Here is a 144179-nt window from a genome sequence, read left to right as displayed (position 1 = left end):
TTGTGACAAGCGGGGTCCACTCATCATTGCAGTGCGTGGGCCTCTCACTATCACGGCCTCTCTTGTTGTGGAGCACAGGCTCCAGATGCGCAGGCTCAGTAGTTGGGGCTCATGGGCCCAGTTGCTCCGCGACATGTGGGATCCTCCGAGACCAGGGCTCGAACCCGTGTCCCCTGCATTAGCAGGCAGATTCTCAACCACTGTGCCACCAGGGAAGCCCCGGCAGGCGGGGGCTTAATTCTCCTTAATTCTCCTTTGCCATGTAATGTAACAAATTCACAGGTTCCAGAGATAAAGACGTGGACATCTCTGGGAGGCCATAATTCTGCCCAACACAATTTCCAAATCCTGTATTCAAGACACCAGGGAAGATCTGGATCCAGCCTACCCTGTTGAGGTGCCAGTGGCCAAGAGTGCTGTCTCCACCAGCTCCACACCCATGCGCTGGTCAAGATGCTCAGCTGGGCCTCTCCTAGAGGCCTCAGCCTCTGCTTCATTATGTCCCTGAACCCTTAGGCTCCCTAACTCTCTGGTATTTCTAATGGCTTCTTCCATCCCAACCCCCGGATTCATCCTGAAGCAACGAAAGAAAGGAGTCCAGCTGACCTCCTGTGCCTTCAGTCCCCCTCTGCCTCATCTGTACCCCGACACCCTCGACAGAAGGCTCAGGGCCATTCTCCTCATGCCCCCTCCCCCTCAGGGCTGGTGACAGACAGCCTCAAGCCTAAACCATCAGAGGCAGAGGAAGCTGCTCTGTAATTTTCTGAAGAAACCCTAATGACTTAAGTCTCCAGGCAAGGTTTTTTTGGGTTTTTGTGGGTTCTTTTTTCTTCTTTTTTTTTTTTTTTGCCGCACCGTGAAGCATGGGGGATCTTAGTTGCCCCACCAGGGATCGAACCCGTGCCCCTTGCAGTGGAAGCGTGGAGTCTTAAACACAGGGCCGCCAGAGAAGTCCCCATAATTCTTGATATACTAAATTAATTTGAAGATTCTCCGTTCCACACTCTCTCCTCTCCTCATTCCCTGGGGACAAAATCAAAACTGTTGATATATTTGAACAACCAAAACTGACCAACTGTCTTGTTGTTCGAATGGCTATCCACGCTCCAGCTGAAACCCCCAAACCCACTACTTCATTGGGTGCCACGCCCCCAGGGTAACCAGATTTACAGGCTATGGAAGCAACACCTGAAACTATTGCTAAAGAGTACTCCGATTTTCCTCATATAGAAATATGAGTGAACCGAGGAGGTAGGAAAAGGAGGATTAAGCTAGAGCCCAGTCTGAAAAGTGGTTAAAGCAGTTTCTAGCAAAGTCCTGAATTGAAAAGAGAAACTTTTCTGTGAGTGGTCCATCATGTGGTTCTCACAATAGGCCACAGACATGGGGCCGGTGAAGCAGGGGGCACTTTTAGTTACAGCTGTGAGGACAGTTCCTGAGAGAGGGTTGGAAACTATTAGGCCTCTTGCTGACGCTTAGAAATCGTCTAAAACCCGCCCAACACAACCCATTGCCAAATCATTAAGTTTCTGAATTCCTTTGGCTGAATGTACTATGTACTTGAATTTAAAAGCAAGAGAGCTTTCCTTTGAGACATTGTGAGGTAACACGGTTTCATCTATTATTAAAAGTCCATTCAAAGTCCCATCATTCAATGGGCCAAGTGATCTTCTTATGTAAAAGGGCTTTCAACAATGTTGTGCGTGTTTTAATTATGGGAGATCTGGGATGGAGCTTGGGCCTACGGTCTCTACTGAAAAGACACAATAAAGGAGGAGTGTTGAACTTGCACACGGAAGGGAAAGAATGTAAGGATGTACCACAGGCTTCCTTTGGAGGACCCAATCGTGGTGGGTCGCACACCCCAAGCCATTGAGTGTGGGAGAACTTGGGAACACTCGGTTCAATTTTATTTTCAAGGAAGAAAAGAAAGGAGATTTCTAAGCCTTAACAGCTTTGTGGGGTCAGCTTCTTCAGGCTGGGTTGCTAAGATGTGACTTGTGTCTCGCCAAGGGGAGGGCCCCGGAGGATACTCACGATTTATCCCCTCACTATTTTGGTTCATCTGGTGTCTTTCTAGTGCAATGTGGAATCTGTCACACAGGATTGTTTAAAAGTTCACTGAGCGTAATGCTGCGGGGATAAGCCCATGACATACTGGTATGTGAAAAAAAACAGCTTATAATACAGTCTATACTATACCATTCCAATCTTGTGACATGCCTGTCTGTAGATAGGCTTTATATTTCTGAGTATGACGTCAGGAGGATATATACAAAAATCTTAGTGTGCAAGGCTCATGAGTCATCTTCTGTTTTCATCTACTTTTTTATATTTTCCCATTTTTCTACAATCAATATATATTGCCTTTATTATCCTAAAAATAAAAATTAATTAAAACAGGGACTTCCCTGGTGGCACAGTGGATAAGGCTCTGTGCTCCCAATGCAGGGGGCCTGGGTTTGATCCCTGGTCAAGGAACTAGATCCGACATGCTTGCCGCAACTAAGAGTTTGCATATCACAACCAAGGAGCCCTGAAGCTGCAACTAAGGAGCCAGTGAGCCGCAACTATGACCTGGCACAACCAAATAAATTAATTAATTTTCAAAAATTAATTAAAACAAAATGTCAGGACTTCCCTGGTTGTCCATTGGGGCCAGTGCCGGGGGCCCAGGTTTGATCCCTGGTCAGGGAACTAGATCCCGCATGCACACCGCAACTAAGGGTTCACATGCTGCAACTAAGGGAAGTCCGCATGCTGCGACGAGGATCCCGCGTGATGCAACTAAGACCCGGTGCAGCCAAAATAAATAAATAAATAAATAAAAAATTTTAAATGTGATATAAGCCTCCTAGAGAGAACCGTCGAAATTCCCTCTATCACCCATTCTTTTGGCATATGATCCTATCGTCTAGTGCAGGGGTTCCCCAACCCCAGGGCCGCGGACCGTACCGGGCCGCACAGCAGGAGGTGAGCGGCGGGCAGGCAAGCGAAGCTTCATCGGCCGCTCCGCATGGCTCCCCATCGCTCACATTATCACCTGAACCATCCTGCCCCTCCCACCCCCGTCCGTGGAAAAATTGTCTTCCACGATACCAGTCCCTGCTGCCAAAAAGGTTGGGGACGGCTGGTCTAATGAATTAAAACAAAACTGTGCAGAAGAGATGAAAGGGAATGATCATTCTTGGGTGAACTTCCAGGGACACTGGTAGCCAAAGGGTCAGCGCAGCTGCTGTTGCTGGGGGACCCGGAGGGTCTTAGATAGAGTGGGTCACCACTTTGCTGAGAGCCTGCTCTTCTCTCTTTGGATGATAGAGGGCGCTCATCCAGGACCCTTTGGCGGATGAAGAGGTTCTTAACCAGGGTCTGGGTGACCCAGGAGATCTCACAACAGGGTGGAGAGGCCGAGAGCCTGGCCAGGACTAGCTGGATCTTTCAGGTGTCAAGTGTGAAGCAGGGAGAGCGAAGTCATAGCCCGTGTTTGCCCAGGTCGGCCAGTTCTGTCTGGCAGGTGGGTGTGGAGGACAGAAAGCCCACTGCAGCTGTGAGCACAGCCGGCCAGGCAGGGCACAGGTGGCTATGTGCCCAGCACCTGCTTTCAGAACAATGCCCCCTCCCTCCACTCCTTCCCTGACTCCAGGTGTTGTGGTGTAATGAAAAAAGCACAACAGAAGGCCAATCACTAAGCTTGAATCTGTTAACCTCCTGGTGTGTGACCTTGGGCACTTAGCTGCCTGCATGTGTATCCTATCTGTGAAAATAGAAAGAATATACGAGGATCTCACTGAGCTGTTGTGAGTTTTAAAAGAAAAGATGCATATCAAGGACGCTTTGTATTGTGTAGCAGTAAACACGGGTTTGTTATTCTCAGAAGGAGACGGGGGCCTCGCCTTCTGCGCCCTTTTTCCCCGCACCCAACGCAGGACCTGAGCAGACCGGAGTCACAGTCATAAGCCATCCAGACCAAGCAGCCCCTGCCCACCTTTGCCATCTCATCTCCATCCTTCCCAACACGTGCCACCATCCGGCACACTGCCCACTCCTAACCCCCCACCCCCGTGATCCTCATGGTCACTAACCGCTGCGGAGGAAGTTACCACCAAAGCCTCAGCTGAAGTACGGAGAGAACAGATAAACGCACCAAACTGAGTTGTGAGGCGGATCATTCTGGAACCCTTGGCAAGGGTGAGTGGCAGAGAACCGCCAGGAGACCCAGACTCCTCAACACACACCACACACACACACACAAATAAGGAGGGCAGGAGAGCGCTGTGGGAAGAGAGGACTTGTGAAAAGGGCACAGAAGAATCCGCTTGTTGGCGAGTCCCACCCTCCCTGGAGGATGAGCGGAGGTCGGGTCCACCTTTGCCTCGGTTCAAGAGGGCAGAGCTTTCAGAAGCCCACTCGGAGAAGGATGCGAACCCCTTACAGTCTGAGGCCAGGAGTGGAGTAGGCTGCTGTCTGACTCCCCATGAGCGAGTGTCAGGTGGCCACACACCGTCTCTCCAGGGTGCAGGAAGCTGGAGAGGGGCCGACAGCCGGGGCGAGGTGCCTGCATTGGGAAAGGTCTGCCCTCCCAGACTTCGTTGCAGCAAAGGCGCCTGAAAGCTTCCCAGCGACCGGCTCTGGGTTGGGCAAGAAGCAGCTGTGGGCGGGTTGGAGCTGCCAGCGGTGGACCGCTGGAATTCGAGGGCCCGGGAAGAACAGACCAGAGCTGCTTCTGCCCCAGTGGAGGCCACTGCAGGCAAAAGTCCCTCGTGATGAGTGGATGTGGGGAGGGGGCACTGGGGGACAACAAGTCAGCTCTAGGCTGCTGCCAGCCCAGAGCCAGTTCCCGGCACTGGGTGCCAGACACGTCGGCGCTGTCCCCGTGCCCCCTTCCTGCACCCCCGGTCCCAGCGAGGTCAGGAACAACTTGGTGAGTATGGAAGGAGGTGAGCTTGAAAGAGAGAGAAAGCTGACCTCAGCCCTGCCCCGCCCGCCCCTCTGCACAGAGATGGAAGGTTAAAATGTTAGCCGATATCTGAGCGTGCACATTCTGATGTCTGCGTGTGAAATGACTCTACAGCTTTGCATTTCCTCAGAGTGACCAGAAAAGTCTTGAGACTTTTCATCCAGATGCCCCGGGCAGTGGGAGAGAAAACAAAGCTGCTTTGTGATGACACCCCAGGAATGTGCTTATCCAACATATCGGTGTACTAATTAGATGTTTATCGGGCACTGCTGCACGCTGCAGCAAGCCCTAGCCAAGGCTTCACTTCACGTAAGCCTTACAGCAGCCGTCTCATGTGTTATCCCCCAGGTTGCCGAGGAGGAAACTGAGGCATAGAGAAATTAAGCAACTTGCCCCAAATTCGCAGAGTTTCCTCCTTTAAGCCTTAGCTAGAGCTGTCCTCCCTCAGTCATCTTCCATCTCTCCAGGATCCCAAAGCAACTCACTTCTCGAACGGAATTGCTTGTTTTGGTGCTAATGTCCCCAGTTACAGTGATCTTCTTTAAGACAAGAGCTAGGTGGCTTTCATTTTTGTGGGGCAGGACCCACAAGCTTGTGCTCAAGCCTGTCCCATCTCCGCTAAAGAGAGCTCTGGGTCCTCATGCTCATGCTTTGCCTCTGCTCAGCTGGCCCTTTGGGTTTTTGTGACGAAGAGCTGAGAGCAGGAACAGGGTTGAGCAGAGCAGCCTGAAGGCGGGTCAGGGGAAAAGGCTTTCAGGGAGTTTAGGAGAGGCATGCGACACCAGTGGGGTAGGAAGAAAGTGGAGAAGAGAGAACACAGGTGTTTTAAGATAAGGGCCAGGGCTTCCCTGGTGGCGCAGTGGTTGAGAGTCCGCCTGTTGATGCAGAGGACACGGGTTTGTGCCCCAGTCCGGGAGGATCCCACATGCCGCGGAGCGGCTGGGCCCGTGAGCCATGGCCGCTGAGCCTGCGCGTCTGGAGCTTGTGCTCCGCAATGGGAGAGGCCACAACAGTGAGAGGCCCGCGTACCGCAAAAAAAAAAAAAAAAAAGATAAGGGCCAGAATCCTACCTAGTGATGTTCATGAATCACATACACATATTTGCTTGAAATTACATTTTTATTGGCTGGACTGTGGCTTTTGTTGCTGTGGTTTGTTTTGTTTTGTTTGTTTCCAACAGGGCCCTGAGGCTTCGCAGTCTACAGAATATCTATATTTTTAGACTCTAGTCTCTGACACATAATAGGTGTTTGACAAACGATTGTTGCATTGAATTTAAAGTAATTTGCGAAGCACCCTGTAACTCATAGCCAGATGCCTGCTTCTGAAGCTGACTGGGCGCTGGAGGAGGGCTGGCAAAACAGCCACAGGAATAAGTGTTGAAGGGTAGCCTATGGGCAACTTGACTTCAGCGAAAATCCCCAAAACCAATGGTGTGTGGTTCATGGTTAGGCGGGAACAGCTGACAAGAGCCTGGGCTGGTGCTCAAAATGTCAGAGCTTGAGCAGAGTGGGTGAGTGTAAGGTACCCCCAACCCCCAGATTCAGGATTCAAATGAACAGTTGCCTCTCAGGGTGGGGTGAGTCAGAGGTGTAGGCGGGACATTTCACCTCCCACAATCCTGGCCTTGTCTATCACCTGGAGTTGGCTAGAGGATGTCCTTTCAGCCCTTTTTGATTAACTTCTATTTACCTTTTTCTATTTTTAGATGACCTTTGACAAGACCCACTCTTTGAAATAGTCTGGCCAAAGGATTCCAAGAGGTCAACATCTTGTACTGGGTATTTTATAAAAGGGTCCTTCTTTTCTACATGTGGAGCCCAGCTGGGTGGAGGTATTTTGCTCGAGAAGCCAGCCTTGAAATATCCATATAACACATAATCAAGTCAAGACTGACCCTGGCTTTTCTCCCACTTCCTTAGGGGGATCTCTTGGACACAGAGGAGCAGAGGGAGCTTTGAGAAGGGTCAATGCCCTTTCTCCTGGGGGCTCAGTACAAAGTCTCATTACATCCAGCCTTGAAAATAAGACAAGAGAGATTCTCTCCAGTTCCAGCTGGATAGTTGTGGCCTCAAGAATAAATATGTGCTAGCCAGGAATCTCTAGACTCTCTAATGAAGACCAGAACTGGCATCCTCAGATATCTTCAGTTTTGTTGGTCTTGAGCACAGTCTTAAAAATAACTGCTAAAAAGCCTCAGTCCACGAGAATGTTGCCAACGCAAACTAAACTCACCCTGTCACACTGCTAGTGCTAAGGAAAAAAAGGTTTCAAGGTAGAAAAGCTCAGTAAGATAAACTGGAGAAGAAGAAATGAGACCTGAGACTTTCCCTGCTGCATGGAAAGAGCAGTTTCTTCTCCTCTGCATATTTTCAAGAATCGCAGGACAGTGACCTTGCTCCTTATAAGTAGGCTAGCAAAGGGCCCTTTGCAAACACAAGCACCAGAGAATTGTTGTGAACAGACACTTCAATGACCTTTGTCACAATGGTTTTAAATGTTTGATACAAGTGATAAGAAACAGGGACTTTGTTTTCCAACTTAAGTCATTTCTGTAGAAGTGTTCTGTCTACTTTTCTGCTGAATATGGTTCTTTTTAATGCAACATGGTACTTTTTGAGGCAGAGGTTACATAGGTACTTGCTGAGGGGGATATTTATAAATTATGGCAACCATCCCATCCCTGGGGAGAGCTCTGAGTCACCTTAAGGGGAATCATCATTCCCCCCCGAGAATCATATCTGGGGTGTCTTCTTAGTTACACATAAATAATATAGAGCCAGAAAGCATCTGCTGCCCAGAGGGAAGGGGACAGTGGAACCATCTGTGGCCAGTCAGACACAGGGCTCTGAACAACAAATATCAGAGGGTATAGCCGGCAGTTCTCTGAGGACACAACAGGCCAAAATTCATGTTTCAAAACAGCATGCAAAATGGCAAGTGTGGCAGCATGCTTCAAGATGGCACTCAGCAGGAAAGCCAAGGAAGCCTTGGAAAGGACGTAGGCTCACTCAGCCTAAGGGTGGAAAAGGGGCAGTCAGGCTGGTGTTGGCATCACAGGACTCTGGAGCTAAACCCCCCAGGACCTAGCCACTCCGGCACAGCCACCTTGCTTGGGGACCACGGGTGAGCACTGAAGAAGGTAGACAGCCCCTGTGGCACACCTTGGCTGAGCACAGTTCTGTACAAGGAGTGGGACTGTCATCTTTCAAGTAACCACTGAAGCCTGGGTCAGGACCAGCTGGGGGACCATCTGAGCAGAGGGTGAAACTATGCAAGAACTGCCTCCAACAGTGACACTGTGTGGCAGCAATGAGCAACTGTGGGAGTGGTCTGATCAGGCTTGCTTCCTGCTTGCTCAGCCTGCAGAAGCAGGACTGGATCCCTCTGGCCTTTTTTAATAAGGACCTGGGAAGTCCTGGCCAGAGCAATGAGGCAAGAAAAATAAATAAGGCACCAAATTGGAAAGGAAGAAGTCAAACTGTCACTATTTGCTGATGACATGATTTTATATGTAGAAAACCCTAAAGACTTCACCAAAAAAACTATTAGAAATAGTAAACAAATATAGTAGTTTGCAGGGTACAAAATCAATATACAAAAGTCTGTTGCACTTCTGTATACTAACAATGAACTAGCAGAGAAAGAAATTAAGAAAATAATCCCATTTGCAAATGCAACACAAAGAATAAAATACCTAGGAATAAATTTAACCAAGGAGGTGAAAGAGCTATACACTGAAAGCTATAAAACATTGTTGAAATAAATTGAAGACACAAAGAAATGAAAAGATATTCTCTGCTCATGTATTGGAAGAATTAACGTTGTTAAAATGTCCATATTACCTAAAGCTATCTACAGATTTAATACAATCCCTATCAAAATACCAATGATATTTTTCACAGAAATAGAACAACAACAACAACAACAAAATCCTAAAATATATATGGAACCACCAAAGACCCCAAATAGCCTAAACAACCCTGGGGAAAAAGCACAAAGCTGGAGGTATCACATTCCCTGATCCAAATTATATTACAAAGCTATAGTAATCAAAACAGCATGGCATTGTCAGAAAAACAGACACACAATCAATGTAACAGAATTGAGAGCCCAAAAATAAACCCACACATACATGGACAACTGATTTATGACAAAGGAGCAAAGAAAATATAATGGAGAAAGGATAGTCTCTTCAATAAATGGTGTTGAGGGCTTCCCTGGTGGCGCAGTGGTTGAGAGTCCGCCTGCCGATGCAGGGGACGCGGGTTCGTGCCCCAGTCCGGGAGGATCCCACATGCCACGGAGCAGCTGGGCCCGTGAGCCATGGCCACTGAGCCTGTGCGTCTGGAGCCTGTGCTCCACAGCGGGAGAGGCCACAACAGTGAGAGGCCCACGTACCACAAAAAATAAATAAATAAATAAACAAATGGTGTTGAGAAAACTGTACAGCCACATGCAAAAGAATGAAACTAGACCACTATCTCACACCAGACACAAAAATAAACTACCTCAAACTGGAATACTACTCAGCCCTAAAAAAATTAAATCTTGCCATTTGCAGCAACGTGATGGACCTTGAGAGTATTACACTGAGTGAAATAAGTCAGACAGAGAAAAACAAATACTGTATGATTTCACTCATATGTGGAATTGAAAACAAAACAAAACAAACAAGCAAAAAAACAAAATAAATGTCCAAATCATACCAAACAAAACCAAACAAATAGAGGAAGGGGAGTGTGGGGGGGAATTGGTAAAGGGGGTCAACTGTATGATGACAGATGGAAACTAAACTTCTGATGATGAGCATGCTCTAGTGTATGCAGAAGTTGAAATATAACATTGTACACATAAAACATGTTATAAACCATTAAAAACAAACAAACAAATAAATAAGGCCCTGGGGTCTTTGACCCTGTGCCCCAGGCTTGTGCAGCAGCTCACACCAGTTACATTCACTTCCATGTCTTTCACAATTGCTATGTGTGTAAGCATGTGAATGGCTTTTAGCTGTACTGATTTAGGTGTTACTGGTACTGAGTTTCTCGCCTCTCCCTAAGAATCAGGGTTACCCTCAAATGGCCCCATTTTTAGAGAGGGTCTCCCGGCAGTCTCTCTGGGGCAGCCAGCAGCAACAGGACACACACTGCTGGAAAAATACCATTCCTCCCCTGGCTGGATGGCCAAGGACCCAGTGTCCCTGGAACCCACTGGCTGCTAGAATAACATCAGACCCCGTCTCTGCAGCCCGATGACCACCTGCTTGGCCTTGGGTGGTAGGAAACTGTGACCCTAAATCTGCTCTTTGGCTGGAAGTTCTCATCTTTCTTTCCACTGAGTCTCAGGAGGACTGCAGACACCACTGCAGCTTTCTCATGTCTTACTTGTATGTCGTGTGTCTGTGCTCCCAGTGCAGAGGGAAGCCGCTCCTGGTTCACCCGGGGACCAGGAGTCAGGTTTCAATCAGATAGGCATGAAGACAAATGTCACATACCTTTCTTCCCTAAAGTGGCACAAAGCTCCCTAAGAAGAGGTCAAGTGGGCGGGGCTAAACTTTGGTACTCCTATACTTCTTAGCCATGTGGGGAGGCCACTTACAGGTGAGTTTGATATGGGGAAGAGGAAATGGAAAGCTATTTGAAGTAAGACGTAGGTAACGCTCTACAACTTACCACCCAGCCTCAGGTCACAGACCCACCGCTTTTCATTCCATCTCCGTGTGTCTTGTCCTTAAGTTGAAACCACAAAGCACGTGTGCACACCAGGTGTGCTGGCTGTCCCAAAAGACTCTGAATGAATGTGAGATTATTCAGACCTCGCCACCTGTCTCAGCTAGGATTCCCCAGAAAGTAGAGTCTGAGGCAGCGGGCTCAGATGCTTCAAAACTTTGTTAGGGAATATAATCTTCTAAGGATTCTAGGAAGCAAGATCGACGGAGAAGAGGGGAGGGTCAATTTAAGGATTCCAGTCACTGAGTTGCCAACCAGTCACCAAGTGCAAGATGTCTATATACGTGGCATTCATTCAAATATATTTCTTTAATACTCATTAAACCCCAGGTATGATGCAAAAAGCTATAGAGTTGGTCCCTGTCCTCAAAGAGAAATCATGCAAACAGCATGTAAAGTCCGCCCATGTTAGCGTGGGGAGGGGGGAGAGTTTATTTATCAGCTCTTGCCTCCCACTGGTCGAAGGTGAGGCGCAAAGGGCACTGACACTCCCACGCTTCCAGCTTGCACGTGTGTGGGCACCAGGCAGTTCTCATGGAAGCATCAGCAGGGGTGCCCCGCGTGGGGAGGTGAGAGGTGACTGGTGTGCACACAGGCGAAGCACTGCTGGACCCACCCGAAGGCCACTGGAGCCCACGTGCCATGGCACTGGGACAAGAGACAGGAAAGGCCAAAAGGATCTGAACTCCAGCCATGGGAAGAGTTAGAAGGACGAGATTGTAGCAACTGTCTGCAACTCCACATTGGGACCTCTAGAGCGCTGTGTCTCAGTGGCTGCCAGTGCAATGTCAAAGGGCCGGACTGTCCTAAAGACACGGAAGTGACAGCAAGCACATGCCAAGTGAGGGAAGTGAATGGCTGCCAGGATCTTCTAAACACATTCTATGCTCTGATTCATAATCCACATCCTCCCCCGTTTGGGAGCTCAGCAAAATCACAGCCCCCTCTCTTCCCGGGGAGGCAATCAATCAACAAGGAAGCCTTACAAGTTTGCAATCTATGTTCAAGTCCCAGGTCTGCCACCTACTGGCTTTAGGACCTTCTGCAAGATTCCTAAACTCCCCCAGCCTCAGTTTCTCCACCTGTCAAAGGGGAAATTGAGATATCAGATGAGAGCAATTCAATGTCATGTTTAGCTGGTTCCTGGCACACGATAAATTCTGCATAAATAGAAGCTACTGTGGTTACAAGGTCACCAACCTCTGCGTGCCTCCAGGAATATCATGTTTCTCTGGGGGAAATTAGGATGGTATGACATTCTGAAAGGGTCCTAAAGCCTTACATATATCAACAACTGCTGCTATTTCAACACCCCTGGGAGCAAAGAGAAAACTTGGCAACAGCAAAATGGCCTAAAAGACTAATAAGATCAAGTAGTAAAATTAGCCTCCCATTCCATCTTCACTCCAGGGCACAAGTTCTCCCTAGCCCCCCAAAAGTGAGTCACTTCTGGCAGAAGAGAAATGAATTCATCCTAAAAGAATTTATTATTCTTTCCCCACTAATCCTTCTCTTTCAGACTCAGTGTTTCAGCCTTGAGGAGGATGCTTGTGAATGACTACTTAGGCTTATGAAAAAGGTCCTGTGTGCTTAAGTTTCCATAAGCAGATGTACTCTACACTAAATGCTCCCACTTCACTTTGCTTGAGACTCTTCTTGCAGGTCTATTGCTGATCAGACTTCGGCACTTTATTAGTCCCCCAAATACCTATGGAGCCCCAAATTTGTGCCAGGCCCTGCGCTGGCCTTGGGGATAAAAAGGTGAGTCTCTAGAGGAAAACTGCTTAGACGGGGAAACACATCACAGGACAGGTGAGCACAGAGGTTCAAGCAATTGTTCAACAGACACTACTGAGCACTTATCAAGCCCAAGTGATGTGCTAAAAGCTGTAGACTTGATGCCTGACCTCCAGAAGCTTGCCATCTGCAAAAGGAGACTAACAAAAAGCAGATGATTACCATACAAGGAGACTGACAGTGTGAATGGGAGAACACACCAACATGTCCTTTCTAGATTACTCCAGGAGTCTGCACCAAGCTGCACTGCAACTGAAGCTGCCCTATGCTCAACTGCCAGACACACCTCAATCTTCCTGTCTCTGGGTATCCTTCAAACAACTCCTCTCACTTCAATGACATTTTTATCTTTATCAAATAGGGCATACATTTTTTAAGGGTTGAAAAGCATTCCTCCACAAGATTCTTTCCTGTCTAGCTAAAAGCCACCAACCTGGATTACCAAAATGTCTCAGCGCCCAGTACCATAAGGTCTTTCAAAGGGGGTGAGTTTCTTCCACCCCACAGAAGGCCTGCCTAGTAAATTTCCTATTTCCAGACCCCAAACTACCTCTTCCCAGGTGATGACAGCGGGAAAGACTTCAGTGGACACCTCCACTCCACGCTAAGTCTGTATCAGTCTAAGTAATACTCATGCAGTGGTTGAAACGAAGGGTGTGTCTCTATCTCCCTAAATTAGCAAAAATTACCAAAGGAATGGACAGCTCTTTTCCTAATTTTATAAATTTTTTGTTGATATACAATATACCTAGAGAAAGTTGCACAAATCATAAGGCATATCTGGATGAATTATCTCAAAGGAATACCCCCCCTCCCATGACAACTACATAGGTCAACAGCTGTATTTTCCATTTTAATATGTTTTAAAGTCTAGATTATTCTAGATTCGGAGAACTAGTGCATGTTTGCCAAACCCAGTCCAACTCTTTGTTATGGCCCCTTCTCCAGCATAAAGCCAAGGTGATGCCAGCATGCCCTTCCTGTGGTCTTGGGGTCTCAGCTCCTTGTGTCCTGCGGGCAACTGAGCCAGACCTAACACACACAGCACCCTGTGCATGCACAGCACAGTGTGGGTCCACAGGTGGAAAAGAAGCCCTGTCCCAAAGGAAACAAGGGCTGCAGAGATACACCTCTGCCCACCACAAAGACTGCCTTTATATATTGTTATACAGAGCAGCAACAGCCAACTGCTCTGGCTTCTCAATTTAACAGCCCAGTCAGGTGGATCTCCCTAAAAAAGCAATGGCTTCCATCAAAGGCATAGTCAAGACCCTACCTCGTGCATGATTAAAAATAGCTCAGAGCCCTGAAATGCTCTTTTCCCCATCTCAAACGTTTCAAAGACCTGCCATTAAATTCCACTTTCCCCCGGAGGGCTCTGAAAGAAGGATGCTTCTGTCCAGCATGTGGCCAAGGACAGGGAGCTTCACCAGGAGATGGGGGCTGCAGAAAAGCCATTTCACTGGGACACTGGGACAAGCTGCTAGCCCCACAAACAAGCTCTTCCCTTCAAAATCAGCTCAAAGTCCATCTCTGCTCTGCCTTTTGTGCCCACTCCAAGGGCTGCCTCTGGGATTTGTCATCTACTTTCCCACATGCCATACCATCACACTTGCCCTGGCACCTGATGGCCATCTAGGGCTCAGATAAAATAATTCACACCAAAGACCTCTTAAACATCAACTGGTGTCAGACACTGGGTCAGGAGCTAGGAATACAAAGAAAAATATGCCTAGGACAGCTAACTGACCAGATCAAGGGGAAATATCATTAACAAATGCAAAAAAAAAAAACAAACAAAAAAAACTTTAAAATGGTCACTTGCTCCCATTTACATCTCCCGTGAAATCCTAGTCTTCTACTTGCAACATTATAATTCTCTCCAGTGGTGACTAATTGTGGCGTCACAAAGGATTATAACTCTAGTTGAGGAATAAGCAGTAGAAGGAGAGGAAAGATTCTGTTTCCATGTCAGTGTTTCTGGCAAATTTGTTTTCAAAGGCGCAAAATAGACCGTCCACTTTATTCTCACATTTGATGATAACAAGAATGTCTCACATCTCTTGAGTTTCTTGGTGAGTACTTCACTGAGTACTTCTTCTCATATGTGATCCTGGCAGAAAGATGCCTTTCTGCATCTTGAGGCTTGTATCCTCTGCTCTCAGGGCACCCAGAAAAAAAAGTCTCTTTCCCCAAAGTTCACAGAAGTTCTGGAATTTTGTCTCCCCTGCCTCTAACTGGCCTGTGTCCATTGCTGAACCAACCTCGGAGGACAAGCAGTACAGCAGTCACATTCCCCGTCAGCTCCACCCAAACCACAAAGACAGTGAGTGCAGGATAGCGAGTTTCTCAAGGAAAATCAGGATGCTACTTCCTACCAGAGGGCGGTGGAAAGGAAACGAGATGTCTATTGAAGGGTGAAATCAGCAGCCTAGCCTAGGCCCCCATCAGTTGCAACAGAGGTTAAAAAAAAGTCATCATATGATACAGACTAAGTAAAGAACTCAGAGCCCTGTCTCCCATCTTCTTTTTTTTTTAAGATTTTCTTTGATGTGGACTTTTTTTTTTTTTTTTTACAGTACGTGGGCCTCTCACTGTTGTGGCCTCTCCCAGTGTGGAGCACAGGCTCTGGACACACAGGCTCAGCGGCCATGGCTCACGGGCCTAGCCGCTCCGCGGCACATGGGATCCTCCCGGACCGGGGCACGAACCCGTGTCCCCTGCATCGGCAGGCGGACTCTGAACTGCGCCACCACGGAAGCCCCGACGTGGGCCATTTTTTAAAGTCTTTACTGAATTTGTTACAATATTGTTTGTCTCCCATCTTCTGTGAAGCTTGGCATTGCATCCACAATACAGACCTGAACATTCATCTAAAAAAATTAAGACACAGTTTGATGTAGTAGAACAGGGCTTCTCAACTTCCTCACTATTGACCTGGGACTGGATAATTCTTTGCTGTGAGAGGTCTGTTCTGGGCATTGTGGGATGTTTAGCAGCATCCCTGGTCTCTACCCACTAGATCCTATCCCCAACTCACCCCCAGCTGTGAAATTAAAAATGTCTCCAGACATTGCCAAATGTTTCCTGAGAGGCAAAATCAGCTCCCAGTTAAAAACCACCATGTTAGAAGGCATGAGGACAGAAAAGAAGGGTTTTCAACACTCACCAGGAAGGACAAACCCAACTCACCTGGTCCAGCTGAGTCCCTCTGCAGCCCTGGGGCCTGCCCGGTTGGAATTCTGGGCAGGAGAATTGGGTTACTGGACACTGGGTGACAGAGACAGGGATTTTCCAGTCCTCTTTCAAAACTTTGCTCAGAGCTGGCCTCAGAGGGGCCAGGGTCTCCCCTCTAATTCAAGTTTCATGTCGTCATAAATCTTACCCCTTACTGAGCACCTACTGCATACAAGGCACCACTGGGTGCTTATGTGTATATATTTTCTCACTTTATCACCACATCAACATTCCAATACAGATGTTAGCTTCACATCACAGAGGAGGAAAGTGAAGCTCTGAGAAATTAGCTGCCCCCAAATCACACTTAGTGAGCGCTAAAGCTGGGATGCAAAACTGTCTGGCAGAGTCCAGAGTCCCCACCTCTTCTAATACGCTTTGCGGCCTCCCTGCATGTCCACTTGTTACCGGAAGCGGGGTCCGGTTGCTCTCCACTCAAAAGCCATTAAAGAGGCAAGGTTGGTAAGGAAAGTTTGCTTTATTTTGGATGCTGACAAACGGGGGGATGGGGGGCGGAGCGGACGCCTGTCCAAAGGCCGACTCCCCCCAGCTGACAATCAGGGGGCAAGAGCTTTTATAGACGGAAGTAGGGGGGTCCATGCAGAAACAGCCCAGTCAGCTCTGACAGTCACCTTGATATTGGTCATGCGGTGGTCTGACCAGCATCATCTTGATTGTTTTAAGTACAGTTAGTCTTCAGTTCCAGGGCCGGTTTGTTCCCATTTCCTTGAGGCCAGTTTTCAGAATTGTGGCAGCTTATGTCATGGCTACAGTCTGGTCATCATGTAGGTAACTTCTTCCACCTGGGCTTTCAGTATCTACAACAGCTCCCAGGATAGGGCTCAGAATATTATCTACAGCCCTCGAGGAGGAACTAAAGGTCCTTGACTTTGCTTCATGACTAAACTAGTATTATTTTGGTCTCGTTTGACTGTTTTCCTTTGTTTCTGCGCTTCCTCACTTCTCTGATTAAACTTATTCTTTGGCTCAACTTTTTCTCAGACAAAAGGCAGGCTGAGGACGTGGGGGGACAAGGACCACAGGGTCTTGCTCTGTTTCACACTCCTGATGGCTTTCTGCAGCCAAGCTCCCGTGACTTACCATTTCTATTCCAGTTTCTCTTTTCTTTGAGATACTATTTTATATTGTGTCTCATTCTTCTTCCTGTGCTCTGGGTTTCCACTTTGAGAGTTTAATCGCTTCATCTCTACAGATCTAACGGAACAAAGGAACTGAATAACATCAACTATTGCTCACCCTTAGGTGAATGACTGTACTTAACTATTCTCTTGAATATTTGGTCATTTTAGAGATTGGTTTCATGACTTAATTCTGCCTGAATTTAAGTTTATCATTTTAAAGACCTCACAGTATGATGAAAGGGCCTATGTTTGAGACTCAGAAGACCTGGGTTTTCCTTTTGACCCTGCTACAAACTTGCTGTGTGACCTTGGGAAACTGATTCAGTGTCTCTGAATCTCAAATTGGGTACCTAGGTTTATTCATCTACAAGGACTCTTCTAGCAATTTGATAAAGGCACTAAATCTAAAATTAATTCCACGGCCATTTAAAAAGTGTAAAATATTTAGAATAGGCCGGAGAGAGTCCCACCGTGTGGAATAACAGCTCACAGCTGATTTCAGCTGTGTTCCGTGGGGACAGAGAAGGCAGCAGGCCTGTGTCACCTGAGTCTCGAGAGAAAAGGTCATTAAAAATGCATGCCCAGGCTGCAGGAGGACACCTAGTGAATTAGTGATGGCCCTCAGATGTCTGCGTTGCAGGGTGATGGTGAGACAGGAGGCGGGGCCCTGAGTGAGGTCCAGCGGAAGATGGGTATAAACAGAGCGCCCAGCTCAGAAGCCCTCCAGCCTGGTTCTGGGTGTAGCCACGGCACAGAAGGCGCCACCTCCGAGTTTTAGGTGAACACGATTCACTTGGCAGGAGAAGCAGGGCAATCACGCTGCCTCTCACACCACCAGAGCGTGCTCGGGCCAAGCCTCCAGCCTTCCGTCTCCCAGGCTTCTGGCTGCCCAGAAAACAGTGGCACTGTGGTCATAAAGGGGAGCCCCAGAGCAGGAAGGGGGACCCTGCAGAGATGACAGAGTGGCCTGAACCCCTGCCAGGAGCCAGAGACCTTTGAGGCCAGGAGGGAGTTTGTACAGTGGACGCCCCCTTCCTCCCTTCCCCCGCCGCTCTCCCATCCTGAACTCAGCTGCTGAGCTCAGCTGCCGGCAAACTATTTTCTGTTGAGTCCTCAGAGGGAGTCTCCAGTGGATCCCCACAGCTGAAGAATTAGAAACCCACTGAGCTGGGGGAACCCACCCGAGCTTCGTAGTAAAGGTGGTCTGAGAGCTTGAGAAGAAAACCTCCAGGGAGTGGCCAGGGAAAGGAGCCCCTTTCTCTCTCTGCCCACGCTAGGTGCCATGTGCCAGGTACCAGGTGTACTACTGGTGGGGGGACGACCCAGAGGATGCTGGGGAAACACCCAGGGCCTCCCCTGGCCCCTCAAGTCCTGGGCAGATACAGAGGCCAAATAGGTAAGGACAGGCTTCTGCCCTGGTCCTGTGGACAGCAGTGGAGACGATGACACAGCTCAGAGAAGGATTTAGCATAAGGGGAGGGAGGAGGAGTTTGTCCTTGGGCTCCAGGCTGGGCAAGGTGTCTGGGAGACCCCGGTCACCGAGGATGGGAAGTGGACACATCCAGCCAGAGGTAGACAGAAGACTTGGAGCTCAGGGGTCATGCATTTGGGGTCATCAGAGAGCAGGAAGGAGCTGACACTTGGAGGGTGGATGAGTATGCAGAGCAGAAATGCGTAGACTGAGCAGAAAACACCATTTTAAAATGTCCTTTGTTGAGAGGCTGGGTTTCCTGGGCCAGGTCACTTTTGAGTTATTAGAAAGTGCAATGGTGGTCTTGCCTGGTGGCGCAGTGGTTGAGAATCTGCTTGCTAATGCAGGAGACACGGGTTCGAGCCCTGGTCTGGGAGGATCCCACATGCCGCGGAGCAACTGGGCCCGTGAGCCACAACTACTGAGCCTGCGCGTCTGGAGCCTGTGCTCCGCAACAAGAGAGGCCGCAATAGTGAGAGGCCCGCGCACCGTGATGAAGAGTGGCCCCTGCTTGCCACAACTAGAGAAAGCCCTCGCACAGAAACGAAGACGCAACACAGCAAAAATAAATTAATTAATTAATAGAAAGTGCAGTGGTGATGATCACCACACATAAACTTCACATAACTTTAAAGTCACAATTAAAAGAACAGTCACAGGACTTCTCAGTGGGTAAGACGCCGAGCTCCCAACACGGGGGGCCTGGGTTCGATCCCTGGTTAGGGAACTAGATCCCATGTGCGTGCTGCAACTAAGAGTCTGCTTGCCACAACTAAAGATCCCTTATGCCACAACTAAGACCTGGTGCAGCCAAAATAAATAAAAATAAAATTTTAAAAAATAATAAAAGAACAATCAGCAGTCCTCCTCGGCACCATACAAGCTTTTACAGATAGTTGTGCTGAGTAAGCTTCCTCGGCAACTCCAGGCTGAATGCATGCCTCCTCCATCCACTGGAAATGTGCCTCAGCTGTCTCACCCAGAGAAGGCAGGACCTTCATCAGCTCGGTTTACCCTAGAACAGTCTCTAGCACATGGATGACACTCAGTAACTGTTTGATGAATGAATGAATGAATGAATGAATGATTTACTCAGCAGTCTTTCAAGTAAAGAGTAGACCCCCTTTAAAAAAATCATTTCTATATCCAAAGCCCCTATACCAGTGCTTGACACACAGTAGGTGTTAAATAAATGTTTTTGAATAAAGTGAAAGTTTCCAATGCCAACAGCAGGCAATGTTTGCTCCCTGGCTGCCCTGGGAATCATTTACACAACACCTCCACACCACCACTCCCCATCCCTCACCTAAAATTTAGATGAATTTCTGAGTTGTTCTCTAGACAAGCAATACAGTCACTTGTTCTCTAAAAATGTGTGTGCAAACCTTTTTTCTTTTTTTCTTTCTTTTTTTTTTTTTTTTTTGCTAAAAACAAGCCCAGCAAATGTCTAGCCTCCTCTAACAGCAGAAAAATAAACAGAGGACATAGTAAGGACATGGCTTAGAGGAAGAGAAAATGGCTACCTGTTTTAGTTAATCTGAGGAGATGATTTTATAAGAAACTTTGTGTATTTGTCAGATTACAAATGAGAGCTTCCAGACCTCATGGTCTCTTTTTGATGATGCTGAACCTCCCGCATTAATCCCCTCAGGAGTAGGCTGGGGGTCCCCTGGTGGCGCAGTGGTTGAGAGTCCACCTGCCGATGCAGGGGACACAGGTTTGTGTCCTGGTCCGGGAAGATCCCACATGCCGCGGAGCGGCTGGGCCCGTGAGCCATGGCCGCTGGGCCTGCGCGTCCGGAGCCTGTGCTCCGCAACGAGAGAGGCCACAACAGTGAGAGGCCCGCGTACCGCAAAAAAAATAAATAAATAAATAAAAAAGAGTAGTCTGGCAGGACGGCATCTTGACCACCAAATCTGCATAATAGACGTAATTACTACCATCAGGGTGAGTGACAGAAACGCTGTCATTAACGATGTTGTGTAATCTTCCTTTTCTGTTTTGGCCTATGGTAAATTAAGAGCATTTCCCTGTGCTCTGAAAGGACTCAACTGTCCTGCTTCTCTTTCTCTCCCCGCCCCCCGCTGCTCCCTCATCCCTCACTCTTTTGTCCTCCCTCCTATTCCCACACCCATCATCCATTGACTCACCTCCCCCTGTTTTCCTCTGGGATCTGACCAGAAGCCTCCCCCTTTCCCTTTTAATTTAGGTTGTGACATCTCTCGTGAGGTCGCTAACCTTTATTTAGGAGACTGGGAGCCATTACCCACTGCTGCAGAGCGCCGCCCAGCCCTCTAGTCTTGGAATTTGGTCCGAAGGAAGCATCGCTTCCACGTGTGGGCTTCCAGTAGGAATTCTGGGGCACAGAATTCTTGGCTGGGGCTTCCCTGGTGGCGCAGTGGTTGAGAGTCCGCCTGCCGATGCCGGAGACACGGGTTCGTGCCCTGGTCCGGGAAGATCCCACGTGCCGTGGAGCGGCTGGGCCCGTGAGCCATGGCCGCTGAGCCTGCGCGTCCGGAGCCCGTGCTCCGCAACGGGAGAGGCCACAACAGTGAGAGGCCCGCGTACCGCAAAAAAAAAAAAAGAATTCTTGGCGGTGTTTTTTGGGTGCAGTGGGAACTAAAGTTTAAGTGGTCATGTTTGAAGCCACTCTGGTGGTGGCAAAGCACGGGGCAGAGACCAACTTTTTGCTGCAAATTGATGCCAGTTTTGAAGAACAAGGAGTTCCAGGCAGGAACTAGCAAGCTCCAGTGTTACTAAAAAACTAAAAGCAATTAAAAAACTACCACTTGAATTCGTTTCCTAGGGCTGCAATGACTACAAAGTGCCACAAACTGGATAATTTAAAGCAACAGAAATTTATTTTCTCACAGTTCTGGAGGCTAGAAGTCCAAAATCAACATACTCTCTCCAAAACTTTTGGGGAGGATACTTCCCTGCCTCGGCATAGCTTCTGGCGACACCAGCCATCCTGCGTGTTGTCTTGTAGATGCATCACTCCAACCTCTGCCTCCGTCTCCACGTGGCCTTCTTCTCAGTGTGTCTCTGTGTTCTCTCCTCTCCTTTAAGGACACCGTTCAGGGGCTTCCCTGGTGGCACAGTGGTTAAGAATCTGCCTGCCAATGCAGGGGACACGGATTTAAGCCCTGGTCTGGAAAGATCCCACATGCCGCGGAGCAACTAAGCCCGTGCGCCACAACTACTGAGCCTGCGCTCTGGAGCCCACGAGACACAACTACTGAGTCCATGCGCCACAACTACTGAAGCCCACACACCTAGAGCCCGTGCTCTGCAACAAGAGAAGCCGCCACAATGAGAAACCCGCGCACCGCAACGAAGAGCAGCCCTCGCCCACTGCAACTAAAAGAAAGCCCGCGCGCAGCAACGAGGACCCAACACAGCCAGAAATAAACTACTTAATTTTTTATAAAAAGGACACCGTTCACTGGGGTTAGGGTCCACTTTAATCCAGTACGCTCTCATCTGAACTAATCGCACCTGCGAAGACTATTTCCAAATCTGAGATTCCAAGTGGACATGAATCTGGGGAGGATGCTATTCAACCCAGTACATTATTTTAAAGACATAGGAAGATATATTTTTAAAAACATTTCTGGATTTCTTCATATTCTCTTGCATATCTTTCAAATATCATCTAGGGGAGAAGGGAAGCAATGGAAGAATATAGTATTTTAATTGGGGGCGTCTTTTAATCCCAAAGAGTTCTCACAAAGCTAATTTAAACTTAGGGGCCTCAAGAAAAACAAATTTCACAACAATCCTCCTTAATGTTTATTTTTCAGCTGAATATACACATCTCCTCTTTGGAAAAGGGCCTTTTCCTCTGTGCCTTGCCTCTCTCACGTCCCAAATTCACGGGCTGCTTTAGGGTGCCTCCTTATCGGAAAAGAGAGGTAATGTTGTAAGGACAGCAAAAATATCAATGTGAGGTGTGGAAGAAACACCCCTTAGGGCTTTCAAAGCCTCATTTTAGAGTGAATTAAAACTTATTTGTATAAACATCGTGTGAGCTTTTCTTAAATTTTCAAATAGAATTCAGGAACTAGAACTAAGGTGGCCTTCCTACTACTTAAATTTCCAGTTCCTATGTCCACACAATTACAGTGAAAGAAGCAAAGTCAATAACCAAGATACTTCAAGTCCAAAAATCTGATTAAAAAAAAAACATAAAAATAACCTAAACCAATTTTTTTTTAAAGCATTGGTTCTCAACCAGGAGCAATTTTGCCCCCCAGGGGACATTTGGTTATATCTGGAGACATTTTTTGTTTGTCATGCCTGGAGGGGTTCTACTGGCCTCTAGAGACCAGGGATGCTGCTAAACATCCTGCAATGCCCAGGAAGGCCCTTCACCACAAAGTACGATCCAGCCCCAAACATCAATAGTACCAAGATTGAGAAGCCTTGGTGTAGCACCAGGAAAACCTTTCCAAAACCTTATTTTGATCATGTTTTGTTCCTGCTCAAATGGCTGAACATTATGTTTGAGAATTCAACCTCCTTGACCTTGAAGACCTTCTAGAACTTACCACAGGTTCCCTTTCCAGCCTTCTCTCACTACTCCCAATATGAAGCCTTCTTATCTACTACCTTGAGCCTGCACTTACACTGTTCAAGCCCTTCATAGCTCACCCTATTTTGAAAATGTTTCCCCTCGCTCAGACTCAAACCTCATCTGTCATTCAAGGACCAGCTCATGATCCCCACTTTCCAGAAACTCTCTGGGGCCAGCCCTCTCCTCTCCGTCTCATCTTTCGTCCCTCTCCCCTCACTCAGTACACTCCAGCCACACTGGTCTCCTTGCTGGCCCACTCATACCCCAAGCTCTTTTTCCCCTCTCTTCACCTGGCTGCTTGTACGACTGGCTTCTTATTCTTTAGGTTTTAGCTTAAATGTCGTCACCTCAGAATGGCCCTCGCTGAGCTTCCTATTCACTGCCCAATTTCTCTGTCATCACTCTGGTTCCTTCATGATATTTATCACTACATAGTATCCTGTCTATTCACAGGCTTGCTTACTTCTTTCCTGTCTTTTTTTTTTTTTTTTTTCACACTAGGATGTGGACTTTGAGGGCAGGAACCTTGACTAGCTTTTCAGCAATATGTCCCAGCCCTTTCACAAGAAGTCTGACTCATAATACATGTTCAGTAAATATTTGTTGACTTAATGGATGAACTCATGGGCCGGTGTTTTGTTATTGAACTCGTGAGAATCTCTCTCATTCTCAAGAGCAGAGTTGCCCCACCCCCATAGTACAGCATGACGCTTTGGGGAAGTTTCTAGTAATTGTGCACTGGATGAATAAGCGCCTGCCACAAATTTAATACGTATAGAGCTTATATCCCAGTAGTTCTAGATGTAGACTCCACAGTGGACCTGCTTTATAGTTAATTCTAAGTGGCTGATGGAGGATGCAGGAAGCAGTACTCTGATTAGGCAAATTACCTGATAGCCACTACATTCTCATGAAGATTTCAAAATTGCTCCAGTTCTGTTCTATGGCACTAACATGCCTTGCTTATTATCACTGGGCTTCATACTCTTTCTAGGAATAAATTTCCATTGATTTGTTTATCAAAATCCAAGCGGTTCCTTGCTCTGCAAAGACCTGGCAGAGAACCTCTCAATCTCCATTTGATTCTCCTCCCCTGGGGCAGTTGCAAAGGAGAACAAACATTGTACTTACAAGGCATTTTGCCACATTTCCTCCAGTCACCTATGGCAGAGAGGCTAACTATCTCCTGATACCGCTTTTCCTCATGTTTGTAGAATTGTTAGTTGGGATGTTGCCACCCTGGTTAAAGCCCACATGTCCCAGACTCCTTTGCACTGAGGTTTAGCCATGAGACAAAGCCCTGGCCAATGGGATGTGAATGGAAGGTATGTGTGAGCTTGAAAGGTGAGTGCCTTCCCCTTCTTTCTCTTTTCTGGCTTAAATATGGATTAGGTAGTGTCCTCCATGCAGATGAGGGCAGTATTCCAAAGATGGCAGAACAAGAAAATGGAAGGCAATTGGGTCAATGACTCCATCACTGCCGCGCCGGCCATTCATGCTTAGGCTCAGAAGTTTCCATGAGAGAGAACACTTTCTATCTTGTTTAACTGACTGTTATTTGGGGTCTTGCTCCAAAAGATGACCTGATAGCCTCAACCTTTCCTACCTTCCCCACTAAGAAAGTCAGCAATACCATCCCCATTTTGCCAAACCGAGATAAAGAGGAGGTGCGCCCACGTCATTCAATAAAATCTGCAGAAATGCTAGATTTGAGCCAGTACCTCCTGGGACATGTTTTTCTCTGCCTCCTCTGCCACTCAACCTCCTCACTACTGCCTATCCTTGGCCTTGTCTTAGCTCGTTCCAACCTTGATGTCGCCCATGGGCACCAATCAGGTGGTGCAACACAATCTAAATAAAGGATATTTTGAGAGACCCTGAGCAGGCTTATCGCCAGTCAGCAGTGCTTTTTACATTCCCAGAGGGAACTCACCCCATTCCTTTTTCTCAGCTTTCCCGGAGGTTTCATTTACTGCACAAAGACAGAGCACAGTTCCTTCGACTTAAGGATGCCTCCAGAACTTGTGATCTAAGCCTGCCACTGTGGATTGCTTTCAGGTTATCAGAGAGCCCTGAAACATGAATACTCTTTGCCAATATCAAAGTGCTTTCCAATGGTCTCCACTGACCTTCCCCCCTTTCACCAGTTGTTGAAAATAGATGATCCTAGTGTCCTAAAGTGTTCTCAACGGAAGCAGCCAAGAAAGAAGGTAAGTGAATCAATTTGTTCACGCAACATACGTGTGTGGAGCACCTGCTCAGCTGCCATCCTAGACACTGAGGATCCATCAGAGAGCTCCCATTTTAGTAGGGGAGACAGATGAGGATGGAAAACAGGAGGAACCAAGAAGGAGAGAGAGGAAAAGGGGAGCTAGGACAAGGAGAAGGAAAAGTAGGTTCATATTGTGATGAAAGTGCTATTAATGGGGGCTTCCCTGGTGGCGCAGTGGTTGGGAATCCGCCTGCCGATGCAGGGGACGCGGGTTCGTGCCCCAGTCCGGGAAGATCCCACATGCCGCAGAGGAGCTGGGCCCGTGAGCCGTGGACGCTGAGCCTGCGCGTCCAGAGCCTGTGCTCCGCAACGGGAGAGGCCACAACAGTGAGAGGCCCATGCACTGCAAAAAAAAAAAAAAAAGAAAATACAGTGGGAAGTGGGTCAGGCAGGCCTCTCCCAGAGGAGACTGATTGAGCTGAGGCTTGAATGACACCAAGCCAGTCGTGGGGATAATGATGTGGGGAGGAATTCTGGAAGAGGGAACAGCAGATGTCAATGCCTGGGGGTGGGAACATGCCAAGTTTGTTGAGGGGCAGACAGAAGACCCTTCTTGGCTACAGTGACATGAGTGAGGAGGAGAGCATGACATGGGGTTAGTTCAGGGTCCTTCCAGCTCTCAAAGTCCACACGTGGAGTTGGAAAGTGGACCTGGAGGTCAGGAAAAGGGGAAATGGGAGACCCACCCTTAATCAATGTCCTTCCCATGGAGAGAGGAGCTGAAGAAATCTCTGAAAATCTATTTCAATTGTATCCAGTCCCTCACTATCTCAATGTCCTTTAGAGAGGACTCTGCCTGTGTTTACACTTGGATGTGTGGTAACTATGCTGATGAGGAGGGGACTGACAATTGAAAGCTTTGCTAAAGCTTGGTGTTAAATGTATCTGCTTCCAACTTCTCCAAAATATGTACCTTCCAACACAAGCAGAAAGTAAAACTTCCTCTTCTAAGACTAAATACTTAATGGAACAACCCACCATGAAAGTAAGATCTAAAGCCTAAAAAAAGAAGATTCTTGCCTTGAAATCCTGTTTTTCTGCATTTATGACACACCATGGACCGGATAGCCCCACCTCAGCCTTGAGTGACCCAAAACAAAGGTTCTGATCATGTCTCTGGGGTGAATGAGATAGGTTCACGTGACTTGCTTTATGCCTTTGGGCCTCAGTTTTATCTTTGAAATGAATATAAATACCTCAAGACTAATGTCAGCTAATTGGTAAGTAGACTCTAGAACCTACCTTTCTCATTTTTGTAAACCATGATGACTTCTGCCTCTCTCTGTAGCATACCTCCCATAATTTCCCAGAAATGACTGCTCACAGGTCTACGGTCACACTTTCATTGTCTGGGCAGTCAGTGGCCATACCATGATAGACAAGATGACCATGGTCCCTGCCTTCAAGAACCTAAGTCTAGTGGGGAACACAGATACTGAGCAAGTAATTTCTGGAGTAAGTGCCATGCAGGGGAAATTCAGGTCCCTTTGGACACAGCCATCTACAATGTCTAGGCCTAAGGCTTGGAGAACTCAACTCTCCTTGAGGGTCTCATCCATCTTGAGAAATTTTTTCTAGCCTTTGAAGACTGTTTTGCTTTGTGATGCACTGAGGAAAGTATAGGACCAGCTGGTTTTGCTTTCTATCACCTGCCTGAGGTTCACTACCCCATCTTCCTCTATATATACTTTTGAACAGGGTAACAGAAAGTGATGTGGGATAGTGGAAAGACGCAGCATTTGGCCTCAAATGATCTGGGCTCAAATCCCAGCTTTGCCTCTGAGAAGTCCCCACACACTCTGAGGATAATAACTCCTACCCACCCCGCCCCCAAGGATTATTGTGAGGATCCATGTGATCATTTACATGAAAATGCTTTGCACACTATGGAGCATTATTCTCATGTCAGCTGCTATTTCACAAGTCTTAGCATATTCTGGACTTCAGCTTTCCTGACACTAATATACAGATTCCTGCTATTCTTTTGTGACACCCTTCATTACATGCCCCTCCTTTCATCTTTTGTTTGTGTTCATTTCAAATGAAAGCTCTAACAGCCTTCCCTCACCACCATGTTGGTTCTTTTAGCTGCCTTTTCCTTTTTTTCCTCGTGATATTTTGGAACTGGTGTCATTTAAAGCTTCATAACCTCCCTGGGTCCTTTCAGAGTCACTCTCAAATCCAAATCTCAGACATCACTCTATTTCGTTTACCAATTTGGAAAATCAGAAAACGTTTAGTCCAGATCAAAATGATCGTTCTCAGCCTGATGTCAAGTGTAGCCTCAGCTTTTCCATGAAATCTCTCCCATTTGGTGGTGGCCCTGGAGGAACTGTATGGAAGCATAGGGGTCAAAATTCCCTTGAGGGTCTAATATGGTGGTTCAGAGAACTTAGCAGCTATTTGTCTAGAGACTCCTCCTCATAACCCAGAGTTTTCTTAGGGCTCCCAGACTCACCCCACAACTGGCCTCATCAAACTGAAGAGCTGGGTCCCTGTTCGCTGGTCACCACCCCAGCCTCCCAGGCGGTTCTTGGCAGGATGGGGGCAAGCTGGCCTGGAAGCATGTCGTTCCTCCCAGGACCCGCCAGAGGCAGCTCAGGCACGAGCTTCCCTTCCTCGTCCAGACAAGCCACCACTGACCCTGGTGGCAACCCGCCAGCAGCGTCACTGTCCTCTCTGTTCCTAACCATCACCAAGGACTTTGCATCCAGGCACTTGGAGTCAGAACAAGAGGGTCCTAATCTTCCATTCAGGAAGTCCCAGTGGTTGCCAGGTGACATCACAGGTGAGGATTGGGGAGAACTCCTGAGGCAGGCAAGCAAGGAGACTGTGGATTGATCCAGTGTCTAAGTACAAACACGTGAAAACTCAAGCCCACAGAAAGGAAATTAACATCACTTTTTGCCCCACTTCAGTGGAAAAGGAAGCTGGGTAATTGCAGTTCAGATGCAGCTTCTTTATTGGAAGTGTCTTGCTGCCAATGACAATAAACAGGGAAGCAGGTAGGAGGGATGACAAGCCCCTGGGTCGTTGCCATGAGGGGACGAGCCACCGGGTGGTGCCAGCAAGGACGCTGCTATGGCAGCAGCCCTTTCCCAGCTGTGGGCACCTTGGCCGGGGTCCTCAGCCCAAAGTCCACAGGTTGCTTCCCTGACTGAGGCAGTGTGGTTTCTGGAAACACAAAGAAACACACGCAAAGGGCAGCTCATTAAAAAGGATGAGACTCTTGGAGCAAAGAACCAAAGCATGGCGGGGCTGTGGCTACTCCCCAGCTCCCGGACCTCTGCTTTACCAGGTAACAGTAGCTTTCTTCCGAGTGACTTAGGAGGAATCCCGGGAGTGTGCATGTGTTTTCAAACCAAGACGCCAGAGCTCTTTGGATACTGTGCAGGACTCAGACTTTCTTCTTTCTTTCTTTCTTTTTTTTTTTTTTTAAAGCCTCTTAATTCAATCTACCCATCTTCCATAGTCATCACCAAATGTCACCAAATCTCCCATGTCAGATGGAAATAACTACTCTTTGCTTCAAACACAGGTTCGTTTATATGCTGGAATATGACACATCTTAGAAACAGCAAATCAAGAGGCATTCTGAAAAATAAGCACTAGCAAAAAAGTAACTTTATATTGTTCAAAACACTCAACTGGGAAATACCATCATTTTCACATGCTGCAATCAGAGCCATTAAATGAACTTCATCTTTGTAATTCTGAGTACTTTTAAAAAAAATATGTGCCCCCATGGGTTCTGGCAAGCCTGAGGGTATTATTGTTGATTTGGTGATGATTTCAGAACTGTTTAAGGGTATCTTAGAGTCGTTTAAGAAAGTTTTCCTTTTTTCTTCCCCCTCACGCCTTTTTTTTTTTTTTTTTGGTTTTATGGAAATATTGACCCATGAGGATTTACTTAAATCCTCTTTGGTTATAGGCCTCCAAAGACAAAGCCATATCCATGGCAACCACAGGCCGCCCAGCAGAAGAGAGAACACATCAGACCCAGAGCATAATAGCTCTGTTTACTGATGACTAAGATCTTGAAAGCACTACTGTACATTCCGACTCCCGGCTCAGGGCAGGACTCCAGGCTGTCCTCACCCTTCAGACTCAGCAATCTATAATCAGAGCCACAGAAAGGGAGAGAAGCCCTTTTCGCAGCCCTTGGGTGTTCCTCCTCCCTAGAAGGGAGGAATGTGCCACTTCTCTCAAGGCCCGGAATGGTCCTGCGGGAAAGGAAATCGTGAGCCGACAGGAGAAGCAGGCGGGGCCAGGGCAAGTCACGTGGGGTGGGGTGCAGACGCACCGGCTGGAACTTCATGGCCCTTGGGGGGTCGGGGACCTGCCTAGCTGCAGGCCCTCTAAGGCCAGCCTCATGCCGAGGCCACCTCACCTCCGGAGGCAGAGGCACAACCAGCAGTAGCAGGCCCTGCTGGAGCCCGGATTCCCAGGTCACAGCCAAGTGTTCTGTGATTTACCCTTTAACCCCGCTTCTTGCACCAGCAGGGCTAATCCATCAGTCTTTTCCAGGCGCCAATACACATCTGGTAGACACACAAAGCCAAGTAAAGGATTGTGCACACCAAGCACCTCCCCTGCTTTCTGACACACGGACACCAAACAGGAGCTCACACAGCTCTCATCCCGTGGCTGAATCAATCAAGTCTCTGGCTTGCTAAGAACCCTCAGGCAGCTAGCCATGCCTTCCTTCCAGAAAGTGAGTTCATCAGAGAAACCACCAAAAGGAAAAGAACTCCAGCCCCAAATGCATTAATTTCAACCCCAATCACACCGGAGCCCTCCCTGGGAAGATTTCAGGTGCCCGGATCTGGGGGGGGGGAGGGGCAGTGGAAGGGGAGAAGCATCGCAGGGCCCAGCGATCCAATCCTGGTCCTGTGCTCCCCCCCCAGGGTCTCCCAGTAAAGGAGAAAGGCCATACCCACGCGCTTAAACGGCAGAAAACTTCTTCCGAGGAGAGAAAGACAGGAGGAACCCGGCGCTTCCTTCGTAGCAGCCTGGGGGGTTTATCTGTTTTCTATGCCTGACTTCTACATACATGTTTATTTGAATGTTTTAAAAGTTCCAGATGTTAAAACAGTTTGAAAGTCACAGCTCTAGAGACAAGAAAAGGGGATGGAGAGCAGGAGGATGAGAGAGGGTAGGGGAAGGATTTTGTAGTGCCTATTGAACACCTTTATGTTAGTTTATTTGCTCATTCTTTCATTGACCTTATCACATAGGCATTGCATTTGCTATTGGTTTTTAGATGAAGAACTGGGATTTGAAGAAAATACAGAATTCCACCCCCCCGCCCATGTCACACGTTGGCAGTAAAATCGATTCCAAGTCTATGTCAAGTTGAAGCTTCGCCCCAGGGCTGTTTGATTCACCCCAGCTTTATTCCTCTATAAAACTAGTAGCTGTTTACATATGATTACAGATAACAAAATAAAGAAAGCTTACGCTGTCAGCCAAGTTTTGACAAGAAATTCGAAATATTTGTGTCCTCGCAGGCCCCAAATTGAAGCAAGCACTGTGACCAAACCTTCGGTGCCAGATTTATTCTAAATTCTAAAAGCTCTGTGCTGAAAAGGGGGACTCTGTTTCTTGTCACCAGTGCCCCCGGTGCTCTTTGTTTTAGATCCCAGTACTTTGGAGATGTTTAGACTGCTCCATTTTTACCATCCAAGGAGAGAGAACCTCATAGAATTGCTAGGAAATGGAGCCAGCTCTCTATATACAGGGAATTGTGCACAGTGTCCTTGCCAGAAAGGGAGCATGAACTCGGGCTATGCGGCGAAGTGGGAAGGGTTTGGGAAGGGCTCCATTCAGGGCTGTGCACTGGGCAACTGCTAACTGCATGGAATCAGTTTTTGTGCTCAAAAAGGCTCATGGAAGCAGCCAAGGTTCTTTGACCAGACCTGCTGGCTTTTTAAACTTTGGGGCAAAAAAATTGGGGAGGCCAGTTGGGAATCTCGCCAGAAAAGGTTGGCTCTAGCTTCAACGTCCAGGGCAAACAGAACCAGTAAAGGAATATTGCCCCATGTGCACTGCATCTGGTCACTGAGATCATTTTATTCACCAGTGGCTTGTGGCCTAAGCAGAAGTTGGAGAATGGATCCATGATACCACCTTAAAAAAGAATCTTATGTTGGCTGCACACTTCATCCCTCAGAACACCTCCACAAATTGTTGAACTTGTTTGACCTAACTCAGCCCTGGGCGGACCAAGCAAGCAGTTGGTGGTGAAGGAAAGGACAGGACCTTGGGTGTCTACACTGGAATTCAACAGCAATGACAGGGGCGCATATCTACACCTAGTCATCTAAAATTAAACAACCCAACCAAAACAAAGCAAAACAAAAAAACCCCGCACAAGCAACTTTAGCCTCGCCTCTCTCCCCCATCACACCCCCTCCCAAAATATTCACAGAAATACAACTGCTGCTTCCTCCGTCCAGTAGCGGTGGTGGAACAGGGGAACCCTAGACTGTCTCTTCTAGTCTCTCTGTATCCCCTGTACCCGCTACTCCCAAGCCAGTTACCCTCCACTCACCAGCATCTAACTTCACCTTTACGTCGTGTTCCTAGGGATGGTGGCAAAAGTTATTATAATGAAGCTACAGTGCTTAGGCTCCTAATGTTTCTCGTTCTCACTGAATTTCTTTTAACTTTCTATTTTGAAACAATTGTACACTCACAAAAAGCTGCAAAACATTTAAATGTTAATGGTCCTTTATCCGAGAGCTGTAGTCACACTCGCTATGTCCTCCTTCCTCCAGGTCTCTGCCCTTTGGGGTCCTCAACCTGAGGACAAGAGTCATTGGAGGGCTTCCCTGGTGGTGCAGTGGTTAAGAATCTGCCTGCCAATGCAGGGGACACAGGTTCAAGCCCTTGTCCGGGAAGATCCCACATGTCACGGAGCAAATAAGCCCGTGTGCCACAACTACTGAAGCCCACGCACCTAGAGCCCGTGCTCCGCAACAAGAGAAGCCACCACAATGAGAAGTCTGTGCACCGCAACGAAGAGTAGCCTCCGCTCGCCGCAACTGGAGAAAGCCCGCGCGCAGCAACGAAGACCCAACACAGCCAAAAATAAAAATAAATAAAATAAATTTATTTTAAAAAAAGTCATTGGAGACTGGAGATTTATGAAGTCTTGCGGGGTTGGGGGGGTCCTAACTTTCTTGGAAGCAGAATGACTTTCTACATACATATGTCTATGTATATTTATACCACGTCCTCAGAAGATCATGTTTAAAAGATAGAGATCTCTCTCTAAATATCTAAGTTACTATGCTTTTACTATGCTGAGCCTAATAGAAGTGAATTCTATTTTCTCTTTTTACTATTTTATTTGTCATATCTGACACTGGTCTCTTCCCGGCTTGTTAAAGTACCTGTTGTTTCTGCTAACCCTCAAATAAGAATTCAAATTATTGTGATTCTTGATATAGAATCTCATTGTGAGAAATCTCTCAGGGATTTCCACACCCAGCAGATAGATCAAAACTCCAACTAAAAAAAAAATTTTTTTAAGCCACTCTGATTTTCATTTGCAAAACAGCAATAAGGAAAGGAAGCGCTCTGACAAGAGGGAAGTTACCAGATGGAGAAGACTAACGGGACCTAGGTTGTGCGCTTAAAAAGCCTTTAAATGCTAGAGAAGAGCTTTCAGTGAACGGTTCACAGACAGTCTTGGTTCACTAAAAGAATGTCACTTATGGCTAAAATGGCATTTCCTGTGCAAGACCCAGGGCATCCAGGTTTTGTTTTCCGATGAGAATATGGACCAGCCACATCACCCTGGATGAGGGCATGAATGGGAGTTTAGTGGGCCTGGAGCCTTGTCCCTTCAGTGTCAACCCTGCCCACTGCAGGAGTCAGCCCAGAACCCATGTCTAAAGGGTGAGAGCACGACCCTCAAAAGGCTCGCAAAAGGTTGGATGGCTCTGAAATGCCCTTGTGCTGGGGGTAGCTGAGAGTACACTATAGGGCATCTCATAGCACCAAACTCATAGCACCCCAAACTCCCAAGCTATATGAATTTACTTGCGGCGGGGGGGAAGTTCCTGACTATACTCATGTCAAAAATAATTTGGAAACTTGAAATAAGTACAAGGAAAAAGATTAAATGTACCACCCAGAAATAGCCACTGTTAACTTTTTGGTATATTTCCGTCCTGTTTTTAGGTATGTGTGTATTGTCTTCTATACAAAGTTGGACTCAAACTATACATAGAGTTTGGGATTCTGCTTTTTTCTGTGTCATTAGATAATCTTGGCTGTAAATAATCTGCTCTACAATATTCCGCCATATGGATGTACCATTTGTTCATTCATTCTCCTATTACAGGACCTTTTTATCATTTCAAGTATTTTTTAATGATAGATGATGCTGTAAGGAAGAAAGCATCCTTGTTCATCAATCTATATCTTTGCTCTTCTCTGATTCTTCCCTTGATGTAGATTTCTGAAAGTATAATAACTAGATAAACGGAAGAAACACGCTTACGGTTCTTGATGTGTATTCCATGCTAAACAGTTTTCCGTGAAACTCGTACCAACCCAGCTTTCCAGTGTGTCCCACAATCACACACAAAACATATGCAAGGGGCTTCCCTGGTGGCGCAGTGGTTGAGAGTCCGCCTGCCGATGCAGGGGACGCGAATTCGTGCCCCGGTCCGGGAGGATCCCACATGCCGCGGAGCGGCTGGGCCCGTGAGCCATGGCCACTGAGCCTGCGCGTCCGGAACCTGTGCTCCGCAGCAGGAGAGGCCACAGCAGTGAGAGGCCCGCGTACCGCAAACAAACAAACAAGCAAACAAACAAACAAATATATATATATATATATATATGCAAGAAACAATGTGCCAACATTAAAGTGCCCAATTTATAAAATAAAATAATTAGTAGCTCAGGGTCTTCGACTGATTCTTCACATAATGTAACAAGATCAGAAGGGACTAGAAATTTTGCAGGCTTTATTAACCAAGATTTATTAATAATAATAAAGAAAAAAGACTAACAAGCACCCCAGAGCCCCTGAAAGCTTATATAGTATCTTTGCTCAAATTGGAAAAAGTCACGCCTTTCTCAAGACCCTTTACAAGATGGCAGATAATTTTCTGCCATCTGCCAGAAAATTATCAAAATCTATGATGACTGCAATGGAACTGGAGGCCCTCGGAGCTGCGCAGTGCACATTTGGTGCTCTTGAGATGTGTCACTGCAGGGCTAGAGGTTTATATACAAAAGCGTGTGTCTGTCACTACAGGCTCCATACGTGACAGAATCTCTCACATCTTCCCAAGCACACACTCTCTCGACCACACCACTGATTGCAACAGCCAGGCACCGTTCAGTTAGAAAACCCTCTTATTTGCCTGAAAATGACAATTGCCCCAGAGACGTGTGCTTTCACAGGTATTCCAGCCTGGATTGCCTGCGCTCTTCATTTGCTCCATTTAGATGTCCCAGCAGTGCCTCAGAGTTGTCAGAGGAGACAAATCTCATTCTCTCTGCCCCACTTCTCTGTCTCTCTGGGGAAGCTTATCATCTTGGGGTTGTCAACAAATCATCCCTTCCCTTCACACCCCACCGCTGAGCTGTTGCCAAATTCTGATTATTCCTCCTTTACTTCCCTTAGTGCAGCACTCCCTCTGCCTCCCTTGAATCCATTAACCCCAATCAGGACATTAATGAGCACAGGTTATGGAAAATTACTCCAGCTTCTGATAACTGGCAGGTTCGCTGCTCCCACTGCAGACTCAATGAGCATATTTGATGCTTACAAAATGTCCTGCCTTTCTCTGTACCCTCCCCCTCCCTCCCCAATCTCCTGTATTAGGGCTTAGAATGGAAAACAGCACTCAACAGAGGTACCCAGAGGCAAGAAATAGATGATGGGGGGCTTCCCTGGTGGCGCAGTGGTTAAGAATCTGCCTGCCAATGCAGGGGACACGGGGTGGAGCAACTAAGCCTGTGCGCCACAACTACTGAGCCTGAGCCTGTACTCTGGGGCTCGCATGCCACAACTCTTGAAGCCCATGTGCCTAGAGCCCATGCTCCTCAACAAGAGAAGCCACTGCAAGGAGAAGCCCGTGCACTGCAACGAAGAGTAGCCCCCGCTCGTCTCAACTAGAGAAAGCCTGCACACAGCAACGAAGACCCAACGCAGCCAAAAAAAAATAAATTAAATAAATTAATTTTTTAAAAAAGAAAGAAAGAAATAGATGATGGGGTTCTCTGCCTTTGGCAAATCGATTTGCTAGGTTTATACACAAGTGAGTCAGGGTCAAAGGCGATGCAATCGGACTGCTGCAGGTGTTGGATCAACAGAGCTAAAACTCACTGAGGGTGGGGCATGAGGTTCCCTGATAATAACAAGGTGAGCTCCCCAGGTCCACTGTCAGACGCTGCAAGATCCAGACAAAATCCTGACAGGCCTCCATTTTCTGCACACGATTCGGCAATTTTGCTTTTGAGCTCCCCGTGGCAATCCTAATGCAGGTGACACTCCTCAGACTCACTGTGGTTCTGATGAGACAGAGATCCCTAGCATCAAGCACTCCTCTAGGGTCCACTGTTTCCATTTTAAGATGAGGGCATGCCGTGGGACGGCCAGCCAAAAATATGTAGGCCTCAGAGAAAACTGCTAATCCCCATAGCCCCTCCTCAGCCCTCTTTTTTTAAACTTCCCCTTAGGAAGTCTGGAAAAAAGGTGGGAGAGAAGTCAGAGCCATCATAAGCTGCGGCCCTGAACACTTGCCTATGTTTTGTCAGTTTGTGGCCATGACCAATCCTGTCTCCTTCATTTCCATTGAGAAGAAAACTGGGAAAAAAAATAGTTCATAGTAAAGAATTTGGCCTTGCCCAAAGAGAGGTCTGGCCTTTGCCCTTGGCTTCTGGGAAGTAATCTATCAAAGACACTCCTACCCGAAAGGAGTGTCTTTGTTTAGGGTGGGGTCTGGCCCTACTGGATAGCTTTAGGGTATCCAGAAAGACCAACTATGTGACTTAGGATGGGAGCTTTGGGTCACATGTTATCAGGCAGCCTAGAGGATGAGCTCAGCCACGTGGGTGATCAAGCAATCAATCATGCCTACATAATGAAGCCCCAATAAACACTCAGGTGAGCGTCCCTAGTTGGCAATACTCCATGCCTATTGTCACACATCAGTACAGGATGGGGGTGGGATAATGCATCCTGACTCCATGGGGAGAGAGGAGAGGATGACAGAAAGGTGTCCCAGGCTCTGCCCAGTGTGTCTCTCCCTTTGGCTAATTTCAGCCCGTATCCTTTCCCCGTAATAAACCGTAACTGTGAGCGCTACAGCTTTCACTGAGTTCTGTGGGTCCTTCCAGCACATCATCAAACCTGGGGATGGTTTTGGCAATGTCCCAAACTTGAGGACGGTGTCCAAAGTGAGGGCAGTCTTGAGGGCTGTGCCTCCAAACTTTGCAGTTTGGCTAACTCCAGGCAAATAGGCTGAAAACAAAGTGTAATGTGATCTAGGTTAGTCCACAAGGAAACGTTTTTGTAACAAAATTGCCAAATTCTGAAAATGAGGTTATGGAAGCCATTTCAAAGACCTGTTAAATGTTCTCATCTTCCCATAAAAGTGTGGTTGGTGCTGACCACAAACAGAGAAACTGGCCAGAAGATACTCAAATCCCCTCGAATCCAGAGAGTCTCATCCTGGCGGTGGAACCCTCTCTATGCTTAAACCTCCAGAGCTTTCCCGTAACATTTAGAATGAAATCCAGACTTCTTACCTTATTCATGTGTTTTTGTGTGTGTGGAAGATTCCCCAACTGAAATGTAAATCTAGATGGGTGCTGGCCCATCATCGGTGCCTATAAATGTTTGCTGAATGAGTAGCTCAAATAAAAGGAATATAAAAATGCTTATTTTGCCAGCAAGATTTTACCTCTGGCTTCATTTTCTTCTTCTTTTTTTAAATTGAGATATAATTCATATACCATAAAATCCAGGCTTTTACATTCGGGGGTTTTAGCATACTCACAAAGTTATGCAACCATTACCACTATTTAATTTCTCTGGCTTAATTTTAATCCTCCTTCCTCCCCACCATGCAGTTATAATGAGGGTCGCCAATCACAATACCCCACATGCATTGACCATCAAGAGGGTACAGGGCCCAGGTAAGGCCACATTCCTCCCCAGCACTTTCCAACAAAAACTAAGAAAAGAAAGACCTTCCCTCTTAGTTGGAGGAGCTGTGAGAAATAAGTATGGAGCTGGTGATGCTCAGATCCCTGCCACGTGGAAAGAGCTGGTCCATAATAGGTGAGAATAAATCTGACACCCAGAGAGACAGAGAGACGGACACTGGTTCTGGTTGTCCCTGAGGCCAGCCACGTCACTCCACTTTCCACAGTTTGGTTATATAAGCCAATCATTCTCCCTCAGGCCTGAACTAGTTCCAGTGGCTTTCTGTAACTTGGAACCTAAGATGTTCCTTGAGACAATACAGTCCTTGTCCGGCTCACACATTCCCTCAGCACAGGTTTATTAAGTATTTACTGCATGCAGGGCACTGGTCTTGGGGCATGCGCTCTAGCGGGGAGCCATCGCAAGTGTGGGAAATGCAGTGAGAGAGAAACACGCAGACCAAAGCATCTCCCCCACTGTCAGAGAAGCAGGAGAGACTTCTGGAGGAAATGACGTCTAAGTTAAGACCTGAAGTTAGAGAGGAATTAGTATCAGAAGAGAGGTATACAAGATGCTAAGGGGAATCAGAGGGTATTCCCATCAGGAGTCTCCCAGCAGGAGAGGTAAGGGATGCTCCGTGAAGGACAGGACATTTGAATTAAGCCTTAAAGGATGGATAAGATGCAGATATTTAGAGAAAGGACACAGGAGCATTTCAGTAGAGGAAAAATCGAGCAAAGGCCAGATACAGGGCAAAGTGAGAAATTAACTGAAACCTGGGGTGCACAGAGGGAAGCGTTAGAATCAGGTTGTAAAGGTAAGTTGGGAGCACATGGCAGGCCAAAGCCCTGAAGGTGCAGGGGAGAGGCACGCTCAGCTCCACGCTGTGACAGGCAGCAGGATGTGAGATAGAAAAGATGGGTGAGATGGGGGTCAGAGAAACCAGTTTGGTAACTACTGCAATAGTCCAGGGAACAGATGATCTGCCCAGCACAGTGGCAGGGGAAATAGATAAGAACGGACCTCGGCATCACTGAAGAGGTAGGAATGATCAGATTTAACACTGTGATTAGAAGTAGAGAAAGAGGAACTAGACGTGATAATGATGACAGTGATGATAATGGTGGTGATGGCAACAAATTGTCATTGGCCCCAAACTGGGCCAAGCACTTTATATGCATTATCTTATCTAATCTTCACAACCTTATAAAGTAGGTCCAATTATTACCCCTATTTTACAGTCTAGGAAACTGAGGAACAGACAGATGATGTAATTTGCACAGAGATTCTGAATAACACTTTTTTAAAAAAAGGAATCCAGGCAGAAGAGACTTAAGGAGGAGGACAAGGTCATTGCTGCGTAGAATGAGGGTAAGCTGCCTATCTGCATAAAGCTGAGCCCCAAACTTCGGTTTGAATGCATCCCTGCCAGACAGCAATAGTCTTACCTACATTTTCTTCATGAGTCCCCAACAAAGTACAAAATCCCAAGGTTTCTTAAGTCAGATAGATTATCTTGACTGCTCCCCCATCCACCATGCCTGTCACTCTGTGACAAAAGGAAATTAGATTCATCTGATCAGCTTTGATTTTCACAAAGCTATGTGAGATGATTACCCAGTACGCTGTGGTCTTCTCCGTGTTTGCAGATTGATTTTTTGATTATTTGTTCCAGTGATTTTCCAAGTATTAAGTGTTTTTCCAAGTTGTTCAGCTCTACAACGTGGGTAAGTTAAAAAATTCATATTTGCCTTCCCTTTCCTGTATTAATATGAAGTGTTAATGTTGCAATTATTTAGGAAGCTTTTTGCATGCAACATGTATCTCTCAGGGAGCATACATACAAATCTATGTGACTCTATATACCCATGTGGGTGGGCATAAAGCAGTATCTACGCAGACTCCCCCAAAGTTTATGACCATATATAAAAATAAAAGCATACTGAGAACCTATGACTAGTTCAAATATCCCAAATAAAGATTATCACTTTCTAGAAATGTCTGTATGGGAAATAAAAAAAAAAATTTTTTAACTCAAAACTTCAAGCAGGAAAATTGTTACGACTGTGAACACTGACCGAAATCAAGATATGACAGAATTTTTAAAATTCATCTTCTCAGCACCCAGTGGTGCAGGAGGGAGTGGTTTCAGCCAGGACACCATGAAAGATTCAATTTGGGGGACAATCTAAAACACAGTCTAACAATCTAGAACACAATCTAAAATCCAGCCCTAGGGAATCAGAGGCATAAAATCCCGGACCCAATGTTTCATGGGTAAAATGAGGAGCTCCATTAAATGACTGCAGTGGGCATTTGCAGCTCAAATAGTCTGTGAATCTAAAGACTGATTAGGAAGATGATTAATGAAAATTACTGCAAAATGTTCTGCAAACATACAAGGCTGTAAAATGCCAAATATAACTCAAGCAACCATCTCCCCACAAACTTAAGCTCTTTTCATTTAGTTAAGTACATGTCTATAGAAGTATCTACTATGCTCTGCATCTCTTAATTATCATATGCATCCAAAGGAAGCTTTTGTCAAATCCGTGAGGCCACAAGTCTATTTTATGGAAATGAACGATTCATAGGATGAGTAGATTTAACAACCTTCATGTGAATGGAACTCACCTGCCATATGAAAGCAAGTTTTAAGACAAACAAAAACAAAAACCACAGCCCCTCAGTGGCAGCCCTCTCCATCAGCCACCTTCCCCCCCTTACTCATTTTAGGCCCAGGAGCCCTGAGGACTGCATTGTTCCTTGTTGTTTTCCTAGACCCTAAATAAACTCTAAATAGTCCCTTTATTAAACTCTGTTAAGAATGTCATCAGTTTTCTACTGGGCCCCCGGCTGATACAGACATAACAATAATATCTGATAACAAAATAAGGATTAAATTGAAAAACGCGTGTAAAACATTTACCCTGGTTCATAGTACATGCTCAATAAACATTACTTCTTATTATTATGTTTTTTATTTTCCTATCAACTCTGTCCTACTCGATTCAATAAATGCAGATCACCTGCTGATGATCAATTTCTCCTCCAAGCTCTTTATTTAGGAATTTTGAATAAGCATATATTTAGCCTAGTATTTTTCTCATGAAGGATGGCATTTTTGTGTCCCTTAAAATCCCAAAGGACTTTAAAAAGAGAGCAAATTTCAAACGAAGTCATGTGGATGCCAAGTCTTTTTCACAGCCGTTTCTCAGGGTTAAAGGCAGTCTGAGAACAAATTGGGGAAGCTACAAAGAGTTCAACACCAGTGGGAAAGAAGTGTGGCTTCTAAATGCCCGGAGACTTTTCCTAATGGCAAATGGTTGGAGAGGTAAGCAAGATAAACGATTACAGCAGAGGATGCACTTATTTGGGTAACAGTTGGAAACTGTCTCGTCACACATCAGTACTAAGATTTCTAACTCTAGAGCGCTTATTGAGCCTATCATGAATACTTGAAGTTTTTTCAACAGAATGTGTCAAATAAATATGTTAGGGCATGAGAAGAAAGTGCTGTCTTTGCCATTGCCTCACTCCTCGATATTTGTAATAACCTAATTTTCTTTTTTCCTCCCTCACCGCCCCCCCTTCCCCCCGCAATAACTGGTTTAGTGAGCTCTTTGAGTCACAAACACAATCGATTGTACCCTGAACTACTCTGCCCTTAAGAGTATGTCTTTTCTGGAAATCTTGCTATCCTTCTCAAAGGAATGGCTTTAGGCAACTTAAAAGCCCTATCATGTCCTACAATATGGCTTTTCTTTTTCTTTCACAGAAGAGCACTTTTTGGTCATTAGTTCCATATTCACAGTACAAGGAGAAATTACGCAGAAAAACCAGCTGAAACAAATATGTTAGCACGGGACCGGCTGGCTCCCTGCTCCTCAGATTTAAAGACTTATTTCAAAAGCTAACTTGGCACTGTTCCGAGTTACTTCGTTTCCTCCTGCTTCTGCCAGCGGACCGGGTTTGGGTGGGCTGTGTACCGACGACCGCTGCAGGGTAGACCCTGATTCCCTCCAGCTTCAATCTCTCCTGGCTGCTCTGAAATGGGGTTACAGCGTTTTCTAAAAACACTAAGCTAGTCCCCCCACCCCGCTAGTTAAGAGGGTTTTGAATTGCTCTTCTTTTGTCCTAAAAGATCTGAAGTTCCCACACCGGGAGTCGAACCCGGGCCGCCTGGGTGAAAACCAGGAATCCTAACCGCTAGACCATGTGGGAAACGACGAGAGTCAACGCAAATCTAGACAAATTATGTCTTCAGACTCAGCTTCCTCCCACCCCGCCTCTTCCGTCAACCTTTGTCAGACTTGCTTCTGCGCATGCGGAGATGCCTTCCGGCCCGCCCTCTATTCTTCCGCGCTTTGAGGAGGGCGCTGGAATCTCTTTTTCTTCCACGTTCACGTCTTCTATGACCTCATCCAGTCTCCTGATTTTTAGACACCACGTATACACCGGTGTAGATTCTAGATTGATGAGTCATTATTCATAATTTCTCACAAGAAATGGGCAGACCACCAAAGGACTGACACTCCTTTGGAAGGACGTAAAAGCGCCTCCACAGAGGCCGGAGTGGGCTGGGCGCCGGGTCCCTGGCGGCCACTGACCAGCCGCGGGGCAGCCGCTCGCAGTGCAGCAGACCCGCCTCGGTGCAGCCGGGCAGACCCGCACGCCGGAGGAAACGCACGGGCCGCGTCCCCTGGGCCGCCAAGCCCGGGTGTCCCCAGCGCCCGGGGTGTGTCCCTCTCCCCTCCGCACTGTGCGGGGCCGTACGCAGGCCCCGTCCCCAGAAACTTTCCCTTTCCTCTCAAGAAACAGGAGGCAGGGCTGCCTGGAAGCCTGGAACACTCCAGGTTCTGTTGACTGAACGGTAAAAGGCAGGGTTCGTGTCACTGAAAATAGGCGATGGTGGTCTGTGAACGTACTTTTAAAAACCGGAGAAAGTCCCTCATGGCCAGCAGGCGTGACTGAGGGAAGGTCCCCGCGGTTTCCCAGCCCGGTCTCGGCTGGAAGCAGCATCTCTCCGGGCACAGTTTCTGCCTTACAATCGGCCCCGTGGATGAGGAAGCACAAAGAGCCAGTTATTCGGGCAGCCGGGGTGGGAGAGCTGCGGTCCCGGGGGCCTCGTGGCGGCTTAAACTACACAGAAGTTGTTTTCGCGAGCGCCGAGCACGTGGGAGCCCGCTTAAAAGCTGGTTCTGGTTCTCGTTTACTCCCTCCTCTCTCCCCACCGGCCAAAGGGTCTTAGAAGGTTCCCGCTCTTCCCCTAACCGAGGCTCTCTAAGGCTTCCATTGTGACATTCATCAGCAAGAGTGGAAAGAAACGGTTCTTACATATGAACACGGATGAAGCTCCCGTAGAGGGAGTCGACATAATCCAACACCATTGGAACGTCATGAAGTCCCTGAAGGAAAACCACAACCCACCGACTGAAAACCTGCTCTGTGTGTTAGACACGTTCCAGTATGTTTGCGCAGTTAATCTTCATAGTATACCTGTGAGGTATGTCTTATGCGCGTCTTTGGGGGGGGGGTCCTTCCTGTACGATCTTTGCATCCTCGAACAGTTTCACTTGTTTGTTTTTCCGTCAGTGAGACAGCTGCTGCCTTCCTTCGGGGGGCATCTGTTTTGGAACAGTAAAGAAAACTCTCCAAAACAAACCTCATCAGCTACAGGCTGTGCTACATCTGTGCTTCTCAATCTGAGGGCGGAGATTTCACGTATCTTTCAGTTTTGTATGTCCACGTGATAATTCTCTTTTAAGAGTACCTTTCCAGTTTTAAAGATAAAAGTTCCCCCAGGTAACCCATACATTGGACAGGCACCATCCTTGGGATATAACCAGAATGCAGCTTTCCTTTGGTCTCTTACTATCCCCGAACTGAAATTGGTTCCATTTTTCCCCTGTCACTGGATGAGAACTTGAGCGGTAACAGAGAGCTCTATGGTCACTTTAAATAACAAAGCACAGTCCAGGACAATATACCGTTCAGCAACTCAATCTTCATTCTGGATAGATAGTTCTCCCCCACCACCCATCTTGGGCATGACTTCAGGCTAGGAACGGTGGGGAGCTGGGTCAGGCTCCTAGCAGCTCACCAGATCGAATTTTAGCTTCTCTTTCTAACCCTGCATTCCGTGGCATCACATGGGTAGCCTGAGATGGCCGTGCTGGAGAGTATTTACACCACGGAAATAGGCAGTTACTCCAAGGCAGGGCTTTTTACCTTAGAGAGCTGGTGTGCTGCTTAAAGAATAGCGGTGTGCTGGTTCAGTATTTACCAGTAGACCCGGGGCCAGGGTCTGCTGTCCAGGAAAGAGGGTGTGACCCACTTCTCACTTCTTTCTTTGGCCTTCCTCCCTACCAGGCTCCAAGGCCCTCCAAGATTGGAGCGCAGGGAAGGCAAGGGAAAGGGGGACCAAAACTTGCTACTGGATCGGTACTGTGCAAAGCCAGCTTCCTGGGGCTTCCCTGGTGGCGGCGCAGTGGTTGAGAATCCACCTGCCAATGCAGGGGACACAGGTTCGAGCCCTGGTCCGGGAAGATCCCACATGCCGCGGAGCAAATAAGCCCGTGCGCCACAACTACTGAAGCCCCGCGCACTCTAGAGCCCACACACGTGAACTACGGAGCCCACGCGCCACAACTACCGAATCCTGTGTGCTCTAGGCCGGTGTGCCGCGACTACTGAGCCTGCGTGATGCAACTACTGAAGCCTCCGCGCCTAGACCCCGTGCTCCGAGAGCCCGTGCTCCACAACAAGGGAAGCCACTGCAATGAGAAGCCCGCACACCACAACGAAGAGTAGTCCCCGCTCGCCGCCACTAGAGAAAACCCGCGCGCAGCAACGAAGACCCAAAGCAGCCAAAAAAATAACAAAAAAAGTCAGCATCCTGCTTTCTGGGCCTGAACGTGTTTTAGGGCTGACTCGTTTCCTCCGTGGCTCTCTGTGGGTTCCCCCCGAGGCCTCCCTGCTTGGACCCCTTGGACAGCGTCTCCCAGGAGGCCAGCAGTGACCTCCCAGTGTCGGTCTTACACCAGAGACACCAAGATCACCAGTGCCTTTGTTTAACTGCAGATTCCCAGCCCCACCTGGAGCTTCTGAATGAGAACTTCTAGGAGCAGGGTCTGAATTTTAACAAGCACACGCACCACCACCAAATGATTCTGATGCCACTAGAGTCTGAGAAACACTGAACTACACGACTCTAAGTTCCCTTCAGCCTCTGAAAGACCATGATCCCTGAAGCAAAATTTCCATCATTTCCCTTTCCTGCTCAAGAACCTGAAAAAAAAAAAAAAAAAAGGCTCCTAACTGCCTGTTAAGTAAAAGCTAAATTCCCTGGCCAAGCCCTCCCAGCTTTCCATACCCCAACCCTCACATAACCTGTTACTATTACCCTCCCGTGCCCCCTCTTCAGAGACTGCATTCCACTCACACTACTGTGTCTATCCCATTTGCCCCTCATGCCTTCCTGCCCTGATCCCTTTGTTCCACCTCTCTCTGTACCCTCCCCACTCTTCTTCCCACATCTGACCCCAACTCCAAGGCCAGCTCAGCCCCATAAAGCCCTATGGGTTCATTTCCTCTGAGTCCCAAAGCACAGTCCTTTAAAAAATGGTGAGGTAGGCTTATGCCTTGCCACCCTTATTATTTAAGTTATTTAATAGGAAAGTCCATGAATAAAAATCAGATTCCATAATCCCCCTGGGAACCCAGTCCTGCACTCACTCATTCTGCCAAGTAGTCCTTCCTTTTATCTAACTTAAATACTTCCTGCTGTACTTCTGTGTGAAAGCTGCCCCCTTTTTAACCAGCAGCATGAACAAAATGTTCCTGGGAGGAGGGAAAAAACACAAGTTTTTGAGGTTTAGCCAGACCAGTAAGTGAGCTGCATTTCTTTAGTTACACACACACACACACACACACACACACACACACACACACACACACACAAAGCCTCCTTGTTGACACAAGGAACCGCTATTCCTGTTCCCATGCATCTAAGGCTGACTCTCACTGGGCAGCTCTCCCATTTCATCCACCATTTGATACATTTGATCCTGGATAAAAGCCCCAAATACATTTTACTTGCCGGGCATCTACATTAGCCAGAGCGGTGGGTGCAATTCAGGTCTCCTGCTTGTCAGTCATTTAGGAGCACGAATGGTTTCCATTTCAGTGGGCCCAGGAGTCACCCTTTATAAGGGCATCGAAAGTAAGTGCCAATTAAATTCCACTCTCCCAAGGAGAGCTCTGGCCAACACAGACCCAGCCTACGGCATAAAGTTAACCTCAAAGCTCTTTTGGGTAACAGCATCTGCCCCTGCTGACCAGTTGGGGTGAGTTAATCTTCATGGCCTAACACTAGGTTCAATTTCTAAAATTGGATCTGAGCTCAGGAGGCCACTGGGATAACAGAGCTTCCTCGGGGCTTTTTTTAGGTTATATAACTCTGTCCTTCACCTCTATCCCGAATCTAGGATCGCCTTCTCGTCCCATGACTCAGGACAAGTACCCTTGAACTCCCAAAACTGGGTTAGGTGCTTGTTCTGTGGGCCCATCCCATCAGTCATCAGGCTGGATGAATTTCCCTGCTTCCCTCTCCATGGTTGATGGTAAGCTCCTGATGGCACAGTCTGGGTCTCGTTCTGTTGTCTCCCCAGCTTCTGGCACAGTTCTTGGCAAGAAGAGACTCTTCCTCAGCCAGGTGAAAATATCTTCACAGCGTGGTATCTTTCCTGACACGTGAGCCACACTCAGTAAATGTTTAAGTGGTTGCTTACTTGATTCATTCATTCATTTAGTAATGAATCAATCAGTCAATCCCAGGGGAATAGTCTTGGTTTCCAGCCAGCACCTAAGTGGCAAAGCAACTGACTAAGAGTCTCAGTGGGCCACAATGTCAGTCTCTGAGCAACTACAACATAGAACATGGAACCACATCACTGTCTCCCAGTGTCCTCCCCCTTCACATACACACTGCTTTCTCCCCACACCGTCCCTTCATCTGCTCTGATGGCACAAGACAGGGAGAACTTTGTCAGACTGTAATCATACGCACCCCTATCCGTCTGCTCAGCCCTGGGGCAGAGATGAGCTTTCCTTAGTTTTCTGGAGGACCACACTCTGGGGTTGTGCAAGGCCAGGTACCCCATGGCCTGGCACCTAGAAAACTTGCCCAGCGTTGTAGTTTCCTGTTCCACATGGCAGTTGCCCAAATATTGAAATTATGGCCCTCTGAGACTTTCAGTTAGCTTGCTTTGCCACTTAAGTGCTAGGTGCAAATCAAGTTGGACCTTGTATGGAAGGTTAAAACTATTTGTGATTCATTTCTGGATTTCCTACCAGCAGTTCTGAGTTGAGTGAGCTTTCGAAACTCATTTTCTTCTATACCTGGGAGATAATCTGTCTCAATTTTCATCATTGCCAGGGATTATGTCAAGTTCAGTGCTCATCATGGCACCCAGTATATAAGACAGTGCTTGGTATAAAAAAATAATATCGCATATAGGATTCACTTAGGTGCCATACAATTCTAAACACTTTAATATATTAACAATTCTCACAATGACCCAATGAGATAGGTACTAATATTATTACCATTTTATTGATTAGAAAACTGAAACACAGGAAGGTTTAGTAACTTGTTAGAAGTCTTACAACATATAAATAGTAGAAGCAGGATTCAAATGCAGGCATTTTGTCCCAGAATCTGAACTCTTAATATTAAACTGCCTTTACTATTATACATATTGCATAAAATAGGGCACTGTCACTGACAATAATAATAATAATAATAGATAATGCCATTAGCAACAATGACAACATGCATTCTGAGGCCAGATGGAATATTCAGCAGAGAGTGAAGACGTTTTGGGATCTTCCTAAACCAATGAAAATAAACATTTCGTGATTTAAGACTTCATAGATGCTGACAGAGATGCACCCCTGGTCCCTTCTTCCTCATCATCTAGCCATTTTCAGAAATACCGCTTTCTTCACTGTTATCCCAAAGTAATGTTTTCCCTCTCTCACAGTCTAGGGTTAGAAATCTCATAACTTTTCCCCCTAACCTCTATTCAGAATTACTGTTCACTGTTGATTAACTGGATCACGGAATCAACAAACAAGGCACGAAGATTCATGAGGCTTAAGACATTCTGCCCTTCTGAAGCCACCGCCTACTTGACATCTGCACATGGATGACTACTGAGCATCTCAAACTTAACATGTTTAAAACTGAGCCCCAGAGAGTCCACCACTTCCATTCCCCCAAACCAGCAACTTCTGCAGTCTTCCCATTTCCATTAATGGCCGAAACATCCTCCGGTTTCTCCCACCAAAAATCCTGGAATCACCGTTGATTCCATTTTCTCTCTCATTCTACACCCAATCCCTCAGGAAACCCAACTGGCTCTGTCATGAAACTACATAAAGAACTTGATCACTTCTCCCCATTGCTCTGGCCCTGGTCACTATCATCTCTCACCTGGATGACAATCTCTCCTATCACACAGAGCTTGTTCTCAACTCTACAGCTAGAGAGATTCTTTAAAAACAAATCAGATCACGTCCCTTAACTCTTCAAAACCCTGAACACCTCCCATCTCACACAGAATAGAAGCACAAGTCCCAACGATGATCTACAAGGCCCTACCCCATCCCACTAATTGTACCCCTACCCCGTGCACTGGGCTCCAGCCACACTACTCCCCTGTCATTCTTCAAATCCTCTAGATATGCTCCCAGCTCAGGGCCTCTGCACTGAGTGGGGAGGGAAGAGCTTTCCAGATGGAGGGAACACGTTCATGGCTTGCTCCCTCACCTCCTTCAGGTCCTTTAGAAATTTTCATCTCAACAGGACCTTCCCTGTCCACCCAGCTGAAATTTCAGTAACCTGCCTTTTCCGGATTTACGTTTTCTCCTCAGCACTTAGTGACACTTGATCTACTATGTACTTTACGTATTTGCCTTGCTCGTTATCTGTCCTTCCTACCAGAAAACATTTCTGCTGTTTTGGTCACGGCTGTCTCCCCTGCCTTGAACAAAACTTGGAATTTAGTGTGGGCATTCAGTAAATATCTGTCGGCCAAATGAACGAATGAAGACAGAGGACTGCATTGAAGGGCACTCTGAGGGATATGGACAACAACCACTATAAGAATGAAGAGGAAAAAGATCACTTCTGATAAGGGCAGTCACAGAAATGTCAGGAGGAGGTATGGTGTGAGCTGGGCTTTTAAAAATGAGGAGGGGGAGGGGCTTCCCTGGTGGCGCAGTGGTTGAGAGTCCGCCTGCCGATGGAGGGGACACGGGTTCGTGCCCCGGTCCGGGAAGATCCCACGTGCCGCGGAACGGCTGGGCCGCTGAGCCTGCGTTTCCGGAGCCTGTGCTCCGCCACGGGAGAGGCCACAACAGTGAGACACCCGCGTACCGCAAAAAAAATTAAAAAATAAAAAAAATAAAAAAATTGAGGAACCTTTGGTAAGTGTAGGTGGTGGGGAGAGCCCAGTTGTGAGGTAACAGGAGCAAAACTCTGGAAGCAGATACATACAAGACATGGGGTAGGGGTACTGCACAGACCCGCGCACCTGGAATGGGGGTTCCTAGAGGAAGGTAATGCTGAAGAGTTAGGCTGGGGCAACAGAGAAGCTTTCGCATGCAACCCGGGGAACTTGGATGTTGCAGATCAGGATTCCACATCGAATCTTAATTTCCCACTTCATTTGTCCAGGCTGTAATCAGCTGGCTCCACAACCACAGCATATAAAATACTACTGTGATGATAGGGCGTAAGGAAGGCCAAGAGATTTCTCATCAGCCTCGGAGTATTACTAACCACTCACTGTTCACAGAACCTGTGTTGCCAGTTAACTTACTGTTGCCAAGAAGAGAGGCAGCTTTGACTCAAACATCTGAAGGCTGGGACCATAGCTTTTAGCAATGCACACGTTAGAGTTGTAAAAAAAAAAACAATCAGAAACAAACTGGGGAATTTATCTTACAGTCAGTATATTTTGATTTCCCATTAGATGTAATGGCCAAGACTCAGCAAATTAGAAAGCAGCTGAACTAAGTATTGTCCCAAACCTTTAGAAAAACATGATTTTTGGAGGGGGCATTCAGTAGAACGTTAACTTCCAAGCAGCTGATAGACAGTTCCCAACAATTAGATACTGTTGAACAATAATAATATCTTCTTCCTGAGCCATTCTCAGGATAATAAAACTTTTATAAAGAGGACTAGGCTGTAATACTTCCTGAGTACTGGGTAAGTCAACTACTAATGACAGATCCAAGAAGAGCTGAATATCCCGTTAGCAATGTCCCCTTAAAATTAAAAAGCTATTCAGACTACATCAGGACAGCACTTTCTCCCACCCACTGCCTGTTCCACTGAAGCCCCTGTTCTTTCTACTCTACCTAAAAGGAAACACTCAACACCATTTCCTAGTGACCCTCAAAAAGCAGATACCCATCAGCATTGCTCTGAATCTATCTTTTTCTGATATTTCTCTGGGCAAACTTCTGAGCAAAGGCCAAACAGTGCTTGTTAAAGTAGAAACAGAAATGCAAGGGGGAAGCTATACAGCAGACAAATCAGAACCAGCAGCAGCAATTCTCCTGTGGAATAAATGAAGACCAAGCAAATGAGAAAAACAAAAGCTCTTTGTTCAGAGCTTGCTATAGCAAAGAAGTCAGCCACTGTCACGAGCACTTGGGCGGAGACTCAAAGGCAGGCAGGGAAGTGGGAAAGTTTCATAGGGACCGGACAGCTGCAGGAGGTCTGCCCTGATTGAAGCTGTTGGCCTGGGGAAGCTGGAGGCAGGCTGACTAGAGGCAGAGGATCCTATGTGAGTGTGGAGGGGGTGAATATTTGGCTTTCTCTGATTGGTTCTTTGTTGGACGTGGAGACAAAATAGGGCAGCTGTCAGTTATTAATCAAGTCCTGGTCATTTGGGCTGATTGCTTCAGAAGCTACTTAGCCTCCTGGGTTGTTACTAGAGATAGCAGACTGACTCCCTACAAGCCTGGCTGGCTTCCTGGGTAGTTTAAGTGTAGACCACAGGTGGGTTTCCCGGGCAGGCTGCTTCAGGCTGCGGGTCGGAGTTCTGTGTTTATCTGTGGCCTGGCCACCGTCCATTTGCACACTCAGTCTGTCATTCCCAAGAGGGTTAGCCGTGTCCCATAGCTGTGAAGCTCCTCTTCAGGCCGAGGCACATAGTCCAGCTTCTCCTCACTCCTTCCTTCCTCTCGCCAGACTGGACTCCCCACACGTGGCCCAGCAACAGGACTCTTCCCTTCGTCCTTTCTGAAACTTCCCTCCTACCTTGCCTGTTTGATCAAGGCTTTCCTTTGCACTCCAAACCACTTTGCCGTCACCCCCAGGGCAGTCTCTGATGAAGGGCCTCCCCAGAATGCACCAGGTCCCCTTCTCTCTCTGCAGTGTTCACATGTCATTTATTTATTGACAGGCACGCAGACTTATTGTATGGTATTAACATAAATAGCAGTGACCTTGTTCGTCTCCCAAGACTGTCCAGGGCCCAGAACAGTACCACAGCAGAGAGGTGCTTAGTAAATGGTTCTGATGCTTGGTGACCCAAGCTATGCTTTAGGAAAGCAGAGAGCAATTCCAGTCAACTGGTCAGAAGAGTTTCAGGTAACCTGCTTAACCCCAGGTGGTGTCTTTCTCTCCCAGGCCCTCCTTCTTTTTAAATTTAGAAACATAGTAAAGGCATTTCACAAACATGTGCATCCTCTATTTTTGGAATAAAAAGTTTCCCCACTGTTTGAGTAGTAAAGTTATTACATATACATATTTACCCAGATACTGATTAACTTCTCACTTATGATAACTATTAAACTAAAAGTCACATGCAATGATTAGAATGAAATAGGCCTTCCACATTCACAATCCAAACAAAATACACTGGTTAAGTATAATAAAAGCTGATGTAAAACAAACAAAAAAAAGCTGATGGAACAGCGTCTCATACAACAGTGCTGTTTACCTAGATCCAGATCAATTCCTGCAACACCTAGAACTTACAGTTATCCACCATGAAAGCCTGGTATGGGGTGACGTTTTGTCCAATTCCTGGTACCAGACTATTAATAAATTTCACTCAATTAAAATAAATGGATTCTTTATGCAGAGTGAAGTAAGTCAGAAAGAGAAAAACAAATACCTTATGCTAACACATATATATGGAATCTAAAAAAAAAAACTGGTTCTGATGAACCTAGTGGCAGGACAGGAATAAAGACACAGACGAAGGGAATGGACTTGAGGACATGGGGAGGGGGAAGGGTAAGCTGGGATGAAGTGAGAGAGTGGCATTGACATACATACACTACCAAACGTAAAATAGATAGCTAGTGGGAAGCAGCTGCCTAGCACAGGGAGATCAGCTTGGTGCTTTGTGTCCACCTAGAGGGGTGGGATAGGGAGAGTGGGAGGGAGGGAGATGCAAGAGGGAGGGGATATGGGGATATATGTATACGTATAGCTGATTCACTTTGTTATACAGCAGAAAGTAACACACCATTGTAAAGCAGTTATACTCCAATAAAGATGTAAAATAAATAAATAAATGGATTCTGGAAAAAAGTCTATCATAAAACTTTCAAATACTTACATGGTCAAAGTCAGTCAGTGCTATTTTAAAACAGTCACAATTCATGAACTAGTGCTCTCTATTGAGATACTTGTCCAAGGTACCTGGGTCCAAATTCTGGCTTCTAAAAAAACAGTCAGGAGAGCCATTATTTGTAAACACCAAATCTTAAAAGTATAAAACTACTCTGTTAATTTTGTAAGTTCTGAGCCATTGCTCCCTGTTCTCTTTATCTTCTCTGACATCCTCCCTTGGATACAGGAACCCATCACTTCCCTGGAACTCAGTTAAGGACCAGAAAGGATACAAATAATAAATAGCGCTTCTCATTTGCATCATGCTTCAGTTTTTTTTTTTAATATTTATTTATTTAGGTTGCACCCGGCCTTAGTTGTGGCCCGTGGGATCTTTAGTTGTGGCATGCAGACTCTTAGTTGCAGCATGCATGTGGGATCTAGTTCCCCAATCAGAGATCGAACCTGGGCCCCCTGCACTGGGAGTGCGGAGTGTTACCCACTGGACTACCAGGGAAGTCCCGCTTCCCATTTTATAAATCAGCTCATATAAAATGAAGTCATGTGGACCACAAGTTATGGGTGAGATATAATCAAACCTCTGTGGTGTTCTATCTCTTAAAAGATATCAGTCATTATCAGGGTGTGGGTCAGACATGGGAATTTGCACAAGCTCTATGACAAGCCCATAAAATCATATGTAATCTAATAAAGTTGCCAATGAGCCTGTCTCCCTGGATCATATGAATATGTTTCTTCCTGCCTCCACCTAATGTAGCCCACAAAATAGGTCAGGTAATTGCCCATGCTACCAAGTAATAATACAGGATTTCCAAGTCAGCTGTCCTTGGCTACTCTCTTCCCTGACCTAAAGAAAGATATTAAGTTCAAGATAATGCTGGAGACTCCTCGGGCAATTGCCCAGTTGCCCCCAGGAAACGAATTCCCTCCTCCTGCCTACTAACCTCTAGTCAAACAGGCTTTTAAAAATCCTGTGCTGGGGCTTCCCTGGTGGCGCAATGGTTGGGAGTCCGCCTGCCGATGCAGGGGGGGACGCGGGTTCGTGCCCCGGTCCGGGAAGATCCCACATGCCGCGGAGCAGCTGGGCCCGTGAGCCATGGCCGCTGAGCCTGCGTGTCCGGAGCCTGTGCTCCGCAACGGGAGAGGCCACGACTGAGAGGCCCATGTACCGCAAAAAAAAAAAAAAAAAAAAAAAAAAAAAAAAAAAATCCTGTGCTGGTTATTTCTCTCCTGTGCTCTATGATGCCGGGCCATCACTCTGTAGCCGTGCTCCCTTCACCACCTGGCTCCCTGTTTGGCTCTGTCAATAGGGGGCACTCGAGGGAGACTATGAAGCTGTTTGCTTCCAGTTCCCAAGCCTGACCATGACCACACCCTAACTCATCCTAGCCTAGTAGCAGCTGTTGGTTCCAGGGGCAGCAGTTCCTTCCAACACTTCCAGAATCAGCATGAGCAGCACCTCCGCTCCCTGCTCAGAGACACTAGCATAGACACCAGCATCCCCTCAACAGAGGTGTGAGTGCCAGCTCCACAGTCTCCCCTTTAAGCTTTTGAGGAACCAGGACCAACAAAGTAGGATGTCCTCCAGCCCAGAGGTCTGAGTCAGGGCCCTGCACCAAGGTTCTAAGTTTCAGAAAATCCCAGCCTCTTACTTGTGTTACCCCAAGCCTCGGGGTGATCACTATTTCCTATAATTCTTACCTCTGTGACACCAGTGTCCCGTCTTTGCCTTTTTTCTTCCCTAATACCTGTTTTTCTTCCCTAATATAAACAATCCATTATATTAAGTTCCCTGTTAAAACACCTGCTGTGGTTTCTGTCTCCTGATTGGACTCTGACTGATACAAGTCCAATAAAGGAACTCATTCAGCCTGATTTCATATCAATACTTCTTTAAGAGAACGGGTGCTCGACTTCCCTGGTGGCTCAGTGGCTAAGAATCCGCCTGCCAATGCAGGGAACACGGGTTCGAGCCCTGGCCTGGGAAGATCCCACATGCTGGGGAGGAACTAAGCCCGTGAGCCACAACCACTGAGCCAACGAACCACAACTAGTGAAGCCCATGTGCCTAGATCCCACGCTCCTCAACGAGAGGCCACCGCAATGAGAAGCCTGCGCACCGTAACGAAGAGTATCCCCCGCTCTCTGCAGCTAGAGAAAGCCCGCGTGCAGCAACGAAGACCCAACGCAGCCAAAAATAAATAAATAAATTTACAAAAAAAGAAAACCAAAAGAACACAGGTGCTGGCTGCTATTTTCCAAGAGGTCTTTATTTATCTCTATTAATTCATGCTCCAAGGGCAGGGACTGGTCCTCAGTTTGAAAGATCCAGAATTGACTATGTCAGCAAATAAAAGCAAATCAGTCTCTGAATCTTTTATAATGTGCAGTGAGCATGTCGGCCCTATGCTCTAGAGAGACAACATCTCTTTTCAAGGCTGATTGCTATAGAAAGATTCTTGAAAAGACAGTCCAGAAAAAAGGAAAACACAAGAGACCCTAGGAGAACTGTCTCCCAACATTTATCTGAAGCTTGCATATAAACATAGAGCAAGGACAGTTAGTTGGATAATTGAATTGCTTACATTTCCACACCAGAGATCTATCTACAGGACCTAGAATAGTTGAGTCTTTGGGCCAGGGTCCCCCTTTCTTATTGAGTGCCATTATGTCCCTCTGAATCTAGATTTCTCTAAATTACAGGATATTGATCCCTTTTCTCATTGACATAGAAGTAAGTTGGATATATAAATATTGTTAGTCAAGTCTTGTTCTGGCCAGTAACTAAACCATCCTGTCCCTGTAAAGTGAATGCACTGTCTGGATGTTACCCATTATGAGATTTAACTATATAGAGAGGACAGTCATATTCGCAAGTAAAGTAGTCCCCGCTTATCCACGGGGGATGTGGTCCAAGATCCCCAGTGGACACCTGAAACCGTGGATAATACAAAACCCCGTAGATACTATGTTTTTTCCTATACATGCATACCTATGATAGTTTAATTTATAAATTAGGCACAGTAGGAGGATTAACAACAATAACGAATAATAAAATACAACAATTATAACAATACACTGTAATAAAACTTGTGTGAATTTGGTCTTTCTCTCAAAGTATCTTATTGTACTGTACTTACCCTTCTTCTTGTGATGAGGTGAGATTCTTGTCCTGTGCAGGACAAAGTGAGACAGTGTGGGATTTCTTTGTGCTACTCAGAGCAGTGCACAATTTAAAATTTATGAAGTATTTATCTCTGGAACTTTTCACTTCATATTTTTGGACTGTGGTTGACCACAGGTAACTGAAACCACAGAAGGTGAAACAGTGGAAAAGAGGGGACTACTCTAGCTGGAAATTACCTTACTCTCCCTTGGTACCACCCATCCTCAACCTCAAAGACCACCTTAGAGATCTAGTTTGAGCATAAAATTGCTTTCTGCTGTTTTTCCTTAATATAGTGCTAAGGAAATCTATCTTCTATCTACAAATATCTTTACAGTACACATTGGTTCTTAGAGTCTTAGGAGAAAGTAATGCCCTAGGTATTAGTAGACTAAGATTCTTGACCTCCTAGATCAATGTCAAATGTGAGATCGTAGCTGATGCCTGACTTATATAGGAAGCAATCAATAAATAGTAGTTGTACTGTCGGGGCTCTGGCAAATAACTCCAACTGAGTACATTTGTGCAAAATAAAGAATTTATTATAAGAATAACAGGGTGTCTTCTAGAAATCCACAGGCAGGAAAGCAGCCAGTTTTGGAATGCCTACCCTGCCTTTGCCTTTCTGTATAACGTGACCCCATTCATTGCCATTCATTCAACTCCTATGTGCCAGGCACAGTATTTGCAGCTGAAACACAATAGGAAACACAAACTGATCATTTTTTTTTTATAGTTTAAGTCCCAGAGCTTACAGTCTAGTGAAGAGAGACAAATCAAATGATCACACAAATAAATATAAAACTGCAACTTTGGCAATGCTGAGGAAGGCAGGTACACGGTGTGAGTGTGTAAGAAAGGAGGACCTCACCTACTTGGGGAGATCAGGGAAGGCTTTCCTGAGGAAGTGAGGACTGAGCAGAGATCCAAGCTGAAGCTAGTAGTAACACGATGTTAGAAGAGAGGGAAGAGCTCTCCACGCAGGGAGAGGAGTAAAGGCCTCCTGGCAGGAGGAAGTACGGCTGGAGCTCTATGGCTGGAGAGCAGAGAGATCAGGTGACCTGCCCAAGGTCACAATAAAACCAGGGTCAAAGAATGGGGACTTCAGCCCAGCTTTACACAATGCTTGGGCTATTTCCATTCCACTACCAAGCCACCCTAGCCAGCAAACATCATCTTCCCACTCAAAACTCTCCTTAGGGTCAGAGGCTCATCAGTTAATGCTCACCACAAAGGGTAAAAATGACCAAGTAGAACATGAAAAAGAAATGCAAAACTTGAGCCACAGAAACTGAGAACCTTGCCATAGAATACAGTTTGTTGTTTCCTTGTCGAGCTTGACTAGTCGGGGACTGGGGAGCCTTGGGGATTGTCTATGTCAGTAGTACTCAAAGTGTGGTTCCTGGGCCAGTAGCAGCAATAGCAGCAGCTCCTGGGAACTTAACAGAATTGCAAATCCTCAGGACCCACCAAAGACCTATGAGTCAGAAACTTGGGAGGTAGACCCAGCAATCTGTATTTGAACAAGCAAGACATCCTGCAGGGGCTTCTAATGCACACACAATGGTCTACATCAGAGGTTTCCAAACCTGTCAGACCATACTAATCACCTGAGGAACTTGTTAAAACATTCCTGGGCTATACCCCCATATCTACAAAAATCAGAATCTCAGGGTGGGAACCTGTATTCCGATGATCAGCCTGGTGTGGGAGCCACTGGTCTACATCAAAGTAATACAGTATCTGACATGGTGAGCAATTAATTTTCAAATGCCATTTTTCCTTGCTAGGTAATTAAAGACAATAAGCTCCACAAGCTCTACAAGCCAGACTCAGTACATAATATTTTTTAAATAAATTTATTTATTTTTGGCTGCTCTGGGTCTTCGTTGCTGCATGCAGGCCTTCTCTAGTTGCGGTGAGCGGGGGCTTCTCATTGTGGTGGCTTCTCTTGTTGAGGAGCACGGGCTCTAGGCGCGCGGGCTTCAGTAGCTGCAGCCGTGGGCTCAGTAGCTGTGGCTCGCAGGCTCTTGAGCGCAGGCTCAGTAGTTGTGGCGCACGGGCTTAGCTGCTCCGCAGCATGTGGGATCTTCCCAGACCAGGGCTCGAACCCATGTCCCCTCCACTGGCAGGCGGATTCTTAATCACTGCGCCACCAGGGAAGTCCCTCAGTACATAATTTGACTGATAATCGTCTATCTTCTCAGCTCTTTGATTTTAAAACAGTACCTTTCAGAGATTTCTTATTTTGATGAATGTCTCCTTGTTGCAGTCTCATATATTATATTCACCAAAAAACATATGAGATCTAGTAAGTGCTTACCAAATTCAAACCTTGTTATTTTAGTTGTGGCCAAAAAACCTGTTCTTGAATATGTCCCCAGGTTCCAAAATATTCAAAAGAAAAGTGCCCAGCCTTGTAACACAAATATGCATCTAATTCAGAGCTCTTCTTTTTTTCCTGCTTCTGCAAGGAAATAGATTTCTATCACAGTGATTTGGCACTGTTTTAAATAAACACAAAAATAAATATGTAAAGAATTGAGACAATATTATGTCTAAAAACAAAAACCAGAAAATATTTCCAGAGCTGAAACCATAAATGTCATCCTAGATTAATTTTCAAGCAACAGAATTTTCAAGAATCTTAAAATTCTTCCATATACTGGGATTTATGCAGTTCATCTGCAAATAATATTGACTGGTGTACTTAGGTAATTTTATATGTCTCAGAAACTCTCAAGCAAGACAATGATATATGACTTACTTCCCTCAAGATATAAGAAGGTCACAGTCCCATGAGAAGGGACAAAAAAATGAGTGGTTACTGTAACATAAAAAAAGGGACTTCCGGGTAAGATGGCGGAAGAGTAAGACGCGAAGATCACCGTCCTCCCCACGGATACACCAGAAATACAGCTACACGTCGAACAACTCCTACAGAACACCTACTGAATGCTGGCAGAAGACCCCAGACCTCCCAAAAGGCAAGAAACTCCCCACATACCTGGGTAGGGCAAAGCGGAGAGATTCCCGCACAGAGGATCGGTGCCGAGCGGCACTCACCAGCCCGAGAGGCTTGTCTGCTCGCCCCGGCGGCGCTGGAAGCTGAGGCTCGGGCTTCGGTCAGAGCGCAGGGAGAGGACTGGGGCTGGCGGCGAGAACTCAGCCGGAAGGGGGCTAATGAGCCACAGCTAGCCGGCAGGGAGTCCGGGAAAACTCTGGAGCTGCCGAAGAGGCAAGAGACTTTTTCTTCCCTCTTGGTTTCCTGGTGCGCGAGGAGAGGGGATTAAGAGCGCTGCTTAAAGGGGCTCCACAGACGGGCGCGAGTCACGACTGAAAGCGCGGAGCCCAGTGACAGGCGTGGGACGCTGGGGCTGCTGCTGCCGCCGCCAAGAAGCCTGTGTGCGAGCGCAGGTCACTGTCCACACCGCCCTCCTGGGAGCCTGTGCAGCCCGCCACTGGGGTCCCGGGATCCAGGGGCGGCTTCCCTGGGAGAACGCACGGCGCGCCTCGGGCTGGTGCAACGTCACGCCGACCTCTGCCGCTGCAGGCTCCCCCCGCCTCCGTGCCCCTCCCTCCCGCCCGGCCTGAGTGAGCCAGAGTCCCCGAAGAGGCTGCTCCTTTAACCCTGTCCTGTCTGAGCGAAGAACAGACGCCCTCCGGCGACCTACACGCAGAGGCGGGGCCAAATCCAAAGCTGAGACCCAGGAGCTGTGAGAACAAAGAAGAGAAAGGGAAACCTCTCCCAGCAGCCTCAGAAGCAGCGGATTAAAGCTCCACAATCAACTTGATGTACCCTGCATCTGTGGAATACATGAATGGACAACAAATCATCCCAAATTGAGGAGCCAGGAGTCAGTGCTGTGCCTCTGAGGTGGGAGAGCCAACTTCAGGACACTGGTCCACAAGAGACCTCCCAGCTCCACATAATATCAAACAGCGAAAATCTTCCAGAGATCTCCATCTCAACACCAGCACCCAGCTTCACTCAACGACCAGCAAGCTACAGTGCTGGACACCCTATGCCAAACAACTAGCAAGACAGGAACACAACGCCACCCATTAGCAGAGAGGCTGCCTAAAATCATAAAAAGTCTGCAGACACCCCAAAACACACCACCAGACGTGGTCCTGCCCACCAGAAAGACAAGATCCAGCCTCACCCACCAGACCACAGGCACTAGTCCCCTCCACCAGGAAGCCTACACAACCCACTAAACCAACCTTAGCCACTGGGGACAGACACCAAAAACAACAGGAACTACGAACCTGCAGCCTGCAAAAAGGAGACCCCAAACACAGTAAGATAAGCAAAATGAGAAGACAGAAAAACACACAGCAGGAGAAGGAGCAAGATAAAAACCCACCAGACCTAACAAATGAAGAGGTAATAGGCAGTCTACCTGAAAAAGAATTCAGAATAATGATGGTAAAGATGATCCAAGATTCTATTTCCCAGATCCAAAATCTTGGAAATAGAATAGACAAAATGCAAGAAACAGTTAACAAGGACCTAGAAGAACTAAAGATGAATCAAGCATCGATTAAAAACACAATAAATGAAATAAAAAATACTCTAGATGGGATCAATAGCAGAATAACTGAGGCAGAAGAACAGATAAGTGAGGTGGAAGATAAAATAGTGGAAATAACTGATGCAGAGCAAAATAAAGAAAAAAGAATGAAAAGAACAGAGGACAGTCTCAGAGAGCTCTGGGACAACATTAAACGCACCAACATTCGAATTATAGGGGTTCCAGAAGAAGAAGAGAAAAAGAAAGGGACTGAGAAAATATTTGAAGAGATTATAGTTGAAAACTTCCCTAATATGGGAAAGGAAATAGTTAATCAAGTCCAGGAGGCACAGAGAGTCCCATACAGAATAAATCCAAGGAGAAATATGCCAAGACACATATTAATCAAACTGTCAAAAATTAAACACAAAGAAATCATATTAAAAGCAGCAAGGCAAAAACAACAAATAACACACAAGGGAATCCCCATCAGGATAACAGCTGATCTCTCAGCAGAAACTCTACAAGCCAGAAGGGAGTGGCAGGACATAATTAAAGTGATGAAGGAGAAAAACCTGCAACCAAGATTACTCTACCCAGCAAGGATCTCATTCCGATTTGATGGAGAAATTAAAACGTTTACAGACAAGCAAAAGCTGAGAGAGTTCAGCACCACCAAACCAGCTTTACAACAAATGCTAAAGGAACTTCTCTAGGCAAGAAACACAACAGAAGGAAAAGACCTACAATAACGAACCCAAAACAATTAAGAAAATGGGAATAGGAACATACATATTGATAATTACCTTAAATGTAAATGTTAGGACTAAATGCTCCCACCAAAAGACACAGATTGGCTGAATGGATACAAAAACAAGACCCATATATATGCTGTCTACAAGAGACCCACTTCAGACCTAGAGACACATACAGACTGAAAGTAAGGGGATGGAAAAAGATATTCCATGCAAATGGAAACCAAAAGAAAGCTGGAGTAGCAATTCTCATATCAGACAAAATAGACTTTAAAATAAAGACTACTAGAAGAGACAAAGAAGGACACTACATAATGATCAAGGGATCGATCCAAGAAGAAGATATAACAATTGTAAATATTTATGCACCAAACATAGGAGCACCTCAATACATAAGGCAAATACTAACAGCCATAAAAGGAGAAATCTACAGTAACACAATCATAGTAGGGGACTTTAACACCCCACTTTCACCAATGGACAGATCATCCAAAATGAAAATAAATAAGGAAACACAAGCTTTAAATGATACATTAAACAAGATGGACTTAAGTGATATTTATAGGACATTCCATCCAAAAACAACAGAATACACATTTTTCTCAAGTGCTCATGGAACATTCTCCAGGATAGATCATATCTTGGGTCACAAATCAAGCCTTGGTAAATTTAAGAAGATTGAAATCATATCATGTATCTTTTCCGACCACAGTGCTATGAGACTAGATATCAATTACAGGAAAAGAGCTGTAAAAAATACAAACACATGGAGGCTAAACAATACACTACTCAATAACGAAGTGATCACTGAAGAAATCAAAGGGGAAATTAAAAAATACCTAGAAACAAATGACAATGGAGACACGACGACCCAAAACCTATGGGATGCAGCAAAAGCAGTTCTAAGAGGGAAGTTTATAGCAATACAATCCCACCTTAAGAAACAGGAAACAGGGCTTCCCTTCGGGTGGCGCAGTGGTTGAGAATCTGCCTGCCAATGCAGGGGACACGGGTTCGAGCCCTGGTCTGGGAGGACCCCACATGCCGCGGAGCAAGTAGGCCCGTGAGCCACAATTACTGAGCCTGCGTGTCTGGAGCCTGTGCTCCGCAACAAGAGAGGCCGCGATAGTGAGAGGCCCCGCGCACCGCGATGAAGAGTGGCCCTCAATTGCCGCAACTGGAGAAAGCCCTCGCACAGAAACAAAGACCCAACACAGCTATAAATAAATAAATAAATAAATATTAAAAAAAAAAAAGAAACAGGAAACATCTCGAATAAACAACCTAACCTTGCACCTAAAGCAATTAGAGAAAGAAGAACAAAAACATCCCAAAGTTAGCAGAAGGAAAGAAATCATAAAAATCAGATCAGAAATAAATGAAAAAGAAATGAAGGAAACAATAGCAAAGATCAATAAAACTAAAAGCTGGTTCTTTGAGAACATAAACAAAATTGATAAACCATTAGCCAGACTCATCAAGAAAAAAAGGGAGAAGACTCAAATCAATAGAATTAGAAATGAAAAAGGAGAAGTAACAACTGACACTGCAGAAATACAAAAGATCATGAGAGATTACTACAAGCAACTCTATGCCAATAAAATGGACAACCTGGAAGAAATGGACAAATTCTTAGAAATGCACAACCTGCCAAGACTGAATCAGGAAGAAATAGAAAATATGAACAGACCAATCACAAGCACTGAAATTGAAACTGTGATAAAAAATCTTCCAACAAACAAAAGCCCAGGACCAGATGGCTTCACAGGTGAATTCTATCAAGCATTTAGAGAAGAGCTAACACCTATCCTTCTGAAACTCTTCCAAAATATAGCAGAGGGAGGAACACTCCCAAACTCATTCTACGAGGCCACCATCACCTTGATACCAAAACCAGACAAGGATGTCACAAAGAAAGAAAACTAGAGGCCAATATCACTGATGAACATAGATGCAAAAATCCTCAACAAAATACTAGCAAACAGAATCCAACAGCACATTAAAAGGATCATACACCATGATCAAGTGGGGTTTATTCCAGGAATGCAAGGATTCTTCAATATATGCAAATCAATCAATGTGATACACCATATTAACAAATTGAAGGAGAAAAACCATATGATCATCTCAATAGATGCAGAGAAAGCTTTCGACAAAATTCAACACCCATTTGTGATAAAAACCCTGCAGAAAGTAGGCATAGAGGGAACTTTCCTCAACATAATAAAGGCCATATATGAAACCATATATGAAACCATATATGAAACCATTTCCACTAAGATCAGGAACAAGACAAGGCTGCCCACTCTCACCACTCTTATTCAACATAGTTTTGGAAGTTTTAGCCACAGCAATCAGAGAAGAAAAGGAAATAAAAGGAATCCAAATCGGAAAAGAAGAAGTAAAGCTGTCACTGTTTGCAGATGACATGATACTATACATAGAGAATCCTAAAGATGCTACCAGAAAACTAATAGAGCTAATCAATGAATTTGGTAAAGTTGCAGGATACAAAATTAATGCACAGAAATCTCTGGCATTCCTATATACTAATGATGAAAAATCTGAAAGTGAAATCAAGAAAACACTCCCATTTACCATTGCAACAAAAAGAATAAAATATCTAGGAATAAACCTACCTAAGGAGACAAAAAACCTGTATGCAGAAAATTATAAGACACTGATGGAAGAAATTAAAGATGATACAAATAGATGGAGAGATGTACCATGTTCTTGGATTGGAAGAATCAACATTGTGAAAATGACTCTACTACCCAAAGCAATCTACAGATTCAATGCAATCCCTATCAAACTACCACTGGCATTTTTCACAGAACTAGAACAAAAAATTTCACAATTTGTATGGAAACACAAAAGACCCCGAATAGCCAAAGCAATCTTGAGAACGAAAAATGGAGCTGGAGGAATCAGGCTCCCTGACTTCAGACTATACTACAAAGCTACAGTAATCAAGACAGTATGGTACTGGCACAAAAACAGAAAGATAGATCAATGGAACAGGATAGAAAGCCCAGAGATAAACCCACGGACATATGGTCACCTTGTCTTTGATAAAGGAGGCAGGAATGTACAGTGGAGAAAGGACAGTCTCTTCAATAAGTGGTGCTGGGAAAACTGGATAGGCACATGTAAAAGTATGAGATTAGATCACTCCCTAACACCATACACAAAAATAAGCTCAAAATGGATTAAAGACCTAAATGTAAGGCCAGACACTATCAAACTCTTAGAGGAAAACATAGGCAGAACACTCTATGACATAAATCACAGCAAGATCCTTTTTGACCCACCTCCTAGAGAAATGGAAATAAAGACAAAAATAAACACATGGGACCTAATGAAACTTAAAAGCTTTTGCACAGCAAAGGAAACCATAAACAAGACCAAAAGACAACCCTCAGAATGGGAGAAAATATTTGTAAATGAAGCAAGTGACAAAGGATTAATCTCCAAAATTTATAAGCAGCTCATGCAGCTCAATAACAAAAAAACAAACAACCCAATCCAAAAATGGGCAGAAGACCTAAATAGACATTTCTCCACAGAAGATATACAGACTGCCAACAAACACATGAAAGGATGCTCAACATCTTTACTCATTAGAGAAATGCAAATCAAAACTACAATGAGATATCATCTCACACCAGTCAGAATGTCCATCATCAAAAAATCTAGAAATAATAAATGCTGGAGAGGGTGTGGAAAAAAAGGAACACTCTTGCACTGCTGGTGGGAATGTGAATTGGTACAGCCACTATGGAGAACGGTATGGAGGTTCCTTAAAAAACTACAAATAGAACTACCGTATGACCCAGCAATCCCACTACTGGGCATATACCCTGAGAAAACCATAATTCAAAAAGAGACATGTACCAAAATGTTCATAGCAGCCCTATTTACAATAGCCCGGAGATGGAAACAACCTAAGTGTCCATCATCAGATGAATGGATAAAGAAGATGTGGCACATATATACAATGGAATATTACTCAGGTGGATGGACCTAGAGTCTGTCATACAGAGTGAAGTAAGTCAGAAAGAGAAAGACAAATACTGTATGCTGACACATATATATGGAATTTAAGAAAAAAAAATGTCATGAAGAACATAGGGGTGAGACAGGAATAAAGACACAGACCTACTAGAGAATGGACTTGAGGATATGGGGAGGGGGAAGGGTAAGCTGTGACAAAGTGAAAGAGCAGCATGGACATATATACACTACCAAACGTAAGGTAGATAGCTAGTGGGAAGCAGCCGCACAGCACAGGGAGATCAGCTCGGTGCTTTGTGACCGCCTGGAGGGGTGGGATAGGGAGGGTGGGAGGGAGATGCAAAAGGGAGGGGATATGGGAACATATGTATATGTATAACTGATTAAATTTTTTATAAAGAAAAAAAAAAGGCCCTAAGTACTGGTTATCTTCAGATAGTTTAGTGGTTAGGGTCAGCAATCTTTGATTGTGTAAAACTAGAATTTGTGAACTGGCTGCTGCTACCATTCCAATAAAACAAAGAAGTGGGACTTCCCTGGCAGTCCAGTGGTTAAGACTCTGCACTTCCACTGCAGGGGGCGTGGGTTTGATCTCTGGTCAGGGAACTAAGATCCCACATGCCATGCAGCCAAAAAAAAAAAAAGGAAGAAATTTCAGTAGTTTTAAGAAAATGAAGAAAAGAGCATAGGAAGGAAGAAAGGTAGCCTTGATTAAATAACTCTGCCTTTGAAGATATTAAAAAGAAATCTCTAACTGTAAAATTAATAATAATAGATTGTTTCCTATTATACAGTATCATCTTCAAAGAAAAGAAAAACAGAAACCCTTCTGTAGAGCACAAAACGTAGAAGGCAGTATCAAGAAGGTAAACCATTTTAACTGTAATAAAGGGATGAGAGCAAAAAAAAAGTCTTAAGTTCCTCCTGTAGTTCTACAGAATAGGGAATTTTTTGAAAGTAACAAATTCCTATCTCATACTACACACAAAATAAAGACCAAAATATAATATCACAAACATATATTACAAGAAAAAAATATATTTTTGTATGACACAAAGCCCCAAAGCCATCAAAGAAAAAGCAATAGATCAAACTTCCCCAAATTAAAATACTGGCAAGAGACTGAAATATTAACAAAAGATTGAGATCCATAACAAAGTGTCTGTACAAATCAAAAAGAAAATGTACAAGCAACCAACAGGAAAATAAAGTACTAGAACAGGAAATTCACAGAATACAATGGCGAGAAAAAAAAAAAAAAGGCTTAGCTTCACTAATGTCAGGGGGAAGAAAGCCATTCTCTCACCTAACAAAATTACTGTATCTGCTGTTTGTTGGATGTTCTTGTCCCTCAAAAAGGTCATCTAAGTATAACCTATGTTATATTTGAAAGGCCCAACACTGGGGACCACTCAACTACTGCAGTGAGAGGACCGCCTCTAGGGGTAGGAGGGTTCCAAGGAAAGGCACGCGTACCTCCCCAACCAGTGCCATGAGGGGTATGGAGACAGAAGCCTGCACACCACCCAGTCCTTCTTACAGTCTCACATCCTCCTCACGCACCTGAACGGTAAGTCCCAACTGAACTAGGACGAAATGTTTACTTTTTTTTTTTAAACTTTGAAGTCTTTAAGTCTTACATACTGGCACATTTCATGTATCAGCAAAACTAGTAAAAAGGTTTGTAATACACTGGTAGATTCCCATGTACTTGTCAAAGAATAATTTTCAAAAAGTTGGAAACATAGCACAGTAAAGCACACGTCAAAACAAAGGTTTGTTTAACTTATTACCAAAGGACCCTGAAGGGTGACAAAAGAGGATACCAGAAAAGAATGTGGGAATAAGGTCACAAAGTTAGATGCTAAAGTGGTTAATGTCCTACAAGGCTAAACAACTGTAACATCCTTTCTACTAGAGAAAAACAGCATGTCAGTCCACCAAATAAAGATCACTTGCAGCTTATCAGTAATGTACAAGTTAACATCTGGCTTTACAGAGAGTCTGGGCCATAATCAAATGAATCTCTTTCATATGTAAGGGTGATCCTTTAAGGACAACAAATAGTGATAAAGGTATTTAGTAAATTGAACAAACAGAACAACTGACAATCAATGGGGGAAACAAATAATTCAAGGAATAGAAAATAACATGAAAATTCTAACTGATATCTTTAGAAATTTAAGGGTACTACACCTTTGAAAAAAGCAATTAGAACACGAAAGCAATCTTGACTATTTAAAAACAAATTAGTAAACTTAAAAACTAAACAGAAAAGCTAAATGATGTAATGGACATGCTTGAAGAAGGAATTAGTGATCTGGAGGATAACATTTGAAGAAATCTTTCAGAATAGAGCAAAAAGACCAAGACAAATTATATAAATCCAGTGAGAGGATCAAGTCAGGAGGTCCCATATTCACTTGATAAGAAGTCTAGGGAAAAAAAAGACAAAATGGAAAGAAAATAAATCATTTTAGAAATTGCCCTTAGTCTAAGAATGGTACAATTCTTCAGAGTGAAAGGACCATTAGGTAAGCAGCATGAATGACATATATTATATCCCACATACCTGGGTGCATTACTGGTGAAATTTTAGGACTCCAAGCATAAAAAGAAAACCCTGAAAGTTTTTCATGAGGGGGAAAGGTAAGTTTTTACCAATAAATAAAGAGAGAGAATCAGATTGATGTCTGACTTTTAAGAAGCAATGCTGGATGCTAGCAATCATGTTATACCTTCAAAATTCTGAAGGGAAATGATTTTGAAACTAACACCCTAAACTTTTTTTTTAATTGAAATGAGGATTCAACATTTAATTACTTGATGATATGCTGCAGTAAACCAAAAAACTAACCCTGGAATGAAAGAAAAAGTAGTGAGAAGGAAACAGTGAAACTTATAGCTGTCTAAATAATGATGCATAATATCAAGACACAAACACACACACAGGCCAAGATAATAGAGATTAATCTAAAACAAATCTCACATGATTACACCAGGAGAAGAGGCCCAGGTGGGGAAGTGACAGAATGCTAAGGTAACTGACTTAACTGGTGGAAAATACGGCTACTGATTAACTGTAACTATAGAGAAAGAAAGGTAACCCTTAAAGGAACAACAATAGGTTGAATTATTTCCAAAGCACTAAGAGGAAGAACAAGGAGAAAAAAAACGACAGTCAATCAAGCCAATAAAATGGTAAAATAAAAACAAGCACGATAGGGGCTTCCGTGGTGGCGCAGTGGTTGAGAGTCCGCCTGCCGATGCAGGGGACATGGGTTCGTGCCCCGGTCTGGGAAGATCCCACATGCCGCGGAGCGGCTGGGCCCGTGAGCCATGGCCACTGAGCCTGCGCGTCCGGAGCCTGTGCTCCGCAATGGGAGAGGCCACTACAGTGAGAGGCCCGCGTACCGCAAAAAAAAAAAAAAAAAAAAAAAAAACAAGCACGATATTCAGAAAATACAAAATACGATGGTAGGAATAGTCCAAACATTTCAACAATTTCAATTAACATGAATGGATTAAACTTCCCAGAGGCTCTTAGATTGAACTTCCCCAAAGCTGTTTTGACTACATTAACTGGGGAAAATAGGAGCCAGTGCAGAAAGTATTAAGGACAAAAGAGAACATCTCAGTTATAAAAGGCACAGCTCACCAACAGTCACATAACGCTTTCACATCTCAGAAATCAATTCATTAAATGGACAATAAGAATGTAGAAGGCCTGACAATTAACAAGTTAAATCCAAAAAAGAACAGGCAAGTCACCCTCCCCCCCATAACTCATAGAATATTTACAGATATTGACTATGCATTCCATAAAGTAGCAACCATACAGGTTACACTCTTATCTGCTTGGTAATTTTAAATACATTAAGTAATTCCTGGTTTAAATATAAAGGCAACTGAATCTGAAATTACCCACTAGAAATAAACAACAGTCACCACAGCTTAAGACTGTCAGACACAGCCAACGCAGTACTCAGAGGAGCATTTTCAGTTTTAAGTACATTTACTAGAAAACAAGAAAGATTGAAAATAAAACACTGCACAATATACCCGAAAGCAGTGATTGTCAACACCCCTGGAGATAGAGTGGTTCTCTGAAAGTAGCCTAGGAGTCTGTGAATTCCTTTATATATTTAAAAGCCTATGGAATTTGCATGCTAACCTGTGATAAAACTGCAGACCAGTCAAAATCTGAGTATTAAGTCGGTTTGTAACATTGGTTACTTCATCCATCCTGATGACATGAATTGGGTTAAGAGTCACAACTTTGAATAATGCAAGGCCTTATTCATTTTTCTATCTTTAATCCATTAAAGTAGTATACGAACTGAATTAATTAATGAACTGGACAGATAATTTTCCAAAATATGGGGCTCACTGGAGGAATAGAGTAAAGCAAAATAAAAAGGTCTGTATGGTGGTTACCAGGTTGGGAAACACTGACTTCAGTATGAATCTTAATCTCAGGTCTGTGATGTCACGGTGTTTCGTGCCTGGTGTTCCAGGATTTGGGATGGCATCTTACATATGTAGAGGAACAAGAGGGCAGAGACCTGCTACCAACTTTCTTGCCTTATTTCTTTTTTTTTTTTTTTTTTTTGCGGTACGCGGGCCTCTCACTGTTGTGGCCTCTCCCATTGTGGAGCACAAGCTCCGGACGCGCAGGCTCAGCGGCCATGGCTCACGGGCCCAGCCGCTCCGTGGCATGTGGGATTTTCCCGGACGGGGGCATGAACCCGTGTCCCCTGCATCGGCAGGCGGACTCTCAACCACTGCGCCACCAGGGAAGCCCTTGCCTTATTTCTTGAAGGCAAGATTCGTGGATTTCAATAATAACAATGTCAGATAAAATTAATTTTCCAGCTACAACAAGAGACTAATTTATAAAAATCCAGTTCCTTTGGCTGTACATCAAAAGGGTAGAGCTCTAGCACTAGCTAGCACAAATGACTAGAACATAAGACCAGAACCTCTGGTATTATAGGAGATAAAAAGATCTTAGCAGCTATTTATTTAAAACATTTTTAGAAGGTTCAATTACTATCTTTATAGGACAAATTTTAATTATTTAAAACTCAGGTACCATGATTTCACAAACGACTGTTTATGCTATAAGAAACTAACTGAACCTCATCAAGTACTATACTTTACATACTTTTTCAAAGGAAAAATCTTTTAAAAGGTCCAATTCTGAACCATACCAAAAAGAAGCACTTCAACTGAATTGAAACACACACAGAGGGCATATCTGTAATGTTTCAAATGATCAATATTTGAGCTACTTAAATGCCAATAGGTGAATTTCAACATGTCCTTTGAAATAAACAGTGAAAATTAAAATTTCAAGACCGTCTCATTGTATTAATGTGCTCTGGTTTATTTTTAAAATATCCCCCTTTGCTGAAGTTAAAGAATGACTCTTCCTCTCCCGTATTAAAAACAAAATGACTGTATTTCTCTCCCCAACCTATAGCTCTGCTCAGCTGAATTAAAAAATTTTTAAATTTTTTTCTTTACCACTAAACCAGTACCTTCAATTCTTAACTGGCCCAAGGGCAGACTTCCTTACATGACAGCAATAAACACAAATAAAAAGTAGAATTCTGCCAGCAAATATTATGTATGATCCCAACAATACAGACACAGTCTTAAAAATCAGTTATGTATTTATTTGTATAGAGTCAAAGGAAAGACTTGAAAATCCTACATAATAGCCCATGAGGCTTACAATTTAATTACTAATCCAGTTTAAAAAAAAGAAAAGGTTTCCCTCCACAAACTTGAAGATGTTACTATTTTACAGCTTCAGATATGTGTGCTAAAACACCAGACACCTATTCATCTTTAGTTTTTGCAGAAGTAGTATTAAGTCCAAAAAAGTCTTTTTTGATGATGTACCGAACGCACTGCAAAATCACGTTTCTTTCATGTCGAATGTCTGGAGCTAAAAGCTAAAAAATGATAAATAAAAAGATTAGCTGGTAAATAAAATATATCCAAGAAACACCATCTGAAATAGCATGTGTGCCTTCTCTATATAAAGAACACAGAACAATAAAGATGTGTATTATATTTACTATTTTACTAAAAACACAATGCAAGAATATTTCCTTTTAACCAAAACTATCTAGCTTTAAGCACAAATGTTCACATTTGAGGTCCTCTCTAGGACTATCCAGCAAAGGAAAGGAAAAAGAGGTTTAAAAGTCTACAATTCTTTAAATCTAAAAATCATGTCAAACAGGATCCTCCCAAACCCAAATCTATAAACAGTATAGAAAGTGGTAAGGAGATATGGTAAATATAGTAATAATGAAACTAGCAGTAAAAAATCCTAACTCTGCTGGTCTTTCAGAACTTCCCATTTTTGTGTTTACTGTAATTGAAAGAAAGCTGAAAATCCCTGGTATCTAGAATACATAACCAAGGAATTATATGTGATTCGCCAAAAAGATTTAATGTAACTACTCATTTTACTTCTGATGTCATTAATGTAGTTCAGAAACACCCACACAGGACCTTTCAGTAGAAAGATGATTTAATATACCACTTATAAGGTAAACAATTAAAAATGCAATTTACTTTATATAGCACCAAAATTTACAAAACAGAGTACATTTCAGATCAATTTTATTAAGAAGCAACTGTGTCTACATGTATTACAACATGTCATAGAGTGTAGTCACAGAACAACTTCAGCTACAGCAGAAGCATATAACTGACCAGGCAAAATCAGACTTTGCACAGAATGCCAACAGATAGTTTTACAATTCCACTGAAAATTTCAGAGTATTTCTATCACTCTTAGATATGAAAGTCTTGGATCTTTGAACAGCTTCATGCCCATCACTTAGAATCAAAAGAGGCATTGCTTCTTTACAATTTGAAGAAAGATCATAAATTTTTGAGCACATCATGCTGAGAATAAAGCCAATAATGCACAGAATAAACATAAAACCCTTTCTCTCCCTTCAGCCTGCACTGTATTTAGCTGTGCTTTCAACAGGAAAACTTTAAAAAGGTCAGTACACTTCAATACATATTTCTTTACCAACCACTTAAACCTAGATTCCTTTATTTTAAGCAGTTTTGAAAATTGTAATTATTCTACATTTACCAAATATCAGCTATATTTCAAATGCAGCTTCAGAATTAAGATACATAGATAACTCTTCAAGGAGCATATGTCTCTGGTAACCTTAAAATACACACACACAACAGGAGCTCTATCTTCAAGACAAGAGAAGAACACAAAGATCAGAACATAAAGAAAAATCACTTACCATTTCCAGGAGATATGGATGGTGTGCTCTTGGTTCAAATAATGTTTGATGATTACGATAATTTTTTTTCCTCTTAGGATTTGTGTTTTTAAAACTTTTCTTTTGGCTCTCATACTTGGCTTCACAGAAATTTCTAACAGTTGCTTTAACATCTTGACTTGGTTTCTTAGGCGTACTGCTATGAAGAACCTGGTCTTCTGCCAGAATGTCTGCTTCAGTCTTGATGGGAGCTTCTAAATGTGATGAAAAATAAACACAAAAATAAAAAACAAATTAAAAAACAGGGAAAACTTCCAAAGATAACAAAAAAACCCCATAACATTCCCCTTCCCCAGCCATAATACTGGCTACTTATTAGTTAAAACTGAGCATGTACAATGTATTATACAAAATTTTTCAAATTGTGAGCTATGACTGCCAATAATTGAGATTACCACAAAGAACTACAGAAAATGATCCCTATGAAAGAAATAATACCAGATGGAAACTTGGATCTACACAAAGGAATGAAGAGTGCCAGAAAGTCAATATGTGGATAAATACAAAAGACCTTTTTTCTCATTTGAAAAAAAATTTAAAGATAATTGACTATTTAAAGCAAAAATAATAATAACAATGTATGTGGGGTTTATAACATCTATAGAATTAAAATCTAAGATAACAATAGCACAAAGGAAGGGAAGAGGAAAATCTAAGTATATTGCTGTAAAATTCTTAAATTACAAGAATACTTCATTTTACTGTGCTTCGATTTAATGTTCTTCACAGATAGAGCATTCTGTACAAATTGAAGGTTTGTGGCAACATTGAGCAAGTCTATCAGCACCATTTTTTCAACATCATTTGCTCACTTCATGTCTCTCTGTCACATTTTGGTGATTCAATATTTCAAACTTCATGTCTCTGTGTCACATTTTGGTGATTCAATATTTCAAACTTTCACTGTTATTAAATTTGTTATAGTCATCTGTAATCAGTGATCTTTGATGTTACTATTGTAATTGTTTTGGGTCACCACAAACCATGCCCATATAAGACAATAAACTTAATTCATAAATATGGATGTTCTGACTGCTTCACCTACCTGCCATTCTCTCATCTCTCTCCTTCTCCCCAGGCCTCCCTATTCCCTGAGACACAATACTGAAATTATGCCAGTTAATAACCGTGCTACAATGGCCTCTGAGTGTCCAAGTGAAAGGAAGTGTCTCATGTTTTTCACTTTAAGTCAAAAGCTGAGACAGGCCAGAAGCTAGGCCTCTTGTACCAGTTAGCCAAGTTGTGAAAGCAAAGGAAAAGTTTTTGAAGGAAATTAAGTGTTACTCCAGTGAACACACAAATGATAAGGAAGGGAAACAGCCTTATTGCTGATATGCAGAAAGCTGTAGTGGTCTGGACAGAAGATCAAACCAGCCACAACATTCCCTTAAGGCAAAAGCCTATAATCCAGAGCAAGGCCCTAACTCTCTTCAATTCTTTGAAGGCTGAGAGAAGTGGGAAAGCTGCAGAAGAAAGGTCAGAAACTAACAGAAGTTTAAAAGAAGCCGTCATCATGACATAAAAGTGCGAGGTGAAGCAGCAAGTGCTGACGTAAAGCTGCAGCAAGTTATCCAGAAGACCTAGCTAAGACAATTAACAAAGGCGACTACACTAAACAACAGAGTTTCTATGTAGACGAAACAGCCTTGTATTGGAAGAAGATGCCATCTACAATTTTCATAGCTAGAGAGAAGACAATGCTTGCCTTTAAAGCTTCAAAGGACAAGCTGACTCTCTTGTAAGGGGCTAATGCAGCTGGTGACTTAAAGTTGAAGCCAATGCTCCTTTACCATTCTGAATATCCTAGGGTCCTTAAGAATTATGCTAAATCTACTCTGCCTGTGCTCTATAAATGCAACAACGAAGCCTGGATGACACAGCACATGTTTATGACATGGTTTACTGAATATATCAAGCCTCTTGATGAGACCTACTGCTCAGAAAAAGATTCCTTTCAAAATATGACTGCTCACTCCTGGTCACCTAGGAGCTCTGATGGAGACGTACCAGGAGATTCATATTGTTTTCATGCCTGCTAACACAACATCCATTCTGCAGCCCATGGACAAGGAGTAATTTTGACTTTCAAGTCTTATTATTTAAGAAGTACATTTTGAAAGACTATAGCTGCCATAGATTAGTGATTCCTCCTATGGCTCTGGGCAAAGTCAATTGAAAACCTTCTAGAAAGGATTTACCATTGTAGATGTCAGTAAGAACATTCATGATTCATGGGAAGAGGTCAAAATAGCAACATTAACAGGAATTTGGAAGAAGTTGACTACAACCCTCATGGATGACTTTGAGGGGTTTAAGACTTCAGTGGAGGAAGTAACTGCAGATGTGGTAGAAATAGCAAAAGGGTCAGAATTAAAAATAAAGCCTGATGTGTGACTGAATTGCTATAATCTCATGATAGAACTTTCACAGGTGAGGGGCTGCTTCTTAGAGATGACCAAAGAAAGTGACTTCTCGAGATGAAATCTACCCCTGGTGAAGACTGTTGAATGACAACAAAAGATTTAGAATATTACATAAACTTAGTTGATAAAGCAACAGCAGGTTTTCTAAGGACTGACTTCAATTCTGAAAGAAGTTCTACTGTGAATAAGATGCTATCAAAGAGCGCTGCATGATACAAGAGACACTGTTCATAAAAGGAAGAGTCAACTGATACAACAAACATCACTGGTGTCCTATTTTAAGAAACTGCCACGGCCACCCCAGCCTTCAGTACCCACCATCCTGAGCAGTCAGCAGCCACCAACATCAAGGCAAGACCCTCCCCCAACAAAAAGATTATGACTCACTGAAGGCTCAGAATGGTTAGCATTTTTCAGCAATAAAGTATTTTTCAATTAAGGTAAGTACACTGTTTTTTTTAAAGACATAATGCTATTGCACACCTAACAGTCTACAGTATGGTGTAAACATAACTTTGATATGCACAGGGAACCAAAAAATCTGTATGACTTGCTTTATTGCAGTGGTCTGGAACAGAACCCACAATATCTCTGAGGTATGACTCTATATATGCAGCGCTATAGTATCATTTGAAAGTATATTGTGATAAGTTAAAGTTGTATCCTATAAACTGTAGACCAACTCCTAAAAAATAAAACAAAGAGATATACCTAATAAACAGATAGAACCAAAAACAGATGAGACAAATAGAAACAAATATCGATAATTACAACATTGATTATAATTATTTATTTAAATACCCCACTTAAAAGGTTAGGTGGTATACAACCCAGCAATCCCACTACTGGGTGTATACCCTGAGAAAACTATAAATGAAAAAGAGTCATGTACCACAATGTCCATTGCAGCTCTATTTACAATAGCCAGGACATGGAAGCAACCTAAGTGTCCATCAGCAGATGAATGGATAAAGAAGATGTGGCACATATATACAGTGGAATATTGCTCAGCCATAAAAAGAAATGAAACTGAGTTATTTGTAGTGAGGTGGATGGACCTAGAGTCTGTCATACAGAGTGAAGTAAGTCAGAAAGAGAAAAATAAATACCGTATGCTAACACATATATATGGAATCTAAAAAAAAAATGGTTCTGAAGAACCTAGGGGAAGGACAGGAGTAAAGACACAGACGTAGAGAATGGACTTGAGGACATGGGGAAGGGGAATGGTAAGCTGGGACGAAGTGAGAGAGTGGCATGGACATATATACACTACCAAACGTAAAATAGATAGCTAGTGGGAAGCAGCCGCATAGCACAGGGAGATCAGCTCGGTGCTTTGTGACCACCTAGAGGGGTGGGATAGGGAGGGTGGGAGGGAGATGCAAGACGGAGGGGAATATGGGGATATATGTATACGTATAGCTGATTCACTTTGTTATACAGCAGAAAGTAACACACCATTGTAAAGCAATTATACTCCAATAAAGATGTTAAAAAAAAAAAGGTTAGCTGGTCAGACTGGTAAACAACAACAAGACCAACTACATAATGTCTACAAGAAACCAACCTTAAATTGCAGGCAGTCCTTGCTTTGCGCAATTTGAACTGAGATTAAGCCTCAGGAACAACGCAAGGTAAGGACTGCATATATAAAGTCAAAGGTTGAAAGTAAAAGGATAGAAGAAGATACTGTGTATACAGCAATCATAAATTTGGAATAGCTATATCAATATCAGACAAAGGAGACCTCAGCACAGGGACTATCGACAGTGATAAAAAGAGACAGTTCATAATGATAAAGAAGTCAATTTGTCAAGAAGACAAAACAGTAACACCTAAAAACAGAGTTTCAGTATACATGCAGCAAAAGCTCACAGAACTGAAAGGAGAAATAGACAAATCCATTATTAAGGTTGGAGACTTGAATACTCTTCTCTCAGTAACTGAAGAACAATGAGACAGAAGATGAGCAGGGATATGAAAGACCTGAGTACCATTAACAACCAATTCAAACTGACAACACTCGACCCAACACACATTCTTGTCAAGTTCACATAAACATTCACCTTGTGTTGGGGTATAAAACGAATCTCAATAAATTGAAAACCTGAAAGCATACAGAATATGTTCTCTGACCATAACAGAAGTAAATAAAATCAATAACAGAAAACTATCTTTAAAAACCCTCCAAAAATTGGAGCTGAACAACAGACTTCTAAATAACCAGAGTTAAAGGATATATCACAAGAGAAATTTTAAAATATTTTGAAATAAATAAAAACAAAATGTGTCAAATTTGCGGGGTGCAGCTAAAGCAATGCATGGAGGCAAATGTATAGCTCTGAATGCTTACATTAGAAATGAAAAAATCTAAAATCACTTATCTAAGTTTCTACTGTAATGAGGTAGAAAGTGAGGAGGAAAGAAAGAGCAAAAGTGTGAAAATCAATTAGAAATAGACAACAGGAAAAAATCAACAAAGCCAGAAGGCAGTTCCTTGAAAAGATTTATAAAATTAATAAACACCTAGCAAGATGATCTGATCAAGAAAAAAGGGGGGAAAAACCCCAATTAATAGTACAAGGAATCAAAGAAGGAACATCACTATAAATCCTACATATGTCACAAGAAAATATCACAAACAACTTTATGTCAATAAATTTGACAATTGGTCAAACTGAAACAAATTCTTTTGAAAAATACAAATTACCAAAATTGGCTCAAGGAAAAAGTGGAAAATCTGAATAGTGCCATACCTATTAAGGAAATTTGATTAATTTAGAATCTTCCCCCAGAGAAAATGCCAGGTACAGATGGCTTCACTACTGAATCCTACAAACAAGAAAAAATTGCAGCAATTCTACACAAACCCTTAAAAGAGGAGGAGGAAACAGATCCCAACTCATCCCACATCCAGACAAAGCCTATAAGAGAAGAAAAACACAGACTAATATTCCTCAAGAACACGGATACAAAAATCCTTAATAAAATATTGGCAAATCAAATCCAGTAATGTATTAAACAGGTAATACACCAAGACCGAGTAGACTTTATCCCAGGAATACAGGGTTGGTTTGACATTTGAAAATCAACTGGTGTATTTCACCATATTGAGGAAAAAAAACAACAACCATATAATCAGTTGAAAATTCACAAGTATTAAGATAGGAATTCTCTCCTCTCAGCCCCAAATGGTTTTTCTATATTTTTGATTACCATGAATTATAGGCTGATGTGATATAAAGAGTTCTATTCTAGAAGTCGGGAACTGAGTTCAATTGCCTGGACAAGAGTATAACAGGCTAATCATATGCCTCAAAACTCTCAACATTCAAGCATTACATAGGACTGAATGTGGAAATTACATTTGAAAGGAAATACAGGGTAAGTGTTAGAAGCACAGACTCTGTTACAAACTGTTAGGTTCAAGTTCTAGATTCAAGACTTCCTAGCTGTGTGACCTTGGAGCAGCTACTTATCTCTGCCTAAATTTCCTCATAAGTAATGGCACCTACTTCATGAGGTTACTGCAATAATTAAATGAGTAAAGCACATTAAACAGTGCCCGAAACAGAGTAAGCACTATATAAGAATTTGCCCTGATAGTGATTTTAATGTGCCTTCAAACTAATGGGGAAAAGAGGAAAAGAAGAGAAATATAACCATAAAACAATGGAGCTAAGAATTCACAAGTGGTTTGCAGAGTTCAAAACTATGGGAATAATAATTAAAGGCAAAAAAGAAAAACTAGAGCACTATTTTCTATTATTCCCTTTCCCTTCAAGTATTGCTCTCCCAGTCCAGGAATAAAAATGTCAAATGACTCAGAGCCTATATTGTCAATTCCCTGCTAAGGAATGAGGAACTGGGACCACTTATATGTTTCTGAGGTTCACAACATTTTCCGGCTTAGTATCATATTTTAATGTAATATTTATCAATCCAAATAGATTTAAAACATAGCCACTGAGTTTTTTCAAACCTAAATCACTCTTTTTTGTTTGTGGCCTTTTGAATCAATTTTCAGTAAGTATGGAGGTCCCTCAATCATAGTCAAACCTGTTTGCAGAAACAAAACAATTTTGGCGAGTTGCAAAACTGTGCTTAACTTCTTTCTCACATGGCGCGAACAAAAACAAAAAACTAACATGCAAGACCCAGGATAGATAAAACGTCTGGAAATACTGCTCACTGAAATTTTCTTTCCTATCTATATCTTAATGATTCTGACAGCCCCAGAACCAAGTATATAGCCTCTTCTTTTGCTCAGTCTTTCTGGAAGGACTCTTTCCTTGTTTAAAATTCATTCTGGAAAAGCACTATTCATGTTTAAGATCCTCTACACACTTCTATGTTAATTCCTAAGTTAAGACAGGTCTTAAACATGAAAATACGGTCATTAAAATCTGTGAGAAAGAATCAGACTGCTTCTCTCCATTTAGAACCCACTTAAATAAGCAGCCTTCTAGGTGCTACTTCATGGTTCAGAGAAGGCTCACTTTATTTCCTTGGTTTATTTATCCTGAAGTCCCTCTGTGTCAATATCCTATCCTATCCTATAGCCCAGAATTAACACTGAAAGCTAGAAATTTGCTAGTGACCTGGATGGCTTAATAAAGCTGAATTCAAATTACATAAAATAATTCTTAAGGCTTAGGAATGTGAAGCAAGGACTTTTTCCTTAAGGCAGGACATTTCAGACAATTAGTCAAAATGAATTCATACAAAATCAAATATATCTTTTAACAGACAACATCTTCTGTTATGTACTAGAAAAGAAAAGCTATGCATTACTGTGCAGGAAGAAAGCAAATGCCACGCAAAGAAAGACTGTAATGGAAGGCAATATAGTTGGCTTCTTTAGACATTTAAGTCCCTAAACCTAAGCTTTACATCAGCTTTGCCATATACTAGCTTTGCAAACCTACCCTCTTGAAGCTTAAGGGTCTATAAAATGGAGGGTTGAAACCTCAAAGATCCCTTTCAGTTTCCTTTCTTCCTTCTAATTTAAAAAATAGTGGCAGCCTCAAAATGAAGACATGAGTATAAAATGTTTTATCTTAGGAATGAGAGAAGAAAGCATTAGTACAGCTTGTTTTTATGGGATTCAGTAATCTGGTAATAGCTCTCTTTGCTATCACCTGTCATAAATACAAACGATAAGCAGGAAATGTAATACGTGTTTAAAGAATAACTTCATCTTCATATCAGTATAATGGAAACAAGAGTAAAGAAATAAATACTGTTTTTCTTAAGATTAAAAAAAAAAAGAAGAGGAGGCAACCACCTGCTAAGGAATACTCTGATAAAGCCAAAGTAGTTTATATTTCAAAATTCAACTAGCTTTTAGCCAGTTACCATAGTAAAAGGAAAAAAGGAAAAAAAATTCCTGTTATAGATAGATCTAAACCTTAACTTTCGTATTAAAGCCCAACCCTTCCTTCAACATCTCAACTACACAAACATTGATTTTCTCTAACCTAGCCAACATTAAAAGTCCTGCCAATTTCATCCAATTACATTCAAACCTTCCCTTCATCCTACATATTCACTTTTAAGACCCTCTGTTCTTGAGTACAGCCCCTACTGTGATTACATATCTGAGACACACACTCATGAATTCTCTCATGGTTGGCTGGTGAAGCCTAGATAAAATGACCACGCAGAGTCAGGTACACAGGCACAATAGGACACATGCTTATTCACTAAACAAATGCTGGATTACTGATATGAACCTTGGGCTAAGAACTGCCATACTGCCAAGCCTACTTGCAGCTCTTTTAAGTGGCCCTAAAAGAGACGCTAGTGATTGAGCTGGTTTATTATCATCTTTAAAGGTTAACACACGTATCCTGAACAACGTTAACTTCTCAGAAAGACTATATGAAGGACTCCGTGTCTCTCAACCTTTAAAGTACATACACAGGCGAATGCAACGCAAGTATAGGGTTACTGTACCTAGATAATTTAGGTAAATGAGCTCTATAAAGAGCAATGTTCCATATACATGTAAGGAATGTTATTATCCTCTTTGTCACAAAGGACCTCGCTCTACCTACTAAAGGTGCAAAACATGTTAAGACAAGGGTTCTTGAGAGTAGAGAGAAGTAATTAACCTTCTTCACTATATCTTTTAGAATTTTCTTTAATTTCACTAGTGGATATTATCTCTTCCCATTCCTATTCTTTCATTATTGTTTGCCCTTTTCTCCTAGAGGAGCAATACATTTCCCCATTTCTCCCACTTCATTTCATCCCATGTTAACTTCTGAATCAAATGAAGAAGGAACTGGAGGATCAAAGAATGTGCATGACACAACGTGTCCTCAGATACATACACATGAAAGGATGCTACTGATGCACAGTGTACATCAAAGGCAAAGAGCAACGAAACAAACCTAACTGTAACAACTGAGGCCATGACTTACCTTCTGGCTCACTCTCGGACCCCGAGAGGCTGCCATAGCTGCTCATTAGGGAGCACAGGGCTGGTGTCACTTCCTTAGGTATGACGGCACTTTGTGGTTTCTCCTCTTTATCAGACTCTGGAATAGAAAGACCGAAGAGTACAACTGTATACCAAAAATATCTACAACCATAAAAAAGAAAGCTGATAGCCCCCCACTCCCTCATGTGTTAGTGAAAAGAAAGTAATTTCTGATCATTTCCTCAGTCTTCTCAAAAATGAAATCCAGGAGACTCAAAAAATTTCCCCTTGGTTTAAATTTTTATGGTCAGATAAGCTATATGCTCCAAAGAGAAAACAGAGGGGCAAATGGAAGCTATACACGACTCACGACTTCTTACCATGCTTCACAGGTTATGGAACTTGGGCCTTCTCTAAATTAACTAGACGGTCTTTGTTATTATTTTATTTTATTTAGGCTATTAATTAATTTTATTAAGGTAGCAGGAAGGCCATAAATTTATTTGACTTCACTGGATTAGGATCACAGACTCTGAAAATTAGATTTAGAATAAATAAAATATCCACTCTTTTTGTTGTTTTTAAGACTGGGTTAGAGGGCACATATAACGTTTCAACCATTCTATAGCTAAAGGCACAAAGAGTTACGCTGAACTGAACCTGCCCCCAATTTTTATTATTTAGAACTTCTAAGAACTTAAGTAAACAAGCCAACTATGAGAATTTACCAAGTACTAAGAGCCTGCCAAAGGTAAAGTGTTTGATCAGACCCAGCAAGCCTAGCTATAGCCCCCGGACACCACCTATTATGTTTATTTTTGGCAGCTCTCAAAATGTATTACATCTATTCTAAACAAGTCAGTAACGCCTGACTGAAGAATGAAGACAGTAAGTAACCTGTCTGTGTAATGAACCAACTCAACCCACAACCAATATGAAATGTTTCAAGATAGTACTTAACGTTTACTAAGTCAGTCCAAGGGAAACCAAAACATGCCAGGAGGAAACAGGAGGAAACTTCTTTGTGAGTATGGAATTACCACCTTCTGGTGGATGAAGTTAAATCCTCTCTCCTCCACCAACCCACACTGCCCAGCAGCAGACCCTCCAAAAACTGCTCCTTGTCAATTTTTAGCTAACTTATTACCTTTTCTCCTGAATTAATAAAGGGCAAGGAAAATATGCAGTTATATATATATATATATATATATATATATATATATATATATATATATATATATATAAATAAGTTACTAGTGGATAAAACAGAATCTGCAACAATATTAGTATAGACACTGGTCATCTCATTGTTTGAATGCTGATGTACCAAACTGTAGTATGTCCTTTTAAGACCCAAAGAGAGGCACGAAAAAGTACAATACAGTTGACTATATAATGCTCTTTAAAAGCATGAGCTCATTTAATCCTTATGAAGTATCACCTTCACTACTTTTTTTTTTTTTTTGGTTGCATTGGGTTTTTGTTGCTGTGCATGGGCTTTCTTTAGCTGTGGCGAGCTGGGGCTACTCTTTGTTGCAGTGGGTGGGCTTCTCATCACGGTGGCTTCTCTTGTTGCAGAGCACGGGCTCTCGGAGTGTGGGCTTCAGTAGTTGTGGCTCACAGGCTCCAGAGCGTAGGCTCAGTAGTTGTGGCGCACGGGCTTAGTTGCTCCGCGGCATGTGGGATCTTCCCGGACCAGGGCTCGAACCCGTGTCCCCTGCCTTGGCAGGCAGATTCTTAACCAGTGCGCCACCAGGGAAGCCCCGCCTTCACTATTAATTACAGGTGAGGAAACCAAAATTCAGAGAATCTGAACTGGATGATCCTTCAGGTAACAAATCTATAGAACACATGGGTCAAGTTTAAACTCTGGCTATCTGATTCCAAATCCCAATTCTTAACTAGTGGGCTAGAATATCTCCTACAGATATATAAAGTCCTCTTCTTAAAATTAAGTCATCTTACCAACATGTCTCTCTGGTCAAGAATGTTAATAAATGTCTTCCAGCTATAGCCCATTTCTCTGTTCCCTTTCACAGCAAAACCCCAAATAACTATTTATATAATTCACCAGGGAATACCCAGGCCTGAAATTTCCTACAGCTATCTGACAGGCTCCAGAATCTACTCCAATCTGTCTTTCAGGCCCACCACACCAGTGAGCCTTTTTCTTCCAAGTTCACTGGATTCCTCTGTGTTGCCAAAGAGGAATACTTGTTGGTGCTCATCTTATTTAACTTAGTGACGACATCTGACAGTCCAACTGACCCTTGAACAACACGGGCTTGAAGTTCATGGGTCCACTTATGCACAGATATCTTTCGATAGTAAATACTATTGAAACTGATCTGCAGTTGGTTGAATCCATGGATTCGGAACTGTGGATACAGAAGAACTGCATTACATGGAAGGCAGACTACAGGTTACACTTGAATTTTCGACCACGTGGAGGGCTGGTGCCCCTAACCTCCCAAACTGTTCAAGGGCCAACTGCAGTCATGTTTTACTTTTAAAAACATTTCCTTCACTTGGCTTCCAGGAACCTTTCACTTGGCTCTCCTTTCCCAGTCTCCCTACTAAATTCTCTTCATTGGCCAACTTCAAAATTCTTGAATGTCCCTGGGTCCAATCCTCAGCAACCTTTTCTCTTTATGCCTCCTCCTCCTCCTCCTCTTATGATCTCATTTTATCTCAAAGTACTATCTAGGTGCTGGTAAATCACAAATATATACCTCCAGCCTTCAATTATCCCCTAAACTCCAGAATAACCTAACTGCTATTCAACGTCTCTACTTGGGTGTCAAACAGGCATCTCAAAGGTTAACATGTCCAAAAACAAGCACTTGATTTCTCCTCCAAACATGCCTGCCAGTAGTCTCCATCTCAATAAACGCCAGCTCTTCTACACGGTTACGCCAAAACCTAGCAATCACCCTTGACTCTTCTCTTTTTCACATACCATATCCAATCTAGCAACAAGTACAGTCAGCTCTATTTTGAAAATATATCCAGAATCATACTCCTCCTCATCACTTCACTTCTATAACCCCAGTCCCAGTCAACATTTCCTACCTGGTCAGTTCTAGCAGCCTCCTGAAAGGACACCCTGATATGACCCGCCCACCTCTGCAGTCCATTCTCCACCTTAACACATCACATCACCTCTCTGCTCAACCTCGGAGTAAAGTCCCAAGTCCTTTGCTGCCTACAAGACCCTACTTGATCTGATCCTTCACCACTTTCTTCCTGGCTTACTCCACTCCAACCTTGCTGTTCCCTGAATACACAAAGCACGCTCTCACCATGGGATGTTCGCACTTGTTGCTTTCTCTGCTTGGAAAACTCTCCCCTCAGGTCTCAGTCCCTAATTTTACTCAGATTTCTTAATGTCGCCTTATCATACAGATGCCGTTGCTGATTATATAAAACAGCACACCCCTTTCTCCAGCTGCCATTCTCTATCCTTTTCCTTAGCTTTACTCATCGTTATGAAGGATATCAACCCCTATTTACTGAAGCTGCCCCAAGCAGAACATAAGGTACAGGAGAGAAGGGGTTTGGCTTTGTTCAGTACTGTATCCTCAGAGCCTAGAACAGTACATAAGTGCTCAAGAAATATATGAAGAACAAACTCTTGCATGAATGAGTTAAGGACAAGTTCAAAAAGGCTAACTGGTACAAAATGATAGAGCTATGCCGAGGTGGTGCCACAAAAGAAACCTGATTTTGTCTGGATTCAGAGCTTATTCTTTTTTCTTTTCAATAAAATGATTCCATTTTCCTTAAAAAAATCACATACATGTGTATAAGAAAAATATTGAAGGATATAAAACAAAACGTGAGCGGTGGCTGTCTGTAAGTAGGTTGTTTTTTATTTTGCTTTTCAGTTTTTTCCTCACATTTTCTGCATTATTTTTGTAATCAGAAATGAATAGAAGAAGAAAACATAGGAAAATAAAACCTGGAGGAAAGTGTTTCCTCACAATTCAATTCAAGAAGTGGACCACACAGCTTTAACTGGCCTACATATCATCCCTTTCCTGCCTCCCTTTTTTTCTAAACTTTATATTTTGAAACAATTTTAGATTCACAAGTGTTGCAAAGATAGTACCAAGAATTTCCATATACCCTTCACCTAGCTTCCCCTAATATTAACATCTTACAAACCACAGTACATTTACCATAGCTAACAAATTAACATTGGAATAGTACTACTACCTAAACTACAGACTGTAACGTAATTTCACCAGTTTTTCCACTAATGTCCTTTTTTCTCTTCTAGGATTCAATCCACCATATCATATCACATTCAATCACCATGACTCCTTGATCTGTGTCTTCTCCAAACCTGTGACAATTTCTCAGTATTTCCTTGCCTTTCATGAACTTGACTGTTTTAAAGACTACGGTCAGTTATTATAGAATATCCATCCCTCAGCTGGGTCTGTCTGATGTTTTCTAATGATTAGACTGAGGCTGTGGATTTGAGGTAGTGACCTTCTCATCATATATCAGGGGGTACATCTCAACCTATTACTGGTGATATTAACCATGATCCCTTGGTAGTCTCCACCATAATGTTACTATTCTGCTCTTTCATTATTCTATTCCTAGAAACAAGTCACTAAGTCCAGCCCACATTCAAGGGGAGGGAAATTAAGCTCCACCTCTTGAAGCAAAGAATTTTAGACGTACATTAAAACCACAACGTGAGTGGCTGGTGTACTCATCATGAGGAGTGTCACAAAGCTCACTACACTTAACTGCCTTCCCAAGGGTTAAGAGCTAGGAGTTCATACAAATGAATACCTCTTTTCCCCTATTGCCTTTATGGAACAAAGCACAATTATACGCTGTAACCCCAAGAAGATTTATAAATTCTCACAAAGAAAAAGCTATATCTTGAAAAAATCACTCTAAAAAAATGGGAACTTTGGTTTATAGTTTCCAAACCTCAAAACCAGGTATTTAACAATGGGCATTCATGATTTCTGATGTGCTAGGCCAGCTTACTTTCTCACTTGAATGTCTACCTTTTTAACAACAGAAGCCATCTAGCTTACCTCGATGCATAGTTAGACTGATGTCCCAGTGTTCTATGACAAGAGCTATATTTGTTATGATGAATGACTAACAAACTGGATCCTTTGTTTTGTGAACACTGAGGCACTTTAGTCAGTGATGCTCAAGGACACATTACTGACCAGCTGCTTTCCTTCTAGCCCAGACAATACTTGTTAAAACCACGGGCCAGGAAAGCCACAGAAGAACATGCTGTATTTAAACAAGAGCTGAGCACCGCCAAGGAAATCCAGTGACAACAGGCCACACTCAACACTCACAAGCTGAGACTCCAAATGACGGGCTTTCCTTTTGAAACAATGTCCATTCCCAATTGAAAGCATCTGCACAGGGACTTCCCTGGTGGCGCAGTGGTTAAGAGTCCACCTGCCGGGGCTTCCCTGGTGGCGCGGTGGTTGAGAGTCCGCCTGCCGATGCAGGGGACGCGGGTTCGTGCCCCGGTCTGGGAAGATCCCACATGCCGCAGGGCGGCTGGGCCCGTGAGCCATGGCCGCTGAGCCTGTGCGTCCGGAGCCTGTGCTCCGCAACGGGAGAGGCCACAACAGTGAGAGGCCCGCATACCGCAAAAAAAAAAAAAAAAAAAAAAGAGTCCACCTGCCAATGCAAGGGACATGGGTTCAAGCCCTGGTCTGGGAGGATCCCACATGCTGTGGAGCAGCTGGGCCCGTGTGCCACAACTACTGAGCCTGTGCTCTAGAGCCTGCGAGCCATAACTACTGAGCCCGTGCGCCTGGAGCCTGTGCTCCGCAACAAGAGAAGCCACCGCAATGAGAAGCGTGCACACCGCAACGAAGAGTAGCCTCTGCTCACCACAACCAGAGAAAGCCCACGCGCAGCAGCGGGGACCCAGTGCAGCCAAAAATAAATAAATAAATTAATTTAATTTAATTTAGAAATTCTCCATCTTTAAAAATAAATAAATAAAGCATCTACACGATTAATAAGGGTTCACATACTGCCAACTACCATCAAAAAAAGGTGGGCTCAGGCAGTGATTTTCTAAACGTGACATGAGGTTTATAGAGATTCTCAACAACTACTATCTTGTCTAAATGTGAATGCTGCTGTCTAGATAAGGTTCTAAGCCCAAAAAAGGCAAAAAATAAAAGAAACTGGGATCTTCATTTTTAAAGTGACCTTAGTGCTGAAAAGTGTCAAGTGCGACATTTGAGCATGAATAGGGCCACACTGTCATAATGCTGCCCTGCCACCGACAACTTGAATAACAAGCACAACTAGATCTTAATGAAGGTTGATTGGCTCTGGCCCATGTGAAGGAAGCTGCCTCCAAACAAGGTAAAACTGATAAATTGGAAAGCTGAGAATCTGAGAATATCTAGGGCATGTGAAAAAATGGTACATGCGGTTTTCTGTAGGTATACCTGGAGTGGAAAGCTGAAAAACCAACACTCTGAAACATTGATTTGGAAAATGTGAAAGTCCAGAAGAAATCCCAGGGAAAGAATAACATAAATTTAAATGGAATCTCTCCTACAAAATTACGCTACCATAATTTGATTGTTGGTATTTTGATTTCCTCAAAGAACAATATTATAAATTTACAGCTTACTTTTAGGATTTTTTATTATTATTCAAGACTTACATTTTCATCTCTGACCTTCAGAATAGGTAAGCGTTTCAACATTAAGCCAAAACAAAATTACTTGCTATCTCTCATTCAACTGCTCGTAGATCTGACTGAATGCTTTCTACCATGAGGATGAAAGGCATTTAACTATTGTTTCTCAGGTCTAAGGTGTCTCTTGAAGATCTAGATACAAATAGAAGCAAGATATACTCATCTTTTTGTTAGTGTTTCACCAGATTGATACACTGAAACACTTCTTTAAAAATGAGAAAACAGAATTACCCAACCAAAGCTAACAATGCAAAAACAGAGTATTCAGTGCTACAGAACCCTTCAAATGTTCATTTAGAAAACTGCATAAAGGGAAGAATTATGTAATTTTCAAATCAGTAACACTGTTTATAACAGTAGTCTTCACATTTGTGTTTCAAGTATTTTAATGACATGGAAGTTTATATTTAGGTACAGATTGTATTTCATCATCAAGGTCACAAACTGTAAGTTTGAAGAAGTATGTGGGCTCTCTCCAACATTTTTTGAAGGAAAAAAAATCAGTGCCCAAGAGTAAATTCAGCCCTGGCCCAAAATGTCTTCTGTCTTTGCCTTGCTAGCAGCAAGCATAAGATGCCTTTTTAAAACTCTCTCCCACATCTCAACTATCCTAGACTCCTACAATATTTTTTTGGCCAAATTCAGACTTCACATGTAGAGGTAGTATAGTATACTAGGAGTTAGACACCTAAATTCTAATTCTGGCTCTGCCATTAATTAGCAGCATGACTAAGGTAAATTACTCACTCTAAGTTCCTTGGTTCGAAAATGGAAGTAGCATCTGTACATACGTAAAACGTTGTCAGGAGGAAAAGAACTAATATATACAAAGCATTTAGAGCACAGAAGTATTGGGTTGGCCAAAAAGTTCGTTTGGGTTTTTCTTAAGATGTTACGGAAAAACCCAAACGAACTTTTTGGCCAACCCAATACCTTACTCAGTAAGGTTACCTTACTCAGTAAGTGTTAGTTGGTGTTAAAATAATTTATTATTATTATTCCTACTAAATTTTATCTTGTCACTCTTAGCCCAGCATTCCCTTATGCCAAGATCTTTTTCCATCCTGATTTAGTCAATGAAGTAGTTATACCCCTGTTTCTTCCCATCCATAAATTCAGGAATCTGCCACGGGACTTCCCTGGTGGCAGAGTGGTTAAGAATCGCCTGCCAGTGCAGGGGACATGGGTTTGACCCCTGGTCTGGGAAGATTCCCCATGCCGCGGAGCAACTAAGCCCGTGTGCCACAACTACTGAGCCTGCGCTCTAGAGCCCACAAGCCACGACTACTGAAGCCCGCGCGCCTAGAGCCCGTGCTCCGCAACAAAGAGAAGCCACCGTAATGAGAAGCCCGCACACCGCAATGAAGAGTAGCGCCCGTTCGCTGCAACTAGAAAAAGCCTGCGCGCAGCAACGAAGACTCAACACAGCCCAAAATAAATAAATTTATAACATAATCTGTGATTGTCGTAGAAGCCGCTTTCCCCCAAGCTGAGCAGAGCCTGCTAGCAAACTTGCAATGTAACATCAGTAACACCCCTTTGCAAAAGAAGAATCACTAGCAACTGGATAAAGCCTCACATCGTTATTAGAAGGAAAGGTGGTAAAATATTTACATAAACGTTTTTATTTTTCAGAAGAGAAATGAAGCCTTAGCGGTGTCTTTCTGTGACAGCAACATTTTGGTCCTTTAATTTCTCAACTTATAAGCAAGAGTGAACTTATCTCCTAAATTCTAGAAGAAATTTAAGAAGAAACAATAAACACACATAAATATATTCTATGCTCTGAGGAAGAACAGTATTATTTAAATATATGGAATTAACATTATTTACCCAAAGAGACCGTGTTCATGCTGAGCAGCATAAATACTGGCTTCCATTGGAATTCCCGCTTTCTAGGTGGGAAAATTCACATAATGGTGCAAATCTGAATCCACAACATCTATACATTCAAATTAATCTTAAGAAAATTTCCAAGATTATATGATACTAAGGAAATTATCCAATAAATATAATCTTTCTCCCACATTCTGCCTGCCTCATGCATTCATTCCCAAGATTCAGAAAAAGTTTCTTTAAACAAGGTTTTTGACAAAACACTCCTATTAAGAACAAAAGCATCATTCTCCCTTTTTACATTTTTTGCCATTAAACTCTCCCCAAACAAGGATGTGAAGAATCAATCTCTGCATCACTGGCTATACTCTTAAAAACACGGTGTTTTCTTATTTAGCTTACCGGAATCAGTGTTTACCAAAACACCCAGAGGGTCTGAATTTGCCTCTGGTGTACTTTCAGGCTTTGAATCACACAAGGGATTGCCTGACCCAATGGCTGCTCTCTGTCCAGCATGACCATTTTTCCATTTGTGACGTTTGCCAGGACTTCTGATTTTTGCCATCTGTGAATGTCTGGCCATCCCCTTCATCTTGCTGGAGTAAGAAAAATGCAATTCTTAATATAAAAGGCACTGACCTTTCAAGAAAAATTTGAAAAAGATTACTGAATGCAAAAGAAATTTAGCTGACAATCACCTGTCACCTAGTACATTAAAGAGACCAGAATAAAATAAATTCAATGGCTTCCAAAGTAGAACTTTAAAAGGATAACATACCACAATACACCATACTTTATCAATTCCAAATTGCACATTTCCTCCCATAATGTAATCCCTCTGAAACTGGGCTATGTTGTACAATCTACAGTAAGTGAATTTAATTGGCAGCATTCTTTCATTCCTATTATACATTAAGATAAAATGTTCCTTTCCTTAGACTTTACAAAGTGCATTAACTCTTATCCACTTAATTGTAAGTAGCCTTAAAGTTTCTGACGCTTTTACAAATATGCTACCTTGTTTCCTGTTTAAACTTCATGGTTTTTGTCTAAACTTCATGGTAACTCCTTGAAATAGATTAGAGAGGTATTACTCTCTTCACATTACACGAGGATAAACTTAAAGATCACAGACCAAGCACAATTTCACAGCTAACCCAAATCAAGTGCCCTCTCAAACCACAGCAATTACTACTCTTAGGAGGAAAACAAATACTTATGTGAGCACATACTTACGTAAACTATGCATAGGAAAACAAAGACCATTTTAAAAAAAAGGTTCATTACATATACTCTCAATGGACAATAAAACAAAGTAAGAAAATAATACCAAGGCACATAATAATCAAATTGCTCACAGCTAGTGAGAAAGAGAAAATCTTAAAAGCAGTCAGAGATAAAAGGTATTTTATATAGAGGAACAAAATGATGGCAGCAGATTTCTCTTGGAAACAATGCAAATAAGAAAACAATGGGGCAACATCTTTAAAATACTGTAAAAGTTTTAGAAAACTGTTAACCTAGGATTACGTATCTAGCAAAAATATCTTTCCAATAGGAAGGTAAAATAAAGATCTTTTCAGACACACAAAGCTGAAAGAAGTCATCTCCAGCAGACCCTCACTACAAGAAATGTTATAGGAAGTCTTTCAGGCAAAAGGAAAATGGTATCAGATGGAAAGATGGATCTACGCTAAAGAATGAGGAGTACCACGAATAGTAACTATATAGGCACCCCAACCATCAGCTAACAAACCCCCAGCTGTGACTAAGCCTTGTCAAGATCACCAGATAACCCCCAGCTGACCCCAGATATCTGAGCAGTTAAGACTATCATATGGAGAAAAAAAAAAAAAAAAGACACCTATTAAGGGTAAAAAGGCAAGCCACAAATTGCAAGACTATATATATCTGCACTACCTATACTCTACGCAAAAAAGGATTTGTATCTAAGTAAATAACCCCTACTAATCAAGAAAAGCAACCCAGTTAAAAAGTGGTCAATAGCACTTGTGTTTGTCTAATTTCTGGACAAAGACTTCTAGACAGGGGCAAAAATAAATCCTCTTTTGCAACCCAGAACTCATTGTTCAGTATGAGTTTTGATACAGGTAAGAAGGAACATGATACCTAAAAGAGAATCAAGTGATGGGGGTGTCTTCATAAACATAAAGGTTGCTTCCAGGACTATAGAGCTGATAATTTCCCTCATATCTTAAGCTTTTAAATTATCAGCTGTATTGATTTAGTACTGTAATTTTAATGTTGACATGAAACAAAGATGGCTTCTTTTTTTAAGCTTTTATCTTGAACACAGTGTTTGGATTTTAAAAAGGTATTGGCATATCCCAATGATCTGTACTGTTCTAGGGTGTGATGGCTTAGGAGTGAATATGGTTTGAACCTAACACATTTTTAGAGGATGTCAAATTCAGAACCAAGCAGGTCCATCTCCTGACCCTAAACATGGTCCTAAAGTAAATCGCTTGAGGAAATTGGATCCCAAAGATTACACGTGTGGAATTTTGAAGTGTGTCCATATTCCCCTGGAGATCAAAGAAGCCCAACTAAAAGAATTGTGGGCTAACATAACAACTTCTTTTTGAAAGGGCTATTTTATCTTGAAGATTATGAGTTTGGAGGAACTAAGGTGATTGGCAGTAGAAACAATCAGAACACGTGAAATTCCTTAAAAATTTATTAACTTAAATAATTTTGTCTATGTTACCCGTGAATTTAAAAAAACGCCAAAAAAAATGATCAAAGACTTGAACTGGCACTTCACAAGAGAATATCGACACGACGGATAAGCATATAAAAAGATGTCCAACATCGTTAGTCATGAGAGAAATGGTATAACATGAGGAAAAGGTATAACAATACTATGCATTGACCAGGACACACAGCAATTAGATACAGAGTCAGTAGGAGTATAAATTAGTACAAGTGTTTTGGAAAACTGTTTGACTATATCTATTATAACTAAATACCTAGTATGACCTAGTGTGTGTGTGTATATGGCCAATGTAAACAAGAAACAAGTACTCATGTCCACAAAAGACACTTAAAAGAATGTTCATAGCAGCTTTATTCATAATAGCCCAAATTGGAAACAATCCAAATGCCCAATAGTAGAATGAATATATATTCTCACAATTAAGTTCTATATAGCAGTAAGAATGGATTTACAGCTATACACAACAATAAGGATGAATCTCACAAGATAATTTTGCGCCACAGAAACTATACACTAAAGAAGACACACTATATGATTCCATTTATACAAGGTTCTAAGAACAGGTAAAATAAATTTATGATGATAGAAATCAGAAAAGAGGTTACCTTTGTGGGGAGGCATGGAACTAAGGAGGGCCTAAGAGAGAAACCTTTGTGAGGTAAAGATGTTCTATGTATTCTTAATGTGTGGAAGTTACATGGGTATGTAGGTATGTGAACGTATATAAATTCATCCAGTTGTACACTTCAATACAAAACAAAATGGAAAAACTTCTATGAATGTGAGGCACTGGGGAAAATGGGATGTCTCATATACTGCTGGTGGGAGAGTAAACTACAATAGCTTCTGTGATAGGTATTTAGCAGTTACCCATCAATATTATAAATACACATGTCTTTTGACTCAGCAAAACCACTTCTAGGAATCCATGCTCAGAAATATCTGCACATGTGTAAAATGTATGTCCAGGGCAATAATGGCAACTTTTTATCAGTAAAAGATTGGTGAAAACTTAAATGTCTGTCAATAGAGAATTGTTTAAAAAAAAAAAAAGACCCTACGGGATATTCCTATGCTTCTTACACACCCTCAGAGAATGAGGAGTCTTGTTTATATGTCAATATAGGACAATCTCCAGGTATATTATTTGGCTAAAAAAAGCAAGATGTACAATAGTATCAAAAAAGGAAAAAAAGACTATTACCTATGTGCTATATAAAGATGAAATATCTTTAGAAAGATAAAATGGGTTGCCTCTGGGAAGGAGATCTGTTTAGCTAGGATACAAAGACAGAAGAGACTTGTTACTGTAAATCGTTTTGAAAACCACATAAATGTAGGGTACTACTTATTTTGAAATATAATGTTAAAATTTTTAAGTAAAAAAGTTACAAAAGCAAAGATTTCAGAATTGAAAGTATAGAGGTTTTAGGATTTGGGTGTATGCTCTTTTTTACTATTTATAAGTACATACATGCATTTAAAATAAGCATTGAGGGTGCAAGCAATTTTAAGGAACTTACCCATACTGTGTCGTTGTCAACACTGCTCCCCTCTTTTCCTTTTCAATTTTTAACTTTTTCTTCCTTTCGATATTAGCCAGAGTTGGGTAATTTCTAGAAAACAATAAAAGTCCATTATAAAAGGGCTTTTAGAGTAAATTTTAATTATGCAATCAAGCAATTGCTGCATTTAACAACTTTTGTTTAATGACTAATGCAGTAAATTGATATAAACTTTTAATTCCTTCTAGAATTTTTTTAAGGGTGAAAAAGTAGACTATAACAATGCTACTCAAAGTGTATACCAGCTGCCAGTCCAAACTCTACTACCAGTCTGTTACCAAGTAAGGAGCTTACAACAGAATTTAAATCACATATATCATATAATATGCTGAAACTGATATATAGTTCATTTATTTGGCACATACCCATAAATACTATAAGCAAAAATGTATTTTCTTATGCATCTACTTATGCAAATACATACTAGGAGGTATATCCAAAGTTACCAAGATGAGGAAGAGACAGTTGTTAAAAAAAAAGCTACAGTCTACCAGGAAGGTTAAGAAAAGCATGGTTATTTCTAAAGACTAGTTATAACAAAAGACAAAATATAATAAGTACCCTCAGGAGTATAAGGGAGGGTGGGAAGGAAAGATCATATCTAGATGGAGAAATCCACAAAGAAAGGAACATGAAAGACACTCGTCTTAAATGGTGTTAACAGACAAAAATCTGATGGAAAAGTGTCAGCATGTGCTTTTTTTTTTTTTTTTTGGCCATGCCACATGGCCTGTGGGATCAACCAGGGATCGAACCCATGCCCTATGCAGTGGAAGCACAGAGTCTTAACCACTGGACTGCCAGGGACCTTTTTTTTTTTTTTTTTTGGTCAGAGTGTTCTAAGCAAACAATGCAGACAAACCGAGGCCTCAGAAAGTGTGAGAGAATGGCAAGTGGTTCATTCTTAAACAAATAGTCACAGGCAATCAGACCAGAAAGGGAAGCTGGGGCCAAAATGTGCCTCGAATGCCGGACGAGGAAGCTATTTTTAATTCAGTGGTGTTGGGGAGCCACTGAAAGTTATGAACAGGGAAAGATATGAACAAGGCAGTGAAAAAAATTAAATCTGACAGCAGCGTGCAAGATGAACTGCTCTGACAAAGCTTCCTTTGTTCCTTAGCACAGTTGTGTGGTGATGGAGGCACCAAACTTTGGTGGTGAGAGGAACAGATCCTAGGAGCATAAAAAGCATGAAAGGAGGGGAACACAGACAGCCCTCTACCACTCAGCCTGGCTGCTCATTAGAGTAAATTTTGAGAAACATCAACACATCATGTTCTGCCATCATTTCGAGGACACTGTCTCTACCCTTCTTTTTTTAACATCTGCATCACTGACTGGGATAGCACAGGCAATGGAAGCCCATGGGCTGGGCACACTGGAAGATAAGAATAGAAATGACATTGAGTAAGTGGTGAAGTAATCAGAAAAAGAAAGGCAATGAATTTCAGTGAGGACAGTGCAAAGCAATCTATCCAGCCAAGAAAAATAAACTCCACAAATAAAAGATGATTAATGTACAAGTTATAAATAAACATAAGAAGAAAAGATCAAGGTCACAGGAGATAAAAATCTGACAGGCAGTCAGCGCCACATGAGTACAGTTTTGGAAAGCAAACATAATCTAAGGTGATATGAAATGGATTCTGGCACAGGTACAAGTGTGAAATCATCTTCTCATGACACTCAAAGGTGATCAGAAACTCTCAGGGCACTGCATCCAGCTTTGTACTTCTAAACTGAAAAGGAATGTTAAGGAAAAATAAAACTTGGAGGGGATTCAAGAGACTCAAAGATGATTAACAGGATGAAAAAATAAAACCTCTGAAGAAAGATGAAAGGAACTGGAACTATTTGCAGCCTTTAAAAGAAGAAGAGAAGTGACAAAAAATGATCTTACAGAGAAGATGGCAGCCAGCTGTTCTCAACCTGAAGACAAACTACACAGAAGCAGAAATGATGAGGAAAAGGTGATGACTTTCACAGGCACCACAGTGTCTAGACATGTAACTCACAGCTAATCAACGCTCTTCACACCTCTGAAATTCACTTATTCTTACTTATTCTTAAAAATGTTAAAGAAACACAAAATGTGTTTCTTTAACGTTTTTCTTCTGAGTGTTACAGAGCAACCCTTAACATGTTGGGCCATATGCTAAACAAAGAGACTTGGTCCTACAGTGTTTCATGTATAAGCAAGGAGCTATGTAAATGCTTCTCAATGATAAGGAATACAAACAGTTTGTTACAGCAAGTGGATTTTCGGTGAGATATAATAAAGAATTCCTTAAATGAGACATCAAGAATGTTGTGGAAACTCCTTTGGTGGAAGTCTTTTTAAAACAGCTCACTTTTTCTTTCTGGCTGACTAAAGTGTCACTTTCCTAAAGGTAGAGGATCTTTATATCCCTTCCAAAGTTATAAGATTCTATTTTTCAGTGCTTAAATTAATAAAATTTTCTTGCAAACATTATACCATTCTTATTTACATAGAACCTAGAAACTAAAAGCTAGGGAAAACAAGGGTATCAGAGAGCAAATTATCCCCCCAAATGGGAAACCAGAAACACAAGACCTAGTTATACATACAACAATAATCAGAAGCCCCTTCCAGCAACATACTAGTGAGATACAAGAATAAGGAAAAGTCTGGATCTTTGATAAAGGACACAGTTCAGGTTTCTAAGTACAAAAATCCAGAGAAAACTGTTGAAAAAAATCACAAATTGTCTTACATTGCACAATTACATACCAATAAAATTTAGTCCAATATCTCCTGGTAGAGAATGGATGTTATAAAGACTGTGACAAGTGGTATTTTCTCTATTTTTATCTGCTAAAATCACTTTTCTCCCGACTTCCATCTTTTCCCAACACCCCCAAAGGAATTGGCCCTGAAACCGTATGCTTTTTACCTCGCTCTCTTCCCCCTCTTTCATTTCTTACCCCCCGCTTTGTCTTCCCCTTGCCTAAGCCTTAAGCCTCCAGTGACAATCCTTAAGCCCCAGAGTCAATAAATTAGCAACATGGAACCAACCATTATCTTAGCACATCTCACTCTGGTTACCTTTCTCTTTCCTTATCCTCAAATCACCATCCACTCTTTGGCTTTTCCCTTAAGCCTCTTCTGTAGAAAAACACAATCCCTCTTTATTCTCCCTGAATCACGGCTACTTCAACACTACTGCATTTTTACTTCAAAGTCTCTCCAAACTTCAAAAAGATGTAGCATTCTTTAGGAGCACAGCCCCTCTGCTGGAATTCTGAAAGAACTGGGGACACAGCTGTAAAGCGTTTCCTCAGAGCCACAGTAACTGCAGTATTAAAATAAATAACACAACTACTCCACCTAGTGGACTCCAAATCTGCCGTGAAGTATGTTTCAACGTCTCTAAAATAGAGGTTTGGGTAATGAACCTCTACCACTCATTTTTCCTAATGCCAAATCATACAGCATTTGTACCCGACAAGAATTAAGAAAGAATCACTACGGGTTTTTTTTGGCTAGGATTTCTTTTTTTGCAGGTTATTAGTGGAAAGCCTTAAAGTTTTTAATTAAACACAACTATGGATGTTTGTCAGAACTATGCATTAAAAAAGAATAAACTTCACCTTCAAATAAATTGGGGGGAGGGAAGGGGTGGCACGACCCCTCTCACAAGAAGTCTTGCAAAACGAACTGATTGCCCTGCCTTCCAAAGACGCCAGCTATCCCTTGACCAGACACTGTTATCCCCACACAGCAAAAATTAATGCTTCAGTTGCCTGTGCTCTCACGGCCACCTATGGATATTCTTCCCATGTCTCCCATTAGAGTGAGGGTCTTAAAGGCAAGAGTCTACTCCTACCTCTTTTCAGTAACCTTGGCCATATATAAAACAATCTTTGCCTTTTCAAATACTGAATGTTTACCTCTAATTTCAAGCTAAACTCTTGTCAGGAAGTTATTCAAAGCTATAATGTACATCAACATAAATTCAAAGGTGGCTGAGAGTTCTCGATTACATGACAAAACCAAACTAGTCTTCTACCAGGGACTTTATAGAAACACGTGCTACCTAAGCTAGTTTGCATCTTCAAATGTTAATATTCCTTAAGTTTCTCTAGCCAGTGGAATTTTTTCCTTTAAAGCACTTGCTGCACAAAACCACAAGGTGGCAGAGTTCACGTTCAGATGGGGAAAGCTACTGTAGAAAGTAATGCATTCAAATACAGATCAATTTCGTTTGTCTTGGTGATGAACTGTCCTATGTGGTGAGAATTTATTGTTCAAAACCACAGCAGTTTAAGTACCATTAGTTACATTACTGAATTCCAACTACAGTTATTAATCTGATCAACATTGCCCAATTTCTTTAACTGTGACAAAGGTATAGTTTAAAACATAAATTAAAAATATGAATCTCAGCAAGATTTCTCCAACCACTTACTTGTATATACCAAAATAGAACTACACCCATAAGAAAAAATATTTTCAAGCCCCACTGACATATATCAACATTCATAAACATCCCTTCTACCTATGGCACCATGGGATATAAACAGTCACACAAACCATGGTTCTTACAGTTCTAAAGCTTGTAATTTATTATTTTTTTAAAGACACATAAGCAAAAAAGTTCATCAATAGTACCATAATGAGGGGCATCTACACTAAGGAGGCAGAGGGGATACCACATTCAAAGAGGGACAAGATACCCCTCTAGGCAGATAAGGAAAAATACTACCAAAATTTTAGGCTGGCAGGATTTCAGCTGGACTAAGGCAGTGAGCAGAACTTCAAGGATAGAGAAGGGAGGGTTTTCTGGAAGCAGCATAATGCAAACAGAGGTTAAAAGTTCAGAAAACTTGTTTGGGATATGAAAAAGAGAAAAACCAAGTCTGGCTGGGACAGAGAACTCCGATAAGCAAGTAATGTGGGATTCATCAGGAAAGATATGTTAAGCCCACATTACAGGACCCTGACCGTCGGTTCTAAGGTGCTGTTTCCACGGGCGTTTTAGCTGGCTACAATGAAATCAGTTTGACAGATGTCTGTTTAAGTGTCATTCCACACAGTCACCGCTGTAACGAAGAAATACATGCACACTAGCATCGCATCCCGCATGAAAAAAGAACAAACACAAGGAGAATAGCCTAACCTCACTGGTCAAAGTCAGTTCCTTAAGTGGGATCAGCACTGCTGAGTGTTCCTCTGCAGAGTGTACTTCAACTGTGTGGGTTTCCTGAACAACACTTAGCAAGTGAGCCAGAGCTGAGATTTTGCCAGGTGGGTGTAACGAAGGGCACTGGAACGAGGGAGCTGAGCTTCTGAGAGTGGTGGAGGTGACTTAAACTTGGCAGAGAAGCAAAGACAGAAGGGCGGTGAGAGAAAAAGAAGGTAAAGGGGGTAAGAGGGGGGAGGCTTCAACTAGTCCGGGACCAGGTACAGGTGACAGTGACACAGTTGGATGGAATGAAAGTTATGACCCAAGAGGAGTAAGCCCAACTTCAAGATTTCTGGGGCAGAAAGTCCAGAAGATAAGATCCACAGGGTGGCCGTGAGAGTAAGCGGCAGAAACTGCATGGAGGTAAAGGACACTGGAAATTGGAAGGTAAAAAGGTGCCAGATGAAACTCTTTATTGTAAGCTGTGAGTCTCAAAAAGTCAGCGGAATTCAAAGGATTCTGTTGGACCATCTATATATATGCCAAGGGCAGGGTGGTAAAGGCAACTGCAATCCGCCTTGTTAAGAATCACGGGGGAGGGACTTCCCTGGTGGTCCAGGGGTTGAGAGTCCGCCTTCCAATGCAGGGGATGTGGGTTTGATCCCTGGTTGGGGAACTAAGATCCCCCATGCCGCGGGGCAACTAAGCCTGCACGCCGCAACTACTGAGCCTGAGCACTTTAGAGCCCACACGCCACAACTAGAGAGCCCATGCGCCGCAACTACTGAGGCTGTGCGCTCTAAAGCCCGTGCACCACAACTAGAGAGAAGCCCGCATGCAGCAACATAGAGCCTGCGCTCCACAACAAAAGATCCCATGTGCCGCAACGAAGATCCCACTGCCGCAACTAAGACCCAACGCAGCCAAATAAATAAATAAATATTTAAAAAAAAGAATCATGGGGGAGGCTGTCAGAGCTGCAGAGAGCTGTGGAGACAGATGGCAGGAAACTCCAAGAAGAAGGGCCAAGGAGCAATCATCTGGAGTCCACGTCAAGGGGGCCCTACAAGTCACAAAATCAGTCACTTTTTGTTCTGGTTTTATTTGACCTTTCCACAGCAATCTGCACTGATAATCACATCTTCCTTCTTGAAATCCTCCCTTCTACTGGCTTCTACGACAGGTCATATTCTGAGTTTTCTTCTACTTCTCTGGCTCTTGCTCAGCAGGCTTGTTGGTTTTAACTCCCTTTTAGGCTACCTTCCCTTTCCACTCTACCCTCTCTCTGTGGGGAATATCTTCTGCATTCATGGTTTCATGATTTTAAAATATCTCCAGCCAGTCTGGTCTGAGTCCCAATGCTTACACAACATCTTCAAATAGATGTCTCAGAATCTCCTCATACTCAACGATGTCCTAAATCAACACCTCCAAATGTGATTCTCTTCCAGGGTTCCCTGTCTGAGGAACAGGCACCACCTTTCACAAAGGTGCTTTCACAGAGGAACTTGGACATCTCCTCAAAACCTCTTTCCTCCTCAACCTCACAACTGTCCAACTACCAAACAGTGCCCATTTTTATGTTCTATATCCACCTAGTTCTCTCTGTCCCCACAACGGCCATCTTTCAAAAGCTTCTATCATCTCTTACCTATATTCAAGTTCCTATACTCATGCCAATCTGTCTGTGCACTAGCCCCTGCCTCACCTTATTTCTTCCTAATTAGGTCTAAGTTCAGCTCAACTGCCCTTTGTCAAGGAACACCCCACTCCTCCAGACTAGATGAGGTCCTTCCTCTTATATGCTGAGGAGGGTAGAGTGGAGGACTGTGGGAGAGTAAAACAGCTAGAGACACAGTAGAACAGAACCACTGAAGCTGGCTACCATTAATTTAATAGTGGGTCCAATTTTCCCAGTTTATATAATGACTTAATTTAAACACTCGTTAGATATAAAAGAACCAAAGTTGGTTAATCAGGAACTCATTTCAGGACTTCCCTATTGCCTTAAGTGAACTCAAAACTTGAGAGACTAAACAGCTTACTTAGTTAACTTCTCAGTTGCTTTATAATCATTGCTGACTAGTAGCCATCATCATTCTCCTCAAAAGAATTAAACATATACAACAGGGGCTGGCACCACTGAGCTGCAACAACTTCCAACTGACCAAAGTCAGGGCAAAGTACCAGGGAAAAACCTTTGCAGGTAGGCACTTTCCAATCCATCTAGCAGGATATAATCTTCAATACTGTCATCACCAGCTCTTTAAAAACTAAGTATCAGGAAGGGGAACTACCTCTTCTTGTTTGATTATTCCTCTGTGCAAAATAGTAAGAAAAAGATACACCCAACAGATAAAAAACAAATAAGCAAAACAAACAAAAAACAAAAAACTAGAGTGAAGTGGAATCATGAGAAGAAAAAAATTGTACCTGTAAAGAAGCCACCTAGAGGAGGCAAGGAGCTTTATATGAACTTCTTCGAATTCTTCACTAAGTCAAATCACATCACGGTCCCAACTCCTTGACTTCTAAGTTTGACCATGCAATTGGCTAAGGCTCCTTATCAATGCCAAGACTGGTTCTTCCCATACTGCGCCATTTAACAGTAATTCAGTCCACAAATATTTATTCTCCACATACTAGATCCCAGGTACTATGCAAAGTGCAGCAGAATCAAAGATGTCTAAGACTAGGGCCACCTATAATATAATGCAACAAACGCTATTGTGTTTGTATTGATAAGCTATGTATTCACACAGGAAGTAGTGAATAATGCTTTAGGGGAGGTTGGTCCATGGACTGGCAGCCAATCCACACACTTATGACAGGGTATACATCAGCTATGTCCCTAAACCAAATATATTTAGCTCAGATGACATTTTCTTCTTACCAAGACTTTCTCAATGAAGGAAGTAAGGTATAGATTTATATTCTGGTACAAGTTCCTTATCTTGTTACAGACTAGCACTCTGGCAGCATTGAGATAGAGGAAATGAAGAAGAAGAAGAAGAGAATGACAAATCAGGTGACACTTAAGACAGGTCTTGGGACTTCCCTGGTGGTCCAGTGGGTAAGACTCTGCATTCCCAATGCTGGGGGCCTGGGTTCAATCCCTGGTCGGGGAACTAGATTCCCGCATGCATGCGGCAAGTAAGAAGTCCGCATGCCGGGACTAAGATCCAACGCAGCCAAAATAAATAAATAAATACATGTTAAAAACAAAACAAAACAAAACAGGTCTTACAAGCTAAATAAGATTCTGCCGGGAGATAAAGAGGAAAAGGCATTCTAGTATACCCTACTCCTGGTGGCCTAGACTCTTACCCTAGATTATTACATTTGTTAGCCAAGGATGCTCTTAAAATTCTATTAAATCCATCGAGTCCATGTTGACTGCTGACTGGCTGGACCCAGGTTTACTTGCTTAAGAATTAAATTCCTCTGATTGTCCTTCACCCTCATCCAACTCTTTACACAGTATTAATAATGGATAGTTACATACACATTTACTGAATTCTATTTGTTCTCGGTTGGTTCTAAATCTTTATGTTTATGCTGGTTTTCCTCAGAATTACCTTTCAAGCTTTAAAGGGCAGTAACTAACTCTCTCACATAACAGTGCAACATTTCACACAGCTCTTCATATACACACATACAGGGGCTTTAAGCTGAAAACTTTAAGTTGAACGGAGTACAACTTTTACCTGCTGGTTAAAAGTTTTTCAGTATCTTTCTCGGCCTCTGAAGGTAACTCTTCCTATCTGAGGCTCTCCTCATTTTTCAATTCCAGAAAAACAGCTATTGACTTAAAAGCGCTGCTGACCATCCTAATAGCTCTGACTTGGTCTTGTTTCAGGATGAGGTATCCTGGTCCTATCCTGAGACAACAGCTTCCTCATGGGATTTTTCATTGGTCGATTCTAGCTAGACATCTATTAAGCTTTCTTCCCTTATAAGTATAAAGCTACAAGTCACAAGGTAAGACTCAAATTTCTTCGACTTTAATTACAGGAAAACATTTCTCGTCTTTTTATGGATAAGGACAGGCACGTGTGTATCTTGCCACTTGTACTCCCTCTGCCTAGCACACTCCAATCATTCAACAACTTTTTTAAAGTAATCAAAACAATAAACATAACAAAGTATTATACATTTTTTTTTAAATAGCACCCACCCATCACTGCCTCAGTATTGAATATTTAACAGAGGGGGCATGTAGTGGCTCCCCTCAAAGAGCAAGGTCCCATTATGACATCAGTTATTTATGAAGAGTTCCTATTAGGTCTACCAAAAGCTACATTCAAATAGCCTCATATAGGGCTTCCCTGGTGGCACAGTGGTTGAGAGTCCACCTGCCGATGCAGGGGACACGGGTTCGTGCCCCAGTCCGGGAAGATCCCACATGCCGCAGAGCGGCTGGGCCCGTGAAGCCACGGCCGCTGAGCCTGCGCATCCGGAGCCTGCGCTCCACAACGGGAGAGGCCACAGCAGTGAGAGGCCCACGTACCGCAAAAACAAACAAACAAACAAACAACAAAAACAACCCAATCCAAAAATGGGGAGAAGACCTAAATAGACATTTCTCCAAAGAAGACATACGGATGGCCAAGAAGCACATGAAAAGTTGCTCGACATCTCTAATTATTAGAGAAATGCAAATCAAAACTACAATGAGGTATCACCTCACACCAGTTAGAATGGGCATCATCAGAAAATCCACAAACAACAAATGCTGGAGAGGGTGTGGAGAAAAGGGAACCCTCTTGCATTGTTGGTGGGGATGTAAATTGATATAGCCACTATGGAGAACAGTATGGAGGGTCCTTAAAACACTAAAAATAGAATTACCATATGATCCAGCAATCCCACTACTGGGCATATACCCAGAGAAAACCATAATTCAAAAAGACACATGCACCCCAATGTTTATTGCAGCACCATTTACAATAGCCAGGTCACAGAAGCAACCTAAATGCCCATCAACAGACGAATGGATAAAGAAGATGTGGTACATATATACAATGGAATATTACTCAGCCATAAAAAGGAATGAAATTGGGTCATTTGCTGAGACATGGATGGATCTAGAGACTGTCATACAGAGTGAAATCAGTCAGAAAGAGAAAAACAAATACTGTATGTTAACGCATGTATGTGGAACCTAGGAAAGTGGTACAGATGAACCGGTTTGCTGGGCAGAAGTTGAGACACAGATGTAGAGAACAAACGTATAGCCACCAGGGGGGAAAGCCACGGGGGGGTGGGGGGGCGGGGTGTGATGAATTGGGTGATTGGGATTGACATGTATACACTGATGTGTATAAAATTGATGACTAATAAGAACCGAACCTGCTGTATAAAAAAATAAATAAAATAAAATTCATTGAGGACTAATAAGAACCTGCTGTATAAAAAATAAATTAAAATTTTTTAAAATAAAATAAAATAAAATTCAAAAATTTAAATAAATAAATAAATAAATAACAAAAGAGCAAATTTCCTTTTTCAAATTGTTCCTTAGGGCCAGAACGGTCATTATTTTCAAGTACTCAGCCTTGCCACAGTAAAACAAAATTGTTTCACTAGTTCTTAACTCTTTACTCACTTTCTTCTTTCTTCCCTCCATCTTGCAATCTCCTCTGGAGTGTCTAACTTGATTTTCTTCATACCAGGAGCATGCGTCTAAGGGGAAAATGTCTGCTGAACATCAAGAAGCGTATTGTATGCTTTTGACTAAATCTCAAGTATTATGGGGGATAATGGAGACTGTGTGCCCAAAAGTAAATTTACTAGCAGAGACAATTTTAAAACTAAGTAAGCAGGTTTTATCTATCCTTATTACGACTTTTCCTTTAAAGGAAAAAGAATTTTTCTCATCTTTAGATTAGTACTACTGATAAGAAAAAAGTCATAATATCATTTTGGTTACAAAGTGAATGTCACCCAATACTTGATTGATATTAAATACCCAGATGAATTACCTACCAACCAAAGTTAAGAAAGTTAGCTAGAGAAATAATGAATATACGAAACAATTTGAAACAGCATGGTATAGTAAAACAGAATTTGCCATCATGAAATTCAAGTGCAGGGGTCAGTCCTGAGACCCTGGGCAAATCATTTTACCAATCTGTTAAATAGGGCCAAGATTTATTTACTTTACACAGTGGCTTATGAGGATAAAATTGAATAGTAGATGTAAAAATGCCTTACAAAGTACAGTGTTCTATGAATGTTACTCATTAGTAGGCTATGTAAATAGAGAGCTATGAAGATAATAAATCAATGAAATACAAAGAGCATGTAACAAACAAACAAAAAAAGAACTTACATTTCTCCAATGGAATTGGACAATCTTCTCATGTGCACTAAAAGAGCAATCTACCTCAGGACACTGTAAGAATTTTTAAGAAAGGCTACTCAATGTTTTCCATAAAAAATTTACCTTACTACTATATATACAGACATATTCTGGTCATATTACATAGTATCCCATCTATGTGGTGTTACCACTGAATACCTAAAACAAAAATCATTCCAAAACAGAGCTGCACTCTCTAAGTATATAGTACAGTAATGCATATCATTTACTTCTCCACTTGAGTGAATGCAAGACATCAGCAATGTTGTAAAATGTTCTTAATTCCTAAAATTAAGGGGCACGCCTACAAACTGAAAGAGAACCTTTCCAAACTAAGAACTTACTTTTTAACTTTTTTACTTCTCAAATATCCTAGTTAAAAGTACTTAATAAGGTCTAAACCATCCGTAGAGGGTGCTGGGCCAAGGCAAATTACACTGTGTGGTTAAATAGTCAAGGGCAGCCTTAAAGGAGAAAGAACTCACAAAGGCGCACGGAGCAACCGGAGGGGAGGCCCAGCCTCTCACAGAGGAGAGGAGGCGCATACATACAAAAACAGCTGCCAGACCTCCCTTCTCTTTTACTGCCATCTCACACTTCCTGAAGCAGCGGGCTTCCCACCCTCAAACTGCAAATCCCAGGGTCACTGTCCCAATTTGGCAAGTCATCAAACAACATTTCTATGAAAACTATAAACTTTTAAGGGAAGGAAGCTCAGAATTTCTACCAAATACACCCATTTTGCTAAATAAATATCAGGACAACTAAGAAAACCTACCTTCATATGTTCGGACATGTGTTTATCATACTTCTCTTGATTTTTAAAACCACGATCACAGGTATCACAAAAATAGTGAAAAACTGGTTCCTTTCTTTTCTGCAAACAAAAATGAAGAGGCGTTAGGCTTTTGGTGAGAACTCTAATCATCAGTAAAAATATAGTACATATTTTGATTTTTCACACAACCCTTACAGGTGGCAAAAACTTCTGAATACATTTCTAATGAAGGGATGATTCTGTTTTTATTTTTAACAAATACATTAGGAAAAGCCAGGCTTGTTAAAAAATTTTAAATCTGAGTAAAGCTAATATAAATTGTGAGTAGATTTCAAATTGGTAATCTAATTAAAACTTAATAGAGCATATGTCAAAATGACCTAAAAATAAATATTCAGGGTAAAAACGGTATTTCTTCTTTTAGGAAAAACAAGTGTGTGCGTGTGTGTGTGTATATTTTAACTACAGAATGAGAAAAAAAGAACTATTTAGGTAAATATTAGTTCTTTTTAATTCCCAATTTACTATTTTTATGTTTAAACATAAAACAAAAATGATTATTACAATGATAGGCTATATAGGGCCCCAATTGTTCAATGTTGAGATTATGTTAATAAACATACTTTCACAATATTTTGTTAATATTAGTTACATAGTTTTGATGCCAAAATGAAGGGTACTAATCTCATGCTGTAGATTTTACTCAATTTATTCTAAACTAATAAAATTATTTACACATCTTAAAAGTTGAAAGACCAGATTATAAGCTACATCAGAATAAAAGAAGCCTATTTTAAGACTCAGTTTCTGAACAAAACGAAGGGTTGTTCCTCATTAAAAAAAACAAAAACTTTTAATTTCATCCTTCTCCTACCAATATGCTAGTAAAATAAATAAATTAAATACATAATATGTATTATGTATAACATATATATTATACTTTTGTTTACTTCATTGAAGTTTAATAACATTTACATTTATCTGTAATCATAATTCCCCATTATATTTACTCCTGATACTATACTGAAATGGATTAAATGTTTTCTTTTTCTACAATTTCTCCGTTTATTTCTCAAAAAGATTTTGCTTGAAGATTTTACTTACAGCCAAGACCCTTAAAGATCCTTTTATGCAAGGCTCTGCTGTGTCAATAATGAATGCAAAACACTGAGACAGTTATGATTGAAACACAAGGTATGAAAGTGACATAGGGACCAAAGTGTCACATTCAAGAACATCTTAAAAAATACCCTTTTTTTCTGTTTTCTCCTGGGAGAGACGTTGAAGTCATTGACCTTTGCATCATGTTTTTGTGGAAGATAAGAATGTTTAACTGAAAAACAAAAAGAGATCCAGAAATGTTTACAACTATACAATTATTTAAAATTTTGCTACAGAATGTCATAAATACTTGTGTAAAAACAGTGGTAAACTACTTCTAGGCAGAACAGTAATTCAAACAAATTAACAAAGATTAAGACTAGTTTACCAAATAAACATTTTTCAAATTAATACATATTGGTAAGATTACATGTCCATAGACGCTTTGGATGTCTAAGTAAAGGAGTGGACAAGCTAACCTGGTAAAATTCCTTGTAGTTATTTCAGACATTAGAAATGTAAACCAGGGACTTCCCTGGTGGTCTAGTAGTTGACTCTGGGCTCCCAATGCAGGGGGCCCGGGTTCAATCCCTGGTCACGGAACTAGATCCCGCGTGCCGCAACTAAGAAGAGCCCACATGCTGCAACTAAAGATCCCACATGCCGCAATGAAGATCCCACGTGCCGCAACTAAGGCCCAGCGCAGCCAAAAAAAAAAAAAATTTTTTTTAAAGAAAAAAGAAATGTAAACCATAAAATCCCTAATGGAGCTCTTTCAGTATCAATTTTACACCAGGAAAACAGACCCTTGTGAAATACATTTCTTCTCAAATATTTTTCCTTTCTTATTGCCATGACCCAACTCTGAAACCTTGATCTTTCACCCAGATCACTGTGACAGCCTTCCAGACTGGCTTCCAGTTCCTAAGCCCTTTCTTCCAACAGACCCTGCACACTGACACCACAAAAATAATCGTCCAGTCATCACAACCCTGCTCAAGACCCTGGAAGCAAGTAGCTTCCTAGAGTCCTCCGATGAGATCCCACTTTATTTTTTCACCCTGCCCTTCCTTGTACCTTCCACATACAATGCTTCAGTCACACCAGAACACTGCAACCTTCAGAACTCACCTTGCACTGACACCTCTTTGCTTCCACCTAAAAAGTATCTCTTCCAGAATATTAAACATCTCCCAATACACTTCTTCCAAAAGTTTCCCCAACTTTCTCCATACTCTGAAATCTCCTTTTATATGCCTCTATCACCAGTCACACTGCACTGTGATTTATATTTATGAGCCCATCTCACCTCGCTTGGCACTGTCTTAGGCACATTCATATCCCCAGCATTAGGCACACAGTAACACTGATTTGGATTCAACTTAATGTAAATTGAATTGTTCTAAGCGAACAATTTCATGGTTTTAAATATGATCTCTATGCCAATGACACCCCGATTTACAGCTCTAGCCACAAACCTCCCCTGAAAGTACAAACTAATAGCTAACAGCCAGTTCAGTATCTCTACTTGACACAAATCATATTCCAAACTCAACTCCTGGTCTCCTTTCCAAATCTACTCCCTCCACATCCTTCCACTTGCTTGGCAAAAAACTTTTAAGTTATTCTCGTCTCCTCTTTACATCCCATCCCACATCCAATTCCTCAAAAAATTATGCTGGCCCTACCCTACCTTCAAGATATATCTAGAATCCAACTACTTCTCACCACCTCCTGAGCTCCACCTTGGTCCAAGTCCCCAGTATCTCTCACCAGGTTAACCGCAATACCTTCTTAACTCATCTCCCTTTCCGTCATTTCCAATCAGTAGCCATATTAACCCTTTGAAAACATAAATCAAAGCATGCCACTCCCTTGCACTAAACATATCGTAACAGTAGAAGTCCCACGATCTACAAGGCCCTCTTCCTCTATTGCCTACAACTCCACCCCAGGCTCAGTTCTTTCTTGCCTCACTGGGTTCCATTCTGATCTATAGCTTCTGCCTCCAGGCCTTTGCACTTGCAGGTCCCTCTGCCTGTAACGCTATCCCCCAGATACATGCACTGTTCTGATCCCTCACCTCCCTGAAGTCTTTGCTCCAATGTCACCTTACTTACGACTCACACTGACATTTAAAACTGCACTGCCTGTCACTCTGCTCTCTCTCCATAGCACTCACTGCCTTCTAATACACACTGCTTTCTTTTGTTTATTGTCTGTCTTCCTACACCAGGAGATTTAAGCTCAAAATAAGGATATTTGTATGTTTTGTTCACTGCTTTATCTCCCCTTCCTAGTTCATAGTTGGAATTCAATAAATAATTGTTAAACTGAATGAACAGGCAGGAAAAACATAACTGTGGAACAAACTGTGAGACATTAATGACCAGACTCCAAGAGTGCAAGGCAGTATCAGAAGGGGAGAGAGCAACAGGGGTGGAAAAGGAGAGGGGAGAAGGGAAAAGGAAAGGGAAGAGGTGGTACAGAGAGAAGTAACAACCTACCCGGAGTGTTGTGGGGCTGCCGATGCCAAGGAAAAACACCAGGAGGCTGTGTCCAGTACCATGATGTTGAAGCCTGGAAATTCCAGGAAGGCTGGCCATTGAGTTGACGCTGAGAATCAAGGGGGGACTGGGCGTCGAAAGGGGGCTGTGCCCCGGGAAGAATCTGGGCGTCAAAGGGGGGAGGCGCCTCGGGGAGGCTCTGGGCCTCCGCGGGGGGCTGCGCCTCTGAGGAATGTTCGGACCCTGCTGCGGGAAGCGACGAAGGCGGTGGTGGCGGCGCCGGCAGCATCGCCCAGAACATCCAGTTGTCCGGCAGCGAGGCACCGTCGCTCAGAGGCTCCAAAGTGGGGGTCACCTCGGGAGCTGAAAACCACCCCGTGCGAGTCACGCAACCACTTGCCGGCTCACCCATGCCATCCGCCTAGTAGGGAAGCCAGCGTGCGAAAGTGGAACAAGCCTTAGGCGTCACTTCCGTTATCGCTAATGATACAGGTCAGCCAATCACAGGCTGCTACGTCATTGGTCGGGGCCGGAAAAGCTTCCCTCATTTTCGGCGTATGGCGGGCTGACTCGCGGGGAGGTTTGACTAGGCGTGGATACACCTGTGTGCGGGACCAGTGTCTGCCACTGCGGATGGCGAGGGATCTTATCGGGCCGGCACTGCCGCCCGGCTTCAAGGCCAGCGGGTCAGCGGAGGACGAGGAGCGGGACCCCAGCCCCGGTAAGCGGCGGCGTCCCCTGCCCGCCAGGCCCTCCCACCCCGTCTCTGGCCCGGCCCAGTTCTCGGAGTAGTGGTCCCGAGGCCCGGGAGGGCGGAGGAGTGGCGAGTGGGCGCGGCCCCACCCGAGCTAACTTTCCTTCCCAAGCGTGGCCGTGGGGGCTGTAGAAACGAGCTTTGGCCTAGTAATCATTATCACCAAGAAGTATTCGCATTTAGTTCTCCATGGGCTGGACGCTGTGCTAAACGATCGATGCACATTCAGTGATTTAATACTCTTGGCCACTGTATAAGGTAAAGATTATTATTTCGTGTTGCAAATGGGGACACTGAGGCCCAGGCTGTTGCGCATACCACACAGTTAGTTAAGTGGTGGAGCCCGACTTAGAGCGAAGCCTGTACTCCGAACCTCTGTGCTTTCTTGACTTCTAACGTGCAATGAATGCCCTTGGCTCTTGCAGAAGATGCTCTGCGCCCTAGCCCCCGACCTGCCTTCCTAGCCTCTCGTCCTGTCCTGACACACGGCTCAGAGCTCAAACCAATCCGAGTTTCTGCGCAGTTCTTCAATTCTCTAGGCTCCTTTGGCCCTCGCCCTCCTCTTCTTGACATACCTGACAAACTCCCACCTCATCCTTCAAGCCCTAACTTCAGTGTCACCTCAGTGAAGGCTTTCCAAACTCTCCCAAGCATTGTCACGCCCTCCTCTTTACCCACGGGTTTTTTGCCTACTTAATTACGTCACGTATTTAATACACTGTTTTCGAATAACTTGCTGACATATCTGTCTCCACCATTGCACTATAGTCTTCTAGCCTTAACACATAGCAGGCACCTCGTATTTGCCAAATTCTTCTCAGACTCCTCCGTGATGAGTACCCATCTGCTTTCATGTTGGTACTAATTTGTAGCCTGGGACTGACTGAAGTTGGCAAAGAGCAAAGCTGGAAGAATAACTCTTCCATTTCTGAATCTAATTTGCATTCTTTGACTACCCAGAGGCCGTGTTTCCACCTAGAGGTTTCTTTCCAGGTCTTGTTTCTGCTATAGCTGTTGAAAAGTTAGGCTCTTATTTTAGCAAGGAAGGATCCATTCAACTAAGGTTGAAGAAAAGTGGGGTTAACCAAACTTTTTATTTAGCACACAGGTCTGAGATGGACCAATTTAATTTTATTTGAATACTCTGGAAAATTGAGTGCTGGGAAGTGTCCCCTGAGATCATGTTAAAAACACGGGGGTGCAGATGTTTTCTCAAGACCAGTCTGCATACTCCAGACACTGCTTTGTGTAAGCTGAGTGGAGCCTGGGCTCTTTTGACTCTGACTTTATTCTCATCTGCGGCAACCTTCACGCCACTCATCCCAGCCACATTCGCAGTCACACACTGGATCCTATTCCACCTCTGAAAACTTTTTTTTTTTTTTTTTTTTGGCCGTACTGTGCAGCTTATAGGATCTTAGTCCCCTGACCAGGGATTGAATCCGGGCCCTTGGCAGTGAGATCATGGAGTCCTAACCACTGGACCGCCAGGGAATTCCCCCATCTCTGAAAATTTAAATTCAGATCTTATTCTCAGCCAGAACCCCTTATTCATCCAGCATTCTTCCTCAGTTACTCTCATTACAAGTTTTTTATTTTTTAGTTTTGTTTTTAGTCCCATTGAGCCATGTGATCTCTGCCTCAGTCCGTTTTGGCCTCAAATTTCCTTTAATTACTTCTGTCCCTGCTCAGCTTAGCCTCCATGGTCCGTCCATTCATGCCTTCTCTTGCCAGTGTTTTCAGCCGCCTTATCCCATTTAGTATTCTGTTAAACCCGTCTAGCAAAAACTCAGCCCTGGACCAGTACAGTCGTTCACCCCTGATGAGCCCACACCCAGGCTTCCAAGAATCCTCACCCCTCCACAGGCTAAATGCTGCTAAACACTATAGTCTCCTCCCTGGCTGGGTCCACAGTTCTGCCCAGCCATCCTCAGACGTTTCCCCACGCAGGTCTCCTCCCCCATGATCAACCATGGCTTTTTAAAACCTTCTCTTTCTTCTTTACACTCTCTCTCCATCTACTTCACAGAAAAAGTAGATGCCATCCTAAGAGAACTTCCTCATTTTTCTGGCACAGTACCTAAAAACTTTCCCAAACCTCTGCCCAACTCTTTCGTCTTCCCTTTGATTATAATGCAAGAGGGGAACTACCTCCTTCCAAGGCTAATCCTTCCATTTTCACTCGGAACTCCTGCCCTCACTTGTCCTGGGGGCTCCTTGCCCTTAGCATTTAACCAGAACATTCACATCGTTCCCATCTTCATGAAGACTACTCCACATCCCCCGGTAGCCACTCCTCTTTCTCTCTGACCAACTCTGGATCCTCCCTGTTTTCTCCTTAACCCACTGCATTCTGGCTCCTGTTCTTGCCAATCCACGGAGACCACTCTCACCAATTTCACTGTGGAAATAAATGAAGACCACCCACCAATCGTCTCGGCACCTTTTTGCTAAATTCAAGGCACCCTTTTCAGTCCTGACCTTGTTTGACCTCACAGCCACATTTCCCCCTGATGATCCCTCCTCTCTTCTCTTGGTTCCAGCCACTCTGAACACATTTCTAGATGTGCCAGGCCCTTAGGCTTTCAGTTCTTTGCAGATGCTTTTCCCTCTGCCTGGACCACTCTTCCTCCAATCCACACTCCCTTTGCCCAGCTAACTCAGTCTCATCTTTTAGCCTCAGCCCAACCATCACGGTTTTTTTTTTTTTAAGTTATTTTTGGCTGTGGTGGGTCCTCGTTGCTGAGCGGGGGGGGCTACTGTTCGTTGCGGTGTGTGGGCTTCTCATTGCAGTGGCTTCTCTTGTTGCGGATCACGGTCTCTAGGCGCACGGGTTTCAGTAGTTGTGGCACACGGGTTTAGTATTTGCGGCACACGGGCTCTAGAGCACAGGCTCAGTAGTTGTGGCACACAGGCTCTAGAGCGCAGGCTCAGTAGTTGTGGTGCACGGGCTTAGTTGCTGCGCGGCATGTGGGATCTTCCCGGACCGGGGCTCGAACCCTTGTCCCCTGCATTGGCAGGCAGATTCTTAACCACTGCACCACTGACATCACTACCTACTCCCATCAAAAGACAGTCGGGGCTTCCCTGGTGGCGCAGTGGTTGAGAGTCCACCTGCCAATGCAGGGGACACGGGTTCGTGCCCCGGTCCGGGAAGATCCCACATGCCGCGGAGCAGCTGGGCCCGTGAGCCATGGCCGCTGAGCCTGCGCGTCCGGAGCCTGTGCTCCGCAACGGGAGAGGCCACAACGGTAAGAGGCCCGCGTACCGCAAAAAAAAAAAAAAAAAAAAAAAAAGACAGTTGGATTCTCCTTATTGACATTTCCATGACTTAATCCTGTCACAGGATCAGCAAGCTTTTCCTGAACCAGATAGTAAATATTTTAGACTTTGCCAGTCAACAGGCAAAATCAAGATTATTATAAAAATATGTATATAACAAGAAAGCAAAACAAATTTCCACAAATCTTTATTGCTGAAATTCAAAATATAATATAACAGTATAATTTTTATTGTAGTTTAAGTCTACTAATGAGAAGAATGGATTTGCTTTGGAGGGAATAACGTTTTGTTTAATTGGGATTCAGAGTCAGTGTTTCCTATTATAATCGATTGCTGATCTATAATAAGATTTAATGTGCTTTATACTGAGTACTTCTTTTTGTATGCATAATTCTGTGTGATAGATATTACAAGGGAAACATAATGACATAATCTCTATTTTCATGGAAGTCGTAATCTACTTGTAAAATTACCATTGCAGTAGAAGAGCTACCTTAATGACGCGCATCACTGCTTTAGGAAGGAGATGGAATAGTTCATTACAAATGCCTAAAACAATTTTTTGAGACATTTTATATAGTTCTGAAGAGTGATACCTATAAAAAAAAGTGAAGCTAGGGGGCTTCCCTGTGGGTGCAGTGGTTGAGGGTCCGCCTGCCAGTGCAGGGGACATGGGTTCAAACCCTGGTCCGGGAAGATCCCACGTGCCGCGGAGCAACTAAGCCCGTGCGCCACAACGACTGAGCCTTTTCTCTAGAGCCCGTGAGCCACAACTACTGAGCCCATGTGCCACAACTACTTAAGCCCGCACGCCTAGAGTCCGTAGTCCACAACAAGAGAAGCCACTGCAACGAGGAGTAGCCCCCGCTCGCCACAACTAGAGAAAAGCCCGCGCGCAGCAACAAAGACCCAACGCAGCAAAAAAAAAAAAAAAAAAAGAAAGGAGCTAAAAAGGAAAAAAATCTTCTCTCTTTAATACTTAGGAGCAAGAGGAAGATGGAAAGAGCCAAGAGTGAAATGTAATCCCCTAGTCTCTTTCATGTTAAACTATATCCGCCTAGAATTTTGAAGAAAGGGATATTTATGGAAGGTTATATGCTCCCTTGCTATATTCTAAAATGTGCTTTCTCTAGGAATTAGTAGTACATACAAAGATAAACCAAAAATCAGTAAAGGCATTATTCATTACAGTCAGAAGTCAGATATAATCTCCACTTATAGTTGGGGAACATTTACAAACGAAGACATAACTGTTCTTCAGTCTTAAACAGCAGTTGGAGATATGAATTTTATCTTTTAATTCTTATTGTTTTCCTCTTTTTGCTCATTGATTGTTCTTTTCTAGGCATGCCGTATTACCAGTTTAGCTTTTTTTTAAATATATAAATTTATTTATTTTTGTCTACATCGGGTCTTCGTCGCTGGGCGTGGGCTTTCTCTAGTGTGGCAAGCGGGGGCTCCTCTTCATTGTGGTGCACAGGCCTCTCATTGCTGTGGCCTCTCTTGTTGAGGAGCACGGGCTCTAGGCATGTGGGCTCCAGAGCGCAGGTTCAGTAGTTGTGGCGCACGGGCTTAGTTGCTCCGCGGCATGTGGGATCTTCCCGGACCAGGGCTTGAACCCGTGTCCCCTGCATTGGCAGGCAGGTTCTTAACCACTGCGCCACCAGGGACGCCCCAGTTTAGCATTTATTTTCTATAATTCCTTCCTTTATTTAATGATACATGGGAGAATGTAGAAAAAAATGGATCCAATTTTTTAAGATAAAAGTTTGGATTTTTTTTTTTTTTTTTTTGCTGTACGCGGGCCTCTCACCCCTGTGGCCTCTCCCGCTGCGGAGCACAGGCTCCAGACGCGCAGGCCCAGCGGCCACGGCCCACGGGCCCAGCCACTCCACGGCACGCAGGATCCTCCCGGATCGGGGCACGAACCCGTATCCCCTGCATCAGCAGGCGGACCCTCAACCACTGCGCCACCAGGGAAGCCCTAGTTTGGATTTTTTAAGTCAACTTGTTGTGTATTGAGCACTTGTTCTATGGTAATACAACAAGGAGCAATAGGAAAAAAATTTCAGAAATAGACCTGTGGTTCCAACACTGAGCCTGCTTTCTCCCCTGAGTTTTATATTAATATACCCAAGTACCACTGATCATACCACTGAAATTTCTAATGGGCATGTTAAACTGAAGATGTGAAAAACAAGCTCTGAGCTCTTCCCCCAAACATGCTTCCCTCCTAGTCTTCTCCATATTAGAGAATAGCACTACCATCCTCCTGGCTGGCTAATCAGGCCAGAAACCTACGACATCCTCAGTTCCTTTTTGGCTGGCTCTCACTTCTCACATCCAAACCATTAGCAAATCCTGCTTCTTCAAAGCAGTTGCAAATCAAACCATCTCATATCAGCTTTCTAACTCATCTCCCCTACTCCTGATTCCCTATTGTCCACAAGCTGAGTTTTTTGTTTTTGTTTTAATAAAAAAGCTAACTCAGATTATATCTCTCCAGACTCAAAACCTTGCAGTGACTGCCTGTTATAACTAAAATCCAAATTCAATTACCACAGCCTATGCTCACATTTATGGAGTGCCTACTGTATGCCAGCTACAGTGTTATATGCTTTGCAGGTATAATATGTATTCTTCACAACAGCCCTATGAGACTGGAACTACTGTTAACCTCACTTTACAGATTAAGAGAATAACACAGGAAGGTTAAATAATATCCAGATCACACAGCTAGGAAGTGGCTGAGCTGGAACTCACAGCTAGAGTCTGGCCCCAAAGCGTATAGTGTGGCCCCTTTGAACCATCCGATTTTGTCTTGTCACTTTGCTTACTTTGCTCTAGCCACACAGGCCTTTTTATCCCTCAAGCACATCAAGCTTGTTCTCTCCATAGGACTTTCACACTAGTGATTCCTCCATCTAGAATGTTCTTCCCTCAGATTGTTGCATGACCACTGTCATCGTTTAAGTCTCCCTACAAATGTCTTCTCAGGGGAACCCTCCCTGACCTCTGTCTTTAAAATTACCGTCCCACGTATTCACAGTCACCTTTTTTTATTTGTTTCTTTTGTAAGTTGTTTCTCTAGAAGTACTCAATAAATATTTGTTGAATGGATGGATGTTGACTTTGTTGAATGTTGTTTAATATAACGGTTAAGAGGTTCATATCCTACCTGCACTATTTAGTTGTGTAAAATTGGGCAAGTTACTGTCTCTCTGCCTCAGTTTCCCCATCTGTAAGCTAGAAGTAATACTGCTTTCCTAATAAGATGGTTGTCAGAATTAAATAGGGGAATGCATGTAAATCTCTTAAGTTTTTGTTGTTATTAATACTGAAGGAATAGCATACCTGGAAGCTCTTTGGAAAATCATATTTCCAGGCCCTCCTCCAGGCCAACTAAGTCAGAATCTCTGGGGCAAGGGCACAGGAATCTCTTTTTTAAAAATATTTTGGCAAGTCTGATAATCACCCAGGCTTGGGAACTATGTCAGTAGAGTTTTAGCATCACTGCTGAGGATCGACGTAGACAGTTGTGTCTGTGTGACATCATACAATGACATCGTGCAATAATGTATAATTTTGCTAAGCCATGGAGTGAGAGCAGTTCACTATGGTGAGTGAGCACAGAGCACCCTTACCTCTTCCTTGGCATCTGCATCCCAGTGTGACCTCATTCTCTTCTCTGAATCTCTACTAGTAAGCAGGAGAATTTAGAGTGCCTCTACTTTTGTTTCTGCTTGGAAAATCATCTCGAACAGAAAGCTAACTGAGAAGTATGGTAATACCAATAAAGATATTTTTAAGTGGTGATTCTTAGTCAGAAACCAGAATGGATAATTTTGATTTTTACCATGTTAGACTGTGGAATGGCAAATTTGTTATTTGGTTAGCTCCGTGATATAAATATTGTCTACCATACACTGTCCGTAAGGAAAAAACAAAATCATGAAACCATTTTGGCAGTTGCACCAACCAAAATTGCAACCAATGCAAAAATTGCAAGATGTCAGGGAAATTATGTGCTATTGCTACATTTATAAGTTTGGCTATTAAAGCTTTTGTGAATCTCATAGGTAACACTGTGTAAGACATGATTTCTGCTTTCCTGGAGTTGGAAAGACAAGCCCACTGTACACAACAGGAGCAAATGAGATTCAAGTCCATAATAAATGATAGCCAGCCAGTGCTGAGAATTTCAGAACAGAAAGTGTGAAATGTCAGCTAGGGAGTTCATTGAAACAGTTGTGGCTACTTATGACATACACAAGACATCTTCTTTAGTTGCAGGACCAGCTCTGCCCCCTAATTATAAAAGCAGTAGTTCAAAGTCATCAGACAGCGACGAGGACAGTAGTTCTTTGTCTGAAGAAGGAAATGAAGAATCTGAAGAAGATGACACTGGTCCAACTGCAAGGTGAGTCACTTATTACATTAAATGGTAAAACCAAGCTTCAAATCTGGTGTACACTGGCTAACAGAGAGCTAGTAAGGGGATATCAACCTGCATTTATACAGCACAGGAAGAACTTACTTCATATGGCATTTCCTCATGAACTATACCTTTCAGAAGGAAATTTATTTTAGTAGTATATAGCTCTGGAGATATCTAGAATTTCAATAAAAGTCTTATATACAGGATTTTTCCTTAAGGTATTATTGAAGTGATTAAATATTCTAACTAAACCATACATCTTCTTTTTTAAAATTATGTATGCAGGGAACTCCCTGGTGGTCCAGTACTTAGGACTCCGTGCTTCCAATGCAGGGGGCACAGGTTCGATCCCTGGTTGGGCAACTAAGATCCCACAAGCCGCACAACCAAAAACAAGAATATGCTTTAAAAAAAAATTATGTATGCAGTATGTGCTTTTTGTTTAAGTAAATGAATGATTCCCTCTGACCTAGCCTTACTCACCACAGGTCGATGTAAATAAGAAGTCGAATCTTTGTTTATTATTGGACAGCAAGGTCTTTTTTAAAGCACTTTAATGAGTAGGAGACAGAAGTAGCAACTTAAAGCCTTTACTTAAGTGAATTTAAAAACCAGTGCCATAAACTTTTTGCTCAAAAATATCTAGCAAGTAGAGTATTTGAAACTTCATTGAATGGACTCTTAAACAACACAGAAAATATAGAAAATTGATATATTTCTGCTGTAAAGAAGTAACCAATCTCTATTTTTAGACCATAAATGAATTTCAAGAAAAGATTAGTATAAGATCTGTGGTAGATTTTTTTTTCTTATTTGGCAAGATTAATTTATTGTTTCAGTGTTTGTACAACTAGTTGAAGTTAATGTTCTTTTAAAAATGGAAATTTCGGGCTTCCCTGGTGGCGCAGTGGTTGAGATTCCGCCTGCCGATGCAGGGGACGTGGGTTCGTGCCCCGGTCTGGGAAGATCCCACATGCCGCGGAGCGGCCGGGCCCGTGAGCCATGGCCGCTGAGCCTGCGTGTCCGGAGCCTGTACTCTACAACGGGAGAGGCCACAACAGGGAGAGGCCCGTGTACCGCAAAAAAAAAAAAAGGAAATTTCTCTATGAAGAAAATTTTGACATACATGCATAAAATTACACTACTGTGTTTTCAGAAAACAGAGGAGAAATCAGGATGACGATGATGATGATGATGAAGGGTTTTTTGGACCGGCCCTTCCTCCTGGATTTAAAAAGCAGGATGATTCTCCTCCAAGGTGGTAATGTGTACTACTTCCGGCCAGTCTTTTCTAGTGTCCATTAATTCATTAAAGAGTTGTCTGAAATTGTTTTTTAACTTACGTGTTTATATAACATTTGAAATAAATTGGAAGTAAAAATAACTAATTTTAAAATTCATATAAGGAAAATAATTATTTACACGTTTATGACACTTTTATAATTCATAAAAAACTTCCACATCTCTTATTTGGTACTGACAAGAGTGTTCTGTGGCAGGCTGGGTGAAACATGACCCTTCTTCCCCATTTTTTTTTAAACAAGTAAGGTTGCACACATAGTCAGTGGTACACCTGGGGCTGGAATCCCGGTATTTGACTTCTAATTCAGATGTCTTCTTAATTATTTATTGAAGGAATAGACAAATCCCTATGTACCAAGTTACACAGTTAACTTCACCGAACCTCAAATTTGTCATCTGTGGAATAAGATAGCAACACGTACCTTACAGAATTGTCGTGGTGATTGAGATTTCATATTTATATGCATATATATACGTGTGTGATTCTTATATAGTGCCTGGCACAGAATAAACATATAGTAAATACTGATTCCTGTCTTCTCGGAATTATAAAATATTTAACTGCTGAATATGAAATTGCACACTATATTGTTTATAATTCATAACACTGTATCCCAGTATGCAAGAACAAGTAGAAAAGGCTGTTGTACATTTTATATTCAGAGGTTATAATCACACTTGTCAGCTTCTAATTTTCATGTAACTTTTGGGGAGTAACTGCCTCTGAATTCAACTGAAAAAACACTTTTTGTTGTGAATGTAGTCAGTTTCTGTAATGGCATCAGCAAGTAAAGGGATGCTTATTGAAGAAAAGAAAGAAGAGAAATAAGAGGAATAGGCAATCCACTGCCTGTTTTTATATGGCCCCGAGCTAAGGATGATCTTTAAGGGGTCATTAAAATACAAAGACGAATATGCAACAAAGACCAAATGTGGCCCTCAGAGCCTAAAATTTCCTGTCTGGGTTTTTATGGGAAATTTGCTGACTGCTGGGCTATAACATTCCTTTCAAGAAAATAGATTATTAGATACATAGCGATTTCTTTCTATTTTGACAATAGTAAAATATATGTTTGAAATAAACAGGTGGAAGCATATATTGGAGGCAAAACCTCATACACGTCCACAGCATGTGCCATGGTTATGTTCCTTTACTGTATTTTAAGATTTTATGTGTTAGTGGTTTTATACTCACAAATCCCCTGAGGCCAGAGAGTTGAGCTGTAATTGCGTTTGTAGATCTGCTAAAAACTGTACTCACAAAAAAACCCATACAGCACTTCTTTATAAATGATAACTAATTTGATCTTTCTAACAATGCCACCCTTCCGCATGTTTCATTTGCAAAATTGTTTTGGTTCATAGCAGTTTTATGAACCAAGGCAAGAGGTAATTCAATGGCCAGGATCAGACCCCAGACCTTGTGACTCTAGTACTATTTTTGTCCTACCGGGAAACCTATCTGTAAGACTCTAATTGAACATAGTGCAACCTGGAAAATTCAGCTTAGGGCATCAGTGCCATCTTGGTTGGTAACACTTGCACAGGGACATCTCTGGAAAAAAACAAAGAATGGAGAAACTTAACAGTATGAAAGAGTCGAAAGTATCGTTCTTCTTTTGTTTTTTCCATACATAAAGTAGGACTTTCTCTTTTTAAGGCCTAGGATTTAGGCAGTTTTCTCTTTGAACGGATGTCTGTTCCCTCAGACTGTGGCAGTAGGGCAGCTAGAACGACACTGAACTTTGGCATCAGACAGACCAGGGTTCACACTCCAGCTCTGCCACCGACTAGTTCATGTTGTCGTTGGGTGTTATTCTGCTCAGATAGAAAACGGAGTGACTTATACCAACCAGGGTTTTGTGAAGGAAACAGAAAAGTACACTGGTTGAAATGTGGTTAGCGTACTACCGTTTCCTTTCTATACAAGTCTTAAATGAACTATTTTCCTTCTTGTACGCTTCCACATCATTATTGGATTGTTCGTTAGGACGGTGTTTAGGTTTTTATAATGCCTTGGCACACATAACCATAAATTACTAACATCTGTTGTATGCATGTGCTATGTATGTCCTTAGAACCCAATTTATACTTACGTAGTTCTGACTATAAATATAATGCCACTAAGGTATTTTTCAGTGGACGGTGAATATCAAAACTGAAAGCCAAGGCCAAGGCACTAAAGCCAAGGCTTTAGTCCATAAGTTATTATTTTTATTTAACATACTTCTTTTAGGAAGAACAAAGGTATACACCATTGCCACAAAGATTGAGAATTACTGGTTTAGCATCTAATCATTGACTAACAAATAGAAAGTTAAAATACAAAATTTAGATTTTTATTTTTATGATACTCAGTGAAACAATACTAGGTTATAGAGTAAAAATAATATGTTGAATAAGATTCTCATTTTCAACATTTGTTATTATCTGGCTTTTTATTATTTGTGTGAGCTTTTATTCTGAAAGCTGACTTTTTAAAGTCAGGGAGAATGATAAAGGTACATTTTATTTTTCAGGCCTATAATAGGTCCTGCATTACCACCTGGTTTTCTTAAATCTGCACAGAAAAGTGACAAAGGCAGAGATGATCCAAGACAAGTATCATCGTATTTCAACTCTGAGGTTTGGAACTTTTTCTATTAAAAAATAAGATGTAAGAAACTCAAGACTTTACATAGGAATAACTACAGTCGTTTGACTCAATCATATTCAAACTAATTTAGGATTGTAGCTAGGTAGATGAAATCAAAAGCTGTCATAGACCTGAGATTCTTTTAGAAAAATAACAAGGCAAATTACATGTGACAGGGTGTTGCCTATTCATGCTTCTCATCCTTGAAGGAAAGCTTTAAAGTACTAGAAACTAGAACATGATGAAAAGTTTAAAGAATCACTGTGATTTGATCCAGAAGAAAACAAGCTAAGAAAATTTTTAATAGTGAAATAATTATTATAAAATATTGAAATTAACTTTCTCCTACCCAGCTCTCATACCATTGTATAACAAGGGCACTAGTGGATACATGATGCTTTGAACAGAAAGAACAAGTAATTTTGGAGTCAAGGAGGAAGGCTATATTCTTAGAGAGGGCCAGTCCTTAACAATAGCTGAGATTTGCAGAATACTTTATAATTTGCAATGCATTTTCCCCATATATGCATTTTCAGCTCCTCCAAAACCTTATGAAATAATCATGATCTGTATCTTAGAGATGCTAAAAGCCAGAGAAATTGGGTAACTTTACTCCAAATCACAATTTCTACTTATCAAAAGTCAAAGCTCAAACCCAGTTCTTAGGATTTTATATCACCTGTTCAGTCTGCTAATCTGCAGTGATTAATTCATACTGCAGATTAGCAGACTGAACAGGTGCTAATAAATTCAAATACTCCTGTGCATCTCCACTGAGAATTCAGCAATTCCACTGAGGTTGTTACTAAAGGAAATATATAATTCAGTGGTTAAGCTCATGAACTCCAGAGTCATTTACTCATTCTTTTAGCAGATGTTTATAAAACACCTATAGTGTGTCAGGCCCTTAGTCAGAGAAATCAGTCTGACAACAAATTCTGTTGTTCCCATCTTCAAAAACGTCCAGAATCCAGCCACTTCTGCTGCTACCCTGATCCCAGTCAACATCATATTTCACCTGTTTCATTGGTCTTCATGCCTTAGCCTTTGTTCCTCCACTACCTCTTCTCAACACAGCAGCTAGAGCGACCCAGATAAAACAAAGTCAGATCATGTCATGCATGCTCAAAACCATCAATTTGCTCCTCCTCTGTCTGCATAAAAGCCAGAGTCCTTACAGGGCCCTCTATTATCTGGCCTCCATTAGCTCCCTGATTTTCTCTCTAATTTTGATCTGACCACACTGGGCTCCTTGCTCCTTAAATATGCCAGACAGGCTCCTACTCCTGAGCCTTGATACTTGCTATCCAAGTCTTTCCAAAATGGTTTTCCCCTAGATACTTATGTTGGCTTGCTTACCACCGGCTAGAGTGCTTTTAGCTGCTAATAACAAAAAAAATCCAACTCACAATGAAATGTAGTCTTAACCTTGTTAGTTAACAAATTGGTTGTTTATATAATTTCCTGGGTGGTCTGTAATCTGTATTCCCCAAATAAGAAAAATGTGTTTCATACCTAAGAAGAGGTCTAGAGGAAGGGTCATTCCAGGGTTGGTAAATTCAACAGACTAATGAGATCATCCAGGGCCCAGTTTTTTATGTCTTCTCTATCATTTACAGTATGTTAATTCCTCTTAGGCTGACCAAGTGCTGAGATTAACATGCAGATGGCAGTGTCCAGACATAGGGTCCCTATCCTGTGCCCCCTTTTTAGAGAGAGGAAAACCTTTCCAGGTTTCCTGTAGACCTCTCCTCACATTTCTTTGGCCAAAACTGAATCATATGCCGTGCTCAAGCCAGTCAGTTGGCCAAGAGGAATGAGACCAAAGTGATTGGCTTAGAATTATCAGCATTTTTACCCAGGGATTAGAGGAGGTCCCAGTTTCCTGAGAAGCACGTGGTTCCAAAGAAAATGAACAAAACACAGGGTTCTCTTAGCAATAGAGTAGTTATTCGTTGGAGCTGTTACAATCCCTATCTGAAAGACAAACCAAGGCCTAGAAAGATTAAATAATATGCTTGACAATCTTGAGAAAGAAAAACAGAGCTGGAGGAATCAGGCGCCCAGACTTCAGACTATACTGCAAAGCTACAGTAATCAAGACAGTATGGTACTGGCACAAAAACAGAAATATAGATCAATGGAACAGGAGAGAAAGCCCAGAGATAAACCCACACACATATGGTCACCTTATTTCTGATAAAGGAGGCAAGAATATACAGTGGAGAAAAGACACCCTCTTCAATAAGTGCTGTTGGGAAAACAGGACAGCTACATGTAAAAGAATGAAATTAGAACACTCCCTAACACCGTACACAAAAACAAACTCAAAATGGGTTAAAGACCTAAATGTAAGGCCAGACACTATAAAACTCTTAGAGGAAAACATAGGCAGAACGCTCTATGATATAAATCACAGCAAGATCCTTTTTGACCCACCTCCTAGAGAAACGGAAATGAAGACAAAAATAAACAAATGGGACCTAATGACACTTCAAAGCTTTTGCACAGCAAAGGAAACCATAAACAAGAAAAAAAGACAGCCCTCAGAATGGGAGAAAATATTTGCAAACGAAGCAACTGACAAAGGATTAATCTCCAAAATTTACAAGCAGCTCATGCATGCAGCTCAGTATCAAAAAAAGCAAACAACCCAGTCCAAAAATGAGCAGAAGACCTAAATAAACATTTCTCCAAAGAAGATATACAGAATGCCAACAAACACATGAAAGAATGCTCAACATCACTAATCATTAGAGAAATGCAAATCAAAACTGCAATGAGGTATTACCTCACAACAGTCAGAATGGCCATCATCAAAAAATCTACAAACGGGCTTCCCTGGTGGCGCAGTGGTTGAGAGTCCGCCTGCCGATGCAGGGGACATGGGTTTGTGCCCCGGTCCGGGAGGATCCCACATGCCGCGGAGCAGCTGGGCCCGTGGGCCATGGCCGCTGAGCCTGCGCGTCCGGAGTCTGTGCTCCACAACGGGAGAGGCCACAACAGTGAGAGGCCCGCGTACCACAAAAAAAAAAAAAAAAAAAAAAAAAAAAAATCTACAAACAATAAATGCTGGAGAGGGTGTGGAGAAAAGGGAACCTTCGTGCACTGCTGGTGGGAATGTAAATGGATACAGCCACTATGGAGAACAGTATGGAGGTTCCTTAAAAAACTACAAATAGAACTACCATACGACCCAGCAATCCCACTACTGGGCATATACCCAGAGAAAACCATAATTCAAAAAGAATCATGTACCACAATGTTCATTGCAGCTCTATTTACAATAGCCAGGACATGGAAGCTACCTACGTGTCCATCAACAGATGAATGGCTAAAGAAGATGTGGCGCATATATACAATGGAGTATTACTCAGCTATAAAAAGAAACGAAATTGAGTTATTTGTAGTCAGGTAGATGGACCTAGAGTCTGTCATACAGAGTGAAGTAAGTCAGAAAGAGAAAAACAAATACCGTATGCTAACACATATATATGGAATCTTTAAAAAAAAAAAAAGGTTCTGAAGAACCTAGGGGCAGGACAGGAATAAAGATGCAGACGTAGAGAATGGACTTGAGGATACGGGGATGGGGAAGGGTAAGCTGGGACGAAGTGAGAGAGTGGCATGGACACATATACACTACCAACTGTAAAACAGATGGTGGGAAGCAGCCGCATAGCACAGGGAGATCAGCTCGGTGCTTTGTGACCACCTAGAGGGGTGGGATAGGGAGGGTGGGAGGGAGAGGCAAGAGGGAGGAGATATGGGAACATATGTATATGTATAGCTGATTCACTTTGTTATAAAGCAGAAACTAACACACCATTGTAAAGCAATTATGCTCCAATAAAGATGTTAAAAATAATAATAATAATACTACACTTGAGGTCACAGGGCTGATACAGTGGCAAATTGAGGCCTTGAAACTAGGTCTAACTCTGCAGTCCAAACTATAAACCAGTAGGGTACGTAATTTCTATTATATTTCTGGATAAAATATTATAACTCACCTTTTTAAAATTTAAATAACTCATCCAGGACACCAAAATGATTTAATACCTAGATTGGAGTTAGGTTTGTGATTCTGGATTCTCGTTTTATTTTAGTGTATTGGGCCTGATTTTGTTTGTTCCTCCATCCATGCATTTAATTTCTGCCTCCCAATATCCTAAGTGATTTTTATTTCTGAAAATTTCAGGCATCTACCTTTATAAAGCCATCTCTTGTTGGATGGGAGTGTAACTATCATTAGCTTATCCCATCATCCTAAACTTCAACACTATATTGATATCATGTCTCTTACAGTATTAAAAGTTTATCATGTCTTCTATATCTGCTCATTTTATGTCACTATGTATTATATTTGTGGGGGGCTACAAATATGTTTAAGACAATCCCTTTGCTATCAAAGAGCTCACTGTTGTAGAGATAAGCTATAAACATTTAAAGTTAGATCATTAGCAGTTGAAATAAAATAATAGAGGGGCTGCTGTAGTATAAGTAGAAAAAATACTGGCCCTGATCTTAGAATATTGGAGTCTTAGATACTAGTTTTATAACCTCAGACAAGTTGTTTAACCTTTCAAAGTAGGTTTCCTCAAAAACAAAACAGGAATAATAATGCCATTTCCCAGTCTTTAAATGAAGCAAGGTCCATAGTTATTGAGAGAGAGAGAGTGTATGTGTGTGTGTGTGACTTAGAATAAGCCACAAGACAATATGTGATTATCTAGTTATTTGTACTAAGAGCAATTGTTATAAGGGTTCAGAGAAGAAACCACAGAAAGTTAACCATTAAGTGGTTAGCAGGGAAAATGTAAAGAACACAGATTAACTTGCCTAATCCTGGTAGTTTGAAAAAATAAGAGGAAGAAGCTTCCTGTCACAGCTGGAGGACAAACATCTTATTGTTGTTCATCTTGTTTATCTTTCTCTCCTTGTTGAGGACAAGGACTGTTTTATTTATTTTTTTATACAGCAGGTTCTTATTAGTTATCTAGTTAATACATATTAGTGTATCTATGTCAATCCCAATCTCCCAGTTCATCCCACCACCACCACCCCCCATGCCACTTTCCCCCCTTGGTGTCCATACGTTTGTTCTCTGCATCTGTGTCTCTATTTCTGCCCTGCAAACCAGTTCATCTGTACCATTTTTCTAGGTTCCACATATATGCATCAATATACAATATTTGTTTTTCTTTTTCTGACTGACTTCACTCTGTATGACAGTCTTTAGATCCATCCATGTCTCTACAAATGACCCAATTTTGTTCCTTTTTATGTCTGAGTAATATTCTACTGTATATATGTACCACATCTTCTTTATCCATTCGTCTGTCAGTGGGCATTTAGGTTGCTTCCGTGACCTGGCTATTGTAAATAGTGCTGCAATGAACATTGGGGTGCATGTGTCTTTTTGAATTATGGTTGTCTCTGGGTATATACCCGGTAGTGGGATTGCTGGGTCATATGGTAATTCTATTTTTAGTTTTTTAAGGAACCTCCATACTGTTCTCCATAGTGGCTGTATCCATTTACATTCCCACCAACAATGCAAGAGGGTTCCCTTTTCTCCACACCCTCTCCAGCGTTTGTTGTTTGTAGATTTTCTGATGATGCCCATTCTAACTGGTGTGAGGTGATACCTCACTGTAGTTTTGATTTGCATTTCTCTAATAATTTGTAATGCTGAGCAGCTTTTCACGTGCTTCTTGGCCATCTGTATGTCTTCTTTGGAGAAAGAAGGGGCTATTTAGGTCTTCTTCTATTTAGGTCTTCTCCCCATTTTTGGATTGGGTTGTTTGTTTTTTTAATATGAGCTGCATGAGCTGTTTATATATATTGGAGATTAATCCTTTGTCTGTTGATTTGTTTGCAAATGTTTTCCCCCATTCTGAGGGTTGTCTTTTCGTCTTGTTTCTGGTTTCCTTTGCTGTGCAAAAGCTTTGAAGTTTCATTAGGTCCCATTTGTTTATTTTTGTTTTTATTTCCATGACTCTAGGAGGTGGCTCAAAAAAGATCTTGCTGTGATTTATGTCAAAGAGTGTTCTTCCTATGTTTTCCTCTGTGAGTTTTATAGTGTCCAGTCTTACATTTAGGTCTCTAACCCATTTTGAGTTTATTTTTGTGTATGGTGTTAGAGAGTGTTCTAATTTCATTATTTTACATGTAGCTGTCCAGTTTTCCCAGCACCACTTTTTGAAGAGACTGTCTTTTCTCCATTGTATATCCTTGCCTCCTTTGTCATAGATTAGTTGACCATAGGTGCGTGGGTTTATCTCTGGGCTTTCTCTCCTGTTCCATTGATCTATATTTCTGTTTTTGTGCCAGTACCATATTGTCTTGATTACTGTAGCTTTGTAATATAGTCTGAAGTCAGGGAGTCTGATTCCTCCAGCTCCGTTTTTTTCCCTCAAGACTGCTTTGGCTCTTCAGGGTCTTTTGTGTCTGACAAGGACTGTTTTAAACCCAAGTGCATATAGCATCTAACTCAGTCTTACATGAAAACCCTTTAATAAAATGATTTACTAATGGGACTTCCCTGGTTGCTCAGTGGTTAAGAATTCGCCTGCCAATGCAGGGGACATGGGTTCAAGCCCTGGTCCAGGAAGATCCCACATGCCACAGAGCAACTAAGCCCATATGCCACAACTACTGTGCCTGCATTCTAGAACCCGTGTGCACCGCAACTACTGAGCCCATGTGCTGCAACTACTGAAGCCCGCATGCCTAGAGCCCGTGCTCCGCAACAGGAGAAGCCACCTCAATGAGAAGCCCACGCACCGCAACGAGGAGTAACCCCCACTAGCTATAACTAGAGAAAGCCCACACACAGCATTGAAGACCCAATGCAGCCAAAAAAAAAAAAAATTAAAATCACTGTTCTTTAAAAAAATTAACTTCAAAAAATGATTTACTAAGAACTACTTGAATTCAATTATTGCAATACTATTGTGTCTTTGGGGTAATGAGAGAAATACTTTGGGAACCAAATTAACTCGTTCGGGCCAGTATTTTGTAAGGCTTTGCACAGCATTTCTGTTTCAGTGGACTGTACTAAATCATGAAGGCTGATACAGCTTCCAAGGATGTCTTATTTGTGTGTCTCTTATTCCAAAGAGCTCTTTCTGTATCAGGAAAGAAAATGGTTTCAACTTGTGTCATCTCTGATGAATCATTAATAATTCTCTGGAATATTACAGAGAAATTGTGAGGGCACATCTATGTCCATCAGGAAGAGGACTGAGATGAGTTAATGAGCTCTGCTGTGGACACAGGGAAGAGGTGGGACAGTCCACAGCCCCTGGATTTGTCATTTTTGTATGGTGCACTTGAGGAGGGCACAGGAAAGGTGCTCAGTGATTAGCCAGCAACACAGTGTTTGCTTTTTGTTCTGTTTCTAGGTTATCAGTCACAGTTAAATTTTAAGTAATTTAGGATCATTTTCTTATTTTCAGAAGGAAACAGGTAGCAGTGAAGAGGAGGACATTATTGGGCCGATGCCTGCCAAAGGACCAGTTAACTCTAGTGTAACGACAGACTTTGAAAAAAGGGCCCAGAGAATGAAAGAAAAACTGACTAAAGGAGACGATGTAAGTTTTAAATACATAGTACACTTTTCTCTGAGAAATTGACCAAATATATTAAAAATCTCAATTTTAAAAACAGACATTAAAAAGATGTATATGTACATATGTAAGTGTATAAAAATTTAGGCTCTAGGTAATTCAGAAGCTACAAAAGGAAAAGAGTAGAAATTTTGCCTACTTAAAAATTTCTGTATGGCAACAGATAACATTAAGTCAAAGGAACAATAAATTAGATAAAAGTATTCATAACATATATGACCAAAAAAAATAGTCTATTAAATCCTTTCTCTTAAAGTCTGTTAAATAACTTTCAAGCCTCAGTTGAGAAGCATAGTCACTTATACAGTATTCTACACACATACATGTGCACACACGCACACATATACACATTTTCCAAGGCAAATTTTTTTTTTTTTTTTTTTTTTTTTACTTTTTATTTCTCTTAAAGGATTCATCTAAACAAATTACAAGAGAGTCTTGGATGACTGAGCTTCCTCCAGAGCTGAAAGACTTTGGTCTTGGGCCCAGAGCTTTCAAGAGAAGAGCTGATGACAAATCTGGAGATCGATCAGTCTGGACAGATATGCCAGCTGACAGGGAAAGGAAAGCCAAGGTAAGAGGGTTTGTTTGTTCCTTTATTTTTGTCCATGTTGACTCTATTTTGAAAAAATAGGAGGCAGAATTATTTAAGAGTACTGTTTTTTAAATTATGATTCCAAAGGGAAAAGATTTCCCCTGAAGGAAAGTTAAAAGAAAGTGACGCCAGTTGCTTCCTGTGTACTTACTTACTATTTCCCAATAAATTGTCTCATCTAAATCTCAAGAGAACCTGGAGACATAGGTTTACTGACCTCATTTTATGAAGGGAGACACTATCCTCTATGAGGTCACCTTTTCTGGAATTAAAAGCTGGTAAGTCATGAACAGTAATTCCCTTCTAGACCTTTCTGACTCCAAATCCCCTGGTCTTTATACATCATACTATCTCCATGAAAATTTCTTTTAAAATGTCTTGAACAAGCCAAGGCACAGATTAACCTAGCAAGTTAAGTGATACATAAGGACCATCTCTCAAAATAACAGTAGCTCAAGTGCACTAAACTTCATAATTACTGTCAAGATAGGCAAAAAGCCCTTTCATTAATACACTGAATAATTTATTTTAAAAATACCCACAAAAGTATGCATAAAATATTATTGTTAGATTTTCTTTCCTTGGATCTCTCCATTTATTATGAAATATTCCATTGTAAGTTAGGGGTCCAACCAGTGTCCTCAGCACTAACTCCTTAAATTCACTCCATCCCAAAGTTTCAGTTTCCTTTAGATGTCCCATTCCAATCTTAAATGCTTGACTAAGTGGCACCTTATGATTATAGCTTTATCAGTTCTGACTTAAATTCACGCCCCTAACTCTGTTTATCTTGTTCATCAATACCTAGAATTATGAGGATTTCCATCTTCATTCTGTAACTGTAAATTGAATATCTCCTCTGCCAGGTATTCTGTTTGGTCACAGGTAATAGAAAAAGCTCCTTATGGCGCTTTCATTTTATTGGAGAATTGGTTGTGAAATAGTGTCATTCTTAAAATGTGGATGATATGTGGCAATCTCCACATTTTAGCAGAATATGTGGCAAAATCATAAGTTCTCCTTTGCCTGGAGGATTCAAGGAAATCTGAGAGTTGTAGCAGAAAGGTAAGGTGAACCAACACACCTGAGGGCAGAAGAGACAACAGAAGATACGGTATAGAAGTGAGCCACACACCGTGATTGACTAGTGTTGGAATGCCTGTCTGCTCTTTCTTAACTGGTCTTCTATAAAAATAACATACTGACGTTTTTTATAATTTAGCCTTTAAGATTGTCTCCAAAAAGACATTTAATCCCCTTGCTTACATGGACTTTTTATTCGTGCTTTTTCCAGTCCTTGTGTTCCTCATTGTATGTGAGTAGATGTCTAGCCTACAGCCAGATATGCAGGGAGTCTTCCTCAAAGAAAAATACCACAGAAAAATGGAACAAACAGAAACTAGCCAGTATAATTTGAACTCAGGTGATTTTAGGCCCTATGACTGAGTTCTTTAGATCTGGTCATTCTTTTCAGGGCTGAAAGTGTTTTGTTCTGTGTTTACAACAGACTCCCAAAGGGATGACTAATACCCCTTAAATTTTATGTGACACTGTATTACAGCATATAATACCACAGACTTATATTTGTGGTACAAGTTATGTAGTGTCACAGAGCTGTCCTATATAAAGGTTGTGACTAATTTTTGATTTTTGTAACAGATCTTAGTCAAGTTTCCTTTTTTATCTTTCTCCAAATTAACTTTTTGTAGATTTTCTCCACCACTTCATCTTACTTTTTTATATTTGATTCCCCAGCATTCATCTCTCATACCACTAATGTTCGCACATTCACTTAACCAACATGCCCAAATGAAGTAAGATGGCTTTTTAGAAAGAAATGGCAGTGTTATGCATAAATTAATTGAATGAGATCTGTTATGTTCTCATTTCCCAGTCTTGACTAGATTTACTAACTCTTAACTGGTCAGGTTTTCACCTCCATCTTATCAGAACATCATTTTTTCTCTTAATTTTTACAAGTAAAAGAATCTGGGGAAATTTTTATGGAAAAATAAGAAATGAGCTACTCCTATGTTTTTTAACATACTTTATTTATTAAGTACAATGTTGTTTTAGTCCATCATTAAGGTAAAAATGGTGTGGGGACCTCCTTGGCTTTCTTAAGCAAACAGCAACAGTATAAAAACATGTTTTGAGGGCTTCCCTGGTGGCGCAGTGGTTGAGAGTCCGCCTGCCGATGCAGGGGACACGGGTTCGTGCCCCTATTCCGGAAGATCCCACATGCCGCGGAGCGGCTGGGCCCGCGAGCCATGGCCGCGGAGCCTGTGTGTCCAGAGCCTGTGCTCCGCAACGGGAGAGGCCACAGCAGTGAGAGGCCCGCGTACAGAAAAAAAAAAAAAAAAAAAAAAAAAAACATGTTTTGAGGAAAGTGGTTTTCAGTTGATTTTATATGGACCTTCTTCTTTCCTGGTTGTGACTATATTCTCCAGAATACTTTTTTTTTCCTAATTAAAATTTGTTGGAAATTTACCTAAGTATTTCATTTGTGTGTGTGTGTGTGTGTGTGTGTGTGTGTGTGTGTGTGTGCGCGCGCGCGCTATGGTAAATGGTATTTCTTTTTAAATTTCAAGTTCCAATTGTCCATTGCTGGTATATTTTGTATGTTGACCTAGCATCCTGCAGCTTTGCTACACTTATGCTTACTAATGCCAAGAGTTTTTTAATAGATTCTTCGGCATTTTCTACATTTCCAGTCATGTCCTCTGTGAATAAAGATAGTTTTCTTTTTATTTTTTCTGTACCCCATTTATTTCTTTTTTTCCCTCAAGAGTGCTTTTCCTAGCTTTGAAAACAGATAATATAAGATTTCTTTTTAAGCCATATTTTCTCTTCTGCATTTCATTATTGTTTGTCATTTTCATCTCGTGAGTTTGATAAAATCCGGTTAGTTGATTGGTTAGAGGTTTTGGGGGTTTTTTTCTTGCTTTCAGGCAAATGTTAGAGTAGGACACTAACAGATCCCTTATCAAGTATATTAACATTTCTAGTGGGAAGAGATTCAACGGGCCTGGCTTCGTTTAGTCTCCTATTACTCAATCTGAGTTAAAATAATAGTATTTCTTTTTTATTTTCTCAATTATATGGTTTAGTAATGTGTTTTCTGTGTTCGTTCCTCAGGAGACACCAGAAGCAAGAAAGTCATTCAATAAGAAGGATGAAGAACATATATTGACAGGAACGGAAAAGAGATTGGTCGAGCAGGTATCCGCATACAATGTAAGTCAGGGGATAAAATATATGGCCTTTCATTTTTTCCCATCTTTTAATGCTCTTCTCATTTTTTCTCTTTTTCTTGTTTCTCTTTCTTAGTCTTCCTTTTCATCTCAGTCTTTTTCTATACTTCTGTTCTGAAAAATACTCTTGTGTGTATGTGTATATGTGTGTGTGTGTGTGTAGTCCTTTAGGCTTTTTAAATGCATCTCATAACATTTTCAGTTCACTTTTTACTTAAGTCATATATCAGAAATTCAATTCCTAGAGATGGATAGCACATCATTATAAAATAAGAGCCCTACTAACTCCTAGAGAGCCCAATTCATACATTTTAAATTGTAAGCTGATTTGGAATGTTTGATGTAATGATTTAAATATGGGAGAAAAATATAAATCTATATAAATATAAAAATTTAAAATATGGTTCAATCTAAATTTATAAACTAAACAGTCAGTATTCATTGGGCATATTATTATTTTGTAATAGTTTCTTACTCATAAAAAAAAAAAAGAAACAAAAAAAACAAAAAAAAAACCCACTAGTGTTCCAGCTCAAAGAATAAATGTAAACCATTGAACCCTTTGGTCCCTGAAAGGTATTCAGGAAAATTACCTTCTGTTCCTAGCATATTAGTTCATGAAAATTTCCATAAGCATTAAAAATATAGTTAGCATGATTTATTGGGCATATATAGACCAGTACCACAAGCAGTGAAGCATACCTGGAACATAGTTGGAAACTGACCAGAAACCCAACCCAAATGGAACATCTTTGAAAACTGACCAGCTCAAAGTCAAGTCTCAACAAAATTGAAAGAATCACCATCATTCAGGCACCACAAAGAATTTAAGTTAAACTTCATATTAACTTAAAAGCCCTACACAACTGGAAATTAGAAAATTCAAAATTTAAACTTTACATCAAAGAAGACATGATAATGGAAGTTAGAAAATACCTAAACCTGAATGATAAAAAAATATTCAGTACAACATATCAAAATGTGTGAGATGTAACATAAAGTGGTACTTAGAGGCAAAATTTATAGCTGTAATGAGTTATGTTAGAAAGGAAGAATGGCTGAAAATTAACAAGCTGTGCCTTTTTCCAAACAGGCATTTCTTATAAAACTAAACGAACACCTAACCTATGACCCTGCAACTCCACCCCTGGGTGTTTATGTAAGACAGATGAAAACATGTTTTCGCAAACTCGAGCGTGATTCACTCATAATAGCTTCAAAAAGACTTATACAGGAATGTTCATAGAAGCTTTATTCATAACAGCTAAATTCTTCAAGCAACCTGGCTGTCCATCAGTGAGAGAAAGAAAAAGCCAAACTGTGTTCATGATAAAATACTACTCGGCAATAAAAAGGAACAAATTACAAATAAATGCAACAACGTGGATTAATCTCAAAGTCATTATGCTGAGCGAAGGGAGTCTTACGCAAGACTTCCTACCCAAGTACTACTGTATGATTCCATTTATATGAAGCTCTACAATAAGCAAAATGAATCTATGGTGGGAAAAGAATCAGAATAGTTGTTGTTGGAGGGGGATTGTGGAGATGGACTAGGAAGGGGCATACAGAGCTTTCTGAGGTGATGGAAATATGTTCCAGAAATTGCTAGGAGTTTGAATTGTAAAACTCAGTGAATGTAGTATTAAGATTTGTGCATTTCATTGTATGTAAATTTACTTTAAAAGAAAAAACTGCAAACAAATACTGAACTCTAGTTAGTGAAATCATGCTGAAATACTAGGGATACATGTAGCAGTGTCTGCAATTTATTTTAAAACACATCCAAAAAATGAGCATTCTAATCTTATGCCGAAATGTTGGTTACTTATGAGATATAGTTTTCAAAATATTAATATAGTCTTAAGACTAAACCACCTTATAACTCTTAGTATTGATAAATTGAACACTCTTTAAAATATTACCATGAAGGCAAAATAAAAACCAAACAACTAGAATCTTAGCATGAATTTTCAAAAACTGCTGAAAAACTAGCCCATTCAAAATAAATTGCCCTGGCTTTTTGTAAATTAATATAAAACCTACACATTTTTGTTAAATGATTAAATTTGATAAATCAGCAAACCAGTCATTTAGCAAATTGATCTCTACATGAATTGGCCTTTGGGGTGATTTCTAGTTACTTACTTAAACCTTATAATGATCTATTAACAAAAAATTACTATTAATGATCTCTCAACTGTCAGCACTCTCTCAACTTTGATTTTTTTTCACATTGGTCTTTTTTTTTTTGCATTCAGAATGGCTAGACATTTAATAACTTCTCAGCTGAGGACCTTTTTCCATCTTTTTTCCAAACGGCACAAGCTGGCAGCATTGCCACCCTACTGGATACTGAGGGACAGAGTAAAGAGAGTGAGGAAGGGCTATAGTGCCCTGACTCTCCAGCTCCCCTGAACAGGGCGTTTTTTTGTTTTTTTGTTTTTTGTTTTTTTTTAAGCGGTACACGGGCCTCTCACTGTTGTGGCCTCTCCCGTTGCAGAGCACAGGCTCCGGATGTGCAGGCTCAGCGGCCATGGCTCACGGGCCCAGCCGCTCCGAGGCATGTGGGATCTTCCCGGACTGGGGCACGAACCCGTTTCCCCTGCATCGGCAGGCGGACTCTCAACCACTGCGCTACCAGGGCAGCCCGCGTTGGGTCTTTGTTGCTGCGCGTAGGCTTTCTCTAGTAGCAGTGAGCGAGGGCTACTCTTCAAGCGGTACGCAGGCTTCTCATTGCGGTGGCTTCTCTTGTTGCGGAGCACGGGCTCTAGGCGCACGGGCTCAGTAGTTGTGGCTCACGGGCTCAGTAGTTGTGGCTCACCGGCTCAGGAGCGCAGGCTCAATAGTTGTGGCTCACGTGCTTAGTTGCTCCGCGGCATGTGGTATCTTCCCAGACCAGGGCTCGAACCCATGTCGCCTGCATTGGCAGGCGGATTCTTAACCACTGTGCCACCAGGGAAGTCCCTTGACTGATTCTTATGAACCCTGCCACACTACTAAATCCTTTGTATTCATTAGATGACTTAACTCCTAACTCATCCAAATATTTAGACATTATTACTATTATGATTTATTATCTTACAGCTGAGAAATTGAGGCTTAAAAAACTTGCCTAAGGTCACCAGTGTTGAAAATGTCAGCACCATTATTGCTAACCAGATTTTTCCAAATGCAGAACTTTAGTTCTTAACTGTTTCTCCATGCTATGTGTATTGATAGGTTATTTTTTTCTTAGCAACATTTGATTTTTTTTCACCTCCAGTTTTCATTAAAAATAAAGAATTCGGGGCTTCCCTGGTGGCGCAGTGGTTGAGAGTCCGCCTGCCGATGCAGGGGATGCGGGTTTGTGCCCCGGTCCGGGAAGATCCCACATGCCGCGGAGCGGCTGGGCCCGTGAGCCATGGCCGCTGAGCCTGCGTGTCTGGAGCCTGTGCCCCGCAACGGGAGAGGCCACAGCAGTGAGGCCCGCGTACCGCAAAAAAAAATAAAATAATAAAGAATTCAAAAGCACTTAACTTGCAAATCAATTTGTTTCCTAAAGACTTTACCAAGGTTTATGAAATGACCAATTTATGAAGTGAGAGGGATTGGGAACATGGAAATAGTGCTAATTCAAATAAATATTTACTAATACAGCATCCAGATAGAGCTCAGTTTATAGGAAATAGCAACCACATAACTTAACTGATAAAGTCAGACCTCATTGTCAAATCAGACAGGTGATTGACACTGACTTTCTGTGAGAAAGTCTGACTTCATTTCTCTGTTCTAATAGATGTGATTATGATCATTCCTGTGACACTTCTGAATTGTAACGTAGGTGGGTAGGCGCCATGAGTTTGTCGTCTGATGAAATAAAATGCTGTCACCTTCATCGTTTCTTACCGGTTATTTTGCTTTTACTGAGCTCTCCTTATGTCTTTGCTCTCAAATATATTCTCTGGCAGGAGGCAGGGCCTGGAAGAGATGTGGTTGTTAAGCAAAAATCGTCTTTTCTTTCATTGCCCCATTCTGCAGTATATCTGAATTCAGAACATTCCAACAAGAGCCAAACTACCCATTCCAAAAGGACATTACGCTCTTAAGAGAAATATGTTTGAGACACAAAAGGACACAAAGCCTCCTGGGTTTACAGCTCCTTGATTAGAGGAAGTTTCATTCATACAGTATTTCAGGTTTTTTATTTGATGCTCTGGAGACTTGCTGTCCAAGACAACATTCTGTAATAAGATTCTGAAAGGCCTCTCCTTTGTTAAATGGGAAAGGGCTGTAATGAAAGGGGAGACATCCTCACGAGATGCATTACCAGGCAAGTCAGCTTTAAGTGAGGCTAAGAAGTTGAGAATCATGGGTAGGTAACGTTGAAATTCTCCATGCCTTCATACCCTGTGGAATCCACTCCGTGTGGCCCCCAAGGATACATACATCGCAGTTTGTTGGCTGCTGGTCTGTACTACCTGCATCTACTCCTGCATCCCATTCCCTGCTTCTCCAATCCAGGGCTGTTCTGTCTTTTAGTTTAACCAATACCAAAAGGTTTGTAAAGAATCTCCAATTTATGAAACCAGTTGACTTTGCTCAGACCTCATCCTACTAGATATATTTGAAACTGTGAAACTAATGTATTGTAAATCAGCTATAGTTCAATTTAAGAAAAAGAAAAAGAAAAAGAAAATGTGAGCACCTACCCCAGCTAAAAAGAAAGAAAGTGAAAGAGATAAAGCTGAAAGGACAAAAATTCTCTTGGCACACAGACTATGCCAGCTTTTCCTGCACCGGCCTTGGATTTTGTCATCTCTGTGCCGTGGTTATTCTGCTTTGCACTTGCTTTAGCTTCAGCCTGGCAGTGCCCATCTCTTCAGTTCCACCCGTTCAGGGTTCACGGACCAGCCCATCCATGAAGCTTTAACCGGGCTCCCAAGTGAGAAAGTAATTGCTCTTCTTTCTCACCTGTGTTCTTGGTTCAGACTCTAATGTTGACTAATCACACAATGATTTTCATGATGGTTATTTAAACATTAGTTTACTCTCCATCTTGCTCTTCTTTTATTGTGTGGCATATAGTTGGTAGATACCTTCATTTTGGTCTAATTGAATTTGCCTCTGATAACACATTTTCTTCAGAGATGCTGTCTTAGATTTGGAAAAACCTATTGGGTTTGTAAATAGCCCTCCTTAACGTTTACCATTACTACTTCATTCTTTTGTTTCATGATTATATTCTGTCAATGACCTATATAAGATTTTTCTTTCTACTGTCTTGCTCTCCCCAGGAATCAAAAAGGTCAGAATCTCTTATGGACATTCATCAGAAAAAACTAAAGAATAAGGCTGCTGAAGATAAAAATAAGCCCCAAGAAAGAATACCATTTAACCGTGATATGGACCTCAAAGTTCATCGGTTTGATGAAGCTCAGAAAAAAGCCCTGATAAAGAAATCTAGGGAACTAAACACCAGGTTTTCACATGGCAAAGGCAATATGTTTTTATAAGTAAGTATATTTCAGTGAGGTATATTTTCGTACTGATAAATTTGAACTTTTCTAAATACTCTGTTACATATAACTGTAAAAATTTATTTCCTTTTATAATAAAGTAGATTATAAAGCTGCAGATCTTTATTTTCTAAGTAAACTGTGAGATTTGAAAATTCAGCCTTGTGGAATAAAAAATGTTGTATACTGGGAAAGTAGTCTTGTCCTCATAATAACCTAACAGGGCATTAGTATTCAAAATGCTAAAATAAAAGCTTTTCATTTGTGAGGCATGGCAAAGGAAAGCGTGGTTTGAAGCTTGGGTAACTATGCTTTATTAAAGAATGAGCTTTGCTAGCAGTCTTTTTATGTTAAACAAGATCACAAAAGATGTTCATTGCTTTTGAAATGTTCTCTGTAGGTTAAGGTTCAAAACCGTTACATCACTCATACATAGCCCGAACTGACAAGGGTTCGTAATGGTGATTATAGAAAAGCTAAGGTTGCTTCTTAAAATCTTTGTGATTTTTAATTGTATGAAACCTACATCAGTATTAAAATGTGACTTTCAGGGAAACTACGGTTAAAGTGAGAAATATTTTCCAACTTACTGAATTTTCTTATTCTTACTTCAGGGGGATTTCCCTGTGCAATGAAGAAGAGTTGAAGAATACTCTTTTTTTCTGTCTGTCCATCTTTCTTCCATATATTTTGAGTTTCTTAAGATTAGAGGATTACTTTAGTCTTACAAACCACGCGTCCTTTAAAGTCACGTGGAAACATGAAATCAGTGTGTCTTAATGTAGAGTAGAATTTTATGTGTCTTTGGCTTCTAAGGAAATGTGGGCTTTTCTTCAAGTAATTTTTTTGAGGATTCCCCCCCTCCCCGCCACTCCCTAATTTCACAAGTGCCCAGTTAAGATCTGGTCAGGACCATCCACTGAGTCTCTCCCACAGCTCAGACTCTCTCATCAGATATTATGAACTTGCCCTGAGTGAGTGTGTCGGGTCCTCACAGTGAATCCATGAATTTGAAATTGTTTGGGTTTCCCTCTAAACTGCAGCCAGTGAATACACAACATTTACTTGAAAATAGAGAGTATGGAGGTTTTGTCCATTTTGTTATCAATTTGCTTGTTGTGGCAATCAGGGCTTTTTATCTGTGGTTTGGATTTTTTGGTTTGTTTGTTTCTAAGTCAGAAAGAGGGACCTCTGCATTATTTCATGTGCTAAGGAAAAACTATTTTGATTTTTCCAACTTCAGTAAGTATTTCAAGGGAAGGCAATCTGAGGGACAAGAGAACACCGTTAACCGTTACCAGTGTGAAGTCTGAGACCTGGTCTCTGTGATCTCCACCAAAGCTTTCTAAGTCTTTAACCTGCTTTGGGATGATCTGACTTGATTCATTTATATTTAACATGCTTTAGCTAATTTATTGGGGACAGGTCTTTTATATCAATCATAAGTTACTTTTTAAAAAAATCAAACTCATAATCCCTGAATACAAAAATGGAAATGGAAACTGTAATCAAAACCGCCCTGATGTAAGCTGGGACGAAGTGAGAGAGTGGCATGGACATCTATACACTACCAAATGTAAAATAGGTAACTAGTGGGAAGCAGCTGCATAGCACGGGGAGATGAGCTCGGTGCTTTGTGACCACCTAGAGGGGTGGGATAAGGAGGGTGGGAGGGAGACGCAAGAGGGAAGAGATATGGGAACATATGTATATGTATAGCTGATACACTTTGTTGTACAGCAGCAACTGACACAACATTGTAAAGCAATTATACTCCAATAAAGATGTTAAAAAAAAAAAAAACCACCGATGGAGTATTGTAGTATTGTAAGTTTGTGATGCTTTAAGCACTGCCCCTTAAGATGTTAAACAAAACTCTTAATAGTTAAAGCTTAAATTCAAATTCTGGAAGTTATATTTTCTTACAGATTAATCCCGATTGTTCTGCTACTTCTGTGCTCTAGTTTTGATGAAGCACACGGTTTTAATGAAAAAAGATTCTGAGTCCTAGCTCATCTAGGCTTCATGAAAATTGAGTAAACTGTTCAGTCAACTTATGTGACAGATTTTTCTCCTGATCATAGAAGTACAATGATCCTCCATAACCGTAACCTACTCAAAGAGTGTTACTATTTATAAGATGAATTTTTCTCCTAAGCAAATTGAAAGAGTCTAGTCTAAGCAGATTGAACAGAGCTACCTTTTGACCAAAGATGTCATTTTTAGTGGATGATATTTTCTGAACACAAAACTTTGTACAGGAGCATCTATTACTTTCATTAATTTTGTTATGATTTTTTTCCCTGACGAAAGGAAGAAATGTTTTCTAGTTCCTCATCTTTATGTAAATTCCTAATATATATTTTTGAGAAATTTTGCTATTTTTAATGTAAAAGTGTCATCTTTGGATACTTACTTTTGCTTTGCTTTCCTCACCTGAAGGTAGATAGGGATATTTCTCTAGTACGTATTTACTATTTCTTCCATCACCCTTGGAATGTCTGTGACCTTAACAAAAGGGAGAAAATATTAATACTTTCCATGAGTGACCACCTTACATGGTACCTCAGGTCTAATGCTCTTTTGTGCCACCCTGAGGACAGTTTTAACGAAATGTGAGGCCAAGCCAGAGGTTTTTGCCCCATGGAGAGACCAAACCCAATATAACTACATTGGCAATAAAAGAAGAAAGTAGCTATCTGAACAGGATAGACAGGTGGTCTTCATTTTTTTCCCTTCCCTCTTCCAAAGTTGCAAAAGGCCTGGTAAATCAATTCTCCTCTCCATTTGGCAGAAAATTGGGATTGCTGACATTTTCTGCTAAGAACGTTTTAATTTTCTGTACTTCTCAGCCAAATTTTGTAGAGCTGTAACCTCTTTTGAAACTTAAAAATGAAGAAGAAAAAAGAACAACACTAAGTTCAAAGAGGGTAGCAGCCATTTTAACATTCTTTACTGTTTGGTGAAGGTGACATTTAAGTTCACTGTCCCTGAAATTATATGATTTTGTTCAGCTGTCTAAATTGTCATCTCAGGTAGATTTTGATGCTTCAAATAATAACAACATTACTGGTAAATAAATGGCTTTAGCAAGTGGGGGAATTGGGAGGGGAGACAAAAGGTGAGAGGTGGTAGCTACACCCATAATAAGGCTGTCTCATCCGATAAATTTTTTTGTGTTGGGAAAAATATCATAAATTAAGCCCTATGCCAAAAAGAGAAAGAAAAGAAAAGCTACGGTTTTCTAAGAGTTTTTTATCTTGTTCAGATGTAGCAGCTACTTGACATTTATCACTTGAACATTTTATGGTTCTTTGAATTAATGATTTTTTTTAGAAGTAAGGTTGGGCTTTAGATGGTACTGAGGCCTACATGCTCCAGAATAGGTTAACAGTTATCATATAAATTATTTGATGCTGAAACATCTTAGAACTTTTTGTTTCTTATATAGGGTGGATAATGTTAACATTATATATTACTTAAAAATGTATGGTCGTGGGAGATAGTTTTTAGACTATTTACAGGAGCCCTTATCACTTCTCTTCACTTTTTCCATGGCAATGACAAGTATTGTTCACAAAAAACAGTCTCTGTTGAGTTGTATACCTAAGAGGAAGAGTCACCATGGGGGAAGTAGCTAGGATAGTACCCATGTAACATCAGTACCAAGTCTCCTACTTCAGACTGTTAGTTTTTTTACTTTGGCTTTTGACACCATCATGTGATTTTAGTCTGCAGTTACAAAAGGTCATGCATTTCCTATTATAGGAGAGGTATATTTTTTTGCAGCTTAAATATTAACCGTGACTAGAGTATGTACAAAATTAAAAAGCTATACACTGCCCCTTTCAATCTTTTCATTTTGAACTTTACAATTAAAAGACTGTTTTTAGAAAAGAAGAATTCCTGAGGTGTGTTTTTTTTATGTATGAATAAAGTTGCATCTATATCTGAGAAGTTGTCGTCTTTTTGTTTTGTTTCTTTTAATATTATTAGCTTATCTGAAGCAGGCAATGTGCATAAAGAGAATATCCTGTAAAGATTTATTCTAACCAACCAGATCATTGTGGGCTGTTGTGGGTTAAAAAAAAAAAGTCTTTCACTCCAACTCACTTGCAAGATTTTCATTATCCCAGTATAACGGCAAATATAAACTATTTAGAAACACAAGACAGACAAATTGGAAATGCTTTTAAGAGCACCATGGCACAAGAGGGGCTGGCACTGGATTTGTAACCAATATTCCATTTCTATGTGACAGTTGGTGGTTTTTTTCTGGATTGGTTGATTATGAGATTTTACGGTTTTTTGTTTTGGGTTTGGGGTTTTTTTTCCGTTTTTCTACTTCTCGAATTCTTTCAGGAAGCATGTATTTTATAATTCCAGGGGAAATGAACCTCTTTTTTTTTTAAGTCCCAATTTTGTATTATATAGGATCAGAGTTAGAAACTGAATTACTAAGGAGACAGGACTTGGGATTTCTCTCTTCCTTTATTTTTTTTAAATTTTTATTTTATATTGGAGTATAGTTGAATAACTGTGTTAGTTTCAGGTGTACAGCAAAGTGATTCAGTTATACATATACATATATCTATTCCTTTTCAAATTCTTTTCCCATTTAGGTTATTACAGAATATTTCTCTCTTCCTTAACTGGGGAAGTGACCAAAGAGATACTTTGCAATACAAAAGCTAAGCATTAAATGATAGGAATCTGGACATACAGGATCCAAGGAAAGAAAGCCCTTGAGTTTTCAGATCAGTTCCCTATAATAAGTATTTCTTGAGGAGATAATGTGTTTGTTCATTCAGTAAACATTTGTTAAATACCCGGGTGTGTCCTAGGTGCTAAGAACACAGTGGTGAACCAGACATTCGTAGCCCTCGTCCGTGAGAGGAGGTTCTGTTCTAGTCACTACAGAGTGTTCACAGGTAAGTAACACAGATTCCCTGCCTCGTGAGACGTGGGAGAGAAGATCTCAGTAAAAAAGACCAAGTAAGTGTATATCATGATGACTATAGCTAATACTGCTGTATGGTACATAGGAAAGTTAAGAGAGTAAATCCTAAGAATGCTCATCACAAGGAGAAATTTTTTTTTCTTTTTATTGTGTTTATATGAGAAGATGGATGTTAGCTCAACCTGTTGTATCATTTAATAATATGTAAATCAAACCATTGTGCTGTCCACCGTAAACTCATACAGTGATGTATGTCAATTCTCCATAAAACTGGGGGGGACGCCACAAACTGGGATTAGTGTTACAAAGAAAACAGGGTAATGGGACAATCCAACAGGTAATTGAGGATGGAAATCCTACCTGAGTAAGGTCATAAGGAAAATCTATCTGAAGAGATGTTATTTAAGC

The 144179-nt window shown here is 42.1% G+C and overlaps 2 protein-coding genes across 3 annotated transcripts; one reads left to right on the top strand and one right to left on the bottom strand.

The window, feature by feature from the left end:
* Nucleotides 1-70131: 70131 nt before the first annotated feature.
* Nucleotides 70132-109881, bottom strand: NUFIP1 (nuclear FMR1 interacting protein 1). The gene is made up of 10 exons (XM_081214421.1): nt 109420-109881; nt 107062-107144; nt 105812-105910; nt 105004-105066; nt 104278-104354; nt 93481-93573; nt 89623-89816; nt 80665-80781; nt 71772-72004; nt 70132-70439 (listed from the first exon to the last, which is right to left on the bottom strand). Exons 1-10 carry the CDS (start codon nt 109829-109831, stop codon nt 70323-70325), a joined length of 1488 nt encoding a protein of 495 aa, XP_081070547.1. The 5' UTR covers nt 109832-109881; the 3' UTR covers nt 70132-70322.
* Nucleotides 109882-109951: 70 nt separating this feature from the next.
* GPALPP1 (GPALPP motifs containing 1) lies at nt 109952-143670 on the top strand. Of its 2 annotated transcripts, none has more exons than XM_081214423.1 (9): nt 109952-110140; nt 117743-117875; nt 119050-119151; nt 121715-121820; nt 129294-129428; nt 129874-130038; nt 133198-133296; nt 138590-138808; nt 143656-143670. In XM_081214423.1, the coding sequence occupies exons 1-8, from the start codon at nt 110053-110055 to the stop codon at nt 138806-138808; spliced, it is 1047 nt and encodes a 348-aa protein (XP_081070549.1). In that variant the 5' UTR covers nt 109952-110052; the 3' UTR covers nt 143656-143670. The 2 variants fall into 2 exon arrangements, with proteins under 2 accessions (XP_081070549.1, XP_081070548.1); XM_081214422.1 differs by lacking the exon at nt 143656-143670 and adding an exon at nt 139426-141131.
* Nucleotides 143671-144179: the final 509 nt, after the last annotated feature.

This window comes from Mesoplodon bidens, assembly GCF_964165515.1.
Source record: "Mesoplodon bidens genome assembly, chromosome: 17".
Lineage (NCBI taxonomy): Eukaryota > Metazoa > Chordata > Mammalia > Artiodactyla > Ziphiidae > Mesoplodon > Mesoplodon bidens.
Note: the sequence above shows the minus strand (reverse complement) of the source record. Positions and strands in the feature narration are given on the sequence as shown.

Coding starts and splice junctions, on each gene's coding strand:
- NUFIP1 (XM_081214421.1), bottom strand. CDS start 109,831: ATGGGTGAGCCGGCAAGTGGTTGCGTGACTCGCACGGGGTGGTTTTCA. Junction 104,355..105,003: donor TCCAATTCCATTGGAGAAAT/GTAAGTTCTTTT, acceptor TTTTCCCCTTAG/ACGCATGCTCCTGGTATGAA. Junction 89,817..93,480: donor TTGACAACGACACAGTATGG/GTAAGTTCCTTA, acceptor TTCTTACTCCAG/CAAGATGAAGGGGATGGCCA.
- GPALPP1 (XM_081214423.1), top strand. CDS start 110,053: ATGGCGAGGGATCTTATCGGGCCGGCACTGCCGCCCGGCTTCAAGGCC. Junction 119,152..121,714: donor CAGGATGATTCTCCTCCAAG/GTGGTAATGTGT, acceptor TTTATTTTTCAG/GCCTATAATAGGTCCTGCAT. Junction 129,429..129,873: donor AACTGACTAAAGGAGACGAT/GTAAGTTTTAAA, acceptor TTTCTCTTAAAG/GATTCATCTAAACAAATTAC.